The 108,787-nt window shown below is 40.2% G+C and overlaps 1 protein-coding gene across 4 annotated transcripts; it reads right to left on the reverse strand.

Moving 5' to 3' along the window:
* Positions 1 to 1,116: 1,116 nt before the first annotated feature.
* Positions 1,117 to 73,847, reverse strand: NPAS2 (neuronal PAS domain protein 2). Of its 4 annotated transcripts, none has more exons than XM_063126260.1 (20): positions 73,755 to 73,846; positions 43,990 to 44,043; positions 40,372 to 40,520; positions 39,745 to 39,836; positions 37,149 to 37,238; positions 32,865 to 32,985; positions 31,446 to 31,559; positions 27,455 to 27,573; positions 26,227 to 26,309; positions 21,615 to 21,721; positions 20,225 to 20,372; positions 18,450 to 18,531; positions 16,029 to 16,170; positions 14,853 to 14,956; positions 13,732 to 13,851; positions 9,419 to 9,607; positions 7,805 to 7,857; positions 6,353 to 6,445; positions 5,058 to 5,217; positions 1,117 to 2,059 (listed from the first exon to the last, which is right to left on the reverse strand). In XM_063126260.1, exons 1-20 carry the CDS (start codon positions 73,793 to 73,795, stop codon positions 1,886 to 1,888), a joined length of 2,235 nt encoding a protein of 744 aa, XP_062982330.1. In that variant the 5' UTR covers positions 73,796 to 73,846; the 3' UTR covers positions 1,117 to 1,885. The 4 variants fall into 4 exon arrangements, with proteins under 4 accessions (XP_062982330.1, XP_062982329.1, XP_062982332.1 ...); XM_063126259.1 differs by having other exon boundaries at positions 13,732 to 13,878; positions 73,755 to 73,845; XM_063126262.1 differs by lacking the exon at positions 73,755 to 73,846 and adding an exon at positions 68,601 to 68,837 and having other exon boundaries at positions 13,732 to 13,878.
* Between the last annotated feature and the right edge of the window lie 34,940 nt (positions 73,848 to 108,787).

Below are 108,787 nucleotides of genomic sequence, written 5' to 3' on the forward strand. Positions count from 1 at the left end.
GTGGTGAGAGAAATTGGCTTATGCCAATTGTACAAGGTAGTCCAACATTATTAACCCAGATTACCTGCACTACGTAACGGTTTTTGACAGCCCTGCAAAGTAGCCCATCTTTAAAAGAGATGGATCTGAGGCTGAGCAACCTTGCAGTGTAGTCCACGATTATACCTGGGAGTGCACTGGGAGTATCGGGTAGGCGGGGGCTGTGCAATTGCTCTCCTGTATTGACAGCAGAGAATGGCAGTGCGTTTGCCCCCCCCCCCCCCAATAAGGCCTTCATCTGCTCAAATTTCCCCACCTTAGCCATTTCCCTAATGCCTGTACTCTCCTCTGCTTCCCGAGATCCTTCTACAGACCACCCCTTTCCTGGCACAGCAAGGAAGAAGAGTTGTATCAGAATCACATTTGTGTTTAAGTGCACACTTGGGTATATGTATGTGTGTGGATATGCATACTTGTAGCCCCCCAACCACGGCCAGCATCACATGTGGCCCTCAGGCTGAAAAGGATCTGCACCCCTGGTCTAAAGGTACACTTTAGTTCCTCTATAACCCAGCAGCCAGAATCTTTTGGAGTTGTATTTATGCTGTAATAAATTCTACTTGGTAAATGGGCATCTGTATTCTCCATGTACTGTACTACATGCTGGCATTATTTCCTTCATATCAGAGGCTGAGTGGTTCAAAATGGTAGTGTACCAACAGCCCTGTGCAGGCACTCACATGATCAAGCTATAGGTCTGAAACTGAATGACTAATTATTCATTTATTATAAAAACTCACACAAAAATGGAAAAAAAATCTTTAGACTTGTGAAATAAACTGGTCTTTCATATACAAAATAATTTCCACATAATAATTTCCACATAATCCCATATAATTTTATTTTATATAGAAATAGGTCAGAGTTGTTTTTACAACAGCTTTTTTACACTACTTATGACATAAAATCTCTCTTAGAAACATCAACATAAAGCATACAAAAGTGCAACTCTTTGAAGGAAAATTCAATCCCAAAACGTAATAATGAATGAGATATGTAATAGTTGCAGCATTTTCCCACTTAATGGGCTGTAGCACAGTGCATATTCTTCAGATGCTTGTTCTGTGAACAGTTGTGTGAGTAGAAGAGATTCTCTTTAAAGTGTTTAAAGAGCATGACTAGTATGTTGGACTAATAGCTGCATGATTGTGCTTAGGTTCACTGTTTACATTTGTAGTTCACTAAATAAACTGTCCAGTGTAATTTCTTTGAAACATAAGAAATAGCAAGGGGAGGGGAGGGAGACATCAAGCGCAATATTTTCAGTTTATAAGTTTAAGGGCTATAAATAATCTTTTTAACATGGTGCGTCCCCCGTCCCCCCCCCAAATATGACTGGAAGTGCTTGTCTGGCCTCTGGAACAGACTTTTCTTTACCAAAAGTGCTAGATAATGCTTTTTGTGCAGGTGTGCAAAACAATAATATTAACCATAATAAAAATAACATCTCACTCTCTCAATAGATCTCTCTGAACCAGTGCTTTTCATTTTAAAAGATCAAAATAGTGAAGGCCAAGTAACTCAAATTCACTTATTTGGAATAGCCAGAGTACTTTCTGGTCGAAATATTCAGAAGAATTTTCTACTTTCACATACCAGTTTGTGCCATAGTTTGCACATGATGGCATGTATTAATATTACTTTTCATAACATAGTCATAAAATAGTGCAAACATCTGCAAAATGATTCCCGCTCCTTTTCTATTGCACTATCCATCAAGGTCTGCACTTGGCAGTCTCTTTATATCACAAAGCTTTGAAATGAACACATATGCAAATGCCAGTATTTCCCCCTGTCCAGCCACCATTATATAAAGCTAAAAGTGCAGTGATTTTGATGGTGGATTCTATTGCAAACGTTGTTGCACATTTGAGGATTCAGGTAAGCTGATGATTCTCCTGGCACCAGATTGCTGCTGTGATTGCACATGACGGTACTCAACACTACCTTCCTGTGAAGAGTAGGAAGGCAAGAGTAGAGAATCAGCTTGTTCACTGTGCAAAGGGCCTGCAGATTGCACCTGCACATAAAACAAAAAATGATGCAGTCAAAGAATGTTTTTACAGCTGAACAGTAGCTTATATTGCAAAATTTGCTTTGTGGATGTTGCCTGTGAACTATAACAAATGGTTTTTAAAGCACTTAAAATTGTGTTAGCTAATTTAATGGATGAAATGCTGTAGCATTTATATGAGCTTGGCTGTTTTTGATCAACTCTAGCAATTAGAAATTTAGCTAAACAGATGTGCTTCATTGTCAATGGGCATCTTTCCCACAATTCTTACACAACTCTCCACACTTCACATGGCAATTGTGTTTGTCACAGGTACACCAGTGTTACAGTAGGAAATACTTGCAGTACAATCCTAACCATATTTATTCAGAAGTGTCCTATTGAGTTCAATGGGACTTACTTCCTGGTAAGTGCATTTAGGAATGAAGGCTTTATTTTTTGCTATATAAGCTACCTATGTCTTATCTCCCTTACTGCCAACACCCTTCTGTTGTGGACAAGTTCCATTACTCCTGAAGTGGGGATTCTATGAATTGGGTTTATACAATTTGGCCTTTATTTTCACAGTTCGTTTTAGAGGAAGACATGCCAGGTTTTTGTTTTGTTTTGTTTTGAAGAAAGGAAGGTTATTGGCTATAAAGCCAAGAGCAATCAATGACAAGGACATTGATTCAGGGACATTTTGTGTAGCAAAAGGAACAAGGAAGTTATAAAGATCCATAAAACAAAACAAAAAATACACTTCACAGACACAATGTGTTAGAAATATATTTAGAAACAGTAACCTGCAAAGTTTCCTGTATAATCACATTAGAACAATCTGTTCTGGATCGCATGTTGATGTTTGCATGATGAGTGAGTTTTTTCCATACACACAGAAGCCATAATCTTCAGACGAGTGACTTGCTCATTTATATTCCAGACTAGGGGCAAAACCAACCAGGGCACTCTTCTGTGCAAACCCTGTTTGAATGAACGGAGCTTATGCAGGAGTATTACTGGTAGGCTGTGCCCTAGGTCCTTGGGGCTAATCAGAATACATTGTTTAAGAATAATAGCGCCAATGGATTCTAAATGAGTTAGTGCAACTCAGAAGAACCACCTGAAAAATCTGGCAAGCTGTTTGTGCGAGCATTTGTGTGACTGCAACAATGAATACAACCCAAGGTAAGGGCTGTAACTCAACAGTAGTGCACTTACTTTGCCTGCAACAGGCCCCATTTTCAACCCCTGGCATTTTCAGTTGCAGAGCTCAGAAAGACCCCTGTCTGAAATGCTGGAGGGCCACTGCCAGTCAATGTAAGCAATACTGAGCTAGATAGACCAATTGCATGAATTGGCACACTGCATCTTCCTAATATTCTCAAGCCATTAAATGTGGTGCTAGTACCACCCCAGGGCAGGAGAAGATAAGTGCTGATGTTTGCTTCTTCAACTCTCTTTCCTATACCGTTAAGGAATCAAGAGGAAAACTGAACTTGTGAATATGAAGCTATGATCTTATTCTAGCAGCTCTCTCTATTCTCATATGTGGGAATGTTCTTCCTTATAGGAACGATCCTCCTTATATTACTGACTGCATGGGCTTCAACACAAGGACAAGGATAATGAGCAATTCTGTGGTAACATTAGTAAGGAAATGCCATGCCATGCCTTTGTGGCTCTTATATTACTGTTCTCTTCTAGTACTTGTGACAAACTGGCCTCAGTAATCAATTTTGGGGGGAGACAATTGGTTCAAGCTTCCTCAAGCTTAAACCGTTTTTTTCTTGTCACACTGATCAACCTTGTCAGTTTCAATGAGTGTCATCACATAGGGGGAAATCACATTTCCTTCACATTGCTTCTCCACCCCTGCTTCTGTCCTTCATTATTTCCTCTTTCCTCCGGAAAGAGAAAGTAAACAAAGCCCATATGGCCCATTCAGGGGGCGTTTTTATTGCACCACTTTTCCTGCACGCAGGAGATCGCAGCTCATTCAGTTTTTTTTAAAAAAAAATCAGATTAAAAGGGGTCTATTTTGCGACGGAAAAACAAGCGGAAGAAGTGGGAGGTGTACGGGAGGCAGATGTCGTCGAAAGGACCTGCGCACATCCGTAAGTGGGCAGTAGCAAGCATGCAATAAAATGTTGTCTGATGACGCCCAATGTGTGTCCAGAGCAGAAGGCCTGAGTGTTATTTATTGGGAGTTTCAGTTTCTTCATTATGTTTAAGGCATCTGTGGGCTGAGTAGGGAATCACTAAGACTTTCACATAACAATTATTAGTTATAAGATTTCCCTCATGCTCCAAGTTTTTAATTAGGAATGTGAAAACTTACATTAGATTGCAACAACATAAACAACTAGCAAGTAATGTTTTGATCACAGACAAGATTCTGTTAGCCAAATAGAAGACAATTGGAAACAAGGCCAAATGGAAATATAAGAATTGGAATACTATGGAAAAATTGGTCTATTTTAAACATTAAAAACTAATTTAAATGAGACTCTGATGGCACAGTGAACTCCATTGATATGTTACTGGAATAGGGCTATGCCCCAAGAAAATGTGTGCTAGCTGTGTTTTGAGACTGATTTGAAATCAACTGGACATATGATATAGATAACAATTGAAGGGGTATTTATTATGTATTTCATTTCTATATTTTCCTTGTAGTAATAGTACTGTTAGATTTTCTGCATTTCTACAAAATAAGAGAGTTTTATACTGTGTCTGCTGCTATGCTTATTTAAAAAAAACTGTAACACTGTTAGCACACTTATACAAAAAACATGTCTAAATGTGTCTCAGCTGAAATAGATGACAGCTGCCAATGCCAGAAAGCTAATGGCTACTCAAATTTCTTCTTTTAAAAAAAATGCCCTCCATTGCTTTATGAATAATGGCACAATGTAAATAAATTATTACTTTTTGTCCTAAAAGATGTATATGCCGCCCCTTCAGCTAAAAAACATTCAGGGCGGCTTACCCCTTAGATACTGTTGGTTCTGTTCCAGCCCACCTGAAGGTAGCATTGCTGCTGATGTTGTTGATGCACAGGTTGTGGCTGTGCTGCAGAAAACCCAGGGTGCAACACTGCTTGTCCCATCAGCACTATAGGTGCATTGCTGCCGGAAGCTTGCACTTCCAAACTCTGGAATGTTTGTAGGCTTTGAGAATATCTATTAAAAGAAACAGTGCTAAGTTTTCCCGCCAAGACTTTATGAATAAAACACTGATTTCATGGTACAATCTATGATGGGAAAACAGCAGGTGCTACTGACCCAGAGTGTCTATACTTAAAGTGAATAATCTATTAAAATATGTAATTACGCAGTCATAAAATATATAACATTATGCCTCCTTGACTGGGTTCTTCCCTTAAAAGGTGGACTAAAAATAATTTTAAACAAATCAATAAATGGCAAGTACGTTCATTTATACATATAACTCTTGTGCTTAGAGTGCATGCCTGATACCACCTTGGAAATGCTTCCCAGCACCACATGAGGCTGACCAGGGATTGGGACAGTGCAGAGAAGCATAAAGTTAACCACAGGTTGAACAAACTTAGTATTTTGTTTCTGTTGCCGAAAAGGCTAAAACCAGGTCTGCCATTTGGCTCAGCCTGGTGGCTTAGAACAGTGGTCTTCAACTGTTGCAACTTCTGCTAGATGACTAGCTCTGCTTCTGATGAACAACCTTCTTCACTTAAAAGGGCCTAGCTTACTTCTGTAGCTGTTGATCTTGGTGCAGGAGAGGCCATGGCTCCATTGGGACTTCTGCGTTGGATGTGAACTTCTCAGGCCAGAATGATGCTGATAAGCGGGTATTGGATCTGCAGACAATTCCCTCTCCCTCTCTGATACTTCTTCCATATCCCTGGCCTCATCCCCTGAAGATGGGGAATTGGACACCTACTTTTACCTGTCATGTGGCAGCTTACATCCCTTTAACCCATAAATCCACAATTTCTATTACACAGATGCCTTCACATATTCTAAGCCAGTGGTCTTCAACTGGTGGGTCACAACCCAAAAGTGGGTCACAAGGTCAGTGCAGGTAGGTTGCGGCAAAGTTGTTGCCACCATGTTGGGCAGCTGGGATCTGCAAAAAATGAGACTGTGGACAGCTGGATGGTGGGAAGACATGTAAATCGTATGATGTAGTATGATAGTTTAGCATCTGGAGTGTCAGACAGTCTGCTTAGCCCAAATACCACCTCTGGATGAGTTATAATTTCATGATCTCACGCTTAATGATAGTTCTCAGCATAACTTCAAAATCTTCTCACCAAAGCTAGAACATATTACATACTTAGCTTGGCTTCCAGCCACATCAACATCTGATGATAGCCTTGCATGACAGGAACCAGGCATCATTGGCTGAATAGGTTGACTGAGTAACAGTCTAGCAAACAGGAAATTAAAGAATAGCAATTTAAATGAAGACGTAATAACTTGAATCCACTGAAAAGGGAGGAAGGATTATTCTGTGTAAGTTAAGAGTCAAGAGACTTGAATGTGGGATGGACCCAGGAACAGACTTTAATTCATTCTAGAATGAAGGGCAATTCCTGCTTTAATGTGTCAAATGTCTACCCATTCTTATTAATTTTATTTGTGACTTACAATGTATCTACATATTGTGGCTGCCATGAGAATGTCCCTGTAGGAACTATTTGTCATGACATCTAACTGTAACATTTACATGCTCTCACCATGTGATGTGGTTATAATCACATTGTAAATATTCTGCCCCAACCAGGAGTCATTCCCTACATTCTGATGATATCTAGTGAATGTGGGCTATTCGTGTGTGTGCGTGTGTGTGTTTAAATAGGCTGTTAAAGCTTTCATTCAATTTGCCATCCCCAAACATGGAGTATTGTGCAGACCTTACACCTTTTCTTCTGCTCCAGGAGAGCTATAATTCACAGGTAGTCTGTAGTGGCAGCTAATGTTATTTGGACAGGTATTTTTTACTCGCATTTTGTTTATTGCAGCGATCTGGGGGCTGTCTTCACTCCACCAAGTTGGAGTTGCTCTGTGGCCAAACCCCGCTGGTGCGGGGTGGCAGTGAGTAATGTAGATGAAGGGAGGCAGCACAAGCTTTCCGGCGGCCATTAGGCTTGCTGGGCCCACCCCTTCCCTCTGTCTGGGCAGAGGGCGCCCAACCAGGGGTCACCATCTGCCCAGCCATGCCTCTGCCGAGACTCCGGAGCAAACGCCATACTCAGTTCACTCAGGAGAAAAAGGTCAGGGTAAATCCTTGACCTTTTTTCTCTGCAGCTTCACCGGAAAGCCCCAAGGTGGGTGCGCGGTGGGTGCTGTGTCATACAATTGACGCAGCCCCACTGCACACCCATCCTGGGGCTTTCCGTGCATTTAGACAGCCCCTTTCTACTTCAAACTATGGTTTTTAGTTTATCATTGTTTCTTGTATCTTCTTTCAGGCCATTAAAAAAACACTTGAAAATATTTTTCAATACAGAAAAAAGAAGTAAACAAGTGCTTTCCTTTCCTTTCTACAAGTCAAATAAAGATTACCAAAATTAGAGAAAAATAACCTACAATCTATTTCCCATCTCATCTTTTTTCTTTCAAATCAGCTTGATAAAATGTAATTTTTCTTAATATTCAGGATATTTATCTGTAATAATAATCTAAACATGCAGGTACAGATTCTGCTATATAAATGATAACAACAACAACAACACTTATTTAACTTTTTTTAAAAAAAATAATCCACAGTTTACAACTGATTTACCTCAATTGTCGGTCATGACTGAAGTCTGGAGTGTTATGCTGGTGGCTGCTATCCTGTAAAATGACAGGAGGTGGAGCTATATTCAAAGATTGTGGGCGCACAGAGGCATTGTTAAATTGTGAAGTTAAGTTGTGGGAAGAATGACAACTATCTTGCATCCCTTTTGAGATTCTCCCTGATTCCTTATCTTACAGTGTTTTAAAGCAGCAACAATAACTAAAAAGCTTCCAGTTTATTGCACAAACACATACAATTAAAACAAAATTATGAATACATCAATAACTCCACTAAGATTCTACATAACCATGTAGATTGTTAATCCAACAAAATGAGTTCTCTTTGACCATTCAAAGTTAAGGGGTATTTTTCTACTGTTTACTTAGAATGGTTGGAGAAAACTACTTTTTTCGATTATGACTATGTTCACAAAATTACTAGGATTGTATTTAGTTTACTCTATCCTCAGATAGAGGAAAGAGTGTGGTGTGATCCTGTAATAGGAACCCAAGACAGTGTACATAATTCTCCTCTCCATTTTATCCCCACAGCAACCCTGTGAGGTAGGTTGGGCTAAGAGTCTGTGACTGGCCCAAGTCACCCAGTGGGATTCCATGGCCGAGTGGGGACTAGAACCCAGATCTCCTGACTCCCAGTCCAACACTTTAGCCACTACACCACACTGGTTTTTAAATCTATATCACAGAATACGGATGTGATAAATTACTTTCCTTGGATTTTTGTGAGAGTGGTAATTTTGGACAACTGCAGCAAAAGTGTAAATTCCCACAAACGCTTGCTAGAAAGAGCGAAATGGCATGACTACCAAAACGTAGCATTTCAGTTGAATCACAGATGGCTACTGTTGTAATAAAAGTGAATATCGGAAAATAGGGTTGTGGGCTCTCCCGCACTAGAGGCATTCAAGAGGCAGCTGGACAACCATCTGTCAAGTATGCTGTAGGGTGGATTCCTGCATTGAGCAGGGAGTTGGTCTCGATGGCCTTGTAGGTCCCTTCCAACTCTACTATTCTATGTTTCTATGATCTACCGGGACGTGTTCTTGCTTAGAATCCCAATGGACTGTACTACAGTCTATTGTGTACATTGCAGTCTGAAAGTTTGTATGTTTTGTTTTGCAGCCTCCTCTTCTATCCACCTGCCAGTGCAATGGTCTCATTTTTTTTAGCTTCTGCAGAGCACTTGACTCAAGACAGACCTGTACATCTGCCAAAGTAATCCTGACATCATTCTGGAAGATATACATTTCTCAGCAGTATTGTTTTTACAACATTTGTGTCGTTATGTTCTTGTGTCAAAGTAGCTAAAACAGGGTTCTATGGATTTTGTTAAATCTGTCCCGCCTGCGTTTCGCAGATTGTCAAGCATCTTTTGTTCTGTGGGCTGCTCACTGACGGAATTGGATTTTTTAAAACTAGGATTTTGTTCTTAGGGCACATAAACAGCACATTATAATTTGCATTAGCGCACCTACACATCACTTCATGCTAACTGGCACCAATGCACATTTCACAAGAACGCATTAGCGCTCATGTGCAAATATTTGAAAAATAGTGATCATGGCTTTAGGACAACTGCTGGTTGCTGTGTGCTTACCTGGCTCGATAGCACATTTTCTTCTCTTAACAGTTGATGGTCTGCTGTTTGAGGAGCTGCAACCTGCCCTTGAAGAGGTGGCCTTGGAATTACTTGCTGCTGCTGAGAATCCACCACAGATTTCCCCTGAGATTCTGGCTGGTGTTGACTGCTAAAATTCAGAGATGCTGTTGGATGTTGCAAAAACAACTGGAACAGAAAAAAAAGTGTTTTTGTAATCCGCTTACTGGAAAATTCAACGAACAAATTCATTTGAAAAATAAATTTCAAGCTATCATATCTTGAATAATATTTATAAGTGGAGATAGTCAGAGGGCTCAACTAGGTCCAGGACATGAAATGCTTCTAGTACCAGGACCTGACTCTAGAAAAAGATCATGTGAAATTGCTGCTAAATATATACCAAGTATATAGTACATTTCCCAAACAGCCATCTTCTACACATCAGTGACTAGTAGAAACACCCCCTCCCCCTGAAATTTTGAGGCCTGGTACCTCCAAAACAAGCACTGGATAATGAAAAACTTTTTCCTTTCAAAATTCTGAGGAAAATATTTTGAGGGATCATTCAGTTGTTGTCTGAGGTTCAAATACAACTTATGCAATATTAGAACTGTGAAAGGACTGGCACTTCTCGTCAGAAAATCAATTCAGGAATAGCATCCATTCTTCAGCATCTTCACTCACAAATCTCTAACACTCACCTGTAATTCTCATAAATTTCTGAGGGCCAAACTAGATATAACATACAACACATGTCATTAAACTGCCACAAGCCACTTCGTTCATGGAAAAACAGCTTCAGGAGGGAACAAGAGAAGTGATGGGTGGTTAACTCTTTTTCTGACCACCGTTTTCTGATTCAGAATGTACCCCCCTGGAACTACTGTGGGGTTCCAGACAGGTGTTTACAAGAGTATACATGTTTCTGGAACCCAACGGGGAGGAAATGGGTGCTGGTTGTATTGCAGGGGAAAGGGTTAAGCACACACCATACACTGTCACTTTCTGCTGACAATGACCCCTTCCTAAAACTGATTTTCCCTAGAAAAAGCTGCCATTCACATTTGAACAAACATGTTGCCGTGCAATGAATCTTCCTCTTCTTCTTCTTCTTCTTCTTCTTCTTCTTCTTCTTCTTCTTCTTCTTCTTCTTCTTCTTCTACTACTACTACTACTACTACTAAAACAACTTCTCTTTACCAGCTGAGATAACATAGTGAATTACGCCTTTTTACAGAAAATTGTCATCATCATACAAAAAGAAAAATATGTTTGTGACATATAATTATGGAATTATAGTTATCTAACAACATAAAATATAGAAAAAAGAAATGAAGACACAAGCAGAAGGAAAAGAAAGCTAAATGTGTGTGCGCACACACAAAGTTCCTAATACTAAGCAGAAAATATGATGAACTATGAACACCTTTTTATAGGAAATAGGAGTTTTGCTTTTTCATCTCAGCACTGTGACAGATTGTCTTCTATCAATCAGTAAAGCTTCATCCATCCTTGAAAATTATATATAATTATTGGTTTGGATCCAGACTAAGGTCCCATTTGCACTTAACGGTAGCAAATCATGAGTTAATTAACCCAGGATTTGCCAGGTTGCATGCTAAACCAGACACTAATTGTAGGTTAACTTTGGGTTGTTTTACCCACAAACAACCCAATGTATTCGGGTTTGTACATCAAATAGCAGCCTTTGATCAGGCTGAAGAAATAGTGGCATTCATGCAGCATGCAACCCTGCAAATCATGGGTTAAGTAATCCATGATTTGTCACGGTTAATTGCAAACTGGGTCATAGTAATGCTTACAGAAAGTCCACTGAAATCAATGGGACGACTTAGTCATAACTAACTTATTAAGTCCCATTCATATCAACAGGCTACTTTAAGCATGACTAAGGCCGTTGCTAGACCAGGGTTTAGCCCAGGGTGAACCCCAGGCTCACCCCTGTGCATCCATATGACGCACAGGGGATCCCAGGGTCAGGCAGGGGTAACCCTCCCTTGCCCTGGGGTATTTGGCTACAGTTGTAGCCCGAAACCGTGAGCGTGTAGACTTTTTCGCAGCTTTTTCCGGCTACCGCAATTACTCGCGAGTAGCCAGGAAAAGCGGCGGACAGGGTGCAGCACGCCACAGGAGCGCTGTGACCATCAGGGCAGGGCAGGGAGATCGGAGCCAGGGCAGGGAGATCGGAGCCGGCGGGGGGGAGGTTGGGGTGGTGGGGTGGGGAGCAGGGAGAATGATTTTTTTTAAAAAAAGACTTACCTTTGCCACTGGTGCGTTCCTGCGCACCCGGCCCTTTAACACTACAAACAAAATGGCGGACGTGACGGGGCTTTCCTCCAGCCCATCATGTCTGATGTGTGGATTTGAGTGACAGCCCGCGCTACTCACCACCAGATTATCAGGTAGGTCTAGCAATGGCCTCAGTCTGGATTTCAACTCATAATATATTTCTAATGCTTTCAGATATATACCAAAATGGAAAAAATATTTTTGGGTGGTGGTGTAAGGTGGGTAGGCAACCATTTTGGGCCCGTGGACACATTTTGCAATTTGAGAACTGTCCTGGCCGCCACCACAAAATGGGTGTGATGCAGATGAAAGCATCAAATTACAGCCACCTGCCATCTTAATTGCCTAAGAATCTATCTGAGCCCCACATGTGGCTGAGAGACATATATGGGTGATGTAGATGAGAGCAGCTAGAGGCCTTCAGTTTGCTTTGAAGTGTTTCTAGCTGCCTGTAAGACATTTTGTTATTAAAATAACAATAAAAAAGTAAGGGGGTAGGGCACCTTAGCAAGTTCCATTTTATTTATTTATTACTCAAATTTATATACCACTTTCCACATAGGTATCAAAGCGGTGAACATAAAATACAATAGCGTCAACAGAGCAATAAATATAACAATAAAATAACAAATTCAAAATGAATCAGTAAAACCACAGACTCTCCTGTGTGCTACAAACCATAGCTGGCTACAAGCCATAGCTTTAGGGAAAGCCAGTATGAAGAGATAAGAACATAAGAAGGGCCATGCTGAATCAGGCCAAAGGTTAGGGTTAGGGGTCCCTCTAGTCCAGCACTCTGTTCACACAGTGGCCAACCAGCTATTGACCAAGGACACACAAGAAGAACACAGTGCAACAGCACCCTCCCACTCATGTTCCCCTTCAACTGGTGTATGTATGCTAACTGCCCATGTAGATGAGTTTTAAGAAGGCGTATAAATGTCAGAACTGCAGAAGCCTGTCTAGGGTCAATTGATAAAAGGTTCCAGAGGGTGGTGCTGCAAACACTAGACGTTCTGCTGCAAGTGCTCCTGAGGCAAAATGCAGGAGTACATGCACACTCAGAAGTGATCCCTCTGATTGCAGGGACATAAGGGGAGAGGCGCTCCCTAAGGTAACCTGATCCCACGTTGTTTAGGGCTTTATATGTTAGCAACAACATCTTAAGCCTGGCCCAGTAGTTAATTGGCAGCCAGTGCAGTTCTTTTAGCAAAGAACTATGCCTGCTGTCGGAAAACAGCCCCAATTAGCAGTCTCGATGATGTATTCTGCACCAGCTGCAGCATCCGCACCAAGCCCAAGGGTAGCCCCACATAAAGTACATTAAAATAATCCAATCTTGCGGTTACCAATGCCCGTACCACTGTGACTAAGCTACCACAGCCCAAAATGAGCTGTAGTTGGCATACCACATGAAACTGATAAAAGGTACTCCTAGCCATTAAGGCCACCTACGCCCCAAGGGGCAATATTGAATCTAGGAGTACCCTCAAACTATACTACTCCTGTTCCTTGTGAGGAAGTGTAACCCCATCCAAAACAGACAATTTCTATTTTCTGGACCCACAGCACTTGCCAGGATTCAAGGTCAGTTTATTGGCCCTCATTCAGCCCATCAGTGCATCCAAGCCCTGGTCCAGAGCCTGCACGGCCACATCTGATTCAGTTGTGATAGAGAAATAAGAGCTGCATATAATCTGCATACTGACAACACGTCACTCCAGATCCCTGCTCTCAGCAGCTTCATAAAGATGTTAAATAGCACTGGAGTAAAACAGTGCCCTGCGGCACCCCATAGCACAAGTGCCAGGGGCTCAAGGTGCACTCCCCCAACACCACTCCCCGAGACCGACTTTCACAGGTGTTCAAAGGTGCACTGGCAGCCCATTGTGCATCAAGCTCACATGCATACAGAAATCCGTTGCTGCTCAAAGATTGCTCCTCATTGGATAAGAGCAATTTGTGTGAAAAGGCATGCTTTGGCATGAACTCCTGCTAACCTGTATGTTGGAATCCTGTACCATGCACAGCTGTGCCTGGATTTTCTGCAGCTCTTCCTGCTGCCACTGAATATTAGCTTGCAGTATGCGAGTCCGCTGCTCCAGCTGGTCCTTGATTGTCTGGAACATGTTAAACTGAGCTGAGAGCTTAAAAAAAGAAAATAAAGAGCCATGTTTCTTTTCTACTAAGTATAGTCACTATTGTGTAAACTGTCCTAGATTACGCGTATGCAAAGTAACAGGAAGCGGTATGCTTTACTATACACGCTTTCCCTTGGGGCACCAAGCAACCTTTTCCATTTGTTACAAAATGCAGGCAACTGCACTAGAATTTTGATTCTTAAAGATTTCCCCTCCAGGATATTGCAATGTTATGTAATTAATCATTAGGATGCTTAAAGTGAAGGTGAATTCAATCCTTTAAGTTATCCTCTCATATAGGCCAGTCCTTATTTATGAGGAAACATCAAAATCACTATATCATTGGGCAAATGAGCCTCAAGTTGGGTTGCTGGGCCCCATCTTCTCTAGCTTAGAAAGTCTCAGAAGGGCCCAAGTGTCTCCTTGCTTTGACTTAGATTTGGCCTCAGCAAAACTAAGCACAAAAGGAGTAATAATTATAAAATAAATAAATAATCCCCTCAATAAATAATTAGAAAATAGCTTTTTTCTAAAAAATAATAATTTAGCCCAATATCAATTCTGGACCTCAGCACGTATCAAGAATGCAACCAACTGCTTCCCCCGCAACCTATAAGCCCCTGTACCCTGCCCTGTTTCCCCCTTCACTTACCACTAGACTCTAAGTGATGATGGGGAGGTCTTGGCCCAAGGCTTCCTTCCTTTCCTCCCTAGCAACAGCGGAGCCAGTGGGAAGGAGGGCTTCTAGACACAGGAAAGGCCTTGACTAGCATGCTAAAAGGTGTCATTTTCTGCCAGGTTGCATGGGAGGTGAGGTTTCTTATACCTCTGAATTCATGTCATTGAAAATGAAGATCTTTACTCTGACTCCGGACTAATTTAAAGCTCACATTTTCTCTTTTTTATACAGATTTGCTTCATATCTAGCTTATGGGATTTCTACTTCTGTTCACTTTGATGAACGCTTTTTTAAGCTTTACCTGAACAGTGGCAGGTTGGCTGGATCTCTGAATTGATAAGTCTTGCTCTATGGTGGCTGCCCTCTCCAAGGAGGGAGATTCAGGCAGAAGCTTTGTTGTTGTGGCTGTAAGGCAATAATTATTTTGGTAAAATCTGTTTATTTAAACCAGAATTACTACAGTTCTTATTAATGTAAACAAAAAAATCACTGCAATATCTATAAACTTGGGGCTGATGGGAATTGTAGTCCAAAACTTCTGGAGGGCAGCAGGCTACCAGTTTTGGTATATTCATTCTGTAGTTCATAGTATAAAGGGAAAGCAAAGGATGCTTGTGTGCCAATATCTTCTCATTGCTTCTAAGATGTGCTGGGGTCAAAAAAGGGACATGCCCATGTAGAGAACTGCACGTACAATCACAGTTTCTCTTGCTATTTTCACTGAAGCAGTTTTCATTGCTTAAGAGACAAGCCACTTTAAAAACTGAACAGCAGCTCGGTCTCCAGCTGTGCGACAGGCAAAAAATAAATAAATGTGAAAGCCCAGCTGCTTGCACTGTCTCTCCCAAGTACACAGGGATCTTCTTTAAATAGATCTTCCTGCAGCCCTGGTTGATAAGAGGTCTAAAGAATATGTGTCTCTTTAAACTCTTGGAGAACTAGCTCAAAAGCATAATCACTCTCCAGCTTTATTTACCACTAGGCTTTGCTTTCATTATGCACGAGGATCCAAGTAACTGTAAAAACAAAGACAGAGTAGATTCTTTAAGTCTCCAGCCAGATATAAATAGAAGCCAGAAAGAGGACCAATTGCACATCCCTTGCAGGGGTGTGGTTAAGGTACATTTGAATCATCTACATCTGTTTGGATGATCCAATGAAATATCATCTGGTCGGCTTTAGAGGAAACAAAGCACAGCAATAGTTTTAAGGCATTTAAGGCGACAACCCATGGGCTGTTGTTGAGGAGGGTGTAATGCTCCAACAAGCCATGCCACCCAGGTTCAGATAACATGGCAAGCCACCATGTTATTCAGATCGCGCTTGGTACCAAGAAGTCATTGTGACTTTCTTAGCTGCATGGACTGTGTGAACTGGCCCATTATTTTTATGTGAGTAAGCCTGTGTATATTTACACTCTAGCCTATATTGCAGTTCTAAGTTTCAAATTAGTATTTACAGAGAAGCCACAACTTACATGCTGTGTCAGGTAAGGATTCAGGCAAAGATTTCTGTGAGCCTTGAGAGGACACAGAAAGTGTCCGGCTGCTGTTGAGAATTGAAGCGCCTAATTCAAGCGTGTTAAAGTGCTGTTGAGGATCCAAATCTGAGCCACTCTCCTTAAAAACAAAGTAAACATTATATTGTATCTTATATGTTTTTGACAGGTTCAAACCTAAGCATGAGTGTGGTTATAAACCTTTAAATTTTAACTATTCATGGTGCAATCCTAAACACAACTAGTCAGAGGTAAATCCCATTGTGTTTAATGGAGATTACTCTCTATTAATTCTCTTTCTATTATCTCTTTTTCAGATGGCTTCCTCTACTCCATCTTGCATTAATTTCACAGCACAATCCTTTAATGACTCTTCACCAGTAAGTTCCATTGAGAGCACTGGAGCTTACTTCCAGGTGTGTTCACATTACACTACACATTACGTTATATTGGTAGGGTGAAACTGCACCTCTGCTTTTTATTTACTCACAAGTAAACATGCAGAGCCCTGTTCCAGATTGGGACCACCAAGATTTAAATCTTCCCCTCCAGATGCTTCTCCCCCACACCCTGCACAACAGTTTGAAAAAAGCCTCCACTGGCACCGATACCCCTCCTTTTCCTAATCTTTGCACATGGGGATAATCCCATGTATCATAAAGAGCACCAAAGTTTATAGTCTTCAGTACACAACTAGATCCCATTTTAGAAGCGCAGCTAGAGCTCCACATGTTCAATGAACACACATTAGAGTAGGAAGGTCATCATGACAGCAGAGTCTGCCTCCTCCACAACGCTTGTTCCGATGCAGATTTACGCAATGCCTACAGATGTACAAGTATAGGCATCTTTCTCTGTGATCAGGAATGCTGCAAAGGCAGAGTCCTCAATGGAGGTCTAGAGGCATCTATGTACACAGAAGTATACAGGCAATTGTAGATGTGCCTCAGAATGTGTATAGGCTAGAGGTGGAGCCTGCCACTGCAGCGACACTCCCCTGCAAGTTAATTGAATACATGGTCTCAGTTCTGAAAGAGGCTTCAGTCACGGCCTTCTCTTTCTCCAGGGATGAGTTACACCCACCAGACCACAAAGCATATGAAATGAGAGTTCAATTACAATTGTCAAGAATGTGATCAACAGTTCTAGCACCTTGACTTGGCTTGGAAGTTTAACTAGCCCAAATATGGCTCATTAATGGGGTGCAAAGGGCACCATTCCCTGCCCCCCTGCATCTGACAGCATAGTTTCCCAGTAGTGTTTGTTATTCCTTGCAGCAAGGAATGACAAGCACAAACCCTTTTCCACTCTAGTTAATTTAAAGCATATGAGAATGTATTGTGGTAATAGTATTGGTGGAGAGATGGGAAAAGTCAAAGGTATATCATGTAGTCGCGTAAGATGGTAAGAAGAAAAGGCAGTAGCATCAAAGGGGCTAAGTGTGGTTGGACAAAGGCAAGGCAAGAAGGGAATTCTCAGTGTCACAAGCTACCAGTGATCGCTTGTGCCCATTGAGGCTGGTGGAGCAGAAGGGAGGATAAGTCACTGTAGGCAGAGCCAGCAGAGTGGGAAAAGTTGTCAGACTCAGAAATCTGCAGCATATAGACGACACAAGAACTATTTCAGAGCAGGGACAGTTGTCAGAACCAGACACCTGTAGCATGCTGAAAACACACACAGAGTGTACAAGTGAACCAGAAAAGCATTACAAAAGTTCATTTCAGAGCTACAAAATTGTTCAGACCCAGAGACCAGTAACATCCCCCAAGCACACACGGTGCAAGCAGATCAACTGAAAAAGAGCTTCAATCACTTTTTGAATTGAGTGAAGTAACACACATAATTTATTTTATTTTCTTTATTACAGTTTTATATTGCCCAATAGCCGAAGCTCTCTGGCTGGTTCACAAACTGTACAGTCTCCCACTTCTCCCCACCCTGTATGACCAGTACAGAGTGTCTTAAATTACCTAACCGCAACTGTGCTCAGCCTCAGTTCCACATCTCCTCTACAAAATAAGAACAAAAATACTGAGGCCTCTCAGGCTCTCTAGCTGACTTCCCTTGCTGTGAGCAAGGCAAGTGATCCACATCTGTCCTCTACTAGCTCACCATCACCCCACACCCCTGTCCTTTTCCTCTCTCCCTGACCCTCTTCAGAGGTTGCTATTGAGAGCTCGGAAGAGAAACTGCTGCAAATCATCCCACTGCAGCTGGGGGTGGGTGGGGAGAAAGATCCCCACTCAGATCCCCTCCCCCACCTCCCTGGTCATAGCTCTGCTACTGCCTGTGGTCTTGGGGGAAGGGGAAAATATGTTAACGACTTAAATCCTTATCCATTTCTTTCTGTAATAGCTGATGTATGAAACAAAACAAAGTTGGGGTGTCGTTCTAGAATACCTTTAATACTGAAGAGATGATTGCTGGAGGTGTGTCTTGCAAGGCCACGTTCCGTCGCCGTTCCACTCGAACATCTGCATAACTGATGGAACATCATAATTTTCTGTGGAGAACTATATTCCATTCTACTATTCTGAAAGCACCATTACATTTAGCTACCAAGTTATTTCATGACTTACTCCAGAATTAAAATCCACAGCTCATGTAATCTAAATATATATAAAAATGTAAATAAGTGCATGTTGTGTTTGTATTCTATTTGCTAAAGAAAAGGGAAATCTTAGCTGTAATCCTGTCTATACTTACTTGGGACTAAGTTCCACAGAAACGGCTGGGACTTGGAAGCTGCTTTACACATTACGGATAAAATCAAATGTAACTCCTACTTAAAAGTAGACTCATTGAAATAAATGGTACTTAAGCTAGTCATGACTAACTTAAATCCCATTCATTTTAATGGGCATATTCTAAACAGGATTTACATTGGATTTTACCCCATGTTCTTTTATGTACTTGAAAAATGTTTATGTATGCATGTAACAAACATGTCTTTGCAACTTTATTTATGTCACATGTACACAAATTGGCTATCTCTCCACACTCCAACTGCATATGGTGGCAACTACAGATTAGCTGTTACTTAATGTGTAAATCAGTTAGGTGTAGGATCGTAACCATTTTCTCTAGAGTCCAATTAGCAGGCCTGCACAACATCACAGTTTGTAACAAAATATTGTATCATAAAACGTTATCTTTTAGAACAACTATTTTTGTGCCATGTAAGATGAGCCTCGTGTGGTGCAGAGTGGTAAATAAAGCAGCAGTTTCTGCAGCTGAAACTCCCCACGGCCTGAGTTCGATCCCAGCGGAAGCTGGTTTCAGGCAGCCGGCTCGGGTCGACTCAGCCTTCCATCCTCCCGAGGTCGGTAAAATGAGTACCCAGTTAGCTGGGGGAAAGATAATAACGGCCGGGGAAGGCAACGGCAAACCACCCCGCTATAAGGCCTGCCAAGAAAACGTCAGCGAAAGCTGGCGTCCCTCCAAGAGTCAGTAATGACTCAGTGCTTGCCTGAGAGGTTCCTTTCCTTTCCAAGATGTTCCTGCCAGCCACATGTCCTCAATGCAGCCAAATACATCAACGCTATAACTTCAGTCCATTTATCTTCCTATGGCCCCAAATAGATATATCTGTTAAAGCCAGCATTAGTAAATGAATTCTTACAGAGACAAATTACAGAGTCAGATTGGAGTCCATCTCTAATATAAATTTCCTCTAGGATTTAGTTCACACATGCAAAAAAACGTTGCAGAGACTGCTTCTATTTCTACTACATCGAGATTTTCCCAGATAGTTGGAAACTGTGATGTACATTGCCAGGTGACTCAAAAGAAAGATTATGCTGCATGGTGCACTTGGCCAAAGGGCATAGCGAGCCATTTCACCCCAAACACTTGCCATAGGAAGGTTATAAAGCCACCTTGAGTGCTATTCTTTTGGTAGAAAGGCAGGGTACAAATAAACTAAAATACTAGCGTACCAGCATTTTCATATATGAACTGGATTTAGAGCCACCAGCGTAAAGAGAATGAGCATATATTATTCTTCCACTGAGTTCAGTTAAAATCCTGCAAAGCTCAGAATATATTGCCTGTTCTTTTTTCATGTGACCAGGGTTGTACAGTGTGCATCCCTTAACCCAACTTTATGTACATTTGTTCTGCACTGGGGACCCTACTGATTGGCAAAACAGCAATGTTACTTAATTTCCCCATACCTCACTACTGTATGGGTGCATACGATGAATTCTGGTTTGGAGTTCCACTGGTGGTAGGTGATATAGTAATGTGTTTGCAGCCAGATCCACTGCTGTCCTTTGGTCAGGAACCGATAGCAGCAGGACTTCCCTTTGCCAAACTGCATCACTATTTGAGGGCAGAAAAACAGCATACTTGTCAAAACACAACAAATCTATAAAAACATATTCTAGGAAATTTCTAGCAGGTTTCCCCAGCAAACCCAGTTTTTTTCCTAAGGATACAAGACTTCCCTTTCTAAATGTGTAGAAGTGTATATTCACATAAGTGGAATAAATACACAAGGACCTGAACCATGTATAGTTGTGATTAAAAGGCCTTGAAACTACTTTGACAGCATAGGTTCAATTCGTCCATTTGGGAGTCACATTAGCATCAGGGCTATAACCAAATGTATTCATGATATATGGTCCAGTTTTATTCCAACTTTATCTCCACTAGGGATGTCTGTCAACGGGAAATCAGTGCTATTTGTATTTGTGCGCCAAGCCACAGGCTTTGCATGAATTCTGGGGAGTTTAAATATTTTTTTGTCTCAGCCATATGGCCGCAAGTTGCAGCTGTGCAAAATTTGCATAATTTGTGTGAATTGCAGCTGGATTTTGCAAATTTGCACAAATTGCAAGTGTAATTTGCGCAAATTAAGAAACACTGAAAATCTGTTAGCTATTCTGACTCGCTGCCAAGTCAGCCAGTTAGTGGTAGATGGAACGAAGTCCAGGGGCCCAAGCCGATAAAAACTTCACCCACCCACGTAAACAGATTCCTCCGACATCCCTAATCTCCACTGACATTATTCAGTCATGGCATGACAGATGAAGTTAGATTTGTATTGTACCGCTGAAAGCTAAAAAATTATTTGGATTGGCACCATTCATTTATTTATTTAAGCAACATTTAAATGGAGTTAATTTTTTGTTGATTTGCTAAGCGGTTCGAGTTCATATTAATTCCATGCTTCAGCTTTAAGTGCTTAATAATAGTGGAGTACTATGAGATATCTGCACTATTTTCAAAGTGTCATCTCTAAGATACAACATCCATTTAAAAGTTAGTCAGTAAATCTACACAAAGAATAAAATATAGCAAAATTAGCTTGCATGACACAAATAGCTAGCATCAAATGCCTGGTATATATATTTTAATAAACTTTATTGAACTCTAGCATATGGACATTTATGTGACAAAGAAGTCTGTAAATCTTTACTAAAACTGAATTGAATTCACTGAAAGATTTAGCACTATTACCAATTCCTAGTCTGCTCCTCAGATTTTACCCCACCTTTGCTACTACACAAACAAACAGGCATTTCACTGAATTACCATGACTGTAGGAAATACAATACTCACAGTGTTCATGACACCGTGCCAAGAGTTGTAGGTCATCTATATGATAGTAATCATAACCAGAAGTACCAAGCACTTCAAAAGGCAAATATCCTATAATTGGTGGTGCTCTGGATCAAGACAAAATACAAATGATGTTCAGCAGACATTTCAAAATAATACTAGCAGTACTCTCGTCCCCTCTCAAAAAGACTGGAAATTTTACATATGCTGAAACAACTAATGAACAACTGAGAGTCTACTTGGGACTATTGAGTTAAGGCCACTCATGCAACAGGACTTCCCTAAATTCTCCCCCCACCCATATTTGATCCTCTAATCCTCCAGAAGAAAATTGGTGGGTGCAAGGAAATCCTTTCTGCTAGTGGAGAGCTGGCATTGGATCCAACCCATTCTGTATTACTAGAGCTGAACAGGAGATAATTGAAGGAAAGCAGAAGAACAAAAGGTGAAAATAAAATAGTTCAGCAGAGCAACAGAGCTAATTAATTCATAGACAACCAGACATGCCCCATAGCAAGAGCAATAAATCTCATATAGATTTTTTTAAATTTACTGGGTTAGGAGTATTAAGATACAAGACAGTGCAGTGTAGCAACATTAACTTAAATAATTGCAGGCAGTACTACTACAGTGGTTTGGGAAAATGTTGCAAGGACTTTTTAGAGTGGCCAAACCTTAACATTGATGAAGGCTCTTCATAATTGTAAGAAGGTTGTGTTTGGTTCAGCATGATATGGCATAGTGTCAAATTACATGTTTGATGAGCATGTAAAAAGCAGTAGGAAGGAATGAGAAAGTACCTAACTCTCTGTGCAAGAGAGAAGCTTTAGGCGAGAGAAGAACTACGGTAAGTATCCCCATCCTGTCCTCCACTTCTCCCCTGCAAGTTCCCCTCCCCGCCCACTGATGCTTAGTGGAGACTCATATTCCCAAATTTAGTCTGCTGCTAAACTACTCCTTTAGCTCTTACAAGCTAAACATGATCCAGTTTGGCTTCCTCTATATGCTTATTATACACTATAATCTGAATGAAGTTGGTTATTCTGTTATGAATTTGGCAAGGGGCCCAAGCACAGAGTGCATGCTTTACAAGGGTTCAATCCTTGACGTCTCCACTTAGGGTGGAGAAAGATTCCTGTCTGAAGCACTGGAAAGATGCTACCAGTCAGTGAAGCAAACAATGCTCAGCTAGATGGACCTATAGTCTGACTTGGTGTAAGGCAGGTTCCTTTGTACACTTTCCTGTCCTGATGTTTGGTGAGGAAGATCTCACCAAACATCAGGACAGGAAAGTGTACAAAGGAACCTTTTGCAAGGAGAAAGGAAGTAAACACAACTGAAGGGAATTCCCAGGGCCTGTCAAGAACAAACTGTAAGGGGTCATAGCCTTGTGCACTTGGCTCCAGTGGGAATACTTGTACCCTGAGCAGAAACTTTCATTATGTCATTAAGGCTGTGTACAGATTATTCCTATGAAGAAACAGAAACAGCTTCCCCCTTAGAGATATAGTGAAGCCAGAATCTTGTTTCAGGGGCTAACAACATATTAGCAGGTGTAAAAGGGCCCAGAGTCGATTTTTACAAGACTCATTTTTAAGAAAAGATCATTTAGAGCAGAGAAACAGTGTAGGGAACCTACTAACTCATTTCTCATCCACAATTTCTTGGCTTCAAATCACCTGCAGCAGCTATTCTCTCCACAGGGCTCCAGGTACACGTTTGCAAGAATAAACATGAGACCGAAACTCCATGGAGAGAAAGCTGTTGGGTTCACACAAACAATTTGGAGCCCAGAATGGTGAACCAGCAAAGGGGTAAGCACATGTCTTCAACTGTCTGATATAAATTACCCTCTCTCAAATATAGGTTATCACTAGGGGTCTCTTACATACATTTGTATGTAATGTGTACTTAGTGCTTATGTAGGTTCAGAACATTTAAAATATAACGAGGAAGAAGGTGAGCCTCGCCGAAAACGAAAAAACCTCTTTGCTTCTTTTCAAAAACCAATTTTTATTATTATTTTATGTGTTTAACTTCTGCAGGTTGCACATCAGATGTTTGTTACAGGGCTGAAGAGAAGCATTCAGATGCAACACCAAACCACAGTGGTGAAGACGGGATTGGAAGCTTCTGCTTTCATTTTATATTAACCACAAACAAGCCAGCTTTACAAATTATGGTTTCTACTAACCATACTCAAGATTAACCAGTTTGTTCTGGTTCAGATAATGCAGCAAGCTGCAGTTAATCAAAATTAGAAATGAAAGTTTCCAAACTCCTCCTTATGGTTGCACTGGGGGAGGGGGGAGGGGAGGGGGAGTGTGTGAGCCCAAAGGAAGGCAAGGCTCATTCTTGTGATAAGCTACTGCTTAGCATTACATCCAAATCTTCCCTGTCTAAAGGAAATAGGAAGATGTAATAGGTCCTCAAGGTATCCAAATAAAAGAAAGAAAAGAATGCTACGAAATATATAATAACATGAAGCGGGAGCTGTATTTTAGAAGTCTGTTTAAGAATGAACTACACCATTAAGATAAAAACATGAAGTTGAGAACTCTGGATTACATCCAATGGTGCCTTTCCCTTAGTGGTTCTGCTCATGCAGATCAGGGTACCAAATTCCCCACAACAACTGCAGCCTTCTGCACCATATCCCAGCCTGTCCCAACTATAACAAACAGCTGGGGGGGGGGGCAGGGGGCATAAATGGGGTAGATAGGGAATAGTAAAAATTGGGTGTCCTGACTTGCCGAATGAAAGCACTTTCTTCTGGGAGCATCTGCAGGGGAGAATAAATGGGAGGGAGGGATACCTAACATCTTACCCTGCACACCAATTATCTCTGCAAGTGCCTTCCTCAGGCCATTTTAACCAGATTTTTTTTTTCATAAGCCAAGCTCTGTGGTCAGAAATAAGCCCAGCAGGTGGGGGGCATATTCTACCCACCTATTTTCTCTTACAAATGCTCCTGCATCCGTATTACCTTGGGAAAATGCATTTGCCACGGTAACGATAGACCTACCCTAACCAGTATTCTCCAATAATTATTATTATTTATTTATATTTTTCTAGAACAGGCACAAGTCATATCATGATCACATTGTATTTTTCTTTAATTTATTTATATATACGCACTAGCTGATATGCCTGGCATTGCTCGGGTCTGTGAATAAGTAGTAGTATTGTGAAGCAGGGGAAGCAAGCTGCTGCCAGTGGACATGCCCAGCTCCAGCCAAATCCTGCCAGGACTACCCCGGCCTGCACTTCTTGCCCACCAGGAGGACTGTACTGAAGGGTCAGGGCCGGCCCACCTACTTGTCCTCATTTGTTGAGCCTATTTCTGGGCATGCGCAGAGTGCTTCCCTTTCCTCCCTCCCTCTTAAGGATGAAGGCTGCATGTGTGCTTCCCTCAGTTTCTGAGAAAATAGCGATATCAGGATGCCTTTGAGCATGTCCAGAGTTTGGCCTCTCAAAGACATGCTGTTGTATCTAGTTATGATTTTAAAACCACACATAGTGGGTGGGAGGAGGCACTGCAAATGGATGCAGCCCATTTATATGGGTTGTTTCCTTTTATGTGGAATTGGGTTGACTGCTTGAGACTGACCGTAGGAATCACAATGGCCACCAAAGGCCAGTAAGTCTGGCCTCCCACCCAAGGCATGCTGGGAGTTTCAACCAAGGCATGCTGGGAGTTATAGGTGTAAACTTAGGTTTTTTATTAAATTCTTTAAAAATACTTAAACCCCCAAAATTTATGCTTTTAGATTTTTCTGGTACATTGTACAGCCAGACCTATCAGCGTGTCAAATTTCAAGTTTCTAACTCATCTGGAAGTGGGTAAACATTTCCAGACATACATGACACACACACACTTTCCACTTAACAGGTAGAGATTGTACATATTTTAGAAATATGCATGTTTTGTTTACATATATGGATTGTCTTACTAAAATGTCCAATAGAATCACATTTATTTGTTTTATTGCAGTGGGCAATATCCAATGGGGTACTTAAAGCCCCACTGATTCTTTTGCACCCATCACTTGTGGAACAGATATTTAGCGCTTCCAGGAGGAACAAAGGGGGAAAACGTGTTGTTCAGCAGAGTTCACATATGGAAGCTCCAGCAACCTGCCCTGATCCAGAAACTAACATTTCCGCTCATTTCAGGGCTCTGTTGCATAAGTGCTGAGTCCCCCAATGTAACGGAATCAGCAGGATCCATTGCTTGTGGAAGAGAATCGACAGGGTGGAAGGAAATCAGCGGGGCCATAAGTGCCCTGTTGGATACCGCCCAAAGTATTTAGCACTTGCTTACTTATTGTAAAAAACTCTATACTGCCATAAATCTAAAACATTTCTAGCTGGCTCATTTCCTTCATATAGCCCCAACATTTATGAAAATCAACATTAACAAGCAAATGTTGACCTTGGTAAGAGTTACAATGTTTTCCTACCACCATACAAATATTTGGCCATCAAGCGTAGCATTACTTTGCAAGCTCTAGTTCATGAGAACAGTGGCAAAGAGTTATGCAAATCATCAAGTATTATTATTATTATTATTATTATTATTTATTTATATAGTTCTTCTCTTTCCACCAACCTGTGATCCAGAAATAAAAATTTCCATTCCAAACTATGTCTTGAAGTGAATTCCTCTAAAGGTTCTTCAACTATGCACATTTCCTGTATTAGAATTAAATTCTGTTAGTGACAGCAGTACCTTTATCCTCATTCCATCTGCCTTTTCTTAAATGTCAATGAAAAACGTGTGAAAGGAATAGACACAGAAGGTTAAAATGCATCCAACTATTAAGCAGCAAGATACCAACTCCATCTGGTTTATATTAATTTTAACTGATGCTATGCTTGTTATTCTGATGATAAAATGATAATTTACAATTTTTGCAAAAAGATTAAATGCTATGTTTGCATACTGTATACAGCACTCAATTCTTTTACAAAAAACATGCAGCTATTGGTGATGTAATTAATGCATTTCATGTTTACCAGGGCACCACACAGAACTACTGGGCATTTTACACATGCCATATGGATACTTTTGCAAACCACCTCCTTCTGTTGAGTGAAGTTCACTCCAGCTGAAATTAAAAGTTTACTTAACTCACAGATTGGAATCATCATGTTGAGAGTCTCTAGACCTGGCAGCTTTTGGCAGAGGTACTGAACATGATGTTGGCAATTCCTATGGAAAGCCACTCTTACACATTACAACTGCAGCAGAAATCACTCTGCCCAGGAAGGCTCCTTTAGGAGGTATCCCTGTGATGAATATAAGATGTATTCTGGCCCATTTTATTCTGCTAAAAAACAAACCACCATGTATTGGGGGGGGGGGGTGTTTTCCACAGACATGACATGGCAACTACAATTAATTCCTATTTCTGAAAATAATTTGGATAAATATTGAATTGACTGGATTAAACATCAGCTGGGGTTTGTGTGGGAGAAGCCAGATAGTCCTAACAATGTCTGCATTATGGTGACTTTGGGGGGGGGGGGGGGGGGGCGTCCGCAGATAGTAACTTGAGAAATGACCTGCATTAACTCATGGGGCTTCCAGGTATGCTTCCTGTATTTGCCCAGTTCCACAAATATTCAGCATCATACATATGGTCATCACAACATCACAAAACCTTCTGAAGGGGGACAGTACCATGTACGCATGTGATCTGCAAGCCGTTGTTTCCGCAGAATGCACAGGCTGAACCTATTGTCTTGCCTTGTACATGGTCATAAGAGGGAAGATATAATTGAAAGTACTGATATTACTGCTAAGACTTAACAGGCTCTAAGACATACACACTTGCCTTTAAAAACTGAGGAGTTGCCAGCCGAACAGTAGCAACAAAGCAGACTTGTTTTCCTAGTGCTGTTCTGTAACCTCTTGGAACAGCACCATCAAAGCCATTACAAGTGGATATAGGCACTGGATAAGAAAATTACAAGACAAAGAGTTGTGCCTCTTAGTATATTTGCTCCCACTGATTATTTGATACATATGAAATGCACTAATGTGAAATATCTCTCAAAGGTATGCCTGAACCTGCTATGCATGTATACATATATGTATATATATTAAATATTAATTACCTGCATGAGAAAATAAATTCACAACTTAGGGAGCAGCTAGACAAGATGAGAAATGATCCACGTCCTTCAAATGTGGGTTACTCTCAAACAGCAGTAAAGCTGGGGACTGTGTTGATGTCATATTTGCCCCGGGGTGGCTCCAAATCCATGCTGTGTTAGTTAGATGATGCAGCTGCAGATTCAAAGCCACCCTGGGACAAAGAGGTGAAGATGCGTGGCTAAAAGTCGGCAACTTACCCTGACTTTTCCAGCTAGAGTGAGGTCAGCCTGGCTCTTCTACCAGTCTGTCCTCACTTGGAGCCACTCCGGCAGCATTCCTGGACGGAAGGCAACTTCCTCTTCATCACCGGAAGCCACGGGAGGGAGAGGGGGTGAAGCCCGGCGAGCCTAATGGCCGCCAGAAAGCCCGCACTGCCTCCCTTGTTAGAACAACTTGCCACCATCATGCACCAGGGATAGCGTGGAGTTTGGCAGCAGAGTGGTGCCAACCCAGCACCGTGAAGACAGCCCCCAGGTGAGAAGGAGCAGGTAGAAGGAGGTTTTTGAAGTGAGAAGCAGCAGGTGAGAGAAGGTTTTTAACTAGTCAGGCTTATTTTTGATCTTGGAACCTGGCTAAGATGAAAACAGCTTAGGCAGCAGGGGAAAGACTTGTGGGGGGACATAGCAAACAGAAACAGAGGTCAGCAATCCATCTCACTTGCCCTCATTCCTTTTGAAAAGCTGTTATACAGCTATTGAACACGACCCATGTTTGAAGATAAGTATGCTGCTATCACGTTTCATTCCATTCTTATTAAAGAACTATGTTTAATATAGGTGTTATAAACTAAGAACACAATCCTATGCATGTCTACACAAAAGTAAACCTCACTGAGTGCAATGGGGCTGATTAGCAGGCATAGGAGTATACGATTGCAGCCTTAAACTATAGTAAGGAAAAGGAGGCACTTACATAGACTAGATTCTATTATATAGATTCTATATAGATTCCTGCATTGAGCAGGGGGGCTCTTATAGGCCCCTTCCAACTCTACTATTCTATGATTCTATATGAGATGGCTTTTTCTGATCTGTGCCATTCAGACTGATAATGGCCTAAAACTCTTCTTCCTTACATCCTAGGTTTCTATGTGCAGGGCTTTCTACCCCCTGAATGGGACCATTGAAATATGCAATCCAGGGCTTGATTTCTGAATGTTATAGTCAATATATCATGATGTTCTGCTGCTTGTATATTGATTGCACCTCTAAACAAAAAGGCGATAAAATCCCTAGAAGGTATAATTTTTTAAAAAACACCCTGTTATATTACATTTACTTTGCAACTGAATTCAGCATGTGTTTTAGCAAATTATAGAATCTACTGTATAATCTCTATATAGAATAGAGAGTACCCGTAGTACCCTGAGTAAATTTTGCCTCATTAATAAGAATTAAGAAAATAGGGTCAGTCCAGAGAAATATGCATCCAAAAAGGATCTCCGCACATGCAAATTTAAATGTGCATTTGCATTAAAATGCAGATACACACTTGCCTCTGCATTGCCATTGTGCCCATTTCCACACGTGCATTACATCTGCCTTACACATATAACATTTCTGTCATGAATGAAGGGTGTTTCTGGATTAGGGCATCTGACAATTTATTTTTATTTTATTTATTAAACTTATATACCGCTCCCATAGCCAGGGCTGTCTGGGCGGTTTACAGAAATTCTAAAATTGAGGTAAAAACAAGTGTACAAAATTTAAAACTCTAAAACACAGGACATACACACATAAAGCATTAAAAACCGATTAAAAACTAAACATGTGGGTAATTAGGATGTGCCGCCATATGCCTGGGCAAAGAGGAAAGTCTTAACCTGGCGCCGGAAAGATAGCAGCGTTGGCGCCAGGCGAGCCTCATCAGGGAGATCATTCCACAGTCTGGGGGCCACCACCGAAAAGGCCCTATCCCTCGTTGCCACACTCCGAGCCTCTCTCGGAGTAGGCACCCGGAGGAGGACCTTAGATGTGCATAAAGACAAGTTAGTCCTTTTATATCAATAAATTCAGAAGACAGCATATTTTCTCATGATTTATAGGCTTTTATGTTGTTTCAGTTCTACAAGTTACGTTGGGTCAGTGTCATTTTGCATACTGTGGAATTGTGGTTTATGGCAAGCACAGTGAGATTTTTTTTAAAAAAAATTGCTGAACATGACCTATTTGGGCCAATGCCAGCAGCTTTTGAAGCACTACTCCCTGGAGTGAATTCAGGCAAATAGCTGAAGGAAAAACTAAGAATAACATGGAAGTAATAAAATATTGGTTTCCTTCATATACTTCTACATAGCAGCCTTTCATTAGGTCATATTAGTTTTCCATCCAGTAAGAAAGTTCTATTGTAAGCACCGAACAAAAACTGAATGTAATTCTCCTTTTTAGTAGTCTAAAAATACAAAAATATACCAACTGGGAATAATGGTACGGCTTCTGTAATGACATATTTTCACATCTACATCTCAGGAAGGTAAGAGAACAACTGACATTTGATCTACTCCCAGATGCCTTCAAGATTATGCATTTAAAAGCCTCAAAAGCATTCCCTGCAGCACTACAACTGAAGCACAAGTTGACTAGTTGAAGTGAATAAATTCTGCAGGTTCAAATCTTCCTAGATTCATGCTTCAGTTAAATCAAGTTTACTCACATAAACTCTGCTCTACATAGCAGTGGTTTTCAAGCTATGTTGCCAGCAACCCTAGGTTTTCACCTGGAGCACTCATTTGGTGGCCCTCCTAGGAAAGGTAACCAATAACTTACACAGAGACAGTATTAGGTTATAAGTTGACCAAAACTTTATTTGAGTTTGACATTGGCTGGATCCCCCAATTGGTCTGACATTGGCTTAGAGTTTGACATTGGCTGGATCCCCCAATTGGTCAGCCTGCCTGCTGGCTGATCCATACCATAGCCAGTGTGCTGTGAGGCTCCCACGGGGGGGGGGGGGGGTAGGCTAGAGCATGGGGTGACCATGTCATGGCGTGTGTCATTCACATGTCTCCTTCCCCGCTCCCCTTGGAGTGGTTGAGGCATACCAGCCCCCAAGCTGGGCTGCAACCCCACAGCCACAGCCACAGGAGCCCCCCTTTCCTGCTGGGATAGAGTGTGTGTACCCCTTAAAATAATCATTTTAAAAATACTTTAAATATTTTCCATTAAACATATAAACAAATGTTTAAAACTACTTTACAGAACAAATGGTTATTATATTGTATAAACATCCACATTGAGTTTGTAGTGCCAAAGTTACACTAGACATAAAGAGTTACACAAGTTTTATATTCAAAACTTAAGACATTAAATCTTCCCAAAAATATCTTTGAGTGCCTGGGGGGTCTGAAGTCATTTGCTTTTTTGTTAACGGAAATAAAAAGTGGAAACCACATCTTTATGGAACTAGCATCCCCCTAATCCATCTACTGTGGGGAGTGAGCTTCTCGCTTACTACTCCTTGCCAAATCCTGATATGTCACCCTTGAACCTGAATTGTTTTCCATCCCTTTGTTACCTCTATACATGCTGCTGTTACTAATAGAGACTAATTCTTTATGGCTTACAGGCATTATTACATCATTGCAAATGCTTTTTTAAGTGCTAAAAAAGGAATATTTTTACATAGATTGAGTTATTGGTTTTATTTTTAGAATAGTTGAAACTTACCACGGCTGCAAGATAGAAAGTTCCCTACGAATTTTATGTATTCATATGTTGGAAACTCCTTTGGGTTCAGACTTCCTCTCAGAAGATGACAATAAAATTCTAAATCATCATCAGCTGGAATGTTTAAAAAAAGTATCAAAAAAGTAAGACAAATTATGTATTTCTTGTGGCCCACATAAATTTGCTGCATGAATCTAGGCTGCTCAAAGTGGCAGGTTGCTTACCTGTAACTGTAGTTCTTCAAGTGGTTATCTGTGCATTCACACATATGGACTCTGCGCCTCCATGAAGCCACAATTCAGGAAACTTCTAATCTTCTGAATAAGAGAGAATCTTTCAGGGACACATCCAGCAAGGCGGTCAAAAGAAAACTGAGGAGGCAGACGGGAACCCGTTGGGATATGCATAGTGAGACGGTGGGGGAGGTTTCCCGCCAAAAAATAGCATTCCTTAGCTTTAGAAGTTTCCCGAATCGTGGCTCCACGCAGGCGCAGAGCCCATATGTGTGACGCACAAAGATAATGAAGAAGAACTATAAATAGGTATTTCTCATCAATACGTAATGCCAAAGATTGAGTTAACTCTTATCCCATTATTCAGTATCATTCCATGAAATAAATTACCCAAGGTTCTGTGTGTATGTGTGTGTGTGCAACAGAAAGCAAAGCAATTCAAAATCAACCTGACACTCCGAAACTTTTATTGTTGCCTTTCTTCCTTTTAAAGAATATAAAATTATTCCTTTTTTAAAAAAGACAGATTTCAAAATGTTTCCCTCTTATTAACTTTGGATCCCTGATCTCTATTGTGATTTTAAAACGAATTCTTAGAATTTTTCACAATTGTCATTTGTAACAAACATATACTTCATTAGAATATTTATACACATACTGATACTCTGAAAAGGAGTGAAGTATGATCTTATCATATTTTTTCAAAAAAATATGACTAATCTTCCATTGCAAAAAGACTTTTCCTTAGTCCACTCTTAAAGAGTCAACAAGGTATTATTAACATAGCTGCAAATAATCTCATTTTGAAGTACAATAAATGCAATTTTAATTTAAAAATTGTACAGAAGTATAGTATCCTATGGAATAATTCCCATAAGCCTGAAAGTGAAAAATAATATCTGAAACAAATGCAATGTGCTTGCAGGCAAAACATTCATAAATATTACATGTGCAGACCTTTACAAGAGAAACAAATCTTAGACTCCTATGATTTTTGTTCAGTGACCATAGTAAAGTAACCTATGGGGGCTGCATCTTCTTGCTATGACATATGCATTCGTGCATGGCTAATCACTCCTTCAAGTTGGGTTGTTGTTGATTTCTTGTTCTGCTTGGTTTTAATATTTATTAAATCACAATAAAGTAGGTTTTTTTTAAAAAAAAAACATAGTAAAGTAACACTCACATTTTAAGTAATCTGATGAGACAGTATCCATCAGAAGCATATGAGATGATAATATTTTATAAATGTCTGAATGTTCTTGTTCTGGGAGGAATTTTAACAAATTCTGATCCATTACATCAGACTGTAAATGACAAAACAATGTTCATTATCAAAAAACAGAAAAATAGCCAGTCACATTTTTGCAATCACTTTATAATTAACGAATCTAAAGTCTAAAACAAAATGCCTAGTTCGCAAATGTAATATTAGAAGTGTGCATGCAGATCTATGGTTTTATATTAAATGTGCTCATTGGACAGTGGGAACAGCGATGGGATACAAAGTGACCCATGTGCATCCTTAAGGCACTGGTGGGAAACCTGCAGTCCTGCAGATATTGGTGGACAACTTCTCACACCATCCCTGAATATTGGTTACGCTGGCTTGGGCTGGTGGGAGTTGAGGTCCAACAACATCTGTAGGGCCACAGGTTGCCCACAGCTGCCCTAAGGTGTTTCCCCATGTGAATGGGGATCTTGCTCATTTTTATCTTCTACTTGCAATCCTCACACTTTATTAAATGCCCCAGGGTGGTCCCTCCTCATGTCTAACCCTCAGAAGTAGCTTTTCATGGGATGAGAAGGGCTTCTATGAGAATAGGTAGTTTGGAAAGCACTGTGGTGAAATATGCAGCAGCACTTTGGATGTGTGTGGTATTTCTATTTCCTTCAAATAACAGACAGAGAATTGTTCTTCCTATGTGTGTGAATTAGGGATATCAATTTTTAAGGCATCTTTAATATTTTCTTTTAATACTCCATTATATCATTATGTTTACTGCAATCAGGCGTAGCATGAAACTCTACAAAAAATAAAAACTACTTGTCAGCCAGCATTGCACACGTAAAATAGCAAAGACTATAAAAATATCGTAAAAACTTAGAAGTAATCAGAATTTTCAGCCAATAAGAAGCAGCCCTGTCCATCAGATGGTTCGTTATGGAAACTCTACTGCATCATCTCCACTCTACTAATCTTTGAGGCTGCTAAGATGTTAAATTCACCCATTAGGTGAGACAATGTTTGGAAAAATGCACAAAAAAGCAGCCAGAATAAGTCATGTAAGAACTCTTCAAAAAATCATTAAAATCCATTTTACCTTCAATTAAAAATAGGTTACAGCTTCCCCACTATGAAAAATATAGAATCATAGAGATGTAGGAACTGTGGAGATTATCTAGTCTAGTCCAACCCTGTTCAATGCAGGATGCAACTACAGTATCCCTCACAGTTGGCCATCTAGTCTCTGCTTTAATACCTTTGAGGAAGGTTAGCCAACCACCTCCCAGGGCAGCTGTTTGACAGTGAAACAGCTCTTACCATCAGGAAGTGTCCTCCAATGTTTAGACAAAATCTGTTTCCTTGCAATTTCTATTCATTGGTTCTAGTCTGGCCATCTGGAAAAAAAATCTGTTCCATCTTCTGTATGAAAGCCTTCGGATATTTCAAGACAGTTATCATGTGTCCCCTTAATCTTTTCTTCTCCATGCTAAACATACCCAGCTCTTTCAACTGTTCCTCTTAGGACATGATTTCCAGAGACCTCACCATCCTGATTGGCTTCTTCTGGGCTTGCTACAACTTGTCATGGTCCTTCATAAAATATGGCACCTATAACTGGACAGAGTACTCCAGATGTGGCCTGACCAGTGCAAAACAGAGTGGAACTGTCACTTACTGTGATATGGACACTATGCTTCTGTTTATTCATCCTAAGATTGTATTAGCATTTTTTAGCAGATGCATTGCAATGCTGGCTCATATTCCACTTATGTTCAACGAAATCACTTAAATAATTTTCACATGTACTGTTGCCAGACCAACCAACCCCAATCATATTCTTGTGTATCTTTGATTTTTTTTGTACCAAAATATGTTTACATTTATCTTTGCTAAGTTTCATCTTGTTGGTTTTAGCCCAGCCTGTCAAGACAGTTTTGAATCTAGATTCCATCTTCTATGGTGTTAGGTACCTCTCTCAGCTTGTGTCATCAGCAGATTTGATAATCACCCCCTCTACTCCTAATTCAGCGGCATTTATAAAAAAATGTTGAACAGCACAGGGTCTAGGCCAAAGCCCTGAGGCAAACCCTCTAGTTTAACCCAGAGCCATTAATAACCACTTGCTGGATATGGTTCTTCAACCAGTTGTGGATCCACAAAACAGTAGCAACAAGGATATCATGGAATACTCTGTTAAATACTTTGCTGAAATCTAAATATAGTGTCCATGGCACTTCCAAGATCTACCATACTAGTAACTCTGTCAGCACAGGAAATGAAGTTGGTCTGGCATGATCTCAATAAACCCATGCTGGTTCTTGTAATCAATGCATTCTTTTCTAGATACTTGCCCAGTATCAATTTCATACGAACCAATCTGTAGTTTCATGGATCTGCCTTATCTCCCTTTTTTTAAGACAGGGACAATATTTGCCCATCTCAGGTCTTCTGGCACCTCACCCAATCTCCAAGAAATCTCAGAGATTACAGATAGTAGCTGTGAAATAACATCCACAAGCTCCTTCAGCAGTCTGGGGTGTAATTCAACTGGCCCGAAGGCTTGAACTCATTTTAAGTTAGTGTTTTCTCATTATCTCCTTAGCTAACCTGGGGGCTGTCTACATGTTCTTGAAGCCCTGAGGTGGCTCCGCGGTGGCGCTTTATCAATTATACACAGAGAACCTTTTCTGCCATCTAACCTCACTCCATCCTCAATGCGGAGGTGTGGCCGGGCAGATGGCGACCCCTGATTGGTCACCATCCACCTGGGTAGAGGGCAGGCCTGACTGTCAGAAACCCTGCACTTTCACTGTGCATCAGTATTAGCCGTTGCCACCCCGACACAGCAAAAGCAGGGGTTTCTGCTTATCGTGGTGGTAGGGAAAGGAAAGGAACCTCTCATGCAAGCACTGACTCCTGGAGGGATGCCAGCTTTTGCTGACGTTTTCGTGGAAGGCATTATAGCGGGGTGGTTTGCCATTGTCTTCCCCAGCTGTTATTACCTTTCCCCCAGCTAACTGGGTACTCATTTTACCGACCTCGGGAGGATGGAAGACTGAGTCGACCCGAGCCGGCTGCCTGAAACCAGCTTCCGCTGGGATCGAAATCAAGCCGTGGGGAGAGTTTCAGCTGCAGAAACTGCTGCTTTACCACTCTGCGCCACACGAGGCAACCCTCCACTATATATGCAGCCCCCTGGGCTGTAAGTTCCTGCTGATATTCTTTGTTTTACTTTTCCTAGGTTGAACACAATTCCCTTTGTGAGAAAAGAATGAGGCAAAGTAGCAGCTGCGCCTTCTCCTTGTCACCTGTTAACACTGTCAAATTCCCCAAGAAGTATACTCAAACTTTCATTTTGATTCTTCTAGCTCCAAACACAGTCAAACAACAATTTTCTTGTTTTTAGTATTTCTCTCAAGCCTCAGCTCATTCAGGCTTTACCCTTCCTGCTGTTATTCTTACATTCTATTGTACTCATACGTCATTATACATCCCTCCTTCTATCTCCTGTACATGTCCTTTTAAAGTCCTAGCTCCTCAAAGAGCTCCCAGTGTAGCCACACTGGCTTCTTTACATGTCTTCCACTTTTCACTGGAATAGCTTATGCCTTCATATTTCACTTTTCAGCATCTCCCATACCTCTTGAACTCTTTTCTCCCTCATAATTTCTAGCCATGAGATCAGACCCAACTTTTCTCCCAGCACTTTGAAATCATCTTTTGTACAGGTCCGGGTACGTGTTCATCTGTGCTGTTTTCAATCCTTGCTATCACAAATGCCAAGATGATGTAGTCACTTTTCTACAAGGTTCCCACCACTTTTAATTCATCCATCAGTTCTTCCTGTTAGTCCAGGAGTAGTATCTATCCAACAATGTCTGAGTACTGGAGTGAATGACATTGCACTAGTGTAAACCAACTTTAGCATAAGGACAATAGTGCTTGCCAGTGTGATAGGTTTCCATTATTTGCGCTAGCACATGGATACCACTGGATCCTGCCCTTGGATAGCAGATCTCCTTGTTCTTTCCTCTGTCTCTGAGAAGGTGAACTTGTCATCAAAACAAGGCAAGAATTGATAATGTGCTTGGTAAATGTTTCTCTTTCTACCCATAAAAAAGGACTGGTCTCTCTTGAGTGAGAGGAACTACCTTATAGGTTGTGGTTTTATCCAGACATCCTCGTGCACAGCAACAAGGTTAGCATAACTAGGCTGCAAAATAAATGCAAAAGATTACTCACTGGTAAATGTCCAAGAAGAGGTGTGATACTGTCAGAAACATACACAATGCTTCCATCTGTGGTAACAGCTATAACAAACCCATCTAATGCCTGAAAGAAAGAAGATAACAGAAGTATGGCTAGAAATTTTATTGGCTATAAACTGGTCATGCACACATTTTAGTTGTAGATCAGAAGAAAGTTTCTAATTATCAGAAGTGTAAAATCTTAAAAAGATTCTCTCAAAGGATCTCAGTGGTTCAAAGCAAAGGTGGATGTATTTATACAGGATATTTTATTATTTCAATCTTGTAGCTTAGCTAAAGCCTACTGAGATCAGGAAGAGGGTTTTTTTTTATCCCCTGACAGCCTGTGTTTAATTCCCTTTCACTGTACTGTTAGAAGCTGTTACGATGTCGGGGCTGGAATATTTGGTGGCAGAACAAAAGAAAAAAACACCTTGGAAAAATTTACTAGATGGAATTTTCTTCATGCTTTGGCTGAATTTAAAAGTTACTAGTGGTAGCTTCATTAACTTGTTTTTCCAGTTCTTTAGTATTTTAAAACTGCTTCTGTCACTATCAGAATTTTAATTTTTTCAAAAATTGTTTTAAAAACAAAATTAAATGGAAAATTCCATCCAGAGTCTATGGCATACACAAAAGTAATCTGAAGAATTAATTACCTGGTCTGAAATTACATTAATTACTTGGACTATACGTTACCTGTTGTACGTCTCCTCAATCAGTGAAAACACTTTTATAGCTAAAGTGTGTCTGTATATCACTTACTCGTTCCTGAATTGGTTTATATGACACTTATGTTCCATTTCTCACCACCCCAAAAAAGCAGGATAGCCAAATTTTATTACATTTTTCAATTTTGTGTTTGCAATCATGAAGGTACTATTTTCCCCAGAAATGAAGCAAAGATTCTAAGAATTTGAATGAGCCTTTGGGAGATTCATCAGTCCCATAAACTACATTTTGCCATAAAACATTTTTGTATTATTGGAGCACTTAACCCAGAGAAGAAGGAATTCTCCAGAGACAACTCTGTTGGGCTTGTTACTGTGGAGATTTGTTTGTGTAAATAATTTATTTATTTTGAATCCATTATACATTCTACAGATGGACCCTCATCAGGATGTTATGGGAGAATCACGTCAATGTAGCCAAACATGACTCTATTTTTACTTCTCAGTTTGCAAACAGTTTGTGCAACAGAAGGATGGCACACTTTTCAGCAAAGATTACTCAGCTGAAGCAGCCACGTCTGTACTAAAGAAAGCTGATAACAGCTGCAAGCCAAGCAGAAATTCAACAGGTGAAGCCTTTGTTGCTCTGCAGATGCAATGATGGGACAAAAAACTTGACCTGCTGATGTTTTAGTTGTTACACAGCTATTAAACATAGGTGAGCCCTGCTAGAAAAAGGCTTAGCAAATAATAATAGTAATACTACTAATAATAAGAAAAACCATTATAAAATGTATGCCATGTCTTCTCATTTTAAATTTGAGGCAATTCAATGTAATTAATGTCTATCAAAATGCATATATGCAAATATGGAAAATTCAGTTTCATATCAAGCCCAAACGACAATCACTAAAAACCTTCTGGAGGCTCTTATTATAAAATATTAAAGTAACTTAACAGGATGTAACTGAAAGGCCATCATACTTAATATGTTTCTGCTAAGAGTTTAACAGCGCAATCCTATGAATGTCTACTCAGAAGTAAATCCCGATTGAGTTCAATGTGTATAATATTGCAGCTTAAAAAACTGTTACAGGATAAGCGTGTTAATGATAGTAGATAGGAATAATGGATGTTCTCTGGATGTCTACAGTGTATCTAACAATAGGACTTTGGACATTTAGATATCAAAACACCAATGCAATTTATTGATAAGACGGCAGTATAATTAGCTAGTCTAATTTAACTAGCCTAATGCATTAGGTGCTTAGGGAACGAACACAAAATGGCTGCCCGTATAGTAAACTGAAAATCTTTGCTAGCTTACAAAGTACCTTTGTAACTAACTACAAATTACACCGTAGGTCAATAATCATGAGTCATAATTGTCAAGTTTTTATTTTTATTTTTGATACTAAATTACAATATTTTGGAATAAAAGCACAAGAAAGAATGCATAAAAGCTATATTTTTTTCCTTTGTTATTAGCAGTAGACTTGCTTTATGATTAGCAAGCTTGCGACCTGATAAATCTAACTGTATCTATTGCTTTTAAATTATATATTGTTTCAACTTGGATCATGGTTTAATTTGTTTTTAACTGTGTATATTTATTGTTTTATAATGTATGTTTTTATCTGTACACCACCCTGAGATCTTAGTGATATAGAGCAGGATATAAATATTTTAAATAAATAAATACATATTAAATATTTTTATGGAGCAATCTTATGCATGTTTACACAGTATTAGTCTACAACTCCCAACATTCCCCAGCCAGCACGGTTTTCTGTCTCTTTTTTTTATTGTAGAGCTCCCTGACCTCTACAATTGAAGACTAAAATTGCCCAGTTTGCCAAGCCAGAGTTTACTTTAGAAGAACACACTCATTCACAATTAGGCAAAAATTGCATTTTTCACCTCCAACATCAACTGGGTGAATTCTTCATTGCTGAGAAAGGAAGGCTTCCACTCCTGCTGGATGTCACAAATCTCTGTCTGTGATGAGAATTCTAAACAAATAAAAATATGTTATATAGCTACCAATAAGGCAATATGTACAGCTTACATGAGAGAAAACCACCCTTTCTCCTCTTCCTGAATTTTATAGAGAGGAAGTTGCACAGTCCCATCCTTATTCTCGTCCATCAATCCCACACCTGAAATTTGCCACAGTGACAAGAGCATGGCCATCCTGCTTTTTACGCTGGCCAGTTAACTGGGAAATTTCAATGTTTCCCTCCCACTAAGAATATAGCTCATACTTCCTGTTGTATAATAACAAAACAGCTGCCAAGTTCCAAAAGCAGGAGAATGTAAAGAAGCCCAGCAGAGAGCACCACTCTCCCTCCAAAGGTAAGGGATGCTTTCAGTGGTGAATTACTAAAAAGAGAGATGACAGAGTTCAAATCTGCCCAGATCTTCCTGTTTGGAGATTTGCTCCTTAATTGAAGACGTGTAAAGGCTGGATGGGTTTAGTCAGTGCTGAGAAGGAGGCACTGTCTTCGGCATCCTGACTAGCAGGAATTGGTTGTTTTATTTTGTTACCATTATGTTTCTGAAGGAACCCAATGACTTTTTCAAGTACTGTGGTTTTGTCCATTTTACGAGTGTTTCCTGGAAGCATTGAGCTGAGCTCCTTGATGAGAATGTTGAACTGGTCACGCCTCTTCTTTTCAGACTTGTTACGTGAAGCCCTAATGAACAGGAGAAAAGTGTTACTAGGCACAAAAATGCAAGCATTTGGAATTATTTCTTATTATAGTGTATTATTAAGGACAGTAGTTCTTCACATCAGAATCCAGAGAATGAAAGCTGGCATGAGATGAGGTCTAAAGTAATGTTTTCTCCCCCACTCATTTTCTGTCTTACCTCAGAAAAGGGAGTTTAGTGCAAGGAAGAGAGCACTAAGTTTGGATACAACAGCATAAGATTTATACTGGGCTAGGCCTGCCTCCACTTGCCCCACACAGGTTCCAGATGTTCGAATATGGCCTACATATGTAAAATCCAATACATGTAGGTCAAAATTATTACTGGATTTTTCTGGGGGATCAATCAAGCAATTCTGGCTTATGCATAGGCCATATTGAGATGCTCTTTCCTCACATGGATGTGCAGGCGGGTGAAATGGAGCAAGAGCACTGGGTGAGAGGGGAGGGCAGGTGTGTACCCAGTCCCTCCTATGCAATGAGCCAGTTTAGGAAAAGATATTGTCCAACCTATCAATGAAAGCCACTGGAAAAGGAGGGTTTTCCCACATGGTAAATGCCACTCTTCTCCATGTAGCAGCACATACAAATGAAATAATGAGCACATAAAGCCTGACATCACCTCATGCTGATCTGCTCTCCATCTCATGGAGAAAAGTATTGCTTCCAAGTGGGGACATTACATTATTTTCCCCACAGACATGAAAAAGTTTCAGTTCATATGCTAATCATATGCGTGAATACAAGACTCATATTTGCAATGTTCAGGAGTATCATTTATGGCAAAAGCTCCTTGTGAATTGTAAAGGAATGAACTTATTCACTTCTATATTCTGTAGAATATCTAGTATGGAATAGTGCCCTTCTGTTATCATGATAATACATGGATTAGAAAAAGAGAGAGCTAAGCAACAGAGTAACATGACCTATATTATCAAAGGAAAGCTGCAGGGAATGAAGAAATAGGAAAAGAGATAAGAGTGAATCAAATAGCAATGCCCAGACTATATTTTTTTTCATTAGGAAAAAAAAGAAAAGAAACATGGTGGGGGTAACGAAACCAGATGCATTCTAAAGGCTCTATATAAGCCCGTCAATCTTCTGGTTTCACAAAAATAAAGATGTCAAGAAAGGGGGAAGAAAAACTACTAGCAAACAGCTGCTGTAAAATTCCAGATGTCAGCCAGATCTGATAGTTATTATAGCCTTTTATTCTAACAAAACCTTTCCTACTTTCTCAGACACCCCAAATTGGATGATAGCAATCTCTTTTATGCAGCCTTATCAGTATAGTTGTACCAACATGAAATACAGGAGCCTCGTGCCAGTTTTGAACATAAAACGAAATATGTAATGCTCCATTGAAATGTTGTCCTTGTTGTCCCTAGCTTTTAATTTCTCCTTATAGTGTTGCTTTACCCTCTTGGAACTACATCAGGCAGAGGCATGGTATGCATAGAATCTCCAAGGGCACATTCCCCTGCCTCTTGGCTCATGTCCAAAATGTTGTTGTTATTCCTATCAGCACTCCAACTCCTTTTCCTGCAGTGTAGAAGAGCTCCATACAAGATGTAGTCCCACTTTGACAATTTCTGTTTATTAAGTTTATCTTACTTATTATTATTAAAATCTAATAAACAATGTTTTAGAGGCATCTTAGATAGAACTTCCTCTTCTTCCTTCTGTCCCCTATCCAGGGATAAACTCAATTCCCTTTAAAAAAAACTGTCCCGTAAAAAAGTAACTTCTGCTCCCTGCAACTATGGCTCCATGACAACTTTTGCCTCTACCTATGGTGAGGGTGGATTGGGGGAGAACACCAAGAGAAGACTGGGGAATAGAAACTCTGTTTGCAATCGAGCCCTAGTAATATAGGAGGTGGGCAGCAGATTTTTTTCCCTAGACATCGTTCCTTCTATCAGGCTGTTAAGTGGAACAGGGTGAATAAAAAGTGAATTAGAAGTGATAATGGTACTGAAACTATTATTTATCCAAGGATGGAAAAGAGTGGTTTGTCTGCTCTGGGAAAATGTGTTTTCCTCATGACTGATATGTTAGACTGGGGCAAGGTATATCTGGATCTACCAAGCACCAGATGCACTAGCTGAAGGGGAGGATTATGGGTGTTGGTGGCTCTTTTGATCTTGGAGAAGAAATTATATCTGTTCTTGATGGGATCACACTCCCCCCTCCTCTACATATCCTGATGGTGCTCCTGGGATCCAGCCTTGCAGCTGGATTCCCAGGTGGCAGCACTAGCCCATAATGCCTTTTATCAGCTCCATACCACTTGCCAGCTGTACCCTTATCTAGAGGACAGGAACTCTGCCACTGTCATATGTGCATGGCTAAATTCCAAGCCTGTCTGAGCCAATCTCTGCCTGACTTTAAGAAACGAGTGAAATCTTTCCTCTTTAGCTAGCCTTGGGGCAGCAAGCTGGTTTATTTTTATATTTTGAGATTTGTTTGGTTTTATGACAGCTGGCATAGTGTAGTGGCTAAGTGTGTTCCCAGTTCGAATTGCACCTCTGTCATAAACTCAGTAAGTGGCCTTAGGCCAGTCACTCTCTCTCAACCTTAGTTCCTCCATCTGCAATATGGAGTATAATAATACTGACATCTTACCAAGTTGTTATATGGATGACCATTAGATAACACATAAAAAGTGCTTGGGATGCTATAAGGTACTACAAAAATATTAAGTAGCATTATTAAGCACATGATGTTTTATTTTATTAGTTTCACATATTATTAAATATTATCCAGTGAAAAGGCAGTTAATCCATTTCTATAAATAAATAAATAAATGCCTATATCCAATATTTTATTCTCTATTAGTTTCATATATTATTAAACCTTACCTAGGGAGGAGGCAGTTAATCCATTTCTAGAATAAATAAATGAATGTCTGTATCTGATCTACTCTGTTCTGTATGTATAAGACCATCAGGTTTTCCCAAACGGATGCCCTCCAGATGTGTTGGACTAGAGAGGACCAGGTTGGGGAAGTTTGTATTAAGCAAACAGCAACCTTTTTGTCCCATTTACAAATAGTCCTGTGTATCTTCCACAAATTTACACTTTTCTCATAACAAAACAGACATTCGATCACTTTCTATCTTTCATTTTTCTTTTTTTCTTTTTCTTTTTACGTACTTCAAGCACTAAAAATATGTGTTTCATGGGAAGCATGAATTTTGTGTGTGTGTGTATTAGTTCAGATGCTATTCTCTGATAAGAAAACCAGTAACATCTGCCACAAGAAGGTCTTCAGATGGATCCCTTAAAAAAGGAAAACTAATAGTACAGAACACTTCTTTGAGATTCAATTGTTTTTCATGTTGTACAAGGCTTTCTTTTCTTTTCCTCCTCCTCCTCTCTTTTGATTGGTTAAATGACAAAAAATTAGCTTTATCAAGCATACAATTAAGTTCCCACAAAACTGAGTACTCACCTCTTTGCCCTGTCTTTTTCATCCTCATCCATTAGATTGTCTAAGCAGCTTTTTCTGTTGAAAGAATTTTGGATAGTTATAACACATAATTTCACTAGAGTTCTATAATGGTTAGATTTCCAACAGAATCACTGTTGCTTTACTTAATTCATCATGACACCTAAATGTATTTTTAAGCCAGTAGCTCTATGAATCATCGCTCAACCTCTTTGCTTGTTTTGGCCAGATTATGGCCACTTTGGGGCTGCAATCGTGCTCCTTTTTTATTTCTTTTTGCACAGTGAACAGGGTGTGGAGGGGGCTTCTCCTAGGCATCTTGAAGCATCCAGCACCTGGCTTCTTCCCAAGGGTCCTAACACAAACAGAGCAGGAATAACACCTCATGGGGCCCTGGGGAGGAACAGGGCCCTGGTTGATTAAAAGTGAGAAGCAGTAAGGTCCTGGCTTGCCATGGATGGCAGTGAAGCATTGCAGCGCATTTGGTACAACAGTGCTCCACTCAATACAGAGGCAGCCTGGTGTGGGATAGGAAGATTATACAGAGTGAGCAGGATTGTAGCCTGTGCCTTCAGCATTTCCCCCAACCATATATCCACTCTATCTTCTGCAGCTTTGGCAGAAGGCTTTGCGTTTTGTATCACAGCTTCTCTAATTAAAGAGAAACGGTTTGATCCTGTCTCTCGAAGTACATCTAAGAGAAGTCAGAACCATGAAAATGAATATTCTTCATCCTTAGCAAGCACAATATATTTAGATAATAAATAATAGCAACAACACTTCAGAGTTAAACTGTTAAAACTATTTGCATTCTCCAAATGGGATGTCAGGCATTATGACAACAGAGCTGTAAATTGAAAATCCATGACAGGATAATTCTTTTATTAGGAGCAACTAAAAGGTCACAAAGTAGAGAGCAAGCTGTTGAATTCTCCAAAACACTTTGCTTAACATCCAGCCTAAAGAAAAGTTTAGGTAAACTCAAAAGCTTGCTCACTAACACTTTAAAAGTATTGTTCTACTGGGGCTTTTGAATTTTCTCTGATGGTCCAACAGTGCTATTTCGTAGGGTGACCATATGAAAAGGAGAGCAGCGCTCCTGTATCTTTAACAGTAGCATAGAAAAGGGAATTTCAGCAGGTGTCATCCTTATATATGGAGAACCTGGTGAAATTCCCTCTTCATCACAACAGCTAAAGTGCAGGAGCTATACTAGAGAGACCAGATTTAAAAGAGGGCAGGGCACCTGCAGCTTTAACTGTTGTGATGAAGCGGAAATTTTCCCAGGTTCTCCATATATACAAATGGCACCTGCTGAAATTCCCTTTTCAATACAACTGTTAAAGGTACAGGAGCCCTGTCCTCCTTTTCATATGGTCACCCTATATTTCCAAAAACTTCCATCCCCTTCTGTGGTTTGCCTGACAATTTATTTTATGTATTTATTAATATATTTCTTAGCTGCATTTCAAGACCATGGGTATTTCTATTTCTGCCAGCATGTCTGACTGTGACATCATTGTAATGTTGAGTTCAGTTCAGAAAAGTCCAGAAACAGTAGAGGTCAGGAATCATAATTCCAAAACCAAAGCCATATGTTTAGGCAAAAGGAAAGTATTAGATATAGGCCAACTCTGATTCTAAACTAAATCCAGAACTGAAATTAGGATTCAGCAGAGCAAGATAGGCCCAAAAAAAGTCACCAAGAAAGGCATACAAGAACACCAAAGTTCTACTATGTTACAATGCTATTAATGATAGATTAGGATGAGCAAGCAGGAGACAGAAGAATTTTTTACCAGCATCCTCTGATACTAGAACATTAATTACTGTTATTGAATAAGACTTAGGTATTGGTTTACCACTTCCTTACAATGTCCTATAACCTATTTGAAGTTCCCCCAGCACAAGATGTTCCTCTATCTTGGTTATCCACACCCATTACATTCATAAAATTAGAGCCTTCTCTTATTCCCACTTTTAATTTACCCTGGGAGTGCTGTACTGTATTATGTATGTATCCTATCCTTTATTTATTTATAGATAGATTTTATAAGTTTTATGTAACAGTTTGAGATTTAACAATTCAGTTGAAATTGATAAGGGAAACTATCCTTTCTCCTTATCAAATATAAAAAGATGGAGGCAGGAAGTCGTTCCAAAAGGTATTTTGTTGACTCATTGTGCAGTTCAGCTGGGCTTGTCCACAGGTTGTTGGGAGTTTTTTGCATCCCGAGTATGGGATCCCTGATGACATTCTGCCTCTTATGTCTTAGCTAGACCTACCTGAAAGTCTGGGGCAGAGGGGGGGGAGACCTCGCGTTGTGAATAACACGAGATCTCACCCCCGTTTACACGTAAGTCGCAACAAACTCAAGAAGAGAGGCATTGCGCTTGCCATTTAAAAAAATGTTTTTTAAAGGGCTGGCTGCGCACGAGCGCTCAAGTGACTCAAGGTAAGTTTTTTTTAAAAAAAAAATGATTTCCCTGCTCCCCCCCCCCAGCCCTGAGGAGCGCTACACCCTGTGCACCACTCCCGGCTCCACGTGAGTAAAGGCCCATAAATGGGCCACACACTCGCGGTCTTGGGCTCAGCCTGAGACCGCGGGGAAAACCGGGGCCAACTGTAGGGCTGTATCCTGGGGCCAGGGAGAGATGATCCCTCCCTGATCCTGGGATCCCCTCTGTGTCATCTGGACGCACAGGGGCAATCCCAGGTATCAGCCCGGAATATAGCCTGGTCTAGCAAAGTCCATAGTCGCTGAGGTTCTTAGCTTTGTCCTCAACTTGGATCTACTGCTGTGCCTGGAAGGTTTCAGTGGTTCCCAGGTGTATCCTTTACCAAATTTACCTATAAGAAAGCTGCAAGCATTCTGGTCTGACTGAAACGTAGCAATCATCATTTGTGTCTTTGTAGATCAAAACTAATTTACTATAAAGCATTCTACATAGATCTGCATTTCAGGAATATTTGGATATTTCAGGAGTAGGTCACCAAGCTAACGTAACCCTATTGCTCCAGTATATTCACTGCCCCCTTGGCAGGGGTATACTTCAAGATGTTGTTTTTCATCTATAAAGCACTAAGGGGATTCGATCCTTACATATCCTAGAGAATGCTTTCCCAATGGGCTATTATAGTTTTTGAAACCATCCCAGGGCAGTCCTTACCAGCTTGGTGCCCTCCAGATGTGTGGGTCTACAATTCACATCATCTCAGTCAGCATGACTACTGGCTGGCTGGAATGATGGGAGTTGTAATCTAACACTTCTGGAGGATACCAGGTTGAGGAAGGCTGCCCTTGGGCGTTCTCTAATATTGACTATGCCACTCGAAAATGAAAAGTTTATTTTACCACAGCTTCTTCAAAAGTCCTTCCTCTGGACATTTGCAAAGGCCCAAACCAAACCTGCATATTTTCCAAAAATGGTGAAAAATGTTTCTAAATGGATTGGCTTTAAAGGCCTAGGACAAAAGGGTGTGACCTAGTTTTGCTTCTGGTACTGTATTTTAGAATTCAAATTGATTAATGTGTATTTTAGTTATTGGTTTTATTGGAGCTCAGTTTTATTGTTGTTACCTACCCCAAGACCAAGGTGGGCCAGAATCCAAATACATAAATACTGCTGCTCTCCTGTTTCAGCTACTATGAAACATTTTTAGCAACAACAACACCGCAACCAGCACCTTAAGGCTAGAACACTTTACTTACATCTAAATTTTAAAATGGTGTTTATATTCTTCCCTGTATTCGCCACTAGAACTGTTTAAGTACTATTCTGCGCTATTAAATGGCTATAATACCTCCCCGAATATTGCTCGGTAGCAAATAAAGCAATTTATAAAGCACAATCCTTCCCTTATCAGGGACAACAACATTAAGGCTCAATAAAGAGCACAAATTCTGATCAAAGGTCTGCCTATATGTCCATTTACTTTCACCTTTTGCCAACAGTCTTTGAAACCCTCTAAAAGAAATTTGTAGTGTAAATATCAATGAATGGATACTCCTTATGAACACTGCTATGAATCAGCCCTGTGCAAAATGGGCTGCTTCTGCTGTCTATGTTAAACCTTCCCCTGATCACACTTTACAGAAAAGAGAAGAACAAACAATTTAAACAAATATTCATCAATGAAGGCGGCCATCTGCACAGCTCAAAGCACTCTTTGGTGTGCCTATTCCCCTCCTAGCAATGCTAAACAGGATTAGCCTTGTGAACGCAGAACAGGAAAAGTAGGTCACTTCAGCAACACTGTTCCATGTGATGAATTGATGATGCGATTGTAATGGTCTGTTCACAGTCATCTCTCTCTCCCTTAGCTGATTACAGCAATGGAGGACCTATGAAGTTTGTCATAGGAGGCGTTATAAAGGCTGTGTGTATTCCAAGCATTCATGAGCTTCTCATGCAAGTGTTATCTGGCATTCTAAAACAAAAGCATGTGTTTAGCCTACGTAATTGCTGAGAAAACTGTATGGACAAAGACTGATAAAAGCTCAGAAACTAAAAAAGGACTTCTTGTGTTCCAGAGATGGTCATTCCTGTCCTGCAGAGTACTGTCTCCTTGGGCTTTTTCACACGAGCTAAATAAGGCACACTTGTGACTGGCAGCTCATGGAAGTTTTGATAACGTCGGCAACCTCCTGTACATCTCCCATGCAAGCCCCTGGTAATTCCATTTTAAAAAACAAAACCCTGTGATATCCTGATTCTGCTGAAATATCTCAGGATTTTCTGTGGTGTACAGAGGAAGTTGTGCTACAAATCATCCACTAGAGGGTGCTGTCCCACTCAGGGATATGAGCAGTGAAAGGAAGGGAAGTTTTCCATTATAGACTACATGGACACCCTCTCCAGTCATGTAATTTAGTCCCATTACAATTGCACAAGAGAACCAGGAAACACAATCTTCCCTTAATCTAAAGAAGACCCTTATCATACTATACTTGCTTTACACTGGACCACCAAAACAGACATATCTTTTCATCCTGCCATTCCTTACAAAAATAATAATTTAACTAATCTGAATCTTTGAGAAGGGATCAACTGTGTCAGAAGTGCAGAAACTGAGACGTGGGGACCTTTGTACATAATTGAATCAACACCAAATTCAAGTAAGCAACACTGGTTAGCACCGAATGGAGACCTGACTATTTTCAAAGAGGAACATTCCTATAATGGAAGCCATCAGCATTTTTTAATTAAAGTTAGGGAGTTGAAGTGCTTATTCTGCACAACTCAGCAATCTGGATTGTTTTTTTTCTTTTTTCTCGTTTTTATTGTGAATTTAACAAAAGAGAACAAAAATAAATCGTAAAAAAGAAAAACAAAGAAACATTACATACATAGGAATATCATCATTTTTTCATCAGATATACCATTCATAAAAAAGGGAGAAGGTTATGCATAGGTTTCAAGAAAAGCAGACCAAATATCCACATATTTATCCACTCGCAAGTGGTGTCTATATAACATCCATTCAAATGTTGATAGCATTGTCAAGTCCTCAGTCCATTGCATTATGGGAGGTGAACAATTATCCTTCCAACATGATAGTATAAGTCTTTTAGCTGTCATAAGGGCTCTAAAAATCCTTTTGCGCTGAGCATGTTAACTTCCAAGATGCCGGTAGGTAGTTTAGAAGGACATGCACATCGTTCCATATTAAAGATTGTTTCAGTACAAAGTTTATTCTTATTGTAACCTCCTCCCAAAAGGGGGCAACAATTATGGAAGTTAAACAAACACTTATTAAAAAGGCGTTGTGGAGTCCAATAAACCCAAAACAATGTTTTAACAATCTGAAATGTTAAAATAATTTATGCTGCTGAGACCAAGTGCAGTTGGAGACTGATTAAGACTACCTCTAATATACTAACAAAGCTTTCATTCTGCATCTATTCATGTAAAACAGGCATTGCTCTATTTTATAGCAGTGTGGTGATTTTAAAAGCTCCCCTATCACCACTGTAGTGACGTGATCTTGATCAAGGCCCCTGTACCTATTCTAGAGTAAAAAATAATATTATATCTGCTAGATTAGAATTAAAATAATGTCTGTTTTGGCCTTGTAGCTCTCTCTTTTATATTACATCTGTCTTCATCCTAACTTTGTATTTATTTAGAGAGAACTTATACTGCCTTTCAAGACAAACCCTTCTAAAAACAGTTTATAAAGTAGAAAAATAAAACAATAGAATCCTAAATGCCATTAAGAGGCAGAGCAATGTAGAACCACTAGCTGGAGAGGTTTTGGATGGTATGGAGATCCCCTTCCTCTGTGGGGTGCAGCCCCACCAATAGAGGAGCACATCCATCTTGTGGGGAGCAGTTACACCCCATCCACTGGATCCAGAGCCACTCCATTCCTTAAAACTTCTGGAGGAAAAAACAAAGAAGCCCACCCTCCCCCACCCTCTGCAATGGCCAGCACAAAGTGGCAGGGCATTGAAAGCCTTTATAACGCCTACTATGACAAACTTCATAGGTCCTCCATTGCTGTAATCAGCTAAGGGAGAGAGAGATGACTGTGTACGGACCATTACAATCGCATCATGAATTCATCACATGGAACAGTGTTTTCTAGCATTTATTTAGCAATTTGTCTGCTGAGCTCTGTCCAAACAAGTATTATACTCTGTAACTTGGCATACCAATATTTTGTTTGGAATTGCAACCATAATAAGCATGCTCATGGTGTTTATATGACCAGATGAGAAATAAAATAAAATGCAGGTATGTAAGTTCTGCAGTTATACAGGAAGTCAAAGAAGGTTAGTCATGTCAAAGAAGATAAGATATCTTGCAAAAGCTAAAGATAAGGGTAATTACTGCAGTTTTACATTTTAAACACACACACACACCTCAGCAAACAATTGGCAAAGCTTCCTTTTTGATTTTCACTCATTGTTTTAAGTCAGTATTACATTACATGCTCCATTAAGTTGTATATCTATTGAATCATGCTACTGATTTGAGGACACAGAAGGATGATGAGGGGGAGAGATCCCGAGATCCCACATCCATTGCACAGGAGTAGAAACCCTATCTGTTGTGTATATCAAAAGAGCATAAACCATCTGCTTATCCAAGCTTTAACTTGATATACCATGCCCAGGCAATATGGCCATCTCTAGAGTCAATTAGCAGCTGGACTGCAGGGATCAGTAGCAAGAAAACAGGTATCTTGATCAGGATTGGGAGCGGGGGGCTGGGGGCTGGGGAGGTTAAAAATGGTACTCCCCCCCCAATGATCTTAATCCAAGGTTGAAGCTTCCCCACCCAAGCAATCCAGATCAGTATCACCGGTGTGTGTGTGTTAAACCCTCTCAAGGCTTCTCCACATGGGGCTTTTATCCTGTGATTGAGATTGGTTACTCATGGAAGTTTGAGGGTCCTTTACATGGCATTGTCAACCTCCAGTATCTCTCTCATGCTTTCTGAGCATTTCCGCAGCTTAAATTAAAATGGAAATAATGTAGTAACAAAAAGATTCAATTTCAATCTATTTGCATTTGTCCTGTGTATAGAGTAAGTGCTACCATAACTACAGCCACTACATGGTGCTGTTTAATGACACATATTGAACTTGCAAATAAAGGGGGGAAAGGAGGGGGGAGGGAAGTGTGTGTAAAGGAACTATCTTAATCCTGCAAAGTATCCGGAAGCAGAAGCCCCAGTAAAAATTGAGGGATGAAAAGCCTGTGTGGAGAAGCCCTCAGTGTTCCTGCTCATATATATGTGTGTGTGTGTGTGTGTGTGTGTGAGAGAGAGAGAGAGAGAGAGAGAGATTGATTATAGGGGAGTAAACTAGAGGAGCGAATGTCATAGGCAGGAATGTATTGGAATATTAGAATGAAGTGATAAATGCAGTGTCATGAAGAGCTTCGAAGGCAAGGATCAGGAACCTGTGCTTGATCTAAGTGCAGTTTGTTTGTTTATTATTTATTTACAATATTTATATACCCCTCCCCATTCAAAATTTCAGAGCAGTGTACAAGATAAAATAAAATAAAAAGAGAATAAAAACACATTAAAATATATTTTTAAAAGAAGCAGTTGGGTAGCCAGTGTAGAGATTTAAGCAGGGAAGTAATATGATCCGAACAACAGGAGAGGTGCGTGATTTTTGCAGGAGAGTAAATTGTGTAAATAAGCCTTTTATGAAGAAACTATCAACCTGTCCTACTGATTCATTTAGTCACTCCTTGCACTGGAAGGCCATTGAACATTCAGTCTTTACTCTCCCCAGTGACTATACTAGGGAAATCTCATTCTGTCTTGATCGGGTGCTAGGAATGAGTCAGCATTTGCTATGCTTATGTTCTTAGCAGTCACAACACAGTCACACATTAATTTAAACCCTTGTTATTGACACTACATTACAGGGGCAACCCTTAAATTAATTACTAAGGGTGTAGTTGCATACTCTCAGCTCTGGCTGTCCACCTACAAGTTTTCTAGTTCAACGGAAGTTATGGTGGAAGTCAATCCTTGCAACAAGAATCTGAGAACAGGAACTGACTCAGTGTAACTGCTCCCCTAGACCTCAGAGAAGTAATCAACACCTCACTGTTTTTGTCAGGCTGCAATATGGCTGTCTTCATTCTGCCTTAAGGGGGCAGTAATACTTAAGACTGACAGGAGAGAAAGCTGTATGCCTAGGCTAGCACGGGAGGCTCCAAAGCCCAAGCGGTAAGAGTACATATTTTGAACGCAGAAGGTCCCAGGTTCTATCCCCAGCATCATCAAGTAGGGCTGGAAAAATTCCTGCTGGAAACCCTGAAGAGCTGCTGCCAATCAGTGTCAACAATACTGGGCTAGATGCACTGATGATTTGACTCAGTATAAGTCAGCTTCCTATGTCTCTAAGGCAGAAACTGGTCTCTCCTCATTCCCTTTGTATGTGCAGTGCTCAGCCAGTGAAGTGCATAGCTTAGGTTTCCTCTTTCCATTGTAAAAAACTTATAAGGTTAGAAGAGACATGGTGGCTGACCTATTACTAATCGAGGGCTATGCTGTGTGCTCCAGGTGAGCAGGTGAGTGGGAAGTTACTACAAGACATTGCTTCTCACAATTTACACAAGTCTTATAATAAAAGTACATTGCTGGTTGTTCATGTTTGCTCCCTCTTCTTCTGGTCATGAAGCATTAGATTAGCACATGCAAGCTAAACATTAATTCTTACAAGATCTTTCCTACAGAAGGGTAAAAAGGAAAGAAGGGCACATGAAGCAAAAAAACACCAGTCAATTTTGTCAGTGGTGTTAGGAGAGCCCAGTTTGGCATTACAGTTCAAGCTTACCATGGGTTCTCTTTCTGGGTTCATGGTTAACAAACTATGGATTGTTAGTGCAGTTGAGTTCACACATCATGACAACCCATAGATTAAATAAAGAATGGGTTAGCATTATGCATATACAGGTCAAAAGGTCAGGCCACTAAGACAACACTACCCACTAACGTTCTGTATCCATCTGCTATAAAAATAGTTTTTTTAAAGCTGTGCATTAAAGTATTCATAATAAAAGTCACTACAGTGACATATATCATCTTCTAGATGCCATGTTAAGCGATGCAATTTTTCACGCTACAATTAGTTTGCGCTGGCCCAAAGTAACTGGGAGTGAGAATGTGCAGTGACCTTCTTTAGTGAAATCACATTATCTGCCAGGATCAAGTGGGTCGAGGAGTACAGTATGTTTGTTCCTTTCTTCATCTGTAAACTGCAGAAGTAAATGAAGTTGTAAGAGAAATCTTTTCCTATTCTTCTCAAACAGCTCGCTTATATTAGCAAAAGTATGTGTTTGAGGCTTCCTTATGTGTTTCTTGTCTTTTCCCAACAGTGGATTTGTGCCATCACTGCCCAGGAAAGAGCTGCTTGTAAGACTGACTTTATATATTTTGTGGCTTATCTATTATCCAGTAATGATTAACTTTTGAAAGAGATTGTTAAATAATATTACTAGGAAATATCAGGATCCTTGAATTGCCAGTTTTTGAGATATGTAAGAGCCTATGGTTGGACTACTTTAGGCATTTCCAAATGCTGCTATTTTTAGCTTTTAATCATTCTGATTCTATTGTTGTGTTTTTATCATTTCATTTGCTTTGTAAACCAACCAAGTAAAGTTAATAAATTAATATATTCTCAAGGGTTTACACATACTCAATGAGATTTATTTATTTGTTTGTTTAACACACCCCCGTGTACCAAAAAATACTTTCAAAACTACCCTGTAGCAGTTAACACTGGAGCTGTTGTTCGACACCAAACTTCAGTATGCAGAACTAGTTGCATCGCTCTTTGGATTCTGCCCTATGTTAAAAAATATGATATTAAATTAATTTTTATCTTCTTGGTTGGGGCAGACTCCTGACAGCCAAATAACAGAAAGAAAAATTTAGCCCCAACTACTGATCCATAGATCAGTAAGATTTGGAATGTAGATTTCATTTTGAACCAATTTACAAAATCCAGAAACGGACGGATTAAATTTCTAGGAGACGTTGACTACCTCATATATTTTATCTGGTATTTTGAGAATCTTGTAATGGCATAATAATAATTATTCAGTGAACCCTCTTATTCTGTTATTAAGTCATTTCATTCATTATGACAACTGCTAAGGGTATGTCTGAAATCTTCAGTGCCTTGGCTGTGTAAAGCAGGAAACAAAATAGTAGCACTTAGGTATGTTAAATCTGCAGCCCAGAACAGCATGCCATTAAAAGAGCCGCACTATCATTATTCCAAGTACTACACAGATGACTAAAAAAGTCCTATCAACCTCCAGCAAAATCCAGGATGCATAGACTGGTTTCATGCAACCAACATAAAATAAACCTGTTGACCTGTGTCCCAGATACATTCAAATCATATATTCTATCTATGCATATCAACAACAATACATTAAGTGCACTCCTCTCCTCTTAAAGTGGCAGTATCCTCATATTCACCCTACCACAATCATTCAAGGTTGATAATAACAAATATCATTCAAGGTCGATAATAACAAATAGGTGTGGTTGAATTTCTAGCTCAGCAGAATGATCACTTCCGCCAAATGCAATGATGCGCACTGATAAAATCTATTATTTTGTAGAATAGTCGAACTTGTAAAAGTTAAACTAATTTTAAGGATTTAAACATACCAAATACTCCTGCATACTTAGCACCATCTTAGTCAAATCTTATTCAGCTGTTACACAATATGAGATAGGGTGCCTGCAATACTTCCCTGGTTGCCAAGCTACTATTAATTTTCTCCTTTATTCTATGAATACAATCAGATATTGATTCAAGCTCTGGCTGGATGCCTGAAAAACCTCTCTCTGCTCATTTTCAGTATCACATATCCCTTGGACCTAAAAGGTTTTAACTGCATGCGTCCAAAAAATAGCATGGATAAAAATCAATTATTTATTTATTTATTAAAAAAAGACAACAAAGAGTCTGGTAGCATCTTGAAGACTAACAAATTTTCTGGAATAATCTTTTGTGGACACTGTCCACTTCATCAGAATAAATTAGATAGCCTTTAAGGTGCCACAAGACTCTATGTTATTTTTTTGCTGCAACAGCCTTGCACCCAACAGCGGGGAGGAATTAAAGGTCGTTTTTATAAAAAATAAAAATTCTATTTGATTTTTTAAATTTCATATTAATTATAAATATATTTTTACAAATAACTTTATGACACAATAGATTGTGTATTGTATTTATTATTGTGTCAAATTATCAAAATTTAGGACTCTATTAACCAAACACCATTCAATTTCTTGGAAAAACACTGATCCACCCAGTAATCATTAGGCCTTGTTTTTTGAAAGTTTCTGCTGGCTTTAAGGGTATGTAAGGAGAACAGGAAAGCTTTGGATCCTCAGGATCCCAGCCTTTCCCGATCTACCCTCAGCACACACCCTTTTTGCCCTCTCAGAGAAGGACCTCAGAGAAGAAAGGGCTGCAGAGATTTCCACTCTCTCAATGATGCAGCTTGCGAGGGCAGTCCTCCTTCTCAAATGGCGGACCTCCTTTTCCATTGACCTCAGAGAGGGAGAACTAATCTATCCTATAGTCTCTGGTAAGCTTTTCTAGGGTTCATAGGATTGCAGCCTAGGTAAGTCTAGTAGTCCAAAGATATTAGGGGAAACATGCATAGAGCATTCTCCCCATTCGTTCAATAAGAACATAAGAATAGCCATGCTAGATTAGGCCAAAGAATCCATCTAGTCCAGCACTCTGTTCACACAGTGGCCAAACAGCTGTCGACCAGGGATCCACAAACCTGAACCCATTTCCCATTAGCCAATAAGTGATATGTGACCTAGCAGTGATAAAGAAACAAGCAAGAGCCAGTGTGGTGTAGCGGCTAAAGTGTTGGACTGGGAGTCAGGAGATCCGGGCTCTAGTCCCCATTCGGCCATGGAAACCCACTGAGTTACTTTGGGCCAGACACAGGCTCTCAGACAACCTACCTCACAGGGTTGTTATTGTGAGGATAAAATGGAGAGGAGGATTATGTACACCATCTTGGGTTCCTTGGAGGAAAAAAGGCGGAATATAAATGCAATAAATTTTAAAAAAGAAAAGCTTGTTGGTCAGAAACTGGATATTAGGATATGTCAATATTGCACTAGATTGGTAATGTCTGTTTATACCCAAGGATTAGGCTTACAAAAGGTAAGGCCCTCAAATTCAGGTTCATATTTCTGAAAAGGCAGCAGTCACCTCCATGGTACCCTTTTGAAAGGGCTGAATTCAAGGCACAGGGATTATGCACTACACACACAGCCTTCATAGTACATGTGTGTGTGCCTTACTACAAATAGAGGCATTGTTCACCTGTGGATGCTTTAGCGCACAGATATGTTAACAACCATTTTCTGTTTAAAATGTCTCAAATGTTTTTCTTAAACCAGAGCACCCTGAATAAAGTGCTAGGTAGCACAGTTATTACCATAAAGGTTATTTCTAATAGTGCCAATGGCAAAGATTAGCATCAATGGTAGAAGTAGTTTTTCTCACTAACAATGGCTACTACTCAGAGAAGAGTAGAATCTTTTATTTTACTAAAAAGAGATCATCTGTTAAGATAACAATAGATTGTAATTAACATTCCTTAAAAATCACATTGGGATTTCCTGTGGTGCGAGGTCTGAAGTTAATTATACATATATTTCCTATAATTAATTTTCGTGTTCTTCCTCAATATCCTTAGAATTGCTATTACATTAAGAACTGACTTGCTGTGAAGTTATTCAGCCCCACCCCACCCACCCCACAAAGAAATACATGGAAAATGTTTATACTGGAATACATAAATTACTTGGCAGATTGTGTTTACAGGAAAGAACCATGGAACAGGGAGTAACAATACAGTCACCTTCTCTAGGAGTCTTCTTGCAAACTCCAGATGGATTTTGCTTTTGGATCTAACTTTTTTTCCTTTTGTAATCCGCTCTTGCGGAAAAAACATCACATCAGGTTGGAAATAATATATAATTAGTCAGTGCTGCAATTACATGCATCAGATAATCATTGCACAGTTCATACTGGCTTTCCCTATGCATAGGACTTGTACCTCAGTGAATATTAAAGCCTGTTCCAGTATAAAATTTATCTGTGTAATAACCTCCTCTCAAAAAGAAGCAACTACAGGACATTGCCAAAACATTAGCTATATTGCACCAACAGCAATTAGCCGAATTAGACAATCCCTTATTAAAGAAACGTTGGCCAGATCTACACCAAGCAGGATATAGCACTATGAAAGCAGTATATAAGAGGCAGGAGCCACACTACTGCTTTATAGTGGTATTGAAGTGCCTTGACAACTGCTGGGGCCCATGACACATACCATATACCGCTTTCATAGTGCTATATCCTGCTTGGTGTAAATCTGGCTGTTGTGGTGTCAACAGGCACAAAACAAACGTTTCTGCTCAATAAGTTGCAGCGTAAGAACCATAGAAACCACAGCTAGATGCCAAAGTAGTGATCTACTGATTAGGTATTTTGTAGTGGTCCACACAGCAGTTTTTTAAATTTCCAAATGTGCCCACATATCCAAAACGGTTGGGGACCCCTGATTTAATAGCCACCTTGGGCAAAAGGCAGGATACAAATAAATATAATAATTGCCAGTATTGGGCAAAAGGCTGGATAATAATAATAATAATAATAATAATAATAATAATAATAATAATAGCTATGGTTATTAAGTTACATAAGATACTGCCATTTCAATTCCACAGATGTTCATAAAACTACTTCAGAACTGGTCTGGATTAAGTGGATTAAGTGGATTTTGCAAGGAACTTGATTTTTCTAAACATAAGGGCACATTTTTTTCTTTCTGTTATAGCCTACCCACTCCCCCAGCATGTAGTAGCCAGAGGGTGTCACAAGGAAGGAAGCATTTATTCCATCAAGGCTTCCATTGAAGCATGCCCTGCCTTGCCAGACACAACTCAATCCTTCCTGATCCAGGCTTTAACTTTTCCCTCCAGAGAGAGAGAGAGAGGTGGATAAGGGGAAAATGCAGCAAAGAAAATGAGTACATTGAAAACAATATTTACATTTCTGTATATTTTAATCCCAGTAATTATTATTTATTACTAGTATTTACTGGTTGCTACATGACCAGTTTCTCAGGGCAGGTTACAAAAGAATTAAAAACAAATGAAAAAATCATGCAATAAAACAATATAACAACCAACTTTACAAAAAGTGGCAAAGACTAATATTAGATTTTATCTGGCAAGGAAAATCCACTCACATTCTCTGTTAATTCATTTTATAAGCATAAATCATAAGGATTTAAGTTCCCATTATAATCTATCGTGAAGCAGTAGAATTGGTAGCTATAGCCAACTATTTTGTTCCAGAAAAGGTTTTACTGGTTGAACAACATGAAAAAGATGTTTCTTCACATACGGCTGGTTCATACAACACAGCTGGCCCGTTGTGAGTTATTTAAACCATGATGAGCTGCAGCATGTGCAGGGTAAATGCGGCTGGCACGCTTGACTATGCAATCCCCAATTGGGATTTGGGGCATACTGTGTGAATCTGGCCACCATACTGTAGGTTATTTGAGGGTTAAACAACCCTCCCATAGCCCTACTACTAGAAGAGTGTCATGCAAGAGTTGTTTAACCCTCAAATAATTCACAGTGGTCGAGTTTGTATGACATTTTATGAGCATAAATCCCAAGTCCCAATCGCCCTAATTGGAGTTTGCATATTTAAAATGGTGGGTGCACATGCCGTGGCTCATCTGCAGTTATTTAACACACAATAACCCACCATATCATGCAAACTGGGTCATAGTAAGATCACAAGGGTAAGCTAAATAATATCCTATTTCTAGATATTCGTTTGTCACTGTAGTTTAGCTTTAAGGGTGCAATCCTGTGCATGTATAGAAAAAGACAACCCTCAAGTCCCATTATCGCTGGCAGGGGTATGTCGGGACTTATTTCTGTCTAAACATGCATAGGACTACACCACAAATGTCTTTATTTTTCATCTTGTATATACTTATAACTCTTCCTGATGAACTTTTTATCTCAAAATCTTAATGAACTTGGAACAATGACTCTTTTGATGCCATGATTTCATTTCAAGAAGGAATTATTAAAATGGGGATATTACACCTCCTTAGTTTCAAGTGAGAAATAAATGTTCTTCTATGGAAATGTGTATATATATATTCAAGGAAAAATGATTAATAACTTCTAAGAATATAAAAGGCCTGTTTGGATAGATCTACTTTTTAAAAAATGAAATTGCTCATAGAATAATTATGTACGTAAATGGGAACATGATCTAGGAGTTATTATTTCCATGGAAGAGTAGAAATGGATATGGAAGACTAGAACTAAGCAAGCTAGTTGTTAGACTTAGAAAAACAATCCAGCTCCAAATGTATTTGACAACATATACATTAAAATATGTAACAATATAAGATATGTAATTTCTTATATTGAGATGCCCATTATGTAGATTTTCATTGTACATTTTGAACTTGTAAATCAATAGACCAATTTTTTAAAGAATTTGTTCATGAGAGTCTCCCTGTCCATCTGAATTCACTGGCTTCTTTTGTGGTTGGCATGAAGGTGTCCTCAGTGGAAAGCTCCTCTACTTTTAGCATCCACACCAGCAATTCTTATGATATTGCTGGCCTGTTCAAAAGTGGGGACAGCAATTCAATGTTTAAATCCAGTTTTGCATACACAGATCCCCTCTTCACTGGAATTTACAGGGAAGCCCCCTTCTCAGCCAAATGAAGAACCAGTGTGCTACAGAATATTCAGTCCAGTCCCTCTTTCTCCTACTCAAATGCAGGTCTTCTAAGGCAAGACTACAGCCTCTTTTTGCAACCAAAACAAATAGGCAGGCAAAAACTATACACATGACTCAGCATCACATATAGTTTGACCCTTAATTTATGTAAACCTTTCCTTTCATACCTTTTTTGCCTTATCTAATAATTCTTAAACTATACCATATCGTATGTTTTTAGTGACTTAAAAAATAAATACCCCATGTGTGCATTTCTACAAGGATACAAATTCAACCAAAATATGTATCTATTCTATTGGAGATCAAAGGCAAGGCTTTTTATTGCAAGGAGATTCCCCCCACTCCTGATTTTGACCAATGCATTTCCATGACAACAATCAACGTACTAAAGGTGTGACTGCTACACCTCAAAGGTTAACTGATCTCCTTGTGAGTCCATAAGAGAGCTTCTAGTTTCTGAGCTCTAAATAAAAGAAAGTTTTGCTTAACTGAATTAATATACAAGTAATTTATAAGCACTTCATAATATTCCCTGTTGTTTAAGAAATGTCAAGAACTAAATCCTTGTGAGGAAACAATGCACATAAATCAAGCTTCTTATTCACCTTGTTGTTCTCAGTTGTAGCTCTTAGCCCAACCAAAGTAATCACATAAAAATAGGTGATTATGTTCTTCTAGAACAGGTGTGGACAAATGAGGGCAGTCTCTGGAGGGTATTTTAACGCCACCACCCAGATCTCCTCCAGTGGACCACACTGGGAGGGAACATCAAATAATAAAAATAAAAATAATTAAATTGCTGGCAAACTGTTCCATAGCACTAAAACAATTATTATTATTATTATTATTATTATTATTATTATTATTATTATTATATTTTAGGAACATAAAAAGAGCCATGCTGGCCCATCTAGTCCAGAATTCTATTCACACAATAGCTGACCAGCAAACAGTACACTCCCACCCATGTTCCCCAGCAACTGGTGTACATAAGCTTACTGCCTCTGATACTGGGTGTAGCATTAATGCCTCAGGACTAGTAGCCATTGATAGCGTTTTCTTCCAGGAACCTGTCCAACTAACTTCCAAAGCCATCCAAAGTGGCGGCCATTACTTTATCTTGTGGTAGTGGATTGTATAATTTGACTATGCACTGTGTGAAAAAGTACTTCCTTTTATCTGCCTGGAATCTCCCACCAATTCAGCTTCATGGGATGACCCTGACTGCTAATATTATGAAAGAGGGGGAAATGTGTCCCTATCCACATTCTCTACACCATCCATAATTTTGTACAACACTTACTCGCCTTTTTTCCAAGCTAAACAATCCTAGCTGTTGTTACCTTTCCTCACTGTGGATTTGCTCCAGTCCCTTGATCATTTTAGTTGCCCTTTTCTGCACTTTTTCCAGCTCTACAATATCTTTTTTTTTTAGGTATGATGACCAGAACTGTACACAGTATTCTAAGTGTGGTCGCACCATATATTTATATAAAGGCAGTATGATCTTGGCAGTTTTATTCTCAATTAATTTCTTAATTATGCCTAACATGGACTTTGCCTTTTTGTACAGCAGCCACAAACTCAGTCAACATTTTTATTGAGCTGTCAACCACAACCCACAATCTGGTTGAGCTTTTATATTGTATTTTATATTATGGTTTTATACTGTTTTTTATACTTTGAATGTTTTTAATTTGTGAACCGCCCAGAGAGCTCTGGCTATTGGGTGGTTTAGAAATGTAATAAATAAATAAATAAACCCCAAGATCTCTTTCTTGGTCAGTCACAACTAGCTCAGATCCCATCAAGGTATACTTGAAGTTGAGATTTTTTGCCCCAATGTGCATCATTTTACACTTGCTTACACTGAATCACATTTGCCATTTAGATGACCATTCTCCCAGCTTGGAGAGAATCTTTTGGCGCTCCTCACAATTTTAAATCGGAGTATTTCAAGAGGCAGCAGGGGGCACACCGGGAGGGTCTCATGTGGCCTGCAAGCCATATATTATCCAGCCCTTTTCTTGTCCTACTGCAAGTATTTCTTCCCATACTCCTGACAAACTAAGGCCTTAATGTTCAAGTTGTGTACTAGAAGCAGAGAGTCAAAACATGCAATATATGCACCAAGACTGAGCTGTCTGTAGTATAGAGAAAGGAACAGATTTAGCAACCATACCCAAATGCAGCATGGCATAATGGATAGCATTAGAACCAGTGTGGTGTGTTGAACTAATACAAGTGACACCATCTGTGAGTTCCTCTGATCTGCCCTATTCGAAAAATGAGCATTGCAGCACATTTCTGGTTGTTTTACAAACTGCTAAGTTCCTGTTGTGCTAGCAGGGCAGAGACAGTATAGGATACTGTGGGCATTAACAGTGCAATCCTATAAATCCATACTCATAAATCTCATTGAATTCAATGGGACTTACTCCCAGATAAGTGGGCATAGGACTGCAACCTAAAAGAATAATATGTAGGGGAGGAGAAAATGAAACTATATGAATTTATTGATTTAACAATGTATAAAATATTTTAAATTATAATTATTCTGTATAGTATGAAATACAAATCTGAAGAATCAGATTTTTCTATAAGCTCTTGCCTCTGAAAATAAAAACAGTTATAAATATTATACAGAACATGTGCCAAAGGCAGACTTATTTTTTACCTATTCCACTCATAACGAGCCATCCCGCAGAACAAATTCCTAGCTAGGTCCTCAAAAAACGTTTAAATTGTTTTTCTCTTCATGCTGCAAAACACGTATCTTGATTTACCAGAACCCACGCACACTTCACCTCATAACAAAAAGTAGAAAGATAATTTCAGAGCCTGAATCGATTTTAAGTGTGGCAGCCCAAACTGTTCATGCTACATTTCTGTCCCCCTGACAGATCAGAGAACCAAAGAAAAAAGAAATAAAGGGTGGGGGAGAGATGGTTTCCTTTGAAAATGACAAATAGTGTAAATATCTTACAAAAATACCTCCACAGCTGCTCATGGTGCAAATGATTTGCATCTTGGGTATTTTAGGACTAAGCTGTTAAACAGGGTATTTGTCTTTGCTTTGTTAATCTTGAATTCCTTTAAAACCCAAAAGGTCAAAACATGTATACACATCAAAGGAACTTTACACAGCCTGTATGGATTTTAAATAAGGAATCTTAACAGAATGTAGAAAACCTATGCATCTTATCTGATATATAATAATGATTCTTACTGTGCAATCCTGTTCAGGTCTGCTTAGAAGTAAGTCTCATTAAATTTGGCAGAGCTTGTTCCCAGGTAAGTGGTTATAGAACTGTAGCTTCCCATAAGCCTTTTCAGTGACTCTCCTCCATTCCTTCAACCAGCCAAGCTGGACCAGGCTCCATAGGGCAAGGGCAACTTCTACTCTGCAGTAGCAGCCAGAATTCTTTCAGCTGACCCCACAACCTGAGAGTAGTTACCTAACCTTACAGCCCAATGGAGAAGCACCTAGCCATTTTGGCCTCAACTAGCAGCCTGAATAACTCATTCAGTGATCAAATAACCTGCCATTTTAAGTCCAAAGTTAAGGCTATCACATGTTGACTCAAGCTCTACAAAGCCAAGAAACTGGGAGCTAAGGCTTAAGAGATGTGCCCCATGATCAGTAATGATGTCGAACAATCTCACAAATTGTGCTTGCATACAACTTACCCTCCATGCACCCACAAGTTTCCCTGGTTTTTCATGCACAAATCCAAATGGAGAATGAAGTGTCTGGGACTAGTAAAGATGACTCACTGGTCCTGTACTGCGTTACAAAGCATTTTATTATGTTTTATATTGTATTTTTAAGGTCTTAATCTCTTGTAAACCAGCCAGAGAGCTTTGGCTATTAAGCGGTATAGAAATGTAATATATCATCATCATCATCTAAGCTTCTTGTCTTGCTAGAGGAATCCTCCTGGGCATCAACCTAAGCTTGTTTGCTGCTTGTAAGCAAGCACAATTTGTAACATTGCACAACATCTTTACCAATCATGGGGCAAGTCTTTTAAGGCACCAGCTTTAGCTTCCAATTTCATGGCTTTGTGGAGCTTGAGCTAATCTTAACTCTTGAGATAGCCTTAACTCTGGTCTTAAACCTAGTTTTGTTTATAGTTTAATTTCCCTGGTTTCCAAAATGGAAAATTATTAAAGCGTTCTGGGGGGAAAAACCACAATTTCGGCTATTGGGCGGTATAAAAATGTAATAAATAAATAAATAAAAATAACCCCCACACACACACACAAACTAGTAATTAACTGGGTAAATGTATACAAATGAATAGTTATGCTGCTGTATGTTCAGAAAGGATTACGTCTGAGTAAGTTTGCACAGGATTTTAGCATAGCCTATTCTTTTTCTTTACCATTGATCTATCCTCAGGCAGAATTACTCCCACAGACCTCAAAATTACCTCACTCTTATCTCAGCTGAGTTTTCTGCTACCCTCCCTCACTGTCAGAATGCTGAAAAGACAACTGTACTGGGCATGATTAACTTATGCCAACCATCAGGATTCTAAGATCCCAGGAAGAGTCTTCATGGATAGAGGAAGCTTTCATTTGCAGACAGTTGCCCTCCATGTGTAGAGGGCAAGAATATGAGGGAGAGGAGCGGAGCTCATACTCATGGACTCATTCAGATTTCCTCTCCATGCATGTAGTGCATACATGTGAGCAGAATCACTGAAAAGGGCTAGATTCTCACAACCATCTTAATGAGCACCCCTGGAGTGTGAACTCATGTTCAGTATAATTAATGTGTAAATACTCCTAGTGTGAGACACAATTCTTGCACATCCTTTTCCTACCACAAGGAAAAGAACAGCAAAGACTGGGACCCTCACACTATCTTTCTGCCTTCAGAAAGTCAACAATTTACATGTTTCCTTCACCTACCATGTGGAAAGGATAATCAGGGATCAGGGCCTGTGTTAAATTTCTGCTTTCAGAAAGGTGGTATGACGTCCTGCTCCATCTGCTTCCCCCACCTAAGTGTTCCATTTCCTCAGCCCCACATTCCCTGAGAACCAGACTACATGCTACTTTAAAGATGTAGCTAGGTAGGATTTTTTTCTTTTTTACTCAAAAATGAAAAAGTGGGACCTAATATGGATCAGGACCATAGAGTCAGGAGTAGGGAATTTAACCCTCTGTTGTATACCTACAGTTTACATTACAGCTGGATGCCTTTGGCAATGTAAATTGGGGTTGTGGGGACCTGATCCAGATTGGCACCACAGTCCCCCTAATCCTCCCCACCCCATTGATATCATCCCAATTTGTGTAGTAACATGTAGCCTGACCATGTGAGGCACATTCCATAACTAAAAGAATAAACCCTGTACATAGAATACAATTGATTTTCTCTGCAACATTTGAAAATTCTCACTAGACCATTCATGATTGTTTGATCATCTCTTTTAAATTTACTGATTAGCGTTTTAACAGATTTTGTATCCTTTCTTTTCTATTAACATGTATTTTTATTAATACGTGTGTATTTCACATGTTGTATTAATAGTCTATTGATTGTAAATAAAGATTGATTGATTGCAACATTTGAAAATATTGAAATACTGGCAGCATTCTTGGCTAGATTTATACCAAGCAGGATATAACACTTTGAAAGTGGTTTGAAAATGGTATGTGGAATGTGTCATGAGCCCCAACAGTTGTCAAAACCGTTATAAACCATTACAAAGCAGTAGTGTAGATCCTGCCCTAGCTTCAGAATGAAACTGAGCATGCACAATGTAACCTTGCCAGCAGTTGCTGCCATAGACTTTAATAGACAGAAAAACCTTAATAAATTTGAACCGCTGCTCGGAACTTTACTAAACCACAAAGACATGCCTCCACAACAACCCTGAATAAATTACATCAGTAGTTTTCACAAAAATATGTTTTTAAAAATTATGATATACCATCCTGCTGATTTACCCCAACATTTTTATCTGGAGCGCAGCAAGAACTGTGCATCGCCATCTGCTCCGCAATCACGTCAGAAGTATGGCCGGGCGGATGTTGACCCCTGATTGGTTGGCATCTGCCCAGGCAGCGGGGAGGGAGAGAGCTGGCAAGCTGAATGGCTTACCAGAACACCCCTGTGCTGCCTCCCTTTTCCTGGAGAGAAGGTTCTCCGTCTCCTGGCTTCATTCACCAGGAAAAAATCAAGGAGGGCAGCGGCTCCCCGCTCCCATCATCCATATAGACCCCGTGCTCTCACCTTTGCGTGGGGATAACCTGCCGCAATCCCATAGGAGCGAAAGCGCGGGGTTTGGGGGGAATGCGGTTCCAGCTCAGTGCCATGAAGATACCCCCTAAGTGAAGTGGCTCAGAAGCTAAAGCAACTACCACAAGCAGAAAATACATAAAGGTGTTTTTTGAGGGTGGAACTAGTGACAAATACTTTTTTTTGACAGAACTGTTTCTAAAACATTCCCTTGAAAGGGAATGTAGTGCATCTATTGCATAATGTCATAGCATAAGCTAGTAGCTAGAAATAATGTACATGTGCATCCTTGATTCAGAAATTTTACCTTACGAAATAAATAATTAGCTTAAAGGGAATTTCTCAAAAGGTATGTACGACAGAGTCTATAATTGCATTTCTATACCACCCAATAGCCAGAGCGCTCTGGGTGGCGCAGCAAAATGTTTTCATCTTCGTATTACCAGATCAACTCTCAGAAGTAAATATAATACTATGTCAATCCTGCTCACATTTCTCCAAGGTTTGGGGATTTTGTTGTTTACACCTGGATACACCTGGTGTCCCTACGAATATGGATGGATAAGTTTTTACCATGCATCTTTGTAAATGCATTTCCGTTGCTCCTGAACTGATCGTTGTACCAAGAGCTAGAATGGAGTAACAAAATCCTCCAAACTCATTGCTATGATGCAGGATTGTCTAGCCCTTCCATTAACCTGATGCCAGACATCCAATTCTTTTTTGAAACGATTAGTCCTTATTTCTTTTTACATGAACACCTGAAAGAACATCACATATACTCTTTATTTCAGAACAGTTCTACATGGGCTAAAACAAGATGGAAAGCCTTTAAAACCTGTCACTTCCAGAGCTAGCCATAGATCCCAACCACTACAGTGTAACGCATTGGTTAAATTTGCTTCCAGGGAATTAGTGAAATATACTGGCTAAGTATTGTGAACCAGGAAATCCTTCAGTCACACATTACTCCATGGCACAAATACACCAGGTGTTCTTATGCAAACCCCCACACCTCTGCCTTCCACCTCTAATACGATATGAATACTGGCCTTCTTTACAGGACAGTTGTAAGGACTACTGAGATAATGTACAAGAAACACATACACATGTTTTTGTTGATATTTGAAAAAACAAAAAACAATTTGATGTTATGAAAGCTTGGCACCTACATTATATGCTTTTAGATGCCAGGTGAAGACCTTTTTATTCTCCCAACATTTTAACAATCTATAAATACATTTTAACATGATGTTTTAAATTTATAATTTTGCATTGCTGCTGTTTTTATCTGGTTGAGCTTTTTTATTGTATTTTATATTATGGTTTTATACTGTTGTTTTATATTATGAATGGTTTTAATTTTTGTGAACCGCCCAGAGAGCTCCGGCTATTGGGCGGTATAGAAATGTAATAAATAAATAAATAAATAAATAAAACAAAAACTAAGCCTCACAGCCTTAAACCGCTTTTGCAAAAATGTTGTAAAGCTCCCTTTAGTCTGCTTATGCTATTCATTTGTACCTTTAAATGTTGCTCATATGCAATTTTAAAAAGAATTATATTTAAACTGCAGTGCATATCCTGGCCATCATAGGTATTACACTTGAATTACAGGGAAAGCCAAAAAACAAATTAAGAGCCACTGGTGAGAATGTTCTCATTCAGTGTGGACATCGCTCTAGTTTGTTTGTGTGTGTGTGTGTGTGTGTGTGTGTGTGTGTGTGTGTGTTTGTTTTGCACTTACAAAGGGCTCAACAATCCAGCTTAAAACATGTATGTTGAAATATATCCATGTGGATCTCACACATGAGACCTTGAGAGAAGAGATGTGTTTCTGTCTTTCTCGCAAAAAAAAAAACACCACCCAGGTTTGGGAGGGGGGAGTTGTCAGGCCAGTACACACTTGACTGAACTGCTCCACCTGTGAAAAAAGTGAGGGCGCCCCCCAACGCGCATTGTGGGAAGCGGCGGACGGAGTGAACCCGGCTGCTGCTGTTTATCTGTGTCACTGTGTCAGGCGCCGCCTGCCTGGCTTACCTGAGGTGCCTGTACGGGGGGAGGTGGGCGCGTGTGGCCAGGAAGCGCCAGATGCCGCCGCCGCCGTCGCTGCTGTCCGCGGTGGCGACCTGTGCGCGCGGGCTGCCGCCGCCGCCGCGTTCACGCGTGAGCCGGCCACTTTCCCCGGGGCTGTTGCTGCTCTCGCACTCGTGCCACAAGCCGGGGAAACTCTCCCTCGCGCGCGCCGAAGCGTCAGGGGAACGGGGCTCCGGCGCTTCTTCTCTATCGGGGTTGCTGGAGCAGTTCTTGTTGCTATTGCCTCTCCGCCGGCTGTATCTCATGGTGTGAGGGGACGCGGCATGCCGAGCTGCTGCTCCCCCTCAATTCCAGCACAGCCCCGAGACTGGCGGGAAAAGCGGCTCGGCAGAGACGCAGAAGCGGCCAAGAGCCTCCCGGGGAGGAAGACGGAGACCGAGGGCTGCGAGTCGGCGGCTGCTGCTGCTGCTGCTAGCGTGGGCTTCTCTCGGGGCATTAAGTTGCAAGCGCACCGGTTCCAGCAGGGTCTTCTTCGCTCGAAAGTTGCAGCCCCGGCGGCCAGAGGGGGGCATCCTCTCAAACGGCGTCTCATCAGCCCCCACCCGCAGCCGGGGGGGAGAAGTGCTGGGGCGCAGCGTGGCGCCTTCCGTCTCCCCTCAAACCATCGGGGGAGCCCTGCGCGCGCGCGCTCGCCCGCCTCGGCGTCTCTAGCGGGAGTAGGAAGTGTGTGGTTCCCGATTTAGTAGGGCGGGGGAGGCTGGAGCAGGGGAGGTTCCTCTCGCTATTGCTGCTTGGGATCTCTCGCAAAGGGGAGCGGGAACCGCCGCCGGCGTACGAGTGTGAAGCTGCGAAATGGGTCAGGGATGAAAAGGGACGCTCGGATCGCCGCCTCCTGTCCTCCTCCCCGCACGCTTCCTCCTCTCAGGAAAGAAGGTGGGATTAGGCTTTTTGGGGAGGAACAGGGTGGGAAGAGAGAAAGCTCGGGCGGGGCGTGGGAGGGGGTGGGCAGAGAAGCACGCTCCCTCTTGATTTTGCACGAGTGCAGAAAATGTTCCACTGACCTACATATTCTCCCAAACATACGTGACCTTCCCCCTCCCGCCACCGCCTCCCGCTCTGGGAGGAGGAGACAAGGGAGGATCTAAAAAGAATTTGGGCCTGGGTTTGAGAACGATGGGAAGGTATGTTAAGTTGATCCAAGAGCAAATGAGGACGTGTATGCATATGTATATGCGGGTATACAGATATAAATTAACGCGCACGGAACGACGATCAAAAAGGAAATTGGCTATGGTAGATAACGTTCCTAATCCTGATGGTGTGTTACACGCGGTGCTTTCACTGTTTTTCTATTTTAAAGTTTTGCACTCAAGAATTGCCACCTGGTGCCATAACATCTGTTTCAGGAGTTTCTTCAGATTTGTTTCGCTCTCTCAGAGCGAGCATTCGTTGGAAGTTTTGGACTTACGGATATTCAGTACATCCTTCCACATAACTGGAGCTGCTTACATAAAATCATAGAATAGTAGAATTGGAAGGGGCCTATAAGGCCATCGAGTCCAACCCTGTGCCTGCTTACCCTACCCTGTACCTGTTTGCATTCTCTTCCCCTCCTTATTGTTTTACTATGATTTTATTAGATTGTAAGCCTATGCGGCAGGGTCTTGCTATTTACTGTTTTACTCTGTACAGCACCATGTACATTGATGGTGCTATATAAATAAATAATAATAATAATAACCCCCCCCCCCCCGCTCAATGCATGAATCCACCCTAAAGCATACCTGACATGGTTGTCCAGCTGCCTCTTGAATAAATTTAAATGAAGAGCTCCATCACACCACGTTTTCCCCTTGGGTTGTCCCCGCACTATCCACCTCCGTTTCGACAGCGCATCAAGCGCTGATCACTTTAATGTGTGTGCATTGTTGCATAATTTCAGCGCTATTTCAGCACATGCATCCTTTCACCTGTGCAGGTTCGCATCACTAACATACTGCCCTGTCTCCTCCCTTCTCCTTCCCCTTGCAGTTCATTGGTTGTTGTGGGTGGGAGGGACTTTGAGATGGATGTGGGACGTGAGTTCCTTCCCCCGCCCTAATTCTTATTCCCCCCCTTTTTTTTTTATTTCTGCACAAATGCAATTGAATGCAATTCTGTTAGGCTGAAATGTTGTAATGATGCAATGGTTAAGGGATTAGGGAAAGTCAACCCCTGGCATGTCCGCGGACTGGTCTACTTATCCTCATTTCAATGAAGTATTGTTGCACTACAAAACTTAGGAGAAAGGGTGGGGGAGAAAAAGAACACACAATGCTTTCCCTAGGATCCTTATAAACCAAGTTGGAGGATCGAAAGTATAATGGACCGACTCCGCGAACTCTATACCAACAGTCCAGCAGGCGTTCCCAAGGAGAATGAAGAGGAAAGGAAATTGAAATGGCCACCTCGCCCTCTGTTTTCATCAGTGACACCGCCTTACATACACACACACACACACACACACACTTCCACAGACACACACCCAGCAGGAAAATTGAGATGATCCGAAATAGCATTGAAAAGGAAATTACATGGGATGGGAACAGCGATGTTATTGCACATGGAGAAAAGAAACGGACTTTCCCCGTACAAAAATAAAATGGAAGAGGAGGGGGGAACATCGCAATTGCAGCGGGATCACAGCAGGATGGGTACGATGTCATGTGAGTGCCGCACTGCAAAAACGGACACCAGGCATGTTGAGAGTGCATTAGACCGCTGATGTGATGAAACTCGAAAAAGTATCACTCAGGATTCATTAATTTCATTTAGTTCACCTTGTTTGAACTTTAGGTTCCGAAGGGATCCTTACTTGATATTAAGTCTCTGTGCATCAGTTTTCTGCTTTTGGTGACCACCTTCAAGCTGCATTACATTTTCTGAGACAACAGATATACCCAGGAAGTACATTTGTAATATGTTGAACTTGTCTTCATAAGAGCTATGTTACTTTTCTATAATTTAGAATATAGAATGAGCAGTATTTAATGCAGTCACAGCACGTTTCATTAGTGTCAACCAACACTAGCATTATCTCATTTGCACTTGATAGGCAAAGGGAAAAGCAGTGATTTGTCACCAAATTCCAGATGTGCAGTTTGCCACCAAATTTTGGCACATGGCTTGGCAACAAATTTCAGTGGCAAATCAGTGCTTTTCCCATGTGCCAAGCAAGTGCTGCTGGTATTGCACTACTGGTTTATGTTAGCACAACATCATTAGTGCTAGTGCTATGAAAGCATTGGATACTGCCCAATATATTTAATTTAAAATTAATTTTTGATCAATGTTATAACCCGCAAAATCTGTATTTATATTGTTTAAACATTTTATAAGCCACCTTTTAAAGGACCTTCCTAAGGCAGCATAATATAAAACATAAAAAATGATAAATAGTAAGAATAAAATATTTTAAATGTAACATTAAAATCAGCTAGCACCATTTACACAACAGCACCTATAAACTAGCTCAAGATGAAAAAGTAAGTTTTTAGGGCACTCTTGAAGGTCTGTAATGATGGGGCTTTGCAGATGCCAGTTGTAACAGACTTCCACAGTGGGGGGGGGGCACCACTGAGAAGGCCCTCATGCCCACCACCAGTCCATTTGCTCTTACAGGTAGACACACAAGCAGGGCCTTCAGTGCTGATCTCAGAGTGCAGGCAGTTCAGTATGAGTGAAAGCAATTATTCAAGTAGCCTGGACCCAAACTATTTAGGGTTTTAAATGCCAGTACCAGCACTTATTGGGACTGGAAACGCACTGGCAACTAGTGCAACTGGTACAATATAAGTGTCACATGATCTGACGATCTAGTACCTACAATACTTGAATGGCTGCATTTTGTACCAGTTGAAGTTTCCAAACATTGTTTAAAGGCAAAATCCACGGATTTTAATTATGTTAGATTTTCTTTTCAGCTCTGCTATTTTAATTAAAGTTTATTGAAATGTTTTATTAATGTTGAAATACAATACAAGCAATCCTATAGCATTATCCACCCTCCTTTGAAATCCTCCTTCCATTCCATGAGCAACTACAGTAAATATGGAGACACCAGTAGAGGGAGAAGGAGAAAAATGAAGAGGAAGATGAGGTAAAGCCATAAGATACCCAGAGGAAAAAATAACATTTCAAAAATCTCTGAAAAACGTAAGACCATGTACCTTTGAATTTAGTTCTAGTATTGTACTTATTCAAGATTATTTGTTCTCTGCCACACCCTGAAGTTCCCTAGCCAAATGAACCTTGATAAGTGGTGGAGTCAGTGCCTGTATTACCACTGTTACAAACTACCATTGTTAAGAACGTAAGAAGTGCCATGCTGGATCAGACCGAGGGTCCATCTAGTCCAGCACTCTGTTCACACAGTGGCCAACCAGGGACCAACAAAGCAGGACATTGTGCAACAGCACCCTCTTACCCATGTTCCCCAGCAACTGGTGCACACAGGCTTACTGCCTTGGATACTGGAAATAAGATGTTTAGGTATTAAGGATGTTTGCAAGATTCATAGTTTTTGACATGTAATCTCCCACATGGATGGCATTTGCTTACAAACTAGATTTACAGCAAAATCAGAAACAGGTGGAGGCAGACAATGCAAGAAAATACAGACATCTGAATGGCATAGGTCTATGGACGGCAATGTGTGTTGGGGGGGTGTACAATAAAGTTCAGAACTGCAGTGAGGGCTGGTTAACTCTTCCCCCCTGATTTGCAATCCCGATAAAAATTGCCTCCTTCAAGCTGCTATTTGCCATGGAAGGCTTCCCTTTCCCAGCAAATAGCAGCGGAGGAAGCAGTTTTAATCAGGATTGTGCTGTCAAGCAAAAGAATAACCCCCTTCCTGTGCACTGATTGCCTCCAGCTGCTATTAAAAACAACAACAACACAGGTACATTAAATGAATCACACATTTAACATAATAAGTATTTCGGCCATAAGATAGGTATTCATATTTCTTGTTTCTTTAACGAAAAGGCCATGCTGTTTATAGCATAAACTCTGTTAACATATTCTCTTCTTTTTATATCATATTAATAAATTCAGAAGTGACATATCCACACAGAAAGAGACTGCACACACACCCTTCTCAACCCACTGAAATATTACCTTTGAGGTTTCTGATTTGCATGGAGATGCTCCCAACCCATCTAGGCAGGCAAAAATCTTTGAGCCAGACATGATCAGAGACCAGAGTTTGTGAGCTGTGACTAGAAGTGCATGTGGCAAGGATAAGCCCCAACCATTATCATAATGCTTATGTGCAGCATGTTTTTTCTTTATTAGATTCTATTCACTGTGTTTGGTGCAGAAGCTATTCTTGAATAACTCAAGAATGACACATAGTTTCTAAGCCCCAGTGCTGAACAGGATAATTTCTTTTCCTGGCTTAACTATGCAATTTATACATGTCTATTCTGGAGCAGGGCCAACCTTAGAATAAGTAGCGTTCAGGATGTGGAGTGCCTTATGTGTCACCTGTACCCCCTCCAGGGCTTTGCAGGGCTACCCAGGAAGTTTTTGGGGCCTGGTGCAGGTGCAATATTGTTGGCACCACTCTCAGCTTAGTTTGGCACTCCCTTCAGCTCAATAATAGAAAAAAATAATAGGTCAGTCTCTTTGTTTCCCACTTGTATTGTTTTTGTTGAATACTCCTTTTGAAAACTAGCCAATGTACGATATAGGGGAGTGTGTTAGATCCTAAGAGAAGAAGCTGTATAATTTTAGGCTTGTGACTCAAATGAACTGTTTTTTGTTCACGTAGTAGAGAATGAAATAACACGTTTAGTTGTTTTAGTCTCCAGTTCAAAAATATAAACCCGTTCAAAAATATAAACCTCTTTCATAACCCATCATCTTTGCCATCTTCCTCTTCCTCTGCTTCTGCTGCATCTTCTGCTTCTTCAGCCCTGCTGTAAAATGTAATCACAAGCAGATTAAATCCAGTTTGTAAACACACAAAAACTTACCTCCTTTCTTATCTCCTTTTTTCTTTACTGGAAATTACATATAGTGGTTAAATTATCCTTTGGCAAACTAAAAACAAATGTATGAGGAAATAAAGTATTGGGTTAAACAGGAATGGAATAAAGCATCTTCTTTTTTTTCCTTTTTCTTCCTTTGTTTTTTTCCTCCCCCACCCCTCCTTTTTGGTCTCTGCTGTTTTCCATGTGCTGCTTAAAGAGAGAAAGTATAGTTTCTTCAGATATGTAATGCATGGCTCTAAAGTGTTTTTGATGGTTTTAATTTTTTGTATATCTCTTTTTAATGTTCATTGTTTTTAACTTTTGTAAACTGCCCAGAGAGCTTCGGGTATGGGGCAGTATATAAATGTAATAAAATAAATAAATAAATAAAGTACATGGATTATTCTCTTTGCATCACTCTCAAAGCCATGATCTGGTACCAATAGTGTAATATCTAGCCCATACTTAGGGCGCCTTCACACTTTAAATTTTAAAGTTCAACCAAAAAATTAAAGTAAATGTAGAAAACATATTTCAAAACATGCAATATACAGATACATTCATCCATGTGAACTAAGATTGGTTGTGCTGCCCTGTTGAATATGCACTTAGGCAGCAACAGGTCTGTTGTGTAATGTCTGAAGCAATCCCTAATGCTGGATTGCAGTATTCATATTGATCACTTTAAAAACATACATCAGGACAGCATAGGATGGGTTGGAAAAACATGCTACTTCAAAGAATGACATTTTAAGAATCGAAAGACTTGAAATAATAAAAAATTTAAAAATCGAAAGTATCAGTAAGTTGACCACATGAGGATGCACATGCAAAAACTCCATGTGGGCCCCTTCACCTAAGTAGTATAGCTCTGACCCAATACTGGGCCCATCCAGTAAAATACACAGGGACAGAGTAAACTTAAAAGATCTTGATCTTACTAATGTGAACAACATAGTTCCAAAAAACAAAAAATAACTGTTGGCTGAATGGTTTCAAAATAATTATTTAATAATGTTTTAATATTGATATGTTATAAAAAATTATAGCCATTGTTATTAATTCTTCAGACTTTAGGCAGCATCTATTCATGCATATAACAATTTACTTTTTTAAAAGCCTGTGCTGCCCTTCAATATATACCAGGGTAGTTTACATACATAGTGATGTAAGTTGCTAGCTACCCTGGGCTCTTTGTGAGAGAAGGGCAGGATATAAACCAAAGAATATTAATAAAAAAAATTAAAGGAAAATATAAAAAAAATATTAAATACAGATAAAAGGAATCACAACAAGCATAAAACAGGGACTAAAAAGGCAGCAAGATACACAGAATTAGCAGGGCAAAAGACTATAATGCCTGGGGATTTTTTTAAAAAAATTGAATTTGCTTGGTGCCGAAATGATAACCAAGTAAGTACCAGGTGAAACTCTCTGGGTTGAGCATTTCAGAATTGAGTGATGATCACTGAGATTGCCACCAATTTGGTTGGCTTTAAAAGGGGGTTGGACAAATTCCTGGAGCCAAAGGCTATCAATGGCTACTAGCCCTGATGGTTGTGTGCTACCTCCAGTATTCGAGGCAGCAAGCCTGTGTGCACCAGTTGCTGGGGTACATGGGTGGGAGGGTGCTGTTGCACCATGTCCTGCTTTGTTGGTCCCTGGCCGACAAGTGGTTGGCCACTGTGTAAACAGAGTGCTGGACTAGATGGATCCTTGGTCTGATCCAGCATGGCACTTCTTACGTTCTTAAGACATCCGGATCATATAGAACAATGGGGGCACCTATAGAAGGCCTTGACAGAAGATCTATTCCAGGCCATTTAATATGGTTCCTTATCTTTCTTAACAGAGAACCAATAAAGTTATTAAGAAGTACTTAATTTTAGTCAATTTCCTCAGAAGGACAAAGGTCACTTATTAGCTACTGAGCTACATCTATGCTAATCATTATTTAAATTTAGCATGGTGGATGTTCTTTACTTGTAATAGCATCTCCTGTCTTAAGAGAATGAGTAGTCACAGACTTAATTTGAGCCAGGGCTTGGTCCTGAAGTTTGTAATTAGAGCTCTGCCTTCACCTCTAATAACCAGCTCCACTCACCACTAATACTTGTGAGAAGGACTTTCTAATACCTGCGAGATAAGATGCATGGAATTATTTAAAATGCTGGGTGATAAAGGCACTTTGTAAATGTTAATTAAGGGCACAATCCTATGCATGTTTAGAAAGAAATGCTGGCTGGAGGATTCTGGGAGTTGTACGACTTATGTCTGCCTAAACATGCATAGGATCGTGCTCTAAATTAGATGAGGAGGTTCTAAATCAGAAGATAAGAGTTGGAGGAAAAGAAGCTCCATTTCCAGTTTCTTGTTTCTGTTTTTGTCTCATGAGACAATATGGGTTTGGGACCTAAACAAAGGGAAAGCTCCTTTTTGCCATGTGTCTCACATTGGCCTGGAATAGTACAGTCATTTATCCTTCGCCCTAGAATGCATAAACTTTAGTGAGTGAGAGAGAAGGGAGGGAAAGGGCGTCCGGGGTGGGGGAGAGGCAGAAACCTCTGCTGGCTCTGGTCCTGCCCACTTTTGGCCCCTCCCATTGCCAATTCTGCCCACCCACCCAGGGGGAAGTTCCTCAGAGATTTTCTCCAAGCAAACGTGGTCCTCCACATAAAGGTTCCCCACCCTTTGTTATAAAATAAGATATTGCTGGGTCCTTAGCCAGTCTGGAACACTTTATTTTTAATCTTCCATTCTTCAGAGATCCCACCCACCAAGACAGGATCTTACCACCTCAAAAACAAAGAACAGCTGAAAAAGCCCAAACAAAAAAGGTAGCTGCAGCCATGTTTAGAATTTTCAATGCATTTCAAACAACTTCTCTATATCATAGTGAGTTAGTTCTAAGCAATATTTGGAAGTTTTGAAGAAATAAATTTCCCTCAGTAAAGAAAAGATGTTTGAAGCGTGTTGGGAACTATAAATATTGGTGCCACCATTGTATTTGTTTTGGTCGCACCATCGTCCCTGCATTCTTTCTCTATCTCGCTCTCCACTACCACAAATAAAGAGGAAAAGGCAAGTTAGTAGAAAGCTTTTGCATGCTGCCCATGATTCTTATGCTCCAAACCCACCTATAGAAGAGCAGGACTTGGATCACAAGTACAACGGTTGGAAAATTACAAGTGAGATCTGTAGTAAAGCCCAATTGACACTTCCTGTACATGAAACCGTATTAACCTTCACGCCACAGAGACTCCTGTGTTGCTCTGATAAAATATACGGACACTTCAGCATTAATTTCAGGTCATGTTCTTCTAACCAGCTGCCAGTAAGTTGCAGAAATTGTGTTATTTAAAATGAAAAGAAACTTTCATGTAATTTAATATAAAGCTTCATGTTATGTTGAAATTGAAGCCATCAATGGGATTTCTGCATTCATAAAAGTAATTCTAGCAAATTTCTACACCTCCAGAAGCCTTGTGCAAGTGGAAAAATAATAATTTAAAATAATAATAATAATAATCTCAGTTCCTCGACACGTACAGCACTCTTTCTTTCGATAATCACCTGAGAGCATAGTCTCACAGTGAATAGAGCTTTCTTTTGCTGTGCTACTGAGCTTTCTTTTGTGTAGCCCCTCAGCATATGGTGATTAATACTGATGTACTTTGCAGGGATCTTGTAAGATAATTTTTGTAAGATTCCTGAGATAATAAGATACACTGCCTTGAATAGTATAAATGTTGTTATACAGTTCTGAAGAACCAAGACAAGCCAAAGTCCATCTCTGCCCTGCAAGTGCTTGAAAGACCCACAGTCCTGTGTTCCTCAAGTCCTGGTGGTGGATATTGAACCCATAAACTTCATTCTCCTGGAGTCCTGTTTGAGCATGTGTAATCTACACTGCAGAAAGTAGTGAGGCAGCTCCAGAAATATTTGGAAGATTGATAGATCTTCTGTATCCAAACTAGTCAAGGTTCAGAGTTGGGTTCAAATTTGCCTGAATTGTCTTGGTTCATTTTGCCCCCGCCCCTAGATTTAGATAGAACTCTGCTAATTCCTATGGACCTCTTTGCAGTATTTAATACTATAGACCAGGTGTAGGCAACTTTTTTGGGCTGTGGGCACATTTGGCAAATTGAGAAACTCTCCTTGGAACCACCACAAAATGGCTGCCATGGGAGGTGTGGAAGGACAAATAACCTGCCCAAAATACTGAGTACAAAGCAGAGATGGGGGCTGAGCCAAACACACTAAACAACTTGTATGCATTTTCACACAGAAATGCTGATTGGGGAATGCTTAAGACTATATTTTTCCAATTACTATATCAAGATTTCTTCCACTGAATGGTATTTTATCAACATCAAGAATAAGTAAATTAACTTCTGTTTTTCTTATGTAGTTGGTTATTTATTTCTTGACCATATAACCTGTGAAAAAAATGAAAGGTATAAAAATCCAAAATGGCGGGTGCAACTTCCTCTTCCTCCAAAATCAAATAGGGGGTGAGCCAGGTACCTGGGTCAAAGAAGCTGGCCTTGGGAAAATAGCCCAAAATAGTCTCGAAGCCAAGGGAAAACATGTTCCAAAAGAGAAAAGAGGACTCTTCTTCTTTTAAAAGGAAGGCAAGAGCCAGACTGAGTCTGCTACTCATAATAGAATGGCATTTTTAAAATATAGCTAAAACAGACCCAGCCCTTCAAAAATATAAAGATTTATGTTCTAGTAATTTCTGCAAGCCATATTCTATATATTAAAAACATGATGCTGTTTCACAGAAATTAAACAGGCATTTCTCTTAAACCATACTATGCTACCTTACTTCCCTCTCTTTCTGGGCTTCTCGTAAATAACACAGGATTAAACTATTAATATTCTTTCCATAATTAAAATATTTGTGATTTGTTTTTGTTTTTTAACTCAAGATGAGTGCTTGAGTGCTCCTTCACAAAAGTTTTTTTTAAAAAAAAAAAACCTCTCGCTCCCCCCACCCCCGATGGGACCTGTGCCCAGATCCCGGGTCCTCGCAGTTTTTGGTATGTCAGAATTGGTAGTGTATTCAAATTGTTATTAGTAACTAAATTTTGCTGTAGGCTACCCTTAGCACAAGAAGAGGCAGGATATAAACATATGTTTAAACAAACCAATAAGCAAACAAATAAATTACACTGCTTCTAGGACCAACTGTGTTTGTTTATGGATTGTTGAGGGAAAATATTTACCTTAATGCCGGAAGGTTTTTATAACAGGAGGGAATATATATATATAAAAGAAATTACCACCACCTCCAAAATATTTCCTAGAAAAGAACTTTTGTCAGTTTCAAGATGCCTGTAGTTCCTGTTACTGTGTTCACATAAACTCTGTTCAGGCCTTATGTGTGTGCTGATTTTTCCATACTGACTTACAATGCTAGTCAAAGCACTGACTCTAGGGAATAAAAAACTGAGGTTTCTAGATCAAACCAAGTACATTGCAGGTCAGCTCCACTGCAAATGGCAAGCTAATTAAATAAGCCTTGCAAACACGAAGGGGCAAGATCAAAGCAGAACTTCCTGAAAGACCTCAGCTGCTTTGCATGTTAATTAAATCAACAAGGCTAAACAATTAAATGCTAAATGCTGGATAGTTCAGATTTCAGCTTACTTATTTGTGAAGAAAGCTTACTTCATTGCCAGTAACTGAATCAGGAAATACCTAGATTACAAATAAATTATTATTATTATTATTATTATTATTATTATTATTATTATTATTATACTGTACAGTATATACTGACATTATACTATACCTGAATGCTATTACTTTCATATTATGTTTAGGAACATGATCTAAATTGCAGTGGGGAACATTTTTTCCAATGTTCCCCACATTCCTTTCCAAATAATCCGTTGCAGGCTGCATGCCAGTTCTAGGCAGAGCTATCCTACTCTCTTCCACCACTGCCTTTTCTCCCATTCTATCTTCTCTGCCCAGCAGGGTGCTGGGAGAAAGACAAATTGTTCTTGCCAGAGGTTCCAACTGATTGCTTACATCTAAATCCTACTCTCACCGCACCACCACCCCGACACACACATCCTTCCATTCAGTAGGTGTCTCTACATGATGACTTTGTGGTGCAATCGACATTCCTCAGACATGGAATGTACCAGGAGCTTTACATGACATAGTCATTCTACTATTTCTTTCCCAAGATTTCTCCCCTTTGGCTTTACATACATCAGGGATCAAGCAGGGGAGACCCCATTGTCAGTGGGACCAACCCACCTTCTCTTTTTGGTTTTACAAATTGGCAGATATAGCACAGATGTTTTTTCTTGCACCTGTTTTTGCAAGTTGTTGGGCTGTTCTGAACAGAGCCCAGGGCACCCTACCAGTCAGTCAAGAACAAATACACCTATCTAACTGGTAATTCTAGTTTTCCTTTGGGGAGATCAGATACCAAATGTGAAAGAGTCTGGCATTCTTGTTCCTGCCTTGTTCCACACTTGAAAATATCAAGTCACACTTGAAGGACTATCGGGCTGGTGTAGAAATAGCCTAAGACTTCATCTACCATGCCCTGCCCTCTGTGCCATCAGCCACCACTGCTATAAGTATAGCAAAAATAAGTTTCAGTGGCAGTAAACCAGTGATATTGCATTTCTTGAGCAACTGCTGTCCTCAGCTGACCCAATCTGACTGGATAGGATTACAAATCTCCATGGGTTTTAATCCAGTGACATTAACAATTTATTGGATATAAAAACATTGGAATTTGTCTTAGCAATATTGCCACACAGTCAAAAGTATGGATAATAATATAGTGCTTTATATAGAGTTCAAAGCATTTCATATCTATTATGCCAAATAACTTTACAAAAATACTGCAAAGTAAATTAGTATTATCCCAGTCAGTTTCCCCAGTTCAATTAAAGCTGTGCATTGGAGTTTGTAGCTCCAAGGGAACTGTTGCTTCAGCATTAATTCAGATCAGACTGAGAGCTTATATAGGACCTGGAGGCTCCACCCCTTTCTAGCCCTCAGCTAAACCCTGAACCTAGCAGGGGCTTTCACAAGTTTCTCCTTCGTCCTGAGTAGACTCACATATGGCTAGATGGGCACTTAACCAACAGTCCTGAAGCTCTTGTGGCCATTGGGATGAAAGAGGGAAGAGTCCAAGAGTGTCAGGATGGGCCCAAGTCTTCCTGGGCCCTTTAATTTAGAGTTAGAATCTGTTTTAAAAGTGGACCAGGTGTCATGCATTACCTTGAGGAAGTTTCCTCTCATGAGGAAGAGGAGGGCGAGAGCCAGCCTAGCGGGTCCCAGCCGGAGCCAGGCAGGGAGCTGGAGGCTTTGGAGCACTCCCCTGGGACCACTGGAAGAGCGCCTGGCACTTCTGGCAGCATTCCTGGAATTCTCCAAATGAAGGCGGCTGAGCTGGAGATCATTCATCCTTCAGGACGACACAAGATCAAAAGCAACAGAGAGACAGAAAGAGGCCACAGCGTGTGGCTTCCCTTAAGAGCAACACATTGGCCAAATGAGCCAGCTGTGCTGATTAACAGCCAGCTATAAATCAACTCAGCCAGGGCTGACTCTTTGCTATAGACAAAATGCCTCTCCATCCACCATGTTCTTGCTTCTTAGACTCTACAGATCCCTGGACCCTCAGCAACTCACCTAGACCATCCTCCTGGACAATCCCTGACTGGCTTCAATGCTTGGATCAACCACCTTCTGTGAGCTGATCACTGGACTGTTTTGACCTCGCCACTGCCTTCTATTGCACTGTTTTGAATCCTGTATATGACCTTGGACTGGACTGACTTTTTGCTTTCTTTACCCGTGGAACTAGCTGGAGCTTGACCAGGGTACTTGCAAGCCTTAAAACAGGACATTGGGGGCATGTCTAGACCTAGGGATGGGAGGGGGAGGCTCTCACGATATGGTGATTGCAAGATCCTCCCCCTCAGCCCACACATGGCGTGCGACATCCCGGGAGGAAGGAGGACATCACACCCGCCATTTTGTTTTGCTTTTTCTATTGAAGAAGGGCGCACAAGCGCTCTGTCGAAAAGGCAAGTGGTGTATTGTTGTTTTTTAAAAATCCCGCTCCCTCCCCTCCCACCCCTGATGGGCACGGCTCTGTGCCCCATGCCCGGTTCTCGGCTCCTTGCTTTTACTTGCGAAGAGCCGGGACAAAACTGGGACAGCTGCCCACATGTCCCAGGGTCTCAGGACGATCCTGAGATCGCAGGAAAAGTCGGGATTAAAGCTGTTCCGGTTATCCCAGGGAAAGGGAGGGATCATTCCTCCTTGCTCCCGGGATCCCCTGTGCGTCATGTGGATGGCAGGCTGAGGGAGAGAGGGAGGGAGGGCTGGTTTGGGCCTCCTTAGGATAAGGAATATCAGAATGAGACCATCATTCTGCTTAGTTTCACAGAGGGGAGTAGGCTGAGGGAATTGAATATTCCTGAGCAGCTGCATGCTTTTACTTTGAACAACATGTCTACAGCTAAGAAAGCTGATAGACTCTCTGTGGGAATTAGACACGCATGGGGGGAAATATGGGGAAATCTTCACAGAAAAGCATTGAGAATCACTTTCAGCTTGGCTCTGTTTGTTCCTGAAATTGGTGTTGGTCCATCAGCAGCACACTAAGCTGAAAAAAGCAGGCTATAACCTTCCCAAACCAAGAGCTTTCACAAGTCACACTGCACTTTAAAATCCATTTTACTTGGGGTTTGGGTGGGTGGAAATGAAATGAACATCATATGAAATGAGCATCATCAATTAGAGGCTTGGTCCCTTCCCCCCTCTTTCCCCTACTCAATGTATTGTATGTATTGTATATCATTTATTTATTTATTTATTTATTACATTTTTATACCGCCCAATAGCCAAAGCTCTCTGGGCGGTTCACAAAAATTAAAACCATAATAAAACAACCAACAGGTTAAAAGCACAATTACAAAATACAGTATAAAAAGCACAACCAGGATAAAACCACACAACAAAATTGATATAAGATTAAAATACAGAGTTAGAACAGTAAAATTAAAATTAAGTGTTAAAATACTGAGAGAATAAAAAGGTCTTCAGCTGGCGACGAAAGCAGTACAGTGTAGGCACCAGGCGGACCTCTCTGGGGAGCTAATTCCACAACCGGGGTGCCACAGCGGAGAAAGCCCTCCTTCTAGTATCATGCATTCAGGGAATATCATGCATTCAGGGAAAAGGGGCAGGGCCTCCCCCCACCCCATCTCACTCAATACCTTTGCCAGGTTGAGAGTCTCTATCAAGCCACCCCTCTTTCTGTGCATGTTTACTCAGAAGTAAGAAATAAATCCCACTACCTTGCAGTGAATCTTTAATGTATCTTTAACTCCCAGCTCCAAGATCTTTAACTATAACACTGAGCTCCAACATCGTGCTGTAGTGATAGAGTGCTATATTGCTATTGCAATTCAACTTGGAAAACCCATGGGAAGAAAGCAGGGCGGAGCTATATCGCACAGTAGTTCTGGTGCGATATAGCGCGGAGTAAGAGTAAAGAAAAAACTAAAGAGAAGCAGGAAAGGGAGCAAGCAAGGTAGTAATTGCAGTCGCAAAGCTCTCTGAAGAAATGGTGCTAATGTGGGAAGCCTCACCACTTATTGGCTATATGCTACCTCCAGTATCCGAGGCAGTAAGCCTATATACACCAACTGCTGGGAAACCTAGGTGGAAGGGCACTGTTGCACCCGTGTCCTGCTTGTGGGTTCTCCTGGTTGGCCACTTTGTGAACAGAGTGCTGTGTTAGATGCATCCCCTAGGATGATCCAGCATGGCTCTTCTTATGTTCTCTTCCCAAAGCCCGTAAGTGCAAAGGGCAGGAAGAAATGGAAGGAAAGCAAAAGAGATAGCACCATGCCTTGACCACCCATTCACCAGGTCAGAACAGGTCACAGACACACCCTGTAGGCACGTCCACCATGCCAAATTTAACTTGGAGAGATGTGGCACACAGCAGTACCGCACCGCAACAGAGCTGTTTTTAAGGGGGAAACTCACAGTAAAATGATTCAGTGAAAATGTGCCTTTTCAGGAGGGATGCTGTGAAGTTGCTGCACTTTGGCCACAGCGACATCTGTTGCAAACAACCATCATGTGCTCTCCCACTGCATTAAATCAGCCTTGTAGATTGGCCCTGGGCTAAGGAAAGAGGGGTTTCAAACCTGTTTCATGGAACGGAAGCATCTATAGAAACCAGAATAGAAATGCATTATTTAACATACTGCAGATTTAATCCCTTGTCAGTTAGATCCTAAGAAGGAGGGCTCAAACAGCCTCTCCCTTGCATTTAAGTCAGTGCCAAAGATATGGGGCCTTTGCTGGGAACATCTCATCTTTACTGCTGGAAACCCTTCCTGCTTGGACTTTCCACTTTCCAAGCTGCCCCAAATAATCCTCATTTTGACTCTCCATCAGATATGGATCCTTAGTGGTTTGAAACTTGTATAATTAAAAACCTGCCATGGGATATAATGCTGGAAACAATAGCTCTAATGCTTTGACTCATCCTGAAGCCTGGGCTTTTAGCCTGCCTAGGATCTAGTGTAGTAGAGACCCTAATGGAGAACGTCCCTACTGCCCAGGACTTTAACCTGCCTGGTCTGCCTTAGAGCTTGGATCAAAGAGGCCCTGCGAGGAAAGTCTTTACTGGTGGCCTCTCTCTCTCTAGTTTGGACTAACCATGATTCTTGATCTGCTTTGACCCATGACCTATGGAGATTCTGAGGTAGCCTCTGTTGTTGGAGTGATCTCTCCTGTGCGTAAATTCTAGTTTTGTAACCTGTTCTTGGATCACATCTTGAATTGCCTCAATTTATTGTGACCCTTGACCTTGCCTTGTATTATGAACCATAAAGATCCCAACTTGGCAACTGTTGTAGTTAGCCTTTGAACTGTATTGTGAACTAAGCATTGTGCTTATAGATTTTGCCTAGCCATATGATTAATGAGGATTATAGCTAAGTTCAGAGGGAAGACAAAGTCTGAGGAGGGGTGGGGGTAGGGGTGGCAGATGATGTCAGCATCCCTGTAAATAAAAAAGCACTGGTGCTGCATCCCTGTGAGCCTGGCTTCACTACATCACTGCTCACAATGAGGAGGCTATTGTCTAGTCTTTAGAGCCTCCCCATGGTAAGTATAACATATGTGCCAAGTCCTTTTATTTGTGTGCAAATCTGTTGACATGCCTTTCTGTGCTGAACCCAAGAGAGCAAGGACTAACCAAACAGATAAGATTCAGCTGCAGAAATGAAGGCCACGTTTTTCCATCTCTGAAAGACTTGGTGAAATTGCCTTTCATTCGAATTCAGCCTTCAATCTATTGTGTTTAATTAGCTTTTAGGATAGAATAGTGCATCCATTAAATAAATTAATTTGATAGAACCCTGCTTTTTATTGGCATCAGGAGATTTACAGTATACATTTTTATATTTTAATTTTCAGGGGAGAAAAGAAAAGGCCAGGTGAACTCTTTTACAGTAAATAACCACTTGACATTTTAAGCTTGAATGGCCCAAACAATCCTCCAGATCTATGTATAGCAAGTGCTCCTCTTGGCCGCCTTTTTAAACAAAGACATCTCAAACACTTAGACTTTAGGACAAAAATGTGTTTTCAGCACAGAATTGCAGGTTTTTTTAAAAAAAGATATTCTTGAATGATGAACTAGATGAGGAGATGAACACGGCCAACATACATCTTTGTTGATGCTTTAATGCATGGCAAAGCTGAACCAGAAATGTACCACATAATTACCAGATTCTGGGGTGGGCTGAGGGGAACGTTCCTTGTGAATGTGACATTCATTGTGGAAATCCAATAACAGTGCATGTTTTTGTTATGTAAATAGCAGCTGTGGGGAAGGAAGCTTGAACAAAATAATAAAAAAACTGAGAAGTGAGGCACCAAAGCCAGAAGGATTGCAAAAAGTGAAACCACAAGAAGGATGGTCACAATTCTATTGGCTTTGATGAAGGATCTCATTGGTCCACTCATTGTTGGCAGCTGTGAGAAATAGAAGCTTCAGTAGCATTGGGAGTGTTGGCCAAGAAGGGAGGAATTTAACTGTTTCTTTCCCTACCATGATCCTAACAAAAATGTTAAAACCCTCTCTGAAGCTAATGTAACCCCTTCCTCCTCCGGGAGATCCCTTCTCTGAAACTGTTTTTTGGGGGGGGGAATTTTTGGGGGGGAAGTGACCATTGGTGCAAATAAAATAGCTACTTCAGAGGAGCAATTTTTGTCATGACAAGGAGGGCGGTGAAAAAAGCTGGACTCTTCCTCCCTATCTGCCGCAACCCTAATAATTATTAGACATCTCACCCCCCTGCTGATGCTATTTGCATTTTTAAAGATCTACACATTAAATGCAAAGATGTACTTAACGTCATATCTACTTTGGCCCTTAGAAATGCTTGGAATGAAAACTTTGGAGAAGTACTGTATTCCCCATCTGTTATTGCTATTCAGAGACTGTGCATGAGATGAGAGTTGTTTCCTCCGCCCCTTGAGGAAACTGTAACAGTGGTATATATATCTGACCATCAGCTTAATTTTAGTAAGTATTCAGCAAAGTGTTCAGTGTTCTGCTTCTGTCTGTCTTCCATCTGTTCATGAAGTTCCAAAATGAACAGATTTAATTTTGACACTATTTCAGATATATCATTCAGAACTGGACTCTATCAGCAGGCATCATCATTTCCATCTGCATTGCTTTGCTTCCTTGCGAAAGAATAAGCAGGAAAATAGGTCAGTCAGTAGACCACTCTTCCCCAACGTGGTGCTCTCCAGATGTGTTGGGCTCCCATCTTCCTCAGCCAGCATGGGAGTTGCAGTGAAATACATCTGGGGGACCCCAGGTTGGGAAAGGCTGCAGGAGACTGTCAGCCCACCAGTATCTTCTTAGTACACTGACAACAATCAAAACCAAAACTGCCAAAAACTCAGTATATTTCTGAATGCCCTTTTATTTCAGTTCCATCTAAGCCCAATAATGGAAAAGGAGGTGGAGAAGATGTTCATGGTCAACTCAGCCCCTAAAAACCCCAATCCCATTAGCAAACTCACCTCTCTTGTTGTTTCAGTAGGTAACATGATGCTCTCCAGATATTTTGGACTACAACAACTCCCACCATCCCTGACCATAGGCCACACAGATGGGCTTATGGGAGCTGTAGTGCAAAAGAGATGGAGGGAACCAAGTTGGGGAAGGCTTCACTAAGCATTTAGCCATCTTATTCACACATAAGACTGTTCTGAAGACTGTTCCATACTTTAAATATTTAAATATCTGGAGGGCATCAGCTTGCCTATTCTTTAAGACAGCCTTCCCCAACCTGATGGCCTCCAGTGTAGTTTTGGACTACAACTCCCAGATTTCCAAACCATTGGCATGCTGCCTGGGACTGATGGGGATTGACCCAAAAGAGCTGAAGAGCACCATGTTGGGGAAGGATGCCTTAAACAGTAGCAAACCAAAGATTGCCACCAAGTGTACACATGACATAAACATGTATACCTAAAAGGTTAACACTATATGATGAAAGGGCCCTCATAGTTAGGCTATGCTGTGGCTGGGGAAAAGGAAGATTACAGTATATAACAGGTCAGGACAGCAACACAGCAGAAGTCTGCCAAGTAGCAAGAAATGAAATAAATACTGGTCTTTACTATATATAGATTACTATGTAGGAATCCTTACAATCCCAAAGGTGACTCTTTTACAGTAAATAACCACTTGACATTTTATGATTCCCAATTGCATTTTTTAACCAAAAGCCAATGGTCATGCTGGCTAGGAATGATGGGAATTGCAGTCCAACACATCTGGAGGGCGCCAGGTTACACTCTTGGTGTAAGAGATGTATGGAGAATGGCTCCCTACAAACTTGCAATTTCTGGGGTTGCTCACCATGGCTTATCTTTCCTCCATATAATCAATGGCTTTGATTTTGGGTTGCCTTCCTTCAGTAACTGTTGGGGAGAAGGATAGGGAGATGGCTGCCAAGTGAAAACCTTTGGCCACCAATTATATGCTGGGACCCTCTATGTTGCATCACAAAAATGAGCGGTCTAAAAAATAAAATAAAAAGTTGCATTTGGGCACAGTTCTCCATTGAGCATAAGAATAGTGGTTTGGGTAAGGATCCATCTTTAGTGGTTATTCAATATCAGATTTTATGGAATAATCTTGACACAAAGAAGTATGTTTTCATCATAGCAACTTCTCTACTGTTGCAGCTTTTAGGTATTTCTGTAGTACATTGCCATAATGTGATACTAAGGTTTTGATGATTATCCCTGATGACAAGATAAGTGATAAAGCAACCGCCCAAGTGCTGGCTGTTGTAAAAACTTAGGGAACAACTTTAGACTTGAGTTTTCATGGACTACAACAGCCTTGGACAGGCTGGCTGGGGATGATGGGAGTTTAGTACAACACATCTAGAGGAAAACAGGTTTGGGGAAGCTGGATTAGAACCTACTTTGTCAGATTCCTGAAGTGTTAAACACATGAAAAGGAAAAGAGAGAAAGAAAAAGTTCATGAACAGTGGAGCCAAGTGACCATGAAAAGCAAAAGGAAGCAATAGTTCTGTCACATGCAGAGCTGTATTTATACATTAAAAATGTACAAAAAATACAAAAAATAAATATGCCAAACATAAATTCATTGGTCTTTAAATTTGTAAGCCGTAAGACTCCTGGGTCTTTACGTTATGACAGTCTAACATGCTTATTCTTTGGAACTATTTAGGCTTTTCTAACAAAATGCAACTTCCATCACAATGAGATTTGATAACAAGCCAACAAACTTGTACAGATGGCAGTGAGATGCTTATAATAATGCAAGAAAGGACCATGTGCTGTCCCTGGATACTTCAGCGCTGATGTATCAGCCTTCCAAGACCTGGTGCCCTCCAGCTGTTTTGGACTTCAGTTCTCATCAGCCCCTGCCAGCATGGCCAATCAGCAGGAATGCTGAGCATTGTAGTTGAAAACATCTGGAGGAAACCAGGTTGGGGTAGCCTGATGCTGCCTGTCTTTAGCATGTTTTGCTCCTTCTAAGAAGTGAAAAGATATGGAAACTAGCATGCATCGATGTAGCCATATTTGTATTTCTTTTCTTAATATCCTTAATAACTCATGCTGCATCTGCACGTCTCTCTTCAATTTCCACATGGTGCCCATGTGTAGGCTGTGGTTATTGCATTTGCACATTAGACTAGAGCAAGTACAAGGTTGCTTTAAGTATTCAAAATCCATGATCATGGTGATTCTGTTGCATTTTGACAACTTCCTGCATTCCTCTTCCTACCAATATGAAAACATCAATAACCGCTTTTTATGCTGAGGTGTGACTCAGTGTCAATGTATTTTGTAATTGGAGGGAGAGAGAGCTAGTAGTCATGTTCTTTCCTGACAAACACAGATTAATGTGTAGTGAGCCTCTGAAGGGTTGCTAATCTGATATAACAAGTCTATTAAAAATGTGGCTAACAGTGTCTGATGCAGCTTGCCCTAATCTACCCTATTCTGCTCTTTTCATGTTTCATTTCTGTTACCGCTCTTGTTCCTTCATTTTAAAGTCTTATTTCTAATCCTGAACAACTCCAGTGAGTCAGGTCATGAAGAGACAGATCACTATTATTAGGAACATGTTTATTTATAACAAGCAGTTTAGCATTGAGCAACAAGATATGACAGGCTGTGCTTTTCTGAAGGTTTATTGCATGCCTCGGGTGAATTGTGAGGAACGAGATGGAGCGCAGAGGCCTTTACACTGCCCCCAAAATGCAGGAAGCTTTCAGGAATACACTGCCATTAACATCATCCACTGCTGCTATTCATTGTAAACAAAATTAGAACAAGTTTGTTCCATCCTGTGATGGGCGCAGCTTCATGAACAGTGAAGTACTGAAAAATAAGGGCTGCATTACATTTCTGCTGGATTCACACTTCACATTTTTAGGTTTGCACTTAAAACATCATCATTCTACACCTGGGATGTGCAACACATGAGCCGTGGACTGCATGCACCCCCTGGCACCCCCCACTCCCTCCTGAGGCTCCATCTGCTCCCCAAAATCAGGAAAAACCGTTTCCCCTGCCCCCAGAAAAAAAAGCCTGGCATCCATAGTGCCACGGAGTGCTGAAAAGATCAAATTTAGCTGCAAAATTTAGCTTTTTGTATTTAAAAAATTGGGTGCCTGCAGTGTGTGTATGTGTGTGGGCACTGGGGATTCTGGGGGGCAAAAATGCTCCCTTGGACCTCTTGTAGTTCCCCACCTCTGTTCTACACTGAAAACATAAAGTGTGAATGCACTTGCAAACATGGGTTTGCAAGAGTGTGTATAATGCAGGCGCACATGTCAAAGACAGGATCTTTCATATCAAACCCCCACACTTTTAGTGAATGCAGGAAAGGATTGCACCCATTGGCCAGGGTCCATCGTCATTGCTGATTTACCAGCTGGCTATGCACTCTGGTGACTGCATTCCACGTTAGTGAGAAAAGGGACCTGTGTATCTAGCAAACCCTGGTACAATAGGGCTACCAAAATTATGGAGGAGCCCTCTGCATGTATATCTGTATGCATGATGGACCTTCTTCGCTAATGCCAAATGCCCAGCTGTCAGGGGTGTGGCCAGCGGGTCCATCAGCATCCAGGTTGTAGTCAGCAAGCCTGACTTTGCTCTCTCCCGTCACACATTCAGTAAACTAGGGTGACCATATGGAAAGGAGGACAGGGCTCCTGTATCTTTAACAGTTGCATAGAAAAGGGAATTTCAGCAGGTGTCATTTGTATATATGGAGAACCTGGTGAAATACCCTCTTCATCACAACAGTTAAAGTGCAGGAGCTATACTAGAGTGACCAGATTTAAAAGAGGGCAGGGCACCTGCAGCTTTAAGTGTTGTGATGAAGAGGGAATTTCACCAAGTTCTCCATATATACAAATGACACCTGCTGAAATTATCTTTTCAATACAACTGTTAAAGATACAGGAGCCCTGTCCTCCTTTTCATATGGTCACCCTACAGTAAACACATGTGGGACTGCATAAGATGAACACCTTTATGATTGGTTGTAGTTTTTCAGTGGCAAATTTGGGTTTATCCATTGTATCAAACAGCTTCCCCAAGGTGAGTGTAAAAGTGTCTGCAGAAATATCTCGTGGATATAGTCAGTGTTCATGGGACCTTGAAAAACAAAGTCATTCGTTCTAGCCTTGCGAAGAACACATCAAAGAAGTTGGTTCCAAGCCGATCCCCAAAAGGCCTTTGCTAATTGGCTTGTGTTAATGGTCTATTATGCATAATTGCAGCTGGATTTAAAACAACAACTTGAAAAGGTCATATTAGTTTTACAACAACCGGGAAACAAACCTACTAGTTTTCTATTGTTGCTGATTGTCTGTCTCAAGCCTTAGCTAGACCTAAGGTTTATCCCGGGATCATCCCAGGGTCATCCCTGCCTGCTCCCAGGATACCCTGTGTGTCATTTACATGAACAGGGATGACCCCGGGGCGATCCAGGGATAAACCTTAGGTCTAGCTAAGGCCTCAGTTTTCTTTTCTTTGTACAGTTCATTTTCAATCGTTGTTTAAAAGTAACAATGATATGTTTTTTCCCAAGTAGGCATTTCTTTTTTTAATTTCTTTTTAAATGTTATACTTCAGTATCAGATACTGAGTACATTGAGTTTCCAAAGGAACTGGTTGTCCAGATCCCCCAATCAATTTCCCACTCAGATCTCCCAGAAAACGCATCCCCCCAGATCCCCTTCAATTAGAATCCTCTCCCACCCTGCAAAAAAGAATGAAATTCCTTTACCCCACCTCATCCACATCATGTTAAAAGATCTATAGCCAAAGGTTCAAATGTTTATTTGAAATCATCTCTCATTCCATGCATCCACAGTTCTCTTTGGGTTCCCTTTTAAACCCATTTTCTCTCCCCAATTCTTCATTCTTCTCAGATTTTACATCTGTCCTTTTCCTCTTCCTCTCATTCCTCTTGACCAAGGGTGGGCAACTTTTGGCCCTCCAGTGGTTTTGGTTTGCAACTCCCACGATCCTTCACCATTGGCTATGCTGGCTAAGGCTGATAGGAGTTGTAGGCCAAAACATCTGGAGAGCCTCAAAGAGCACGTCCTGTGGGCCATTCCCTCTCTCAGTTCCAATTTCCTAAGCTCTCTCTGTTCCCTCATCATTAGGCCCGTTTTCCTATTTCCCTCAGTCATTCCTTGCATCTTCTACCCCTCATATTCCATGCTTTCTAGGATCTGAGGCACTCCATAGAAGGGAGCCAATTCTTTGGACCACAGCAGTTTAGCAATAGCAGCCAGATATTCTTCTGCTCCCATACCTTGATGTTCGGGCAGCTCAGCCAATCATTACCAGAAACTTCATTCCCTTTGCCACAAATGCTTTCAGGTTATTATAATATATATTTTCATTAGATTCCACCCTGAGGTCAATAAAAATGGATCCTCCATAGAGCCAGTAATAGAGCTTAGTAATATGATCTGGATGCTACATCCAGATCCATAGATATGTATCCATTTGCCATTGACAGCTGAGGTGACAATGGATCTGCCTCATGATTTGGACTGTCTCCCTCATTTGCCTCAGTCTGCTCTGAGATGTTTCAAAAACTACTAGCAACTGCATGTACTTATCTGTATGAAATACAAAACCACTGTTGTTTTGGAATTTGACTGAATTTAATTCATGCCGAATGTTTATTTATTTCATTTATTTAGGGCACAATTCTAGGCATGTTTAGACAGAAAAAAGTACTACAACTCCCAGCATTCCCCAGCCAGCCATGTATCCATTGCAGGACTTTTGTAGGACTTTTTCCTCTCAAAACATGCATAAAATTGCACCCTTACTATACTTTTAAGCTGGCTAATAACCAACATTCTCTGGGCAGTGTGCAATACATTTAAAAGTGTACAAATATGCAGGCTGTATGTACACAGCTATGCCAATCCTGTCATCTTTCCCTACTCTACCTGACACAGTTTTTTGATTTTGAAAATAAATATAGATATGTACTCTCTTTTAAAACAAAATACTGCCCTTGATTTATTGAACACTATACTTGAAATAGATAGATAGATAGATAGATAGATAGATAGATAATAAACAAGTGCTTAACTCCAGGCCTTGGCAAGTAGAATAGCTGGCAAAGCTGAAAGTCTTAATCTGTGTAGTATTTAAAAATGCCAGTACAGAAGGAATTAAGTTTGTGAAATCCAGGAGAGGTTGATTGCACCCAAAACTATTTGGGAGACTATTAACCACTTAAGGCTCTATCCTGATGTCTAAGCCACTGGACCCAAGGAAAGCAGCTCTTGAAACTTTGTATGGAAGAATGGCAATTAAAGCAAACCACATGTATACTTAATTTAAATAAATGTTGCAAATTGTAGCTTTTCCTCAGTGATTTATTATGTAAATTACCTGGATTTAAATCAATCTGTGCTGGATGGCTGCACACCAAAATGGCCATCACAGATATCACATTACAGACAGTTCACCTGTGCTTTACACATTCAGCTTATCACATATGTAGAAAAATCAACTGATGTACATTCACTTTGATATTTCATCTTTTTTATTATTTCCAAACACCAGTAAATAAAAAACACTAACAAAGAAAAATATACATATAAAGACACGTCCACAAAAATAAGACAAAACAATATAAAACAAACAAACAAAACACCAAATAAAATGTTCTTCCAATATTCTCCTCAGCAAAAATATATAACAATGTTGTCGTTATTATTATTGTTTTTCTTTATCACTGTCAAATCCAAATCTCCAATTTCTCTCTCCACATTTTCTACACTATTGGTTGAATCCACAGATATACAAGTCATTTTTTTCTCGTCCCTTCATAAAGTTTACAAAAGGTTCCCATTCAGTTATAAATCTTACAGTCGATTTTCCCCTCATTATTGCCGTGAGTTTCGCCATCTCCGCTAGCTCAAACATCTTCAGTAGCCATTCCTCTGTTGTGGGCACTATTTTGCCCTTCCGTCTTTGTGCATATATCAGTCTTGCAGCTGTCGTCATATATAAGAATATAGTCCCATGATTCTTTTTCATCTGCTCATCCATAAATCCCAAAAGAAAGTATTCTGGTTTCAATTGGATATTAATTTTCAGGATTTTTTGGATTACAGAATGGATTTGTATCCAGAAAGTCTTTGCTTTTTTGCAGGTCCACCATGCATGGTAGAATGTCCCTTCCTGCTCTTCGCATTTCCAGCACAATCCTGATGCGCCTTTATACATTTTGGCCAATTTTGCTGGTGGCATATGCCACCTATAAACTGATGTACATTCACATGTGAACCGGACTTAAGTTAACTGAGTACAGTGAGTAAACAAATTAGTAAGTACAGTGAGTAAGGGCCAAACAAGACATTTAAGGGCACAATCCTACGCATGTGGTGTAGTGGCTAAGGTGTTGGACTGGGAGTCGGTAGATCTGAGTTCTAGTCGCCACTCGGCCATGGAAACCCACTGAGTGACTTTGGGCAAGTCACAGACTCTCTGCCCAACCCACCTCACAGGGTTGTTGTTGTGAGGATAAAATGGAAAGGAAGAGGATTATGTATGCCACCCTGGGTTCCTTGGAGGAAAAAAGGTGGGGTATAAATTAAATAAATAAAAAATAAATAAATGTTTAGATAGAAAGAAGTCCTTCAACCCTCAGCACTTTTTAGCTAGCCATGCTGGCTGAGAAATGCTGAGAGTTGTAGGACTTCCCATCTAAACATGCATACGATTGTGCACTAAGTCAGACTTTTTAAGAAATGCATTGAGAACTTCCATTGGGGAAAGAGAAGATGCAAGCAATTAGTCCTGCCACTTACAGTCTTCCTTCTATAGTGGAAAGTGGTGTAATCAACAAACATCTACTGCTGATCTGCAGTCTATAGACTGTAACTACCCTGGAAATAGAAACACAATAGGAACTCAATGGAGGCCAAACTAGAAGTGATGTTATCCACATTTTTAGCATGCATGATTGTTTTAAAAAGTAATCGCTGGCACGGGGTGGGTGGGGTTTCTCTAGCTGCATCAGGATTGTGGTGCATGGTGAAGGAGCTTTAACCTTTGTCCTCATTGTGGTCCCAATCCAAATCTAGACACACACACCAGCTTTTGTAATGAGGGGAGTCCCTTTTCCTCACTCCCCCACCCTCGTGCAGGTGATTTTTTAAAAAAATCATGCCTATTAGGGCTACAGATAAGATCCTGTCTTGTGTGAGAGAGTGATGCATATGTAGTTCATAAAGATCAACTCAGAAAGAGTTTGTTCTGCTCTAACACAATTAATTTCATTGGGGATTGGTTGATATCTAAGGAGAATTCAGTGAATTGCACATACAGCACTGAACCATTAGAACGAGTGGGGAACTTGTGACTTTCCAGATGTTGTTGGACTCCAACTCCCATCAGCTCCAGCCAGGACAGCCAATGGTCAGTGATGTTGGGTGCTCCAGTCCAGCAACATTTGAAGGGCCAGATGTCCCCAATCCTGCAGTAGAAGGTGGATGGCCTGCTATGTCTTCTATAGCTGTAGCTATAAGCTTTATAGCCCATGCAAGAGAGCTCTGTCCTACTTTCATTAGTTAGCAGCACATTTGTAGTTTATTTACAGGAGGAAGTATCATTTACAGGTTGCAATCCCATCATATACACACTTACCTAGGAGTAATCCCCACTCAACTCACTCCATAAGGCTTATTACTGAATAATCGTGATTACGATTGCCCTGCAAATAATAATCAGTAAATTACAGTGTGAACTGGAAGTAGTACACTTCTACACATATGATTACAGTTATCCCCACAACTGCTGCAGAGTTTACTTGATATGTAAGTTTACCGATGGGTGTCATTAGGAAAACAATTATTTTGTTATGCAGGTGTTTCCTCAGTGTTATACTGAGGGATGTCAAGACTGAAGAAAGCACAAAGCTTCAGAATGATTTTCCTGAATAATTTACTGTATGCAAAAAATAATAAACAGAGTTGGCAATAAAACCGAGCTATATCATTTATAGCTTCCACTGCCACTACCTAGTATTTCCTTCATGGAGTGCTTCCAAAACTTATTATACCAATTGTAGTGTAACAGTTGTTTTGGGTAGTGGAAAAAATAATTCCTAGGATGCTTCCAGACAAGGCTTTTATTGTGTAATCACCCAGCCTCACTCACAGAATTTCATTGGGGGGAAAGATCCAGACAACGTTGTCTTCTATTTGTAACTTTCCCATGTTTTTTCACCACTTCTTCTGTCTCACCCCAGAAATTCTATTAAGGTGATGTGTTATTTAATTCATAGTGCTAGAAACCATCTCTCTGGAAGTACTCCTGGAGGGGGATTTCCAACATGTAAGCCACCTTCCCCAAGGACAACTCTCCCAACATTGCCTCCATTCTGCATTTTCCTATCCACATCATCTAAGAAATTATGTAGCTGTTCTGCTGTTTCCCTCCATAATGGACTTTCTGCGTTAAGCAAAAAGTCAGGAGAATTGCTGGGAAAACATAGGAGGATTACAAATGGATGATGATGTCATCTGGATCCTCAATGAAATGTGAGTGGATGAACCGTAGTGATTCCACAATAAATCCAACAGGCTTTTCTACACCAGGCTGTTGATCTGCTTCATTTACTTTCAGTTTCATTGCAGAATTGAGATCCAAGCACTACACAAAGCACATTTTCTTTCCTGCTTTCCCATGAAATAACATGTAGGGTATTAACATGTGATATTGCAGAATAGCACAGGTACACAAGTGAAAACAGCATTTTCTTTCACTTTTAGAAATAGTACCTCATTTTCTCTGCTCTAATTTTTTTTTGCCAAAAGTGCTGTTTGAAAACAAGTGAAACTGAAGGATCGCCATGTCATCTAAAGAACCTGTAAACAACCATGAGTACAAAATGATGAGCGCACAATAAATGCCTTCCATAGAAAAACTCATAGTGCCCATTCCTCTTAAAACGGAGGAGTTTGGCATTTCTTGATTTTTGTGAGATATAATTGCAAAAGTATCTGGTCATGCTCAGAAGCCATCAGATCTATTAGTTGTTTTGTTGTTACCTCTGTATGCATTTTGCTTTCTGTTAAAAGTAGTGATAGGTGGATGTAAAAGGTTGTATAGGCGTCCATAAAAATACGGAAGTGAGACCCTTTAAACTGTCAGGTTCCATCACGTACACTGGGGAGATCATCTTCAAACAATTGTAGAAATATTTTTTTGCCTGAGAGAGCACACCATGATGCCATTTAACTGGAACCCGAAGCTATTGATATCCCGCTGTGGTATCATGAACACCAAGGCCATGTGGTTGTCCTCCTGAGGCAAATGTTATATGCATCTTGTTAACCATAGCATGGTCAAAAATAACCAAATGCACTGCTGCTTGACCTACTTTATTACAATGCAGAATCCTTTCAGTTGTAATAAAGCAGTTCATCTAAAAAAACATTTTCCTGCAAAGACACAGTCATTACATGAAAATCAAGCTGCAAAACCCATCTTTTATGTGCCAAAGCAATGTATACATCTTTCAGCATTTTTATATGGATACATGAATGGACTAATAAATCCCAGTTTTAAATTATTTTTCTTGAAATAAAATGTTCCTTTGGAGAGCATGTTGCATATGCTGTTGTCAGATACATTGGCTGTTTGTTGTCAATCGCAGGAGTCTTCCAAGCAACTTAACCTAACAGAACATTTATTGTATTTCTTTTTTTAAAAAATTGACAAAATGAAAATAGTTATAGTGAACTGTGTAGAGATGTTTTCCTTCTGTGTTAACATAGCACTATAACAGCTTATCACCTACTGTGACTAACTGTACAGTTTCTATGGAAACACCCAAAACTATACCTTTAAATTACGATTCAGATAGGTGCATCATATATTTTTGTGCTATGTGTGCCTTAAAAATATGAAGATTTACCCACACGCTTAATACCAACCATCTGGCTGATCCAGGGAGTATCATCATTATTTCTAAGATGGCAAGGACAGCTAGTTTAACCAGAACATGTAGATATTCAGTTTACGGGGGGAAGCACAAATTTAAAAGCTGATTCTCGTACGATTAAACTACTAATGAAATTAAACTGCATGTGACTTGCCAGTTGGTTATGAGTGATGCACTGAGAGTCCTCTACAAAATATAGAGTGGGACAATGAGAAAAGATGCAAATTTTCTTGATGAATCAAGGAGTTTTATTTTATGACTAAAAAGATTAATGAAGATGTCTTCAAGAACTATTGTGTTCTCTGTCCGGTGCATAATATGAATGATAGATAATGAAAGTCCTAAGTATATTGGGAAAATGCATGAGTCTAGCAAGGAAGTAAGAAAACTTTTTATTTTTTTAAAAAGAGACAGACTGCTATGGGACCTTGGAGAAGCCTTCTTCAACCCAGTGCCCTCCAGATATTGGTGCCAGCTGCTAACAGGAATGTGCGATGATGGCACAGAAATGCTATGTGCAATAGTTGTGGTACCAGAATGGAGCAGAAAGTATGCAGGGTCTATTTCAGTGGTAAAGGTATCTTAGAGACCACATGACCAGTCTTCTAGAAATGATCATTAACAGTAGGCATTCATAGACATGACTTATCAAACTGTCTCTTACCATAAGCACCCTCAACTGGTCAATCAGCTATGTAAGAGATAATATCAGTGGCCTAGAAGATGTCAGATATTTTCAGCAGGATAAGGCTGGGTTTTGATATGATCACAACCTGATACTATCCTTTTATCATTTCAGAAGTTCCCTCTGTTAATCACTAGGGTGGCATACCTTAGAATTAAGTTCATTGTAACTTAAGGACCATTTTCAGAAGATCACGGTATGTTCTTGGAAGTCATTCCCATGAAAAAGAGAAGCAGACCAGAGTCTTGGACTTGAAAAAAGGAGTATCGATAGCCACTGTTGTTCTGGTGATGTGTGTCTCCATATGAGCTAAGATAGCCCAAGAAGGCTAGGAGATGTTCTTTTTTTTTTTTTTTTTAATTTTTATTCATTTTCAACACTATATAAACATAGATAAACATTTCCAAAATATAACTGAAACTAACACAATAAGAAAAAAAATACATCAAATATCTGCTGCATACATATTGAATAATTGTTGAGTACAAATATCAAAAACTATTACATATGCCTTATCACTCTACAACATCTTCATTCTTAACATAAATGTGCACCCCCCACCTCGGGATCATTCTTGAGTCCAAAATCTAATCATTTCTTCTGCTGGTGGTTTCCCACTTCCCTTAGTAAACACGAACACTAGGAACTGTTTCCAGATTCCTTCGAACTCATTTATTTTAGTTACGCCTTTTCTCCACTTAATATTACATGTCAGTTTATCATTAATGGCTATGTCCCATACTACTTTATACCATTCCTCAATAGAATATTCCCCTTGGATCTTCCAGTTCCTAGCTATCATCAATCGTGCTGCAACCAACAAACTCGATATCAGCTCTATAGTTCCTTTTCCACACTTTATATCTTCAAATAGTGACAGCAATGCTATTTTTGGTGTTTGTTCTATTTTCATTCCCACTATTTCTTCAATTTCTGAAAACACCATCTTCCATAATCTTTGTACATATTTGCATTGCCACCACATATGTAAATACGTTCCTTTTTCCCCACATCCTCTCCAACAATTTGCTGAATGTTGATCACTTATCTTATTCAATCTAACCGGGGTTAGGTACCACCTCCATAAAATTTTAAAATAATTCTCCTTTATTCTTACTGATAAACTTCTCAACACTCTTTGTTTCCATAGTCCCTCCCAACTCTGTCGCCCTATTTGTATCTTCAAATCTGATTCCCAAATCATTTTCTCTGTATTCTCTCTAAACTCCTTCTCTAACAATATTTTATATATTTCACTCATTAATCCTTTTGAAACTATACTACTTCCTTTTCCTTTCTCCTTACTTACTACTAATTCTTCAAACCTCGTCATCTTTCTGCACATTCTATTATCTTTAATCCACTTTTTATTCCATTGCTCTAATTGACCATATTCTAGCCAAGATAGCTTCTTCTCCTTTAACAATTTTTCCATATCTTCTCTTGTTTTAATATCTCTTACCCAATCCTTTAATTTTATTTTATTTTTCTCTTTTAATATTTTACATAATCTACCCTTTAGATCCTCTGGGAAATTCTTTAACATTATTATCGGTGCTAAGGGAGAGTTGCTCGGAAGCAGCTTCCCTTTAAATTTACTCCAAATTTCCCATTGAGTCCTCAGGAGTGGATTATCTATACTTCCAACCCACTTTCTTCCTCCATCTTTAAAAAAAACATTCTCCAGATTCATCTCTACCTTACTTATAATTTTTTCTTCCATCCAATATAAATCTCCTACTCCCATAATTGCTTCTACAACATGTCTTAATCTATTTGCTACGTAGTATAATTTTATGTTTGGGAGACCCATTCCCCCCTTTTTTTGGCTTAGGTACCAATTATTTTTATTCACTCTTGCTCTCTTTTCTCCATTACAATATTTATTAATAATATTTTGCCAACTTTTTGTCTCGGTTTCTGATATTTTTATAGGTAACATCCTAAATACAAAATTAATTTTAGCTAATATCTTCATTTTTATCAAAGCTATTCTCCCAAACCAAGATAAATTTAATCTTTTATATTTTTCCAATTTCTCTAGTACCTCCTTCTTTAACCTCGTTAAATTTTCCCTTTCTAAATTCTCTAGATTTTTTGTAATTTTAATTCCCAAATATTTAATCTCGTTCTTAACTTTCAATTCCATTCCCTTAACTTCCCAATCCTTTTCTTCCCTCTTAGTATAGTTAAACAACATCATCTCTGATTTAGACCAATTTATTTTTAACCCTGTAATTTCCTCAAATTCCCTCAACTGATATTTAATTCTTTCTAATTTTCTTAATGGATTCTTAATGGTCAATAAAGTATCATCCGCAAACATGTTTAGCTTTATTTCCCTTACCTCTCCAATTCCTTCTAATTCTTTATCCTCCCTTAGTGCCTTCGCCAAAACTTCCATAACCATTACAAAAAGGACCGGCGAGAGCGGACATCCTTGTCTTGTTCCTCTGGCTAGTCGTATCTTTTCAGTAAGTCCGTCATTTACCACCACTACCGCCGTATTTTGGGAATATAGCTGTTCTATTACATTTTTAAATTTATTTCCAAATCCCAATTTATCTATAATACTCTTTAGTGCCTGCCAGCTCACACAATCAAAAGCTTTAAAAATATCTAATGCCATAATACCTGCCTTAATATTTGCTTTTTTTATTACATTTATTACATTTAAAACTCTACCCACTAAATTATGCATATGTCTTCCTACCACAAACCCACATTGATCTGCTCCTATATATTCTGCCAAGAATTTATTTAATCGTTTGGCCATAATAGATGTAAAAATTTTAGCATCCTGATTTATTAAAGAAATAGGTCTATAAGAATCGGGATTAGTCAAATCTTTATCTGGTTTTGGGATCAGAATTATCACTGAATGTTCCCATGATTCAGGTATCTTCTCTCCTGATAATATCCTATTATAAAGTTCCATTAATTTTGGAACTAGACAATCTTTGAAGACCTTATAATATTCTGGACCCAAACCATCTGCTCCTGGTGATTTACCCACTTTTAACTTATCAATAACCTCTTCAACTTCTCTTTGAGTTATTACTGACTCCATTAACTCCTTATATTCTGATTTTATTTCCTTCTTTATAAACCTTCCAATATACTCCTCCACCTTTTCTTGTTGAATTTCTTTACCCTTGTACAATTCCTGATAAAATTCCTGAAAAATTTTTATTTTAGCTTTCATTGCATGACAATAATTCCCTCGGCTATCTTTCAACGTTTCTATCCCATTCCTCCCTTTTTCTTTTTGTGTGAGCTTGGCAAGCAACCTCGAGTTCTTATCACTATTTTCAAAATATTCCCTTTTCATATACATTAAATTCTTTTGAATCTCTTCTATATTTAAATTTTCTAATTGTTTCTTCTTAGCTTGTATTTCCACTAATTTATATTTATCTTTACTTCGCCAATATCTTTCCTCCAAGTTTTTAATTTCTATCTCTAACTTTTCCTGTTCTGCACGTTGTTGTCTTTTTAAACTACATGTTTCTCTAATACAGATTCCTCTTGCTACAGCCTTCATGGTGTCCCAAATGACTGACCCAGCTGTTCCTCCTTTTTCATTAATTTCCCATGACTCCGACAGTTCCTTCCGAATTTTATCTACTATTTTATTGTATTTCAATATCTTTGTGTTCAACTTCCATCTATATGCCTCTTTATAATCTTTCTTAACTGTAAATTCTAAACTTAACAAGGCATGATCAGTTACTTTTATTACCCCCATTTCCATTTTACAAATCCTCGTTGCAAAGTCTTTTGAAACAAATATATGATCTATCCTGGAGTATGTATGATGAACTGGGGAAAAATATGAGAATCCAGGCCTATTCCCGTTAAGTAAGCGCCACGAATCTAAATAATCATTTTCTTTTATTAATTTATTCAATATAGTCATATTGTTTCTCTTTTCAACATTAGTGGGATTTGACCTGTCTCTTTTATTATCCATAACCATATTAAAATCCCCCGCTAATATAACATACCCCTCCTTAAATTCTTCTATTTCTTTAAACAACTTTATAAAAAACTCTCTATGCCTCTCATTTGGGGCATAAACATTAATCAAAGTATAGACCTTTCCCTCAATTTTACCTTTTAACATAAGATATCTACCCTTATCATCCTTTTTTACCTCTTCTAATGTAAACCCACTTTTTTTTGAAATCAAAGTGGCCACTCCATTTTTTTTTGATGTCCCTAATGACTTTTCATAATAGGCTAGCCACTTTAATTTTATCATATTCGAATTCTCGGAGCCTTGGTGTGTCTCTTGGATCATTATAATATCTGATCCCTCTTTATTAAGCATTTGTTCTATTCTCTTCCTTTTCACGACTGCCCCTAAACCTTTAACATTGAGTGTTGATACCTTTATCTTTTTATCCATAATCACCCTTTTGAAATCTCTTCCGATCCCTTGTGCTCAGCAGTTCAAACTTGCTTACATAAAAACACAAACTCCATACATAAAACCCCCACCCTCCTACCCCAATCCCTCCTCCCCTACCTTCCCCCCCTCCCCACCCCCCCACTCTAATCCCCCCCCATATCCCCGTGAGTCTAGTACTCCAGCCATCTACTTTAAAGGGGGAGGGGGGAGGCAGTGCTGTGCCTGGCCGGCAGGTTTCTATATTAGCATTTTTATTTGCAATTATCTCCAAACATAATTAACAATTCTCTTACTCTCCAGATGTCCCAGCCTCATTCCCTCCCCCACCCACTCCAGCCCCATCTGCTTCCCCATCCAGACCCAGCCTCTTCAGCAAATCTTTACCTTGATCCAATGAGGTTACTCTGTGTTCCCTCCTCCCATATGTAAATCTTAAAAAAAACCGGGTAACCCCATGCATAAGGAATTTCATTCTTCATTAATGTTTCCATTATTAGTTTAAGACTACTTCTCCAATTTAATGTACGTTGAGAAAGATCATTGTAAATTTACACTGGTTTGCCTTTATATTATATCTGATTCTTAAATCTCAATTCTTTCATAATTTGCTCTTTTTTATAATAATTACCAAATTTCACCAAAATGTCTCTTGCCCCTTTGTGGTTTTGCCCCCCCACACGATGGACTCGATCCGGATCCAATCCGTCTATTGATATATCGGCATCAGCTCCTTGAACCAGTTCACGATGATTTCTCTAAGATCTTCTCCCTGCGACTCCTTTAGCTGCTTTATTCAAAAAGTAGATCTACTAGATTAATCTTCCGAGGCAATCGATCACAGTACCCATTCTTTAAATTGTATATTAGTTGATTTCTCAAAAGCCTCTTATTCCTTCTGGTCCAAGTCCGCTTTAGCCTCTATCTTTTTGATCTTATCCGAATTTTCCACCTTTTTTATCCGCTAAATACACAATTAATGTCTAAATTCACTCATATGCTGATCCATTTTTTTAAAATATAACAATGTTATTTTCAGCTATAATGGGCCTGATCTCCATCAACGAGGGAGGGTTACTACCACTTTCTCCTCCTTCAGTCATATTTTTTCTTTATTTGGTATTGTATCCAAAGGGACTGGGTCTTTATCTTCCTCCTCTTGCTCAACTCCAGGGGCTGTCCTTTCCAGGAGGGAGAGGCATGCCAAATTATGATTTGAAAGTTCCTTTTTTTTATATAATTTGAAGGTTTCTTATTTTTTTTTTCTTCTTTTTTTCTTTTTTCTTTTTTTTTTCTTTTTCTTTTTTTGTATATTAAGCTTTGCCCAACTTTTGATCTTTCTTTTAATGTTAGGCATGGGACTCTTCTGGGTAGGGCATAAATCTTAGAGTGTAACTCGCTTCCTTAGCAACTTATGCTGGCTTCTCTGTTATATATCAAACACTTTTTCTTTCTTCATGAGGGGGGGGGAATATCCAGTTCACAACAGCATTCACTAGAGGGGATCAGTTTAATCATTCGCAGCCTCTCAGCTTCCCACATCTCCCTCACCGAATGCCGAATGCAGCTTCTTCCACCTTCTCTCCCCCCCTTCTCACCACGCCAATAAATCCAATCAACAACTTCCACCTTACAAAGCCAGCATTTCAATCTTTCCCATGTGAGATAAGAATGAAAGGTTATAACACAAATCAATGTCCAGCAAGCATAAATTCCTTCTTTTTAAACTGCGTCAGTGTTACTTTCGGTTTCGATAGTGTTGCCGTTTATACAGACATTGTATTAAATATCAATCATCTCACCTCCCTTCTTCAAATCTCTCAGCTTTTCCAGCTCCTGTGACTTTTATAATCATTTTCTGTCGTTTGCTCAAAGATTTATGCCCATTAGAAGAGAGATAATTGCTTTTTCCGGCAAACGCCGCTTAGAGCCTCAGAAGAAACCCGCCATTGCTCAGGCGGCCAGCTCCGCCCCCAGGCTAGGAGATGTTCAGAGAAGATGGATTCATCCTCATTTCTCCCTTGAGCCCTCTGTAGGGAGCAAATTAGCTGTGACTAGAGAAGGACAGACTGCAGTTTTGAAATAAAAAGTGTGTGTGCGCACAAGAGAGGAGGGTGCCTTTATGATGCCGCCTTGCTGCTTGGTTCCCACAAAACTCCACAGCATCACAGCTGTGGAGTGGGAATGGTAAATCCTGTTGGCGGCAGGGAGTGCACCCCCTACTCTCTGCCCTGCCTTCCCATGCTTACCTGGACCTATCCTGGGCTTTGATCAACCCCCAGGAATGCTCACTGGCTCAACCAGGTGACCTGGAAAACCTCAGAGACCTCCGGTAAAACGAATGGTCTCCAAATTCCGGGGAAACCCTAACCCTAATCAGCCTGGAAGGACGCATCCTCAGACTTACGGGGACGCATCCCTGCCCCTCCCTGCCTCCGTGGGGCCTTCTACTTGGCCTGCGTGATTGCACAGGCCAAGTAGAAGGAACCATTGGGGCAGGGGGAGGCGGCTAGAAGGCCGCGTTCCTGGAATGCGTCCCTGCCCCTCCCTGCCTCCGTGGGGCCTTCTACTTGGCCTGCGCAGTCAAAAAAGATATTTGAGGGAAGGGGAGACTATATCACACAGAGTACAGCAAAAGATTCAAAGTACAGCAGAAGCTACAAAAGTAGGCGTGAGTGAAGTTAAATTCAGATTCACTGAATGTCTCACTTGTTCTTTATTCCAGTGATTTTAACATTAAGATGTTATGTAGAAGAGGTTTGTCTTAATTGTGTGCTGTGAAATCAGACATGTGACCAAGGCCATGTTTGGGTGGGAACGCCCCTTTGGGGGCTGGACATTTTGGTGAGCATGCCCCCTTTGGGACTGGACTTGTTGGTGGGCACGCCCCCTTCGGGGCTGGACTTGTTGGTGGGCACGCCACCTGGGGCGGCCATGTTGTCCTCCTTTTTGGTTTCCAAAATATGGTCATCCTAAACCTGAAGCAAGACCACCACTGATAGACAGAGAAAAGAATGTGATGACCTCGGAGCAACTTAAAAATCGCAGTAAATTGACACTGAAAAAGCGCAGTTTTGGGGAGTGAAGCCCCATGTGGCTGTGAGTTGGCAGCTGCGTCATGCAGCCAGAATGGGCTAAACAGCATATATAGGCAAGCCGAGAGAGAGAGAGAGAGTGAGTTTTGGTTCTTTCTAGATTCTGGGTGTTTTTAGAAAATGCCCTTTACTGAGAAATTGCAATGCCTCATTCATGGAATATTAGGGTTCTGACATCAAAGTCTTTGATTTGTAGCCCTCCCATGTTTTCCCAATGCTGGTCTCTGATGGTCTTCAGCTGTATTTATATAACTCAGCTGGGAAGCTGAGGTTGTGGAGTGAAGAAAGATTGTAGTGGAGGTTTAAAAAGCACTTCCCGAGATTTGATTTACTTTGGGGAGAGGAGGATTAAAAAAAATTAAAGGGAAAAAGGGAGGCTTGAGCAATCTGGGGTTCTCCGCTTCTCTCTCTCATACAGTATATTATATATAAAAAAACATTAGAACTTCTTGGCTATAATTTACTACAGTAATGCTCATCTGATTCTTCCTATTACAAGTCACAGAACAAGGAAGGTACCCTGCTATAGTAGAGCTGAGGAAGAGCTGAAATACGGGTGCATCAAAGAAAACAATGAGCACATATTGTAACCTCTGACTTCACTCCAAGGGGCTTGGTTACATCAATTGGAACAACTGTTCTCTTCTAGAAAAGAAAGAAAGAAAGAAAGAAATGTTTCTTTTTGTAAAATGGCATTGAAGGAAATCCATAGTTCGTTGCTAGGGCACAGAACATTTACTGTCTGCTGAATGTTACGACTGAATGAAATAATTATTGCAGCTACAGTTTTTGGCTTGAGTGTTACAGGCAGTGACTCATGCTGAGCATGTAAGCCAGAGGAGATTGCAGAGGCAATGGAGGAGTAGCAATGACTAGACTACAATACTCTGATCAGACTCAGGTACTATTGTCAGATTTCCCTTATTTTTTTCTTACTGTGATATAGTTGCTCTTCCAGGCTGCATCCAGATTATATTTTTTTAGAGTGCTAAAAATGGTACGACAGAGTACATTCAGTCCATTGTTATAATGTATGTATCTTCATAAACCAAGAAGCCAGAGAGACTTTTTGCTGCCTGAGGCAGAATAGCAAATGGCACCCCCTCCTTCCCAAGTCAAGATGCATTCTACTGAAGGCTGGCCAAATTATTTTGGCACCTGAGGCAGAAAATCCCACAAGCACCTTTCCTTCAGCATAAAAATACAACAATAACAAATTAAATAAAAATTTGCTGCCTTTACATAATTTTCCAAAATGAGCTTCCTGAGGCAATTACCTTACTAAGCTTAAGGTAGCAGTCTCACTCAACCTAATGGTAGGGCTGGCCCAGATAGAGAGCTGCGTTGAGGCTCTTTACTGAACTATGGCCTTGACTATACATGCAGGAGAATGAGGTGGTAGAATTATGGATTGTGCCATTTCAGGGTCAAGCTACAAGTTACATGTAGCTGAGGGTGGTGTTTTGGTTTGGTTTCCCACCCTCTGGAGTAAGTGTGGCCATGAAACTTTCCACTCCCTGCCCCCTTCAAAAATGCTACACAGCAGAGCCAGTTTTTCGGTACTGGGAAAAACATACTTCCAGGTGTGAGGGGGCGGGGTTAGCACCAACACCAGCAACAAGAGCGGCTTGTTACCCAATACCTTCCAGGCTCCACCCGCTACTACAGTTTTATGAATGGGAATGGGAAGTAACTAATGCAGCAGATCTCTATTCCATAAACTGGATATGCACAGCTGTGCAACAGCAGAGGAAAGAATAAAAGCTCAATGTTTTCAACTCCAGAAATGCTCAGAGTTCTGACCTTTTGTCTCTTTGCACTCAGTTTCTACAGGGCTGTCTATACATCTTCTTTGCCCTGCAGTGGTGCTGCATCAGTTATACAACACAGCCACCCATTTGCAGA

Source organism: Elgaria multicarinata, chromosome 5 (assembly GCF_023053635.1).
Source record: "Elgaria multicarinata webbii isolate HBS135686 ecotype San Diego chromosome 5, rElgMul1.1.pri, whole genome shotgun sequence".
NCBI lineage: Eukaryota > Metazoa > Chordata > Lepidosauria > Squamata > Anguidae > Elgaria > Elgaria multicarinata.

Coding starts and splice junctions, on each gene's coding strand:
- NPAS2 (XM_063126259.1), bottom strand. CDS start 73,795: ATGGGTTGGGAGCATCTCCATGCAAATCAGAAACCTCAAAG. Junction 39,837..40,371: donor GTTCCTTCAGAAACATAATG/GTAACAAAATAA, acceptor TTATTTGTTTAG/AATTCTCATCACAGACAGAG. Junction 37,239..39,744: donor TCACCCAGTTGATGTTGGAG/GTGAAAAATGCA, acceptor TCTTTCTTTCAG/GCATTAGATGGGTTTGTTAT.